The sequence below is a fragment of the Mirounga angustirostris genome, unplaced genomic scaffold (genome assembly GCF_029215605.1).
Source record: "Mirounga angustirostris isolate CCGP_5_RB_7025 unplaced genomic scaffold, mMirAng1.0.hap1 SCAF_3, whole genome shotgun sequence".
Lineage (NCBI taxonomy): Eukaryota > Metazoa > Chordata > Mammalia > Carnivora > Phocidae > Mirounga > Mirounga angustirostris.
In genome coordinates this window covers 177,119,393-177,252,541 of record NW_026991711.1, presented here as the reverse complement: position 1 = coordinate 177,252,541, position 133,149 = coordinate 177,119,393, and the positions used below count along the sequence as shown (strand labels likewise).

Below are 133,149 nucleotides of genomic sequence, written 5' to 3'. Positions count from 1 at the left end.
TCCCAGTGCAGATTTCCCCCTGGATCTGCGGATCCTTCCTCCGGGTTTACCTCTGATGCCCTTTCTGTAAGACTTACCTGACCCTCCCCAGTCTGAGTTAGGAGCACCGACCGTGTGATCTCCCCGATTCTGTGCTAGCGCCCATATCACCTTATTGTAATAGGCTGTTCACACACATGCACATCAATGTCCTGGGAAATCGTGGACCGCCTCTATCTTGTTCTGGGTCCCTAGCACCCAGCGCAGTGCCTAGAATTGTGTGGTTTTGTTACTGTGGGTTTGATATGAGTTCAAAAGTTGTTTTTAGAAGTTGTTTTGACATAAGAATGAAGTACGTTGTGTCAGGATGTCATCTCATCTGTTCTCACAGGTGAGAATTCAGTAGTAGCTCAGCTGCTGCGGGGCCCCTCGGGGCTTATTAATAAAAACATATGAAGAAGCAACTGGATGACATATGCAAAGACATGACTTACAGGGCAATATATATACATCTCGGGTACCCCCAGTCTAGGGTGGACAAGTATTCTCTCAGTCAAAACCTGAAGGGTGGGCGCCTGGGTGGCTCAGTTGGTTGAGCGACTGCCTTCGGCTCAGGTCATGATCCTGGAGTCCCTGGATCGAGTCCCGCATCGGGCTCCCTGCTCGGCGGGGAGTCTGCTTCTCCCTCTGACCCTCCCCCCTCTCATGTGCTTGCTCTCTCTCATTCTCTCTCTCTCAAATAAATAAATAAAATCTTAAAAAAAAAACCCAAAAAAACCCTGAAGGGTGAGACGATGTTGGCTAGGTGAAAGCCAAGGGAGAAAGGAACAGAGTGGAAGGAGATGGTATTCCAGGCGGAGGAATCGGCAGGGACAAAGACCTGGAGATAAGAGAGAGAACGAGGTCCTTTAGATGAGCTTTAAGAAAGCTAGGGGCTATACGCAACTGATAAATGATTGAACACTACATCTGAAACTAACGATGTACTATATGTTGGCTAATTTAAATAAAATTTAAATTTTTAAATTTAAATAAAAACAAATTAATTTAAATAAAAACAAAAAGAAAGCTTGGGGCATCTGGATCTTAGGTACAAGAAGCCCAGTCTGGCAGGAAGTGAAGCTGGAGAGCTAGCAGGGGCCAAATTAGCTCAGATAGTGGAGGCCACAGCAGTATTGAGAATTTCAACATAAATATAACAAGAGACTAGAGATAGCTTAAAGCAGGGAAGTGACATGATCAGGTTTGTATTTTGGGAAAGGCACTCTGGCTTCAGTGTGGAGAACAGATCAGGGGAAGTATGAGATTGGAAAAAGGGAGACCAGGTAGGAGGCTGTTGTAATCCAGGCAAGAGATAATGGTCTGAACCAGAGTGGGGGCAATGCTTAGAATTAGTGAGAACTCAGGGTGGGGGGATGGGTTAGCCTGGTGATGGGTATTAAAGAGGGCACGTTCTGCATGGAGCACTGGGTGTTATACGCAAACAGTGAATCATGGAACACTACATCAAAAACTAATGATGTAATGGATGGTGATTAACATAATAATAATAATAAAAGAATTAGTGAGAACTCAGTAGAGAGTTTAGATATGAGATAGATATTTTAAAATAAGTAACTTTCCAATATATCACTGAAGGGATAAAATGGGGGGGGGGGATTCTATTCCCAGAGCAATTATAAAGTACTCAAAAATTTCTTTAGAGAAAAATTCCAACCTTATCTGTAGGAAACACTTTGACTTACCTCTATCAAAAGTTCAGCCAAACATTGGGTTAGTGTATGGAGCACCTTTGGCCATTCTTTCAGGGAAATTCTGACAGCTGCTTTCCTCAACCCACCCTCACACCCTGGGGTGGCTCAGGACAGCCATGTTTCTGCCCTCCCAAAGATGATTGGTCTGGGAGTAATCCTCTGACACGTACTGGGTGTCTAGGTTTGTGTTCTCCCAAAAGCATAGCCTGAGACAAGGATTTGGGTGCAGGTAGTTCATGTGGGAGGTAATCCTAACCAAAATAAGAGAGAGAGAGAAGGAAGGAAGGAAAACCAATAAAGAATGTTATTGAGCGGTTACCACTGTGGTAATAGGAGCTCAATGCCACTGGGAACTATAGGGGAAACCATGTAGAATGCACCTCAGAATTGTCTTTCTAAAGGACAGAAGGCGGGGCTGACTCCTGTCTGCCATGAGTTGGGAGTTGCTGCTGGGGGTGATAACTCTCCCCATTTTATCCCTTCAGTGATATATTGGCCCACTTTGCACAGCCAGTCTGCACATGTGTGCAAGCTGACCGAGCTATGGACGCTTTGCCTTGAAGTAGAAATGGCAAAGCTGGGCTTTGAGGTGGGAAGCCATTAGGGATTATATGAACTGTCCGTAGGGGCAGCTGAAGTCATAGATGGACCAAGCAAATGTGGCACAGGGCACCAGGAACATCTGCTATATTTGGCAATATTTGGCCAATTGGTTTCTTTCCCAAGAATTTGGAATTGAGGCCAAGAGAATCAGTGTTCATAAAACCATGGGTCCCGTAATATTTAACCTATAGTTTGGCCATCTGCCGTACTTCCATACTGTCATACTGGCTGGGGGACAGGAAAAGAGATTATCTGCAATACTCTGTTTTCTGCAGTGGGACACAATGAGCTTCCTAAAAAGAGGTTGATCTTGTAGCTCACATATATGGGCTTAAGTCATATCATTACTTAATTCTTTTGCCTCCTCCCAAACACTCTGACAAAAATATGGCTAACTGCCATTACTCCTTGATTTCACTTTGTTTTAAGATAGTTATAAGTCATCCCATTAAATTCAGGGTATTTCTCAAGGCTTTGTCAGAATTTCTGATCACAACCTGAGGTCAGGCTGATGACATTGTGGAGGCTCCTGATACGGGTCTACACATAAGGGCCCTCTGCCATGGGGATGTAGCTTTTGACCTAGGCCCTTTAGAAAGAACATGTTGAAGAGCTTGCCATTTGTGAATTCCGAAACTCCTTATCTGTGAAATCCAGCATCAGTTCTGTTAGATTTAAACTTATGAAATGGCTAATATTTGACTATCTTTTTTTACTTAAAAATTTTTCATATGGGGTGCCTGGCTGGCTCAGTTGGTGGAGCACGCGACTCTTGATTTTGGGATTGTGAGTTTGAGCCCCACGTTGGGTGTAGAGATTACTTAAAAAAATAAAATCTTGGGGCGCCTTGGTGGCTCAGTCGTTAAGTGTCTGGCTTTGGCTCAGGTCATGATCCCAGGGTCCTGGGATCAAGCCCCGCATCGGGCTCCCTGCTCTGCGGGGAGCCTGCTTCTCCCTCTCCCACTCCCCCTGCTTGTGTTCCCTCTCTCACTGTCTCTCTCTCTCTGTCAAATAAATAAATAAAATCTTTAAAAAAATAATAAAATAAAATAAAATCTTTAAAAAAAATTTTTGGATATGATTTAATATAATCTAAGCAACATCCATCATGGGCAAGAATTGTTTTTCTCTGACCTTCTATCTAATCCTGAGCCTGCTGGGTTTTTGAACCCAGACATGAAGGCAAACAGTTACTGTCTGAGAGTATGGTTTAAGTCCACACACCTTAAAAACAGATGTGCCAAATGTCTATGTAGCTCTGCCTTTCAAACTTCTATTTTCCACTAATCGTGTGTAAGAAGAGGACGTTAGATAGGAAACAAGTTACGCTGCCATAACAGGGACTCAAAACCAGTGGCATAAACAAGAAAGGTTTAATTTCTTGTTTGTGTAATAACCCAGGGCTGGTATGAAAGCACCTGTCAAGGACCTGGACACCTCCTATTTTGTGGCTACCCCACCCTAAGCTGTTGTTTTTGTCCATGTGGTCCCAAATGAGTCCTTGCTCCAGGCAGCAGAATGAGGGAGAGGAGAAGGAGGGCACCCCCAGCGATTTAAGGGTATGACCCTGAATTTGCATACATCACTTCTGTGCACTTTGGATGGATCAGCACTTAGTCACATGATCATACCTAGGTCCATCATGCTCATTCCCTAACTGGGAAATGTAGTCCTTAGCTGGATGGCCATGTGCCCAGATCAAATTTCAATTATTATGTCAGTGAAGGAAAACAGATATTTGGGAGAAGACGAGTGTCACAAGGGGAAATAAAGGATACATTTTATGATATGTGGACCATCTTGAGCTTGAAGTAGTAAAGCAGGGGCTGGGTCACTTAATGTCACATAGCAGCCAAGACTGTTGAAGGCTTCTTAGCTCATGTGGTTTGAGGATGAGAAGGACGGGATTGAGCACCACTTGGCCAGTCTCCTGCCGTAGCCCACTCTGTTGGCTGTCTACCCAACAGCCTCTCCCTAGCTCTCTCCTTGAGGACAAAACCATGATTTTAGTCACCCTTTTCCAAACAGTTGTGTTTTACATGGGTCGCTTTGCAGCCCCCAGGATGAATCTTAAATGGCCTAAGTCAGTGTTTTTCTAACTTTTTAACCACCAGCACCACTTAATACCCATTTTAAAACTACATTTTATAACCTAACACACACTCATGGGGGCCAAAACTGACACTTGACCTTATTATGTTTGATACACTCTGCTATCCTATTCTATTTCATTTTTTAAAAAATCTGGTTGCCTATTCACTATGTTGATTTCCATCCCACCATCCCATTAATGGTTTGCAAACTTTGGTTGGGGGGAGGGAGCCCAGCTGCTCTAAGCCCATTAAGCTGCCTTCATTCCCCTTGGTTAAAGCATGTAATACAATTTGTATCGGAAAGAAAAATTTATCCTTAACTTTAAAAAAGACAAAATGATGATTATTCTCTTTAAAAAATATAATGCTAAAAAATAGAATGCTGGAGTTTTTCTAATAAGCCTACTTGACCTTCATCTATTGCTCTTGGAACAACAACTGTTGTTATATTTGGCTAACAATCCACTACTGATAAAAGCCCAGTTTACAGTTTGTAGCATTGACTGTGGAAATTGATAAGGTGTTTTTCATATATAGCCTCGAAGAAACTAACCCCAACGGCATTATTTTTTTGCCCTGTGGAATGTTAATCAGTTGTAACCAACCTAGTAATTTTGTTCATTTATTGATATACACATTTCTTCCTTGAAAACACCAACTTTTTGTATTCTTTACCAGTTCCCTCATTCATGATTTTAAAAAAACCTTTATATGCACAAATTATTTTTTTAATTATTTATTTATTTTTAAAGATTTTATTTATTTATTTGACAGAGAGAGAGAGAGCGAGAAAGGGAACACAAGCAGGGGGAGTGGGAGAGGGAGAAGCAGGCTTCCCGCAGAGCAGGGAGCCTGATGCGGGGCTTGATCGCAGAACCCTGGGATCATGACCTGAGCTGAAGGCAGACGCTTAGCGACTGAGCCACCCAGGTGTCCCTATTTTTTAAAAAGATTTTATTTATTTGACAGATAGAGAGAGAGAGCACAAGCAGGGGGAGCGGCAGAGGGAGAAGCAGACTTCTGAGCGAGGAGTCAGACACGGGGCTGGATCCCAGGACCCAGGATCATGACCTGAACTGAAGGCAGACTTTTTTTTTTTTTTTAAGATTTTATTTATTTATTTGAGAGAGAGAGAATGAGAGACAGAGAGCACGAGAGGGAAGAGGGTCAGAGGGAGAAGCAGACCCCCCGCTGAGCAGGGAGCCCGATGTGGGACTCGATCCTGGGACTCGATCCTGGGACTCCAGGATCACGACCTGAGCCGAAGGCAGTCGCTTAACCAACTGAGCCACCCAGGCGCCCCCTTTTTTTTTTTTTTTAAAGACTGAAGGCAGACGTTTAACCAACTGAGCCACCCAAGCGCCCCATACATACTATCTTTTTTCCGGGGGGTCAGAGAGAGAGAGCACAAGCAGGGGAGTGGCAGGCAGAAGGAGAAGCAAACTCCCTGCTGAGCAAGGAGCCTGATGGGAGACTCCATCCCAGGACCCTGGGATCGTGACCTGAGCCAAAGGCAGACGCTCAACCAACTGAGCCACCCAGGCGCCCCTATACTATCTATTCAGATGAGCAATTATTTCTGCTCTAAACATTACCTGTGACATGCAGCTCTTAGGCAGGCGTTTTGTGACCTTGAGTGGAGCCAAGCAGAGAGGACGAGCCAACCTGTTGAAGATGGCAAGGAAGAGAGATGGAAAAGACCCAGGGTCGTTAATAAATTAACACCTTGAGCACCACATCTGACCTTTTGTCATATGAGAGGAAGTGTCCTTGTTAGCAAAGTTTTCCTTGTCTTGCACTCCAAAGCTTCCTTTGTGATGTACCTGTTATGGAAGCTCATATTAATAAAAATGAACTTTTGATTCCTTCACTTGGAACTTTTTGCCGGTATATTGTCTACATATGGTGTTGGTTCTGGTGGTAGCAGAAGAGTGATTTCTGAGCTCCCTAACTCCTCCTCACGGCTCTGGTAAGACTCCTGATATACTGACATTATAATCTGTCCATCAATATTCTGTTTACTTATTTTTAATTATAAATACTTTCCAGGGCTTTATAAGTACTTTGATTTTAACATACAATTGTCAAATTTTAAATCATCCTCTTCATATTAAACTATAATCATTTGGTTTCAAGAATTTTTTTTCTCTCTACATTCATCAGTGGCTTTAGAATTGTAGGCTTTCAGTTTTTGGAACCCTGTTTGGAGCAGACTAAACAAAGATAAACAGTGCCTCTCCCCGCTCCCGCTCCACGGATGCTCAGATGACCGAAGGCTTAGAGAACTCTAAAAATAAAATCTTTGGAGCTGTTTCGTGGGCATGAGCCAAAATGTTTTAACCGCCACAAGACTTACTTCAGACACCCCAGAGACCACAAGAAAGAGTGAAGCTCTGAGTCTTCTCTTTTCTCAGGCAAGACTTCTCCTAACTCATGGGTTACTGTCTAGATTCAGCTATTCGTGCGGATCAACAGCCCAGGAGCTTTCCAAGACTTAAAAAGGGTGACGAACAGAGATCAAAGTCACCACTCCCTAATGCAGAGTTTGGATGTAGGCTCCTCGCTTCCTGAATAAAGGTATAAAGGAGGGAAATCCAATAACATTTCTACCTTGACCAAGCTGTGTCAGAAGGTATCAGTTAACAATCTGAGCACTGCGTAAGTCCCTCATTGTAGCCCAGCAAAGCCTTCACAGACCTGATAGGCAGCTTTGTGCTTCACCTGCAAGTAACTGAGCAGCGGCCTCCTCCTTGGACCAGCAGAAATCAGTTCCCCAAAACTGTGCAGGTGGGGCCAGGGCCAGACACCTCTTATTTCAGGGTCAACAGGTTATTTATTTATTATTTATTTATTTATTTATTTATTTATTTTTGAGAGACACAGCGAGAGAGGGAACACAAGCAGGGGGAGTGGGAGAGGGAGAAGCAGGCTCCCCGCTGAGCAAGGAGCCTGATGCGGGGCTCGATCCCAGGACCCTGGGATCATGACCTGAGCCGAAGGCATTCGTTTAACCAACTGAGCCACCCAGGTGCCCGAGGGGTCAGCAGGTCAAGTGGGTCAGCAGACAAGGTCAAAGTGGGGATGTCAGCAAGGATGTCTCTGGCCCAATTCAACTCAAATATTAGCATAATGGTGTCTGTTCAGTGGTTTTCCACCTCAATCAACTCTTAGAGAACAAGGGCATACAGAAAGGGAAAGGAAAATTGTTTTGTTAACTATCCTGTCCTGCTCTGACTCATGTGTTAGTTTATTTAATCCCGCATGAAAACCTTTTGAGGTGGGTATTACGTGTTCCCATTTTGCAGATGAGAAAACTGAGTTTGAGCTAAGTTATTTGCTTATGGAGATGGGATCTGGAGCCAGATTTTTATATTGCTTTAAGTCCCATGGTATCTCATGATACAACATTGCCTCCCTGAAATCTACTCTATAACCTTCTTAACAATTGAAAAGAGGAATCATAAGCGGTGGTTTTCTCAGAGTGTTTGTGGGAAATCCCAAATCTCTTCAAGATAACTCAATAATCAAACACCTTATCATAGCAAGGTATTTAAATATCTAAGTGAGATAACCAGGATGGGGAAGCTCTTTGGAAAGGGTTTCAGATCCCCGGAGATCCATAGAGCAGGAGGGCTCTACCTTCGCTGAGGTCAGCCTCCCTGCCTCGGGTATGTGATATACATACAATCTTTGTGACAATACTGTCACTTGTCTTCTTCAAGTGCCCTAGCTCTTGTGCGAGCTAATTAGACTCCTAGTTCAAATTCATGTGACTTTATGTGTTTCACAGTGATCTCATATATACTTGATTCAACCCATTAAATATTGACCAGCATTATTGGTCGGATCTTAATAATACCCTGGGCATAAAGAAGGTGAGTAACTAACTCATTGTCTCTACCCCCTAGCTGTTCAATGTCTAGTAGTAAAGACACATAAACAACTAATTCAAAGTGAAAAGTGCCCCAATACAGTGGCTTTCAAACTTATTCAGTCTTGACCCACACCAAGAAATATATTTTACACCTCATCCCAATATATAGAAATATAAAATAAATGCTATTTAAGGTTCCCTAAACTGATTTCATGCTCCACTAATTCATGACTCCTAGTTTGAAAACCATGCTCTAATAGATGTGCATAGGCTATAGAACACAGAAAAGGGAGCCAGGAATACTCAGGAGCAGGGTTGGGGAAGGACAGGGAGAATTCTCCAGGCAGACAAGAAGACAAAGGTATTCCAGCCACAGGAAGGGGATCACAAATGTTACAGACACCTCACAGGTAGGGCAGGGAGGAAGACTGAGTACACAAGAGGCTAGGAAGGTGGAAAAAAGACTTTCTATTAAATATGGTATTGAGCACACACATTTTACGTTTGTTCCCTTCTCAAACTCCAGTGAAATAACAATAAAGGAATAAAGAGAGCAGAAGAAACAGTACATGGAGATATGATTTTTAAAAACCATCTGGACCGTCCAACTCTTAGTTTTGGCTCAGTTTGTGATCTCAGGGTGGTTAGATAGAGCCCCACATCAGGCTCCGTGCTCAGCATGGAGTCTGCTTAAGACTCTCTCACCCTCTGCCCCTCTCCACACCTTTTTCTCTCTCTCTAAAAATAAATAGATAAATCTTAAAAAAAAAAAAATCGTGTGGGGGGGTGCACCTGACTGGCTCAATCAGCAGAGTGTGCGACCCTTGCTCTCAGAGTGGTGAATTCAAGCCACACATTGGGCGTGGAGCCTACTTAAAAAAAAAAGGCAAACACCTTGGAAAATGGAAAGGTTACAAAAGAGGGATGATTGGGGAACAAGCCAGTTTGGGCTGCAGGGCCTTAGAAAGGTTTGGGATGGGAAGCAACAGGTAACTGAAGGTCGGATGGAAGGCTGGGGCTGAAAACAGAAGGAGGAGTTGAAGATCTACATAAAGAGCAATTAGATTCCCTGATTCCCTCCTCTGACCTGGGAGCCAACAGAAGGCAGGAGGTATACTCCCCTGAGAATAGACCAGAGGGACTCTGGGATTAGGGTCATCAGATGCAGCTGAGGCGGGAGGAGAAACCGCACCCTGATTATACCTCGCTGCCAGAGCATAGGCCGCCAAGTTCATATTCCCGAGGCTGGAAATTGCAGCCTTCTTCTGTAGGGGAACCGGCTGACCTAAAAGAAAAGATCCACAGATACTGGCATTTGGGGGTTCCCAACAAAATGGTTGTCCCCACCAAATCACCCTACAGGGAAGATGCCAAGCACTGAGTCCTGCCTGTGCCTGCAGAGTATTCAGTTGGCCTTTAAGTGCCTCTCCTCAAATAGGAAGGAACAAACTAGGATTTGGGGGCTATCTCTCCCATGAAAGACGAAGACCAAAATAGAGAAAAAAATGTGGGGGTGGGAGGCAGTAGGGACAATGCAGGGAACATAAAAAATATAATTAATATAACTATACTAATTAATTATTATATATAATAATATTTTATTATATGTAATTATATATTATGTATAGTTATAAGACATACTACTAATGATTAATGCAATATCTTCAGAGAGCAGATTTTTCATCTAACACACAAGAGGAAGAAACTGTAAAAAAAGATATTCAGAAAACAAAGAACGTGCTTAGAAATAAAAAAATATATAGGGGCACCTGGGTGGCTCAGTCATTTGAGCATCTGCCTTCGGCTCAGGTCATGATCTCAGGCTCCTGGGATCGAGCCCCACATCGGGGTCTCTGCTCAGCAGGAAGTCTGCTTCTCTCCCACCCCTCTCTCTCTCATAAATAAATTTTAAAAAAGAAATAAAAAATATAATCACAGAATAAAAAATCAGAAGGATGGTTGCAATGTAAGATCAAGAAGATATTTTAGAAAGTAGAACAAAAAAGAAAAAGAAATGGACAACTAGGAAAGCAAAGATAAGAAAATCTCAGTCTTAAAGAAGGAGTAAGAGTTGGTCAGGGGGAAAGTAGGGAACCATATTCCTGACTGAGAGACACAAATGCAAAGGAATGACTAATGAGAATGAGGGATTAGAAATACTTGTGCTGTGGTTGGAATATCAAATTAGAAGGGGGAAACGGGCAGAGACATGAGACTGAATAGCCAGGTAGCTTTTGTATTCTTTTGAAATGTGTGCTTATAAACATTTATAGACAGAGGTAAAACTAACCTTCAAACTCACACCTTGATTCCAAGTTTAGTGTTCTTTCCATACAGTCAAGGGCAGTATCATTTAGACCAACAGTTCTCAATGGGGGGCAATTTTGCAGCCAGGGACCGTCTGTGAGGGTGGACGGGAGCCGGGAGAGGGTGCTATTGGCATTTAACGGAGACGTTAAGGATGCTGTTATCCATTCTAGATAAACAGGGCAGTCCCTATCACCACCGACAAAGAATTATCTGGCTCAGAAGGTCAATAGTACATTTAGCCAATAGCTGAGAAACCCTGATTTAGATGAAATGTAAAATTGGAACTATTCTGAGTGAGTTCAAATCACGGCATCAATAATTATTCACTGTCAGAGGTTAATAGATAAGGACAAAATGACTTCACTGATATTTCAGTATTTCTTTCTTTCTTTTTAAAGACTTTATTTATTTGACAGAGAGAGAGCACAAGCCCAGAGGGGAGGGGCAGAGGGAGAGGGAGAAGTGGACTCCCTGCTGAGCAAGGAGCCTGATGCGGGGCTCCATCCCAGGACCCTGGGATCATGACCCGAGCTGAAAGCAGACCCTCAACCGACTGAGCCACCCAGGCACCTCTTCAGTATTTATTTTACATAAAACATTTATTTTTACAGCAAAATGCTCAACATTTTAAAAAGTAGTTTCTGAATACCTTTGAAAGACATACACACAGGGTACCTGGGTGGCTCAGTTGTTAAGCGTCTGCCTTCGGCTCGGGTCATGGTCCCAGGATCCTGGGATCGAGCCCTGCATCAGGCTCCCTGCTCAGCTCTCTGCTTCTCCCTCTGCTCTTCCCCCCAGGCCCCGCTCACACTCTCTCTCTCTCTCTCAAATAAATAAATAATCTAAAAAAAAAGAAAGACCTATACATACACACATAACTAAATATAAAAATGTAAGTTTAAAAAGTATGCGTATTAAATATACATTATTATTTTAATATAAATTATTAGAATATAAAACTAATAAATTTTAAAGTAAACACTAAACAGCAGTCCAAATTAAAATGTAATCATAAATCATTGAAAATAAAATTATTTGTTCTTTTTTAAAAATAGTGATCTCTTAAAGAAAATATAGCAAGGTGTCACTGGTAAGTTTTAAGTGTATTTTGTGTGCAAATTTTCAAGCTGCTGGAAAAGCAGTTTCTGGTATGACACTACTCAAGAGAACGTGAGGAGATGAAGTTATAAATCTAACTTCAAATACAATTCTCTGACTCTTCCTTATTCAAATAATTTCATCTCTTGTTTGATAACTTTTTTAAAGTACAGTTGACACACAATGTTACATTACTTGCAGGTAGACAACATAGTGATTCTGCAAGTCTATACGTTATGCTCTGCTCACCACAAGTATAACAAGGAGATATTTTTGAGCCAATATTTTTGTTTCTTGAGGTAGATGAGATGTTTTTCTTTTGATTTCTGGCAAGCTCTAGTTTTTGTTTCAAATGTGATTTGTATCCATCTTCTTTAATTTCATTGAATACAGACTGAGATTCAGATGCAGAGAATCGAAACTAATTTTAATATTTTCCTGTTCCTAATTCTACTTGTTTAAAGTGTCTCTGAACTAGTAAAACTATTCTTGTAAGAGAAGCTTGTTTTATCCATTGACATTGTCTCTCCTCCTGAAGTCTGTGGAGTGCAACAATGCTTTCTAAACAAATAAAACTTTGTGTGTTTTGGGGGCGCCTGGGAGGCTCAGCCAGTTAAGCGTCTGCCTTCAGCTCAAGTCATGCTCTCAGGGTCCTGGGATGGAGCCCTGCATCGGGCTCCCTGCTGGGCGGGGAGTCTGCTTCTCCCTCAGCCTCTGCCTCTGCTTCTCCTCCTGCTTGTGCTCTCTCTCTCTCTCCCTCAGATAAATAAAATCTTAAAAAAAATAAACTTAAAAAAATACCCACTAAAAAATAAATAAAATAAAACTTTATGTGTTCAAATTTTTCATTCAGCTGTACCTCATTTATAAATGATTCAGAATTCAGATTTCTTTTTCTAATGTTGAAAGAATGATTTTACCTCAACTAAAATTCTATGTTGGTACTTTAAAATATGAGGATGTATGGGAAAACAAGAATACTGAAAAATAGAGCTGTGACCACAACTAGCTATGTAACCTTGGGCAAGCCCAATACCTCACTCAGCCTTAATTTCACCATCTGTAAAGCAGGGGCAGGGGGGTGGGGCGCAGAGTCCTACATCAAAATGTGGCAATGAAGATCACATAAAAGGATACAGGTAAAGCACTTAGATCTATGACTGACATCTATACTATATAATTTAGCAAATGTATATAATCAGTTATTACTAAATTGTCCATTTCTCATGCATTAATACATGGTCTTTATTTATTTATTTATTTTTAGTGTGTAGATTGTCAGTCCAAAGCTTTTAATATAATTTCCAGATAAGCTTGGTGTGGTGGTTTTAAAATACATCCACAAATTCTTTGCTACTTCTCCGTTCACAAGTGGGAGCTGGACTCAGTGACTTGCTTCTAACAAATTGAAGATGGCGGAGGTGACAGAGTGGGACTTTTGACACTAGGTCATACAAAAAAGCATTGTGGCTTCCTTCTTGCTCTCTCTTGGATCACTTGCTCTAGGGAAGGTAGCTGTCTTGTGATGACACTCAAAGGGCCATAGGAAGAGGTTAGTGTGATGAGAAACAGTAATTGAGGTTTCTAGCCAACAGCCATGTAAGGGAAGCAGGTCCCCTAACCCCAGTGAAGCCTTCAGATGACTGCAGCCAGCGCGAGCTCACATCTTCGTTGCAACCTTGTGGGAGACTTTGAACCAGAACCACCCAGATACTCCCAGATCCTGATCCTCAGAAATAGTGTGAGATCATGTTGTTTTAGGCTGCTAAGTTTTAGAGCACTTTGTTATGCAGAAATAGATAATCAATACACTTGGTCTTGATACTTTTTATTGATCTATGAGATACATACAGAAATGTAAATAGGTGGTTGAATTTTCACCAGTGCAACACTCCCATGATCAGGAAATAAGATAGTACCACCCTCAAGAAGGCCCCTCCAATTGCTACTCCCCCACCCTCAAAGGTAGCCACTATCTTGACTTCTTTTTTTTTTTTTTTAAGATTTTATATATTTTTTTGACAGAGAGAGAGAGAACACAAGCAGGGCTAGCAGCAGGCAGAAGGAGAAACAGACTCCCCTCTGAGCAGGGAGCCCTATGTGGGGCTCGATCCCAGGACCCTGGGGATCATGAGCTGAGCCAAAGGCAGATGCTTAACCCACTGAGCCACCCAGGCGCCCCACCACTATCTTGACTTCTAACAATATAAATGTACTTTATATAAATAGAATCATACATCATATATTTTTTTTCAAGACATTTATTTATTTGAGAGAGAGAGAGAGCATGAGTGGGAGGGGCAGAGGGAGAGGGAGAGAGACTCTCAAGCAGACTCCTCACTGAGTGTGGATCCCAGCACAGGGCTTGATCCCACAACCCTGAGATCAGGACCTGAGTCAAAACCAAGGGTCGGACATTCAACCAACTGTGCCACCCAGGTGCCCCATATATCATATACTTTTTGTGTCTAGTTTCTTTTACTCAATATTTTATTTATGAGATCCATACATATTTTTGTGCCTAGTTATAGTTTGTTCATTCTATCTAGTTGTCTGAATACACATTTATCCACTGAATAACAAACTTCTATGTGTTATATTTATCATATGTATTTCTTCTGACATTGTGCCACATTTGCTTTATCATTCCCTCTCTCTCTCTTCACACACACACACACCATACATTCACATACTCATTTATTTACATTTCTAAATCATTTGATATAACTTGCAGAGAAAATAACCCTTCACCTCTAAAATCTTTAGAATGTCTAACCTAAAAATAAGGATATTCTCTTATATAAACAAAGTGAATTTCAAGAAGTTTGATCTTGATGCAATCTTTTATCTTATGTACAATCCATATTCAAATTTTACCAGTTGTCCCAATAGTGTTTATAGTAACTTTTTTCTCCCACCTAGGATTCCATCCAAGATCATCCCTTGCATTTATTGTCATTTCTCTTTGGTCTCCTTTTTAATCTTGAATAGTTCCTCCGTTTTTCATTATCTTTTATGAAATGGACATTTTTGAAGGGGAGTCAACTCACTTTTCATACTTAAAAAGAAAAAAAAAAACCCTGAGATTTCTTATTAACTTTATCCCATTTCTGCAGAGTCACATTTTTTTCAAGCAAGCATTAATATATATAATTGGATTTTTGATCAAAATATTTAGTTGAGTCTAAATAGTTTGGTCAAAATTGTTTTTGAAATAACATGATACCTTGATACATTCACAGAAGATTAAGTGGGTTGGGCAATCTTACTTTAAACTCAGAAAATCCTTTAGCTCCAAATCTAGATCATTTCCATTGCCTTTGGCCTAGTCCAGGAACAAAGAGCTCACAAGTCTATGTGCAGGTTCCTTTAACTTAGCTATCATCCACTCTAGAACAGTAACAGACAGAGGTAAGATACCTACTGGCAATGGGTATGTACCAATTACCACAATCGATTTACTTTGGCTGCTTCCAAAGTTCAAACACTGGTTTAGTTTAGTTTAACAGACGTTTATTGAGTATCTACTATGTGCCAGGCACTGTGCTAGGCTCTGGGAATATTCAGGTGACTAAAATATAGTCCCCGCCTTCAAGACTAAGCATTATAGTGGAAGTTATACATATACACGTATACCTAGTATCCCCTATACCACACTTGTATAGAGAACATGAAGATTCTATGGGATGCACGGAAAAATAGAATTACACTGAGGGAACACTAGGAGAGCAGGTCTGATACGGGGGGCAGGTGACCTGAGACATCAGGGGAGTCTTTGTAGATGGAGTGTGGCCTAAAGTACATGTTAAGAGACGAGGGAACTGTTTGCCAAACAGAGGGATACGGTGTGTGTCTGTGTGTAGAGCAGGGGTGGGGGACGGCAGTGCAGCCGAGCAGAGCTGTTTGGGGTTTGATGCTGAGTGTAAAAAGCAAGGGCTCGATCCCAGGACCCCGGGATCATGACCTGAGCCGAAGGCAGACGCTTAACTGACTGAGCCACCCAGGCGTTCTGAAATAAATTCCCTTCTTGTTTTACCACCACCACCACCACCAAAAAAAAAAAAAAAAAAAAAAAAAGGGGAAGACAGGGAAGGGGCAAATCTCAGAGGTTTTTTAACCATATCAGGGAGCTTGAATGAAAGCTTGTAGAGAAGGAGAGCCTTTGATCAATATGAAATAGCAGAAAGGTCATCAAATTTGTATTTTAAAATAACCTAGCCACATTTGGGGGCATGAATTTCTGTGGGGGACAAGAGTGTGGACAGGGAAACTGTCATAGCGCATCAGGTAAGCGATGAGGAGGGTGTGAATCAGGGCTGTGGTACAAGTGACAGAATCAAGAAATAATTAGGACATTCAATCAGCGGCAATTGGTAACTGGGTGTGGGATGAGGGAGAGAAGTAGGCCTTCATGGTCAGTGGTGCCAGCAAGCAGGATGGAAAATAAAGAAGAAGCCTATCTGTTTAGGGTGGGAGGCGGCAGAGTGGAAAGAGTTTTCTGTATGCTGAGCAGAAAGTACCCATGGGATGCTCAAGGGGAGATGCCTAGTTGGAAGTTTCAGGCAAGGAATTGAGCTAAGATGTAGAAGTCATCAGCATGGGAGTGGACACCTGAAATTGCCGAGGCAGCGAGAAGCAAAATGAGCCAGTGACACTCAGTGACCACCAACATTTAAGGGAGGAAGTCCAAGGAAACTTAAGTCAGCCATTGAAAGCAAAGTCATTTAGTGATATATTGTCCTTCCACAGTGAAATTAACAGTTCTTGACCTGTTAATCCTTGATCATTGTACTTTCAAAGATCATTTACATGTACTGTTTTGCAATATCCCTTGACCAGAAAAACAAATTCTGCCCAGCACTACTACTAATCAGATTCTTCTCGAAGACTTCATTTCTACCCTCTGAAGTCCTACAGATCACACTTCAAAGTCTGAAGACAGCTAATGTGACTCAACGCAGCTCCCCCTTCTTGGAACCTTCTCTGTTCCCTCCACAGTTCCCCATATGACCACGTTCAGCCTTCATCTCTGGTGATCCTTTCCTGGGCGCACTGCAATTTGTCAACTTGTCCATGAGCAAAGCAAGCCATCCCCTGGCAGTATTCTAACTTGTGCAGGGCACACTACATACAGGTATTATCTCCCTTGCTTCAGAAACGGTATTTCCAGTAATGCAGCCTAAAATTTAGTTTATGACCAGCCACCTTACACTATTAGCTGTTGGAATGTCTAGGTAACTGGAGCGCACGGCCCTTCCCTCCAGTGTAAATGTAACCGACTCTTCTTGCCCCAGCCTGTACTCTACAGGTGATTTTTGTCTAGCTTAAATTGTAGGTTTCACATTTCTGCTCATTTTTCTTTCACTCATAGGAAAAGCTTTCTTGTCCCTTTCATCATGGGGCAGAAAAGAGCCAGGACACCTGTTAATGAAAAAAACTGTAGACAAACATGTAGCAACCATCAGACTAAGGTGAATGTCAAGAATTGACCCTCAGGGCGCCTGGGTGGCTCAGTCGTTAAGCGTCTGCCTTCGGCTCAGGTCATGATCCCAGGGTCCTGGGATCGAGCCCCGCATTGGGCTCCCTGCTCCGCGGGAGGCCTGCTTCTCCCTCTTCCACTCCCCCTGCTTGTGTTCCCTCTCTCCCTATCTCTCTAATAAATAAATAAAATCTTTTAAAAAAAAAAGAATTGACCCCCATGGAACTTCCAATCTATGGTGAATGTTTTGATCCAACTGAGGCTTCTGTCTTCATCTTCAGACTATAAGTTTAAGAAGGAAATGGATTAAAGATGAGACATATGGCAGCCATTGTCTTTCTGATTAGTTGGTTCTATTTTTCTTGCATTTCCTGTTTGTTGATTAGAACTGTTTTCCTATTCCCTTCTGAGACCTCTGGATGCTTAAAAGTTCATGTTCCTTAAAGGCAGAGGACAGGGTGTCAATCAGCTCTCACAGATGGTCTCTCAGGCAAAGGTGAAGTAAATGGGAAGGAAAATATTCCCACACACTTAGGAGAGACATGGCATATGAGTCAACCCCAGTCAGGTAGCATTGCAAGGTAGTCCCTCCCAGCTGAAGGCAGAGGGTGTGAACTCACAAAGAGGCCCTCTGCTAAGGTTAGGGCTTTCTCTAATGTTGTTCCCCAAAGAGCAAGGACTACTACGAGTCCACTCTATGAAGCTGAGATATTAGATTGGTTCTCTGTGGTTCCCATGTCCTTGAACATCTTCCCATTTGTGCCCTTTTGATGGACAGGGGCTTCCTGTTCTGGCACGATCTCTGGAGCCAAACTGCTTAGGTTTGGATCCTGACTTCCATTATTTACTAGGACTGTGGCTTTCAGGAAAGTTAACCCATCTGTAAAACGGAGTTACTAACAGTATGTATCTCAGGATTATGAGGAAAAAATAGGAGCTAATATAAATCACTGGGGCACACAGGTGGCTCAGTCGGTTAAGCATCCAACTCTTGGTTTCGACTCAGGTCGTGATCTCAGGGTTGTGAGATGGAGCCCCGAGCCAGGCTCCGCACTCAGCACAGGTCAGCCTGAGACTCTTTCCCCCGCCCCTCCCTCTGCTCCCCCACCCCAGCACACTCTTAAATAAAATCTTAAACCAACCAACCAACCATAAATCAGAAGAGTGCTGAGCACATATTAGCCTTCAATTAGTGTAAGATACTATTTTTTAGTGTATCTCGGCCACAAATCAGTTTTGATATGGGCATTAAGCCCTACTTGTTTGGGTCCCCAGGATAGATAAATCACAGCTGAGTGAGCTAATTGGTAACATGTGGATGAGTAAGGACTTCTGAGAACATTAAGGTTCTAGGCAGCATAGTAAACAATTGTTTCGGTCCTCAATTTCTACTGATTGGGAAGACGAAGCAATTTCCTCCTGCATATACTTTATTCACACATGCTAAATCTCACTAAACAAATCACACTGTCAGGGAAGATGACTAAGGGCAAGTTAGGGCTGTTAGGGTAACGCTTGCTTTTGGCCTTGTTTCGCACCCAGGTAAATAAAGAGCCAGGAGCGAGAGAGAATGGGGAACAGGAGGGTGAGGAGGGACAGAGCAGTGTGGGAGGCATCTTGCAGTGAGGCAGGCAGAAAGGCAGCAGTTCTAGGCAATCAACACTTTATTTTTCCAGTCAACACCTGCACAGATGTTACTGTCCACCTCCTGACCCTACCAGGGGGTCCCACCACACTGGGACCATCCAAGCCCCCAGAGAGCAGTCTCTTTATTCCTTCCTAGGATAGTAAGAAAGCCCTTCATCCCAACAGGACACAGCTCCTGCTCACTGACACGGTGCTGGAGCACATGCTGTGGGACTCCTGCTCTCCTCCCTTAGCAGGAAAGCCTGGGAGGAACGAGGGCAATGGTGCCGTGGAGCTCACGTGGCCTTCAGTGGCCTAAGCACATCACCACTGGCCTGACCCACCACCCAAGGTTTAGTCTGTACCACGCAGACAGGAGCCTCCTGAAAGCTTAGCCACGGCCTGCTGGCCAAGAGTGGGGATTGAGCTGCTAAGGCCAGGACACAGCCAGGAAACAAAGCAGAAGGAAACATGGGACAGGAGAGAAGAATGATAAAGTGCCCAAACCAAGCCACCAGTGGGACACGAGGACAAAGCAGCACAGGTCCCTGAGGATAGGAGGAAAGAGAAAGGGACACACCACCAGGGCTTGAGGCATAGTGGAACGAGAAGGGAGATGAGGCAGGGAGGCGAGTGCAGGCTGTGGGAAGGACTTCCCTGGCCCTGTTCACATCCACTAACCCAAGTGTAAAATTATTTACAAACTTAAAACCAATCCCAGGCATGGGCACTGTACCAGGCCTGGGACGGCAGGCAGGCAGGCAGGCAGGGGGTGAGCTCGCTACTGTCTGACAGCCAGCTTCCCCACGCATGAGCTCTCCCTAGAGCAGGGAAGAACGAGAGGCGCCCCTAGCCAGGAAACCCTACTGTGCCTGCAACCCCTTCCCCCATGGCTCATGGCTCTGCCACAGCCTGAGCCTCTTGGCCTGACTGTACCAGAGACAGGGTGTCGGGCTCTAGGGAGGGAGGGGGCGGAGCATCGGAGGGCTCTGAGGATGTCTCTGGCCCCAACTCCAGCTCAGCATTCAGCTGTTCCAGCTCCCCCTGATCCAGCAATTCGAAGTCCTCCGTGGTGAGTGCCTCTTCTTCCTCGGGAGCAAGCAGGGGCCGGGGCAAGTCCTGGGGAAGAGGTGGGAGCACGGAGAGGGAGGGGACTGGGTCACTTTCAGCAAGGCAAAGTAGGGGTGACAGGGTGATCGGTGGAGTGGTGAGGTCACCACTCCCTGCCTCCAGGCTCAGTGTCTCCACTGGTCCTCCAGGGGACAGCTTCGCTCCATCTGCGGGAGAGCCCGCCCCATTGAAGTGCGTGTTCACAAAGTGAAGGGGGGACGAGAGCCGAAGCAAGGTTTCCTTGGCTACCACATCTTCCTCCTCCTCCTCCGAGTCCAGGTCTTGCCTTGAGAGGGCCTGAGAGGGCCCCAGCAGGTCTTCAGGAGGGGCCGGCTCTGTCTCCTCTCCCTCCCCCAGCTCTCGGCTCAGGGCCTCCTCTGGCTCGCTTGGCAGGCTCTGCTGGTCCAAATCTGTGCAGGAAACAAAAGGTGAGGCATGGGTGGATGGACCTGCTGTTCTAAACCATCACAACAGGCAATCGGTTCAAGGATGAGAACTTAGGACATGGAATACTGGACCAGGCCTTAGATGGTAAGGTCTTTCAGGAGCTTGAAGTCGAATTAGAGCATCGGGTCCCAGAAAAAACATTTATGGGAGCGACAGCCAGAGAGCACAGCCAACATCCACAACAAGGACCAGGAAGATTGGAAGGGCAAAGGGCTTCTCATACCCTCCGAGACATCAGTTAGCTGTGGAGTTGTGGCCCGGGATACAGAGAAGCCACCACTCTCCAAGATAGAAGCCTCCTCGTCTGACAGCTCTGAGTCTGTAATGGCCAAAGCCAATGCTGTTTTCTTCACATCCACCTGCAGGACAACCCGGAAAACACAACAGGTGAGAAAATGAGAGAACCATTTTTTCAAAAGCATTCCCCCCCCCCCCCCAGTGACTCCCACCCCCCTGAGAGGCGACTACTATGAAGCAGATTCTCCTCCAGCCTTCTACTTGACATCCCATCTCCCCTGGACCTCACCACCGGGGAGAAGCCGGCCAGTTCTGCCTCGCTTTCACTCTCTGTCTCCGCCAGTGGCTCATCACCTCCGGGGGGTGCGTTCTTCCCCTGCCGCTCTAGAAAAATAAGAACAGCAGGTCAGTGACCAAGCAGAGACAGTGGTGGGGGACAAACACAGCCAAGGAACTGGAAAGTAAGTTCCAGGGCACTTCATGAGCCATAAACCAATGCCCTTCTCGCAGAACCCCCTCTTGGGTATGGGAGCCCCTTACTCTTCTTGTCGTGTTTGTGATGCAAGGCGTCAGCTTCTGCCTTCATGCTGTAGTCCAACTGCATGAGCAGGGGTTCCAGGCGAGTATACATCCTCTGGATCAGCTCATGATAAACCACCAGGGGCCACAACAGGATACTGAGCACTAGGGGGTTAGACAGTTCACTCAGAGCTCCCTATGCCTATTTCCTAAGGGCCCCCATTTAACCGGTCCCTAAAGAGAAAAGGCTGAAGGCTTTCTGGAGGCTATACCAACCTCCTCGCTCCACATCTACTCCTCTCCTCCCCAGATGACTCTTGTACTATTTTTTTTTTTAAAGATTTTATTTATTTGACAGAGAGAGAGACAGCGAAAGAGGGAACACAAGCAGAGGGAGTGGGAGAGGGAGAAGCAGGCTTCCCGCGGAGCAGGGAGCCCGATGCGGGGCTCGATCCCAGGACCCTGGGATCATGACCTGAGCTGAAGGCAGACGCTTAACAACTGAGCCACCCAGGGGCCCCAACTCTTGTACTATTACTAATACTCCAGCACCCCCTGGAGACCTCCGTAAATGGATAACCAAACAGAGAGAGAGCACCATCCTCCCTTAGAGTCAGTCAATCCCTTTGATTCCGTCCAGTAAAAGAGAAGAAAAGGGCTTCAGAAAAGGCAGGGGTTAAACCCTACTCACAGACGATGTAGGAAATCATAATCCCCGGAACATAGTGTCCCAGCACGGCCAGCACAGCACAGCCAGAACAAACTCGAGCACAGAACTGCAGAGAAGAGCAGAGGGTCTAAAAAGTACACGCCCCATTCATCTGGGCAAGAAATTGCTGCTCAGCTGACAGAGGAGGGGTATGCCTTCTAGGGAGGTGGTGATCCGACCTAGTCAAGAGAATGCCCAAGACCAGCAATTCAAGAAGCTTACACCAGACACCACCAAACACCTATAACTCAAACTGATCTGCCTTGACGAGAAGCAGTATGAAAACATCAAACGCGTATTCCCGGAAATGAGACTACTCCTGTACCAAGCTACTCCCGGCGAATGTTGCCTCAAAAAGGCACCAGCCCTCTCTCTCCAGTGGCCGGCCAGCCAGCCAGGGATTTCACATTACTCCTCCCCGCCTCCCACCCCCCTCTATTTCCCCACAGTGCAGGAAACCGTTTTATGACGTGGAGGTTACCTGAGCTGGATTCTGCCTCTTGTACTGCAGCAGCTCTTGCAGGTGAATCTGGAAGGTGAGCCAGCTCTCAGCCAGGTATCTGCACAACTCGGGCACACTCAGCAGGTGCGGCCGGGCGCCTGACCCCGCACCCTCACTGGGGAGACATGACATGACCCCTGGAGGCCTCAGACACCAGCTTCCTGGGCACTCAAATCCCTCCGAGAATGCCAATGAGATCTGCACTCTAAGCAAGCGGACAATCCCACCTCCCAAAGGGAGGCTGTTCTGAACTTGGGGAAGCAAAGCCCAGAGTTGCCAAACCTCTGCCCCCAAAGGAGCAGGCACCCAAACACCTAAATAGGAACCCCGGACCAAACTTGTTGCCAGTCCATTTGCTATGCTGGGGTCTGTGCCTGCAGAAGCTGCCGTGTACTGTGTTGACACTGACACCAAAGACAGGGTTTGGGTGTCTGTCTTCAAGAGGTGGCCTGCACTCACCTGTCAGAGTGCGTCTCCTCTGGAGATGGTGCTATAAAGAGAGCAGGGGAACAAGTTGAGTGGTGGGGCTCTGGGAGACACTCCCCGGGGCCGGAATGGTTGCCCCTCCTCTGCATTCCCAGAGCACTTTCTTCAGATGCCAGTTGCAGAAAAAATTACATTGTTATTGCTGTTTGTATTTGTACGTCTATCTCCTCCTTTAAACTTCCCTCTTTTTCTTCTCTTTTTAAGAGATTTTATTATTTTTAAGTAATCTCTACACTCAACATGGGGCCCAAACTTACAACCTCAAGATCAAGAGTCACACGCTCTACCAACTGAGCCAGGCAAGCGCTCCAAACTTCACTATTTTCAAAGATTTTTTATTGATTTGCGAGAGAGAGAGAGAGAGAGAGATCAAGCGCACAAGCAGGGTGAGTGGCAGGCAGAGGGGGAAGCACGCTCCTCACTGAGCAAGAAGCCCGATGTGAGACCCCAGCCCAGGACCCTAGGATCATGACCTGAGCTGAAGGCAGATGCCCAACGCCTGAGCCACCCAGGCGTCCCAAACTTCACTCTGTTCAAACACATCTTTTTTTTTTTTTTTTTTTTTTTAAGATTTATTTATCTGACAAAGAGAGAGAACACAAGCAGGGGGAGCAGCAGGCAAAGGGAGAAGCAGACTCCCTGCCAAGCAGGGAGCCCAATGCGGGACTCTATCCCAGGACCCTGGCATCATGACCTGAGCCGAAGGCAGATGCTTAACCAACTGAGCGCCCTTCAAACACATCTTATTCATGTTTACATCCCAAGCAACTCACACAGCCTGACCTCTAATTGCTCCAAAACACCTATTTAGTAGATACACGGATAACAACAACAAAACAGAACCTAACACTCCTATGATTCCTGTGGTATGTGAAACTCTACCATAAACCTAACATGTATTTACTCATTCAGTTTTCACGTCCTTACTAAATAAATTTTATCATCCCTGTTTCATAAAAAAGAAAACTGAGACCAGCAGAAATTGAGCGGCTCTTACAAGGTCACATGCACGGCAAATGGCAGAGCAAGCAACGGAACCCAGGCAAAGTGGCTGTAGAGTCCACACTCTTTTAACTACTACACTCACGTAACGCTGATTCTGAGAAGAGGGCAATTCCCAACTAGGGAAGTGCTGGTGCCTGGCAGCTGGTTGCCTGCTGTACATTTTCCCTCCCCTTTCAACCCACCCAGCAGAGTCAGGCACAAAGCAAGTGCACAACGGGGCTTGGTGAATGAAGTTAACACTCACCTGAGATGTCAGGGAAGAAGCGAGGCTGCCAGAGATCCAGCAGAAAATAGGCCAGAAGTGAGACGCTGAGTAGGAAGAAGGGCCGGAGGGACGACGAAGACAGCAACCTTAGGGAGAAACAGGCACCTCGGCGGTGAGTGGGTGAGAGGCTCCCGCATCCATGGCGAAAGGCTGAAAAGCGCCCACTGATGGGGGAACGGGAACCTCCAGGCCTAACTCGAGACCCGAGATAAAGGAATGGGGCAACCCCGACGGACAACAGCCGGGGGAAGGGGGTCATTCCCCCGGGGCAAGTGTCAACCCCGGGAACGGGAATGGTGCTCGCGGCCCCTCCCGCCCCCGCTCTCCCGCGCTGCCCGGCCCCGCCCCCTCCTCCTCCTCCGCGGCCGTTACCAGAAGAGGCCGTTGAGCGCGGCCGCCGTGACCAGGCTGTGCAGCGGTTTCTCCCACACCAGCAGCCGCTGCGCTGCCGCCAGCACCGCCTCCCAGCCGCGAAGCCGCAGCCACAGCGTCGTGGCCAGGCGACCCACCGCCTCGGCCGTGGCCGCCTCCTCCTCCGCCTCGCCGGTGGCCTCCCCCATGCCTAGGCTCAGACCCAGGCCCAGGCCGAGGCTCAGGCCCAGTCCCGGGCCCCCACCTGCGCCGTTGTTACTACCGCCACCGCCGCTCGCCATAGCCCCGTCGCAGCCGCCGCCCGAGCCCGCGAGGAGCCAGGGCTGCGCGGCCGCCGCCGAGGGCGCGTTAGGCGGAAGGGGGCGCACGCCGCGGAGAGCGCAGCCGAGGCCGCCGAGGCCGCCGAGGCCCGTCACGTGACGGCGGAACAACGAGCCCGTCACGTGACGCACACTAACCGCCGGGATAGGGCGGCCCGCGCCTGCGCGCAGGCGGCTACCAGCGACCCTGCTTCTGCGCAGGTTCGTGTTGTGGCTGCTGGAGTCGTGATTCCCCGGCCGGTTGGTGCGTTGTTGTGCTCTGCGGGGCCTAAGGACTGTATCTCCGCGTTTCTGCACGCCAGCCCGTTTTCTTCTCCCTGTGTAGGCAGGGCGGCTAGGGAGTTGGTATTCCTGGTGCGATGCGGACCGAAAGGGCAGGGAGTGGGCTTCCAAATGCCCAGTGTCCCAAATGCTCCTGCTCGGGAAGGGCGGCGGCCGTCCCATTACTCAGCCCTTGACTTACTGGTCCTTCCAGTTCCCTCCCCTCAGCGGATAAACAAACACCAGCGCGTGACTCGACCGACTCAAAAACAGCTTCGTCTAGTCAGAAAAGTTGTTTTCTCTTCATCCCCTTCCGTAAACTTTACTGCCTGCACATATCGGAACTCTTTCCGATCCCTTGCTCAAACAGGAGATTGGGGTTGCGGGGTGAGTTTAAAAATAGAATCCTGATTAGATGTTTATTTTGGGGAGGCATGCTAATACCATTTATCGAGGCTTACAACGTACCAGGCGCTTTGTGGTCCCTTGTGATCATTTAATTTCTGCAGTAACCCCACAAAGAACGTAATTTGGTTTAGAATTCAAACTACTGGCAGGAAGGTATACAGCAAAAAGTTTCCTTGCCACCTTGACCACAGTGCACCCACTGTTAAGTTTTTTCCGTATTCTTTCCGATGTTTTGTATGTATGTACATTGCTCTGTGTTATCTTTTTCAAAACATTTGGCAGCCACTCGTCCTGCATCTTGGTTTTACTTACATTAATTATCTACATTGGTACGAAAAGGTCAGCCGGGCTCGTTCATCCTCAGTGTGGCATGGTCCCCTGGGAATTGTCCCCATTACCCAGACGAGGACACGCTGGGGCTTAGATCTGGGACTCGCCCGGGCTCGGGGCGACCAGGAGGAAGGCGAGCACGGCTCCTCCGTGGCGGTCGGTTCTGGCGGCTGGGCCCAGCGGGTGGCAGGAAGTGCCGGGCGCTGACTCGCCGGCGACACCCCCGCGGCTAGTAAACGCCGGGCAGACGCGCGGCGGGGCAGACTCGCTGCACGCGCCTGGCATCCCGGTCTTCTCTCCACTGCGTGAGGTGAGTGCCCCGGGCCCCCGAGGCCCGCACCGGGAGACGGATCTCGGGGCCCGGAGCCCCGCCCGGGGCGGAACAGGAAGAGGCGCCCGCCAGCCCGGCCCCGCCTGCCGCCGCCGGCGCGAGGACAGGGTGCTGCGCTGGCCAAGGCGGCGGTCTGCGCTGGGGAGGACGGCGCGCAGGCGAGGGCTCCGCGGCTCCCTTACCACGCGTTCCTTTCCACCTTCGCAGGGCGGCGAGTGGCGGCGCGATGGACCTGGCCGGGCTCCTGCTGGACGAAGAAGGCACCTTCTCCCTCACAGGCTTCCAGGACTTTACGGTGAGAGCGCGGCCCGCCCCCTCCGCGGCCTCCCGGTGCTTGAGCCCGGACCCCGGGCGCTCCCCTGGGCACCCGAGCGGGGCCGTCATCTCCCCTGACGGCTCGGTCCGGAAGCCAGGGGGCAACCTCTCAAGCCTTGCTTACTCGAGGCCCCGGCTCCTTGGGCCCCGAGGGAGAGCCGCGGGGTAGAGGAATGGAGGCAGGGTTAGCCAGCCCGGGAGGTTCTCGGAGGACCTCTCCTGGGGAGCAGTCAGTGGCGGAGGATTCCCGCCCCCCGGACCCCCCACTGTAGATAGGCTGCAATTGGCAAATAATCCGGAGAACGGGGTGGGGTGGGGCATGGGCTCCACTAGCAGTGAGGTGAGACTGCTACCCCACACCCCACTTCCACGCTGGAGCCAGGATCTCCACCGTAGCCTTCTCTGCCCTTCACCCTCCGCCACCTGCCGTTTTTCAGTTCCTCCCCGGACACCAGAAACTGAGTGCTCGGATCCGAAGGAGACTCTACTATGGCTGGGACTGGGAAGCTGACTGCAGCTTGGAGGAACTCTCCAGCCCCGTGGCAGGTTAGTGTTGCGTGATTGGACAAGGGAGAAGCATGAAGATGGGGTTGTCAGGCGTCACCAAAATGAGCAGGTGCATACCCCATGAGCTACACTGGTCATAGCTAATTTACTGCTACCTAGTACAAGGACCCGCTTTCCGTTTCACGTTTTTTTCAGTCCAGATGAGTAGAAAATATTGCTGTCTTATGAATTTGTATCACTCTTGATTTGTATATGAGATACATATAGGTATCCCGAATTCACAAGGCCTGTTTATTTTCTCAGATGAGCAGGGCAAAAGACAAATCTAGGTAATTTCACGTGACCTGGAAATAAGTCTTTCTGCTGGAAGGAGCTGAAATTCAAATGTGGAATGGGCCTTTGTCTCAACATGGGAGAATTTGATCTATTTTGTTACTGTGGTCCTGTCCCTAAGGCCTCAGATCGTAGAGATCTGAATTTTCTGCTGATAGCAGCGGGAACTAGGTGTGCGTGGGGGCAGGGTGGTAAGGGAGGAGTTGTTTGGCTACTCTGCCTTCTTTTGCCTCCTGCAGACATTGCTGTGGAACTGCTCCAGAAGGCAGCCCCCAGCCCTATTCGCCGACTCCAGAAGAAATACGTAGCTCATGTGTCCCGGTGAGCCTGAAATTGAGGGGGACGGGATGAGAATGTTTGGGCCCTAGGGACAGAGAAATAGTTATCTCTAAAGAGAAGATGTAAAGACACAGGGGTGAGTGTCATAAGAGTTCTAAGAGCGGAAAGATCCCTGGGGTTAATTAGTGACCCTTTCCACCACGCAGGGAGGCGTGCATCTCCCCGTGTGCCATGATGCTTGCTCTCGTGTACATCGAGCGGCTCCGGCATCGAAACCCAGACTACCTACAGCACGTGTCATCCTCTGACTTGTTCCTCATCTCCATGGTAGGACGCCCCTCCCCTTCATCTCCCTGGTGAGCCAGGAGCTGGGTGCCAGCTCTTCTGACACCGCTTCTGGCCCCTCTGCAGATGGTGGCCAGTAAGTACCTCTATGACGAAGGGGAGGAGGAGGAGGTCTTCAACGATGAATGGGGAGCTGCAGGGGGCGTGGCCGTGCCCACTCTCAATGCCCTGGAGCGGGGCTTCCTGAGTGCCATGGTGAGTGGCTGTTCTGTCTCTCGCTCAGTTCCTCTGAGCTCTCATTGTGTTCCTTTCATCCTGTGCTTTTCTCTGTCAGCGTTCTGTAGATTCTTTGTTTCTCTTTTTGCCTCTTCTCCTTGTGTTTTTCCTTATTAGTGGCTTCCCTCCCCACCTTCTGGAGGTTCCTGGCATGGTGAGGCCAGAAATGGAGCAGGTGCTGCCGCCTCCCCCAGCCCCCCCCCCCGCGCCCCCCCATTCCCTCAGGCCCTACATGTTACACTCTGAGTCACAGCTTATCTCCCTGGGTTCTGATTATTTGCATCCAGACTTTCTCTGCCTCATGACTCTGAGCTCCCTATGGGCATGGACCAGTCTTAGGATTATTTTCTCTCTTTGCCCTTAATGGAGGGTGTACCGTGAAATCAGATAATGTGGTGTTAAATGAGTTAATATGTAAAAGGTCTTGGGACGGTATCTGGCACAGGGAAGTCTGCAGGAGCGGTGCTTGTAGGTGGTGCGGTGGTCCTGGTTGTTAAGTGACTGTGGCTTGTATCTGAGCTTGCTCGGTGCCCTTGTCTTCCTGCCCGTAGGATTGGCGTCTCTACACTGACCCTCGGGAGATCTTTGAGGTGCTGAGCTGGCTGGAGAGCTGGTAGGTTCTAGAGTTGGAGAGAGGGCTCAAGGGATTTGGGGGCTTAGACATATAAGAGGTCGACAGAGAGGAGGGTCTGGGTAACTGGGGGGAGGCAGGAGGCAGGAAAGAGAATCGCCCAAGGCAGTGGTTCCTAAGCCATTGTAATCACCTTTGGAAGGGTGGAAGGAGCTTATTTAAAATACAGACCTCAGTCTCATCCTCAATTCCTGGATCAACAGGTAGCCTAGGAGTCTGTGCATGTAACAGGTTACCCAGTGTGTCCTGGGGGGTCCCTAGGGGAATGAGGCTGCCACTGGGCCAGCTGCGGGGGAGGTGTAGATGCCATCTGTCTTTCTCCCCCGCCAATAGTGTGGCTGAGCAGCAGGGGCGGCGGCGGGGCTGGTACACCTACACAGACCTGTGTGTGCTGCTGGAGCAGCCGGCCTGGCAGTTGGCCCTGGGCTCCCTCTGCCAGCGCCTGGCAAAGGTGAGGAGGGTTGGGAAGGAGAGGGGCTGGGAGTGGGCTGGTGTGTAGGGCGGGATGAGCAAATGCCGAAGGCCTCAGGAGATGGGCTTTGAGAGTAGATGGTGACAGAGAGCCCTAACTTGAGCAGACAAGGGTGGGTGGGTTAAAGGCAGAAGCGGGTCTTGGGGGAAGGGTGTTTGGGCACTGACTTTTCTTATCTTCTCTCCCGCAGCTGTCCTGCCTGTTAGCTATGGCATACGTGAGCAGTGTGGCCCTGGCGGTGGCCTCGGTCGCTGTAATTCACCAGTCCTTGGGGCTGTCCTGCAGCCCCTCACCAGGCCCCCCAGACCTTGGACTGGCCTCCAGGTGCCTCTTGGAACCCTGCATACCTTCTTCCGTGCCACAGGGCCTGCCATGTCCTGTTAATGTCTCCGGTGGCCTAGAAGGTGACCCAGGGCTGCGTTCACTCTGGGGCAGTCTCCTGGCCTCACTGACTCCTCCACCATTGCCTCCCCCAGACCCTCCTGCCCCTCCCACTCTTCTCCAGAACTGTCCCCTTTGTCAGAAGCTCCAGAGAGACTCCCCAAGCTGCCACGCCTGCCACCACTCCAACCATACAGTCCCCACTGGGCCCCCCAAACCTGGGTACCACTCCCATGGCCTGGCTCCACCCTGGCTCTGGAGCCCAATGCCCCCCCTGCTCTCCCAGCCCCAACAGTGTTCCCTTTTCAGTGTTATGGAGTTAGCCCGTCTCAAGTCTTTCATTTTCCCAGGCTAGGCAGGCCTCCAAGGAGTACAGTAAGAGGATCTGGGAGTCCCTGAGAACCTGGAGGGGCAAAGCTTGATTTAGATCCTCTCTACCTCTCTGGGTCCTTGGCTGGTCCCTGTCCTCCTAGGTGATGGAGCTTAAGGGGTTGTGGGGCAGAAAGACTGAAGGTCACTCACTCTCCTAGACCTCAGTGGCTGGTTGCTTGGCCAGGGCAGTGATGGTACCAGGGGAAGCTTCAGCTTGGTGACCACAGCCAGCCAGAGGAGAAGCCCCTGTCTCTCTACCTTCCTGGCTTCTAGACTTTTGCATTTGAGTTCCCTAGGATGGAAGGGTAAAAGTGGGGTGAGGGAGAGGGGGGACATTGACTGGGGGCCTGTGTGATGTCCCTGAAGCAGGAGAGCCAGGGACGGATAAGGCTGAGGTGGGATCTGCCGAGGGAAGGCCGGGGGCAGGGGGAACCCTCTCCACACCCATCCCCCCGGATATAGCCTAAAGGAGCCAGGGACTGCTGGGACCTTCAGCCTTTCCCTTTTGTCTTCCAACCTCTTCTTAATAGCTTGCTCCTGGGCTTCCCTCTCTTCCGGTTTTCTCCTGGGTGTTCTCTTCACAGGCCACTCTGGCCACCGCTTTGTATCTGGGTTTTTCACGCTTTTGTAGAACTGAGGTTTCAATAAACAATTTAAGTTGCATGGCCTGGATTCTTCTGCAGCAGCCCTGGAAGAATCTCCCCACCCCCTGCCCCATACCTGGATTCTAAGCCTTTCTACTTCCTCAGCCCGTCATCTTGCAACTCATTCTCCCGGAGCCCCATTTTAGGACTTCCCTGTTTGAGGGTCACCTGGGTGGCTCAGTGGGTTGGGCGTTTGACTCTTGGTTTCAGCTCAGGTCATGATCTCAGGCTCACGAGATCAAGCCCCACACTGGGCTCCACACTCAGTGGGGAATCTGCTTGAGATTTTCCTCTCCCTCTGCCCTCCCCTACACAAGTGTGCGCTCTCTCTTTCTAAAATAAGTCTTAAAAACAAACTTCCCTGTTTTTGATGATTACAGACTCCCATTTCAAACTTACTCATCCCTGCTCTCAGCACCCTGGGGCCCCTACTGCTGCTTGACTTGGGTGCTGTGGGGCACAGATGGGAGACTCTACCATGCCTGAGTGGGCCCTGTCCATCGCAAGTTCTGGGGAGGCCCCATCCTTGTGGATTCTGAGAGGCAAAGTTAAGTGTCCTTGGCAAGCCCCAAGGATGCCTCTCTATCCTATCAGTCTGGTCTGGCACCCGGTGATAGTTGGTGGTGTTAAGACAAGTCCAAGGCGGGTTATCATCGGAAGAAGGAAAGCTTTTCTGGCACCTGGACTGAGGGTATTTGGGACTGGTAGTACTGCCCCCTAGGGGGCACTCTGGAAACATGGGGCATTTTTTTGCCAGAGGCAAACATTTGAAGGGATGCTACTGGCATTTAGCTGGGCAACCTGAAACGCTTCAGGCCCCTCCCTTATGATGAAGAATTCTCAAGACAAATTTTGAATGACCCACAGGACATCACGTATATGAAAAGCCTGTTTATCTGAACCTAGAACTTTTTAACACGTAAACACGAAATCGTTTTTGCACGTTTTGAAAAAGACGCCGTTTGCCAGGAATGTACCTACGTGTAAATTAAAACCGGACTTTGCTTTGCTCAGCACTTTGCCAAGAACCGGCTCATTATTTTGGAACACCAGGTCACCAATGGCCGCGCTGCTTGGCACATGGATCGCCGAGACAGCAGCGGTATCAGTTGCTATCGTAGCTGCTGCATCCACAGTGATTCTACGTAGGGGGTGGGCCGTGGATGACATCGCCTTCTTGTTTAGCTGGGCCCAAGCTTTCACATGTGAAATACTTGTTATCACCAATCACCTTCATTTCTCCTTTCTGTTACGGTGAGGAAATTGTATGGAGTTGTGCTCACTGTTGCCATGCACTGTGGACGGGTATTACCCATGCATTTCCTTCCTAGGCAGTCCCCATGGGGGCTGGACCCTGAAAGGGTTGAAAACTGGGGTAACAGCCATCTTTCCAAATGCTGGTGGGGAGGAGGGAACACTGTAAGACCTCCCCGGAGTATTTTATAAGTCTTCTTCCCAGCCCACTTACCATGCTTTGCAGAGCGTGGAACAGGGGATCTAGATGGAGATTCTTGGGGGGAGGGGTCCAGAACGTGGCTCCCCAGTTAATGGGTGATGGAATTTGCACAAGAGCTGGGCAAAGGTGAAAGGGCCTGTCCTGCCCCAAATCTCTCATCCCTTTGCTCCGCTTCACTGACCCCTCCACCCCCTCCCCACTCCAGGCAGCTAACTTCATCCAAACTCTGACCTCTTACACTCTCTACTTAACTCTGGCCCAGGGCAGCCAAGACGAAGAAGAAAGCAGGGCAGCATGAGCCGATCATCCCCCCATCCCATCCAACTCCAATCCATGGGCCCCCAGGATGCCCTGGTTCCCCTGTCGCCGCCGCCTGCTATCCAAAATCCCTCCTCTAACCCTTGGGCCTCTCAGTGTGGGCCTCCTCCCTGGAGCCTCAGCTGTCTTCTGGCTCTGCAGGTAGGAGCAGAGGTGCAGGAGTTGGTGCTGGCTGAAGGGATAGCTGGGGGGAATAGGCGTGGCATGAGAAACCCTCTGGAAATAGCTATTTCCGCCCCTTTTCTGAAGACCGCCCTTCTCATTCCTCCCCCTGCAGCATATCTTGGTCCTGGCTTCTCTGCTCTGTGCCTCCCACCTGCTCCTGCTTCAAAGTCTCCCCCCGGGAGAGCTTTCGTACTCCCCTGCGCAGCTCTTGGCCTCCAGCCTCTTTTCGTGTGGTGTGTCTACCACCCTGCAAATCTGGATAGGCAGCAGGTGAGGGGAACTCCCTGGAGAGAAGGGGGCGGGTCCTGTGTGTGTGTGTAGGTGTGTGTGTACTCGTGTGAGTGTAGGAGAGACCTGAGGACTCCTTTTGGCTGCCACACGTTTCCAGACCTGCTAGGGCTGCTGTTCCTACAGGCTCCCTCTTGTCCAGGCTCCATCCTTACAGTTCCTTGACCCTGCTCTGGTGCTGACCAGCCAGAAGCTACCTCTGGCCACCCAGACACCTGGAAACTGTGAGCACAGAGCAAGGGCAAGGGGTGAGGGTGGGGTGGGGTGCCAATCTGAGCCTCCAGGCATAGGTGGGTGCAGGATGGAGAGCGGGCAGTGATGGGAACTGCTAGGCTTTGGGGTCTTGGAGCTGTGCAGATCACGAGGTAGGATTGTAGAACACTGGGGTTCTGTCCCACTTACCTCTCTCCTCTCCACGCCCCCAACTTTTCCCAGCCTCCCTTGTGCTGCGCCTGTGTGGGGGGCCTGGCTGCCATGGCCTGGGGCTCTGGAACACTTCTCTCAGAGAGGTGAGTGCCTGGGGGTGGGGAGCAGGAGGGCTGCAGGTCGTGCCAGGATGGAGGAGGTTCCTGTTTCCAGTCGGTGGGGACTGAGATGGTCTGGGGGAAGGAGCTGGGGCAGGGACCCACCCCTGGAATTCGGAATTCATTAAGAAGTCCAGGCTGACACCAGAAAGGATGAATACCTACCATTTACATCAACATGGATGGAACTCAAGGGGATTATGCTAAGTGAAATAAGTCAAGTAGAGAAAGATAATTATCATAGGATTTCACTCATATGTGGAATATAAGAAATAGTGCAGAGGACCATGGGGGAAGGGAAGGAAAACCGATGGGAGGAAATCAGAGGGGGAGACAAACTGTGAGAGACTCTTGGCTCTGGGAAACAAACTGAGGGTTGGAGGAGGGGTGGGGGGGTGGGGGAATGGAGTAACTGGATGATGGGCATTAAGGAGGGCACGTGATGTGATGAACACTGGGTGTTATACGCAACTATGAATCAATGAACAGTATATCAAAAACTAATGATGTACTATATGTTGGCTAATTGAATTTAAATTTAAAAGAAAGAAGAAGTCCAGGCTAAGGTCAACTCCATTGAGCAGAACGCTTCCTCTTTGTCCTTTTCTTGGCTCCTCCAGGTGTCCGGGGCTGTGGTGGTATCCGGGCTGCTGCAGGGCACCCTGGGGCTGTTGGGGGTTCCTGGCCACTTGTTCTCCCACTGTGGGCCCCTGGTGCTGGCCCCCAGCCTGGTGGTGGCAGGGTTCTCTGCCCACAGGGAGGTGGCCCTCTTCTGCTCTACTCACTGGGGCCTGGCCTTGCTGTACGTAAGTCCTGAGAGGCGTGGGGTGGTGACCAGTGGGTTGTGGGGGCCTGGGGGAGGGCAGAGCAGCTGGCCCTACCCAACTCAGCAGCCATCTGAGCAGGGCCGATCCTTTATGGATTTGGAATCCCGGATTTTTGCTGGATTCATTTGGTTTCCCTGGCTTTGCACTGTCTCTCGCTGACCCCCCCTCCCCCCACCAAGGTATCCTCTTTCCTCTCTTGTCTGGGACCCCTTTTAGGGAATTCTGCCACTCCTACCTCCATTAACCCCCACAGGATGCCTGCTTCCTCTTGCTCCTAAAGCTCCTTCTCTCTCCTAGGCTTATCTTGCTCATGGTGGTCTGTTCTCAGCACCTGGGCTCCTGCCAGTTACCTCCCTGCCCCTGGAGACCAGCTTCAAACTCTTCTCCTCACACTCCCATTTCCGTCTTCCGGCTCCTCTCGGTATGTTGGGGTCTGGGCAGGGCAGTTGAGGGGAGGAGGCCTGGCATAGAATGCTTGCTCAGCCTGCTACCTTTTGGCTTCTGTCTTCCCCCTCAAAGCCTGGCTTGGAAGGTTCTGGGGGAGGGGTTCTTCCCTGTCTCAGTCTTGCCCCTCAGGTGCTGACGCCAGTGGCCTGTGTGTGGATCATCTCTGCCCTTCTGGGTCTGCGCATCATCCCCCCAGAGCTGTCTACCTCCCCCGAGGCGCCATGGGTCTGGCTGCCTCACCCAGGTAGGTTTGCTCTTCGCCCTCCATTCTCTGACTCAAATAAAGGGTCTATTTCTTTGGACTCAAGATGGAGTGAATTTTATTTCTGAGTTAAGTCCTGTGTTTTCTCAAAACACACAGGGGAGAGAAGTTGCCAGTCTGAGGGGCAGTGCCGGCCCCTCGTCACAGGTGTTTTATTGAGTGTTAAGAGACCTCTGCAAGCCCACCACTCCCCGTTGATACTCCTTACCCAATTTCCGCATTTGTGCCCCCCCTCCCACAGGCATTTGAGTTGGTGACCTAGGTATAAAAATTGCTTTTGAGGCACTGTGTACAAAAGTTGTTCATTCGTCAGTTTAATAAAGGTCTGTTGAGTGCAGATTTTGTGCTGGGCACGTGATAGGGGACATGGTGATAAATATGACAGACACAGTACCTATACTCATGAAGCTATATCTGCTGGGGAATGCAGATACTAATTAAATAGTCACCCAAGTAAATGTGAAATTGCATGTGGTAAGTGTAACAATGGGGAGGTACATTGTGTAATGACAGCTTAAAATGGAGAATCTGACTTTATCAGAGAGATCCAGAAAAGTATTCTTGAGGAAGTGATCTTTGAGCTGAGATGTGAGAGATGAGTAGGAGCTAACAGGGTAAAGGCAAGGGAGAAGAGCATTCTAGGTAGGGAGAACAGCACATGCAAAGGCCCTGTGGTAGCCAGCCACACAGCAAGTACAAGGGCCTGAAATAAGGCCAGGGTATCTGGAGTGAAGGGAGTGAAGCAGAGTGTGGTGAGAGATGAAGCCTTGTAGACCATGGTAAAGGGATGAGTCTTTATCCTGAGTTTGTTGGTTTTATCCCAAGACGTTATCTTCAAAGACAATGGGCTCTCCAGGATTCTTGTGGCACAGAACTTTGGAGGCAGGGGGATGCTCCAGACTGGAGTCTGGCCCCAAGGTGGCTCTTTCTCCCTCCCCAGCTGAGTGGGACTGGCCCTTGCTGACACCCAGGGCTCTGGCTGCAGGCATCTCCATGGCTTTGGCAGCCTCCACCAGCTCCCTGGGCTGCTATGCCCTGTGTGGCCAGCTGCTGCAATTGCCGTCCCCACCTCCACACGCCTGCAGTCGAGGGCTGAGCCTGGAGGGTCTGGGCAGCGTGCTGGCCGGGCTGTTGGGGAGCCCTATGGGTACTGCATCCAGCTTCCCCAACGTGGGCACAGTGAGTCTTATCCAGGTATGTGGATGAGGATGGGGCGGGGGAGCTGGGAGAGGGGAGGAAACTCACACTGACTGGTGGCCGTCTGTGTCCAGCATTCTGTCAGGCACTCCACATCAACGATCTCATTTAGGGAGGTGCCTAGAAGTGGTAAGGGGCTAGGAGCGGGAAGAAGACACTAAGTCACCACTAAATTCCTTCTATGACTCAGGCACTGTACCTGGGCTGGGGATCCAGTGAGATCACATCATATAAAGTCCCTGCTCTCTTGGGCACTTCAGAGAGGGAGAGGCAGACGATTTAAGGAACAAAGTAAGATAGGGACACCTGGGTGGCTCAGTTGGTTAAGCGTCTGCCTTCAGCTCAGGTCATGGACTCAGGGTCTTGGTATTGAGTCCAGCATCGGGCTCCCTGCTCAGCAGGGAGTCTGCTCTCCCTCTGCCTGTGCTCTCTCTCTCTCTGACAAATAAATAAATAAAATCTTTTTTTTTTCTAAGGAAAAAGGTAAGATAATTTCAGAGTGATAAGTGCTATCGAGAAAACAAAGCGGGCAAAAATTAAAAATATTAAATTATTTATTTTATTAAAAATAAAATCTTTAAAAAAGAAAAAGAAAACAAAGTAGGGTAGCAGTGGGATAGCGGTTGAGAAAAGGAGGAGCCTTCAGGTAGCGTGCTTCTTGGAAGGGTCACATTTGAGTTGGGATCCAAATGATGAGAGGCAAAACCCTTGGAGCGTCGAAGAGGTGGCTGTGTTTTCTAGCATCTCTTCTCCACCCAGGCTGGCTCTCGGAGAGTGGTGCACCTGGTGGGGCTGCTCTGCATGGGGCTTGGGCTCTCCCCGAGGCTGGCCCAGCTCCTCACCGCCATCCCGCTGCCTGTGCTTGGTGAGTGGACGTATCAGCAGGGCTGGTATTGAACCAGCACTACCCCCCCCCCCGCCCCCCAGGATGGCCCAACTGGTTGCTTGTGCCTGGCACCCTCTCTTTCTGAACAGACCCCTGACATATGGAGAGCTGTGTGTGTCAGCTGCGCTCATTTTCCCCAGCCCAACATCTTGACCTCTTGACCGCGCTTCTGTCATAACTGGAGAATGAGCCTTTTGGTTGTCTGTCTTCATCACAACCTGCCCCACCCTGCAATCCTCCCTGCTACGCCAGCCCTTCCCAACCCCCTTGATTACTTCCCTACGAGACAGGTGGGATGCTTGGGGTGACCCAGGCCGTGGTTCTGTCTACTGGATTCTCCAGCTTCCACCTGGCTGACATTGACTCTGGGCGGAATGTCTTCATTGTTGGCTTCTCCATCTTCATGGCTCTGCTGTTGCCAAGATGGCTTCGGGAAGCCCCAGTCCTGCTGACCACAGGTGGGAGGAGGAGGAGGGATGGAAAGAGGAATTGGACAGACCTGGGAAGACAAGGACTGGAGGCTTGGGGCTCTCTGGACTCCAGGTCCCACACCCTTTTCTGGGCTTTGCTGTAACTAGTTGAGCTATTTGTTTAGCAAATATTTACTGAGCACCAGTCTAGCCCCTTGGGATACAGAGGTGCCTCCAGATGTTACAGTCCAGTAAAAGAAATAAGATACGTACAAACATAGTAGGAAAGGTTCAGATAAGGAGTGCTGGTGGTGAGAGAGTTTCTGTTTGAGATTATCCAAGTTAAGTTTTATGGAGAAAGTAACATTGAGCTAGTTCGAAGGATGGTAAGATTTGAACATATTTAGTGAGAGGAAGCTTATTTCCGGTGGGGGAACCACCAGAAACCACGACCTAGATGTAGGAAGTCATAGGGTATTTCCGGGGAGCAGCAAAGACCGTGCAGCCTAACTAATAGCAATGACACTCAACTGAGGAGGATTTTGCCCCACAGGGAACATCCAGAGACCTTTTTGGTTGTTACAAACAGAAGAGGGGATTGTTAGTGGCATTTAGTGGGTAGAGGGAATGCTGCTAAATATCCCACAGTGCACAGGTCAGGCCCCCTCAAACAAAGAATTATCTGGTCGAAAATGTCAGTAGGACTGAGGTTGACAAAACCAGGCTAGAGCATAGAAGGTAAGAGGTTGGGAAGTAAGGGGCGCCTGCGTGACTCAGTCGGTTAAGTGTCTGCCTTTGGCTCAGGTCATGCCTTTGGGATTGAGCCCCACATCGGGCTCCCTGCTCAGCAGAGTTTGTTTCTTCCTCTCCCTCTGCCCCTCTGCGTGCTTGTGCACGCTCTCTCTCTCCAATAAATAAAATCTTAAAAAAAAAGTGGGAAGTAAGGTTGGGGTTTGCTTTTATTTATTTATTTTAAAGATTATTTTTATTTTAGAGAGAGAGGATGCTAGTGGGGGGAGGGGCAGAGAGAGAGGGAGAGAGAGAGGGATTCCTCAAGCAGACTCCCTACTGAGCAGGGAGCCTGACACGGGCTTGATCCCCGGACCCTGAGATCATGACCTGAGCCGAAACCAAGAGTCAGCCGCTTAACCAACTGAGCCACCCAGTCACCCCATGGTTGGGGCTTTTAATACCAAACTTTACAGGGCCTGCAACTACCAAAACATATCTGGAGGGCATGTGGATACTCAGAAGACAGGATGATGGGCTGGGATCTTGTGGGAAGGGCCTGGGTGGGGGAAATAGAGAGTAGGGGGACAAAGGTGGGGGAAGATGGGATAACAGTTCAGAAAGATCTGTCCTTAGCCCAAGACTTAGATTTAGACATAGAAATATAAGACTCATTGACCCTGCACAGGATCAGAGTTCCCCTCCTGCCTGGCCCCAACTCTCTGTAGGCTGGAGCCCCTTAGATGTGTTACTGCGCTCACTGCTCACAGAGCCCATCTTCCTGGCAGGACTTTTGGGCTTCCTCTTAGAGAACACCATTCCTGGTAAGTTGAGGCCAGGCCCCAGCACAGTGGGGAGTAGCCAGGTGCTACTCACTCCCCGGGTGGGGCAATGACCTGACCAACCTTTCTTTTGCAGGCACAAGGCTTGAGCGAGGCCTAGGTCAAGGGCTGCCATCTCCTTTCGCTGCCCAAGAGGCTCAGCTGCCTCAGAAGTTCAGGGAGAAGGCTGCCAAAGAGTATGAGCTTCCTTTCCCCATCCAAAACTTGCGTCCCTACATCCCTCAGCCCCTCCGTTGCCTCTGCCCACTGCCTGAAGACCCTGGGAATCAGGAAGGAGGGCCCTCTGAGCCAGGAGAGACAGCCGACTTGTTGCCTGGCTTTGGGGAGCAGTGTCCCAAGTCTAGAAGAGAACTTGGGTCCCAGTGATTACCAGTACTCCTACTCCTGCCCTGGTTAGTTTACCCTATCTCCCAGCTTGCTGGAGGGTGAGTTCCGGGTTCTAATTTCTCCTAGGAAGAAGGTGTGTGTGTGTGTGTGTGTGTGTGTGTGTGTGTGTGTGTGTGTGTGTGAGAGAGAAACGGGCCCACCTAACAGTCTCATTTCCCGATGGGTGTGTTGCCTTTCCTTCTCTTAATTAGGCCTAACTGTTCCAGGCAGGGGCCATCGTTTAGTGGGCAATGATTGAATGAATGAGATTCTGCATGTGAACTATCTATGGTCAAACCCTAGCATTTACTTAACAAATATTTATTGAAGGCCTCCCATGTGCAAGGTTCTGGAACTACAGTTATGGATAAGACAGGGTCCCTACCCTCTTAAGGCACCTACCATTTAAAAAGACCTATGTAGGGGCGCCTGGGTGGCTCAGTTGGTTAAGCGACTGCCTTCGGCTCAGGTCATGATCCTGGAGTCCCGGGATCAAGTCCCGCATTGGGCTCCCTGCTCAGCAGGGGGTCTGCTTCTCCCTCTGCCCTCTTCCCTATCGTGCTCTCTGTCTCTCATTCTCTCTCTCTCAAATAAATAAAATCTTTAAAAAATAAAAAAAAATAAAAAGACCTATGTAATTACTAACTAAAATCTAAGGCAAAAGGCAGTCTATAATAAAGATTAAAACAATGCTATGGGAGCAAAAAGGAAGAAACAATTAATTCTGATTGTGGATAGTGGCAAACAAAGGCTTTATGAAAGCAGCAGCACCAAGGCTGGCCTTGACAAGTGGAAAGCAGATGGGGAGAATATTTCAAGCTCAGGTATCCAGCTGGAGCAAAACCATAAATTGTGCAAAGCAGAAAATGAGCTGAGGGATTTCAAGTTTCTCCGTGGTGATGGACCATAAGTATGGGGTTAAATGGAAGGAGAAATGAGACAGGAGAAAGGATGAGGTGAGACCATGGGATTTATGCATGGAAGGATCCTCTCTGAAACAATTTGAGTGCTGGTGAGGACGAGAGAGATTAGTGAAGTTCAACCTCCTCATTTTATTTATTTTTAAAGATTTTACCTATTTATTTGGGGGGAGGGGCAGAGCGAGAGGGAGCAGCAGACTCCCTGCTGAGCAAGGAGCCCCACCACGGGGCTGCATCCCAGGACCCTGAGATCATGACGTGAGCTGAAGGCAGCCGCTTAGCCGACCGAAGTAGGCAGGCGCCCCTCATTTTATTTAAAACGAAACAAAACAAGCGGTTGGGCAGGTAGGGGACGGAAGTGATCCAAGTTTGCTGACAAGTCCAAATCCAGAGACCCCCCTCTCCCGCACCTCCTCTGGCATTCTTTCTACTCCGCCAGCGCGACTCCGGGGGGCGCCACCACCACCCCATCTCCCTAGCAGCGGATCGCCCAGCCCTCTTCCCGCTCCCCTGGGCGCGGGGGGCCCCCCAGCTCTGAGTGCTCCTTCCAACAGCTCTGAGGGCCCAGATGCCCCGCCCACGTCGGGCCTGCGCTCCGCCCCTCTGTCCCGAAAGGTCTCTACTCTAGGCCTTTCGGTTTGCGCGGGCCGGCCCGCTGCGGGGAGGGGCGGGAGCTCTGGCGGCCGCTCACGGTAGGTGGCGTGGGGTTCGAATCGGGGCCGGGGCCCGGGCCGGGGCCGGGCGGCGAGGGGCCGCGGGGACCCTGCGGGCGAGCGGGCACGGGCGCTCGGCCCCGGAGCTCCGGCAGGCCTCCGGGGGTGGGCGGGGCGCGTGCGCCGGACGTGCGCCGCGCGTGCGCAGCCCGCTTTCCGACGGCGAGGAGGGCCTTGTGAGGCTACTCCTTGGCGGGCTCCTTGGTGCTACAGGGCGGCAGGTGGTCGGCTTTGCTACCCCCGAAGGGTCCGGAGCCGCGTCTCGGTGCTGCCAGTGCTGTCGAAGGCTGACGGCGGAGGCCCTCGCAGTGAGGGCGGGTGGAAACTACGCCAGGCGGGGCTCCTGGGGTGGGGCTGCGGTTAGGCGAGCGAGGGTTGGTCCCCACCAGAGGGACGGGGCGTGGCCCAGCCCGGACGGTCGCTGGGGCCTTGCTGCCCTCTGCAGGACTACGGGGGGAACTGCGCCGAGAGAGGGGCTCGGCCGAGGGGCGGGACTCGGTGCAGACCCGGGTTCTTGGGCGACCTCCTGTTGGCCCTCGGCGCTTCCCTGCTCCATTCAAGAATAATAAACGGGTGAATCTAGTTAATGTGACGGTTAAAGGCGGCCTTGAAGGGGGGAAAAATGAGATACAGAGGCCTTGGACTCAACAGGACGCGCTTGGTGGGAGCAGCCAACACCAGGTCTGGTGCTGAATGTTTCAAATCTTCCTATGGGGCCCGTTGATCCTGAGCACATTTTAAATCCCTCTCCCGCCCCCCAGACAGGACAAAAAAACCCCCATACAGTTTGAGGGTTTTGAGCTCCCAGGCTTTCCGAAAGTGACGGGCCAAGATAATCAACCCAATTTAGGGCACTCTTACAGGACGCACTGCGGAGTGCCTACACGGGCGACTTCCCTTGTTCCCTTGCATTTGTGACCTTTGGCTATGTGGAACTCGATTGAGGGCTAGCTTAATCATTCCAAGATCTCCTCCCCGTGGCAGCAGCTCGTGGGAAGCAACTGACGTCCCGTCCCCCAAACGCAAGGTTTTGAGGCCGCTGCAAATAAAAATGGCAATATGTATTTACGTTTTACCCAACTATTGACTGCACAATTTTGTTACAAGACCACACTTCAAAAGCTAGGTTATGGTTGGAAGAATGACGGCTTAGACCATGATGGAAATGACTGGAGGAACAGAACCATGTTAATCATGTGAAGGAAATCCAAGGAATTTCATTATCTTCTTTATATTCTAAGGCGCTTCCCTCACCTCACTTTGTATTTATAGACTGAAATAATAAAGGAAATAGTATCACTCCCTCCCCCCCACAGGAAAAATGATCAAACTTCCCGTAAAGTAGCCTTAGTTACTGAACATCTACTAGGTTAAGACTACAAATTTCGTTGTTGAACTAGAGAAGTTGGTTCCCAGGAGTCCCAGGAGGTATAACAGGGCATGATGTCATTGATGGTTGTACCTTGGGTTAGGGATATATAGGGCATGACTGAAGCGGAAGTTAATTAATTGTTTCTATCTCTGTGAAATGCTGTGCCTTGTGTTTATGATGTCTTAGTCATCTATGTTCTTGAAATGGGATTTGGGACTTTCTTGTTTGCTTCTGGACATAGAATTTGTTGGCTCTTTATTTGTGTGTCATTGATCCCTTTGAGAGTTTGACACAGCTGTGGACCTCTTCCTCCCGAATGGCTATCTGCACGTGTGCACAGATTTTGTCTATAATTCCAGAGGATTCACCTGCATAGACTCTAGATTAAGAATGCCTGTCTTTGGGAATGTATATATCTATGTTCATATAAATATTTATATATGAAAATCTGAGATCTTCTAGAGTTTTATTTCTTTTTTTAAAATTTTTTTAAAGACTTTTTAAAATTTATTTATTTGACAGAGAGAGCGAGAGAGCACAAGCAGGGAGAACAGCAGAGGGAGAGGGAGAAACAGGCTCCCCGCCAAGCAGGGAGCCTGATGTGGGGCTCGATCCCAGGACCCTGAGATCATGACCTGAGCTGAAGGCAGACGCTTAACCATCTGAGCCACCCAGGCGCCCCTAGAGTTTTATTTCTAGCTATTGATCAAATAATTTGAATTTCCTGCTCATGACACTTACGACTTACGATGTTTTATAAGACAAGAACTATTCCTTCTCTTCTAGAAGTTCTGGGAAAGGGTAACATTGGCATATTTATTAGGAATGTGATAAAGATACAACAAGAATGGTTTAGGTTTCCACAATAAGTTATACTGTTAGAAAGCAGAAATACTGAGACCAATATGCCGAGGCTTAAACACTATAGAAGAGAGATATTTTATGCCCTTTAGGAACTAATTTGAAAAAATAAATTAAAATTCTAAATAGATTTTTAGTGGCCAGGAGGTAGTAAGGTCGGTGCCCAGCTGATTATATGGGAGACAGGGGATGGGGGTGGGGGGGTTGTGTGTGTTGGGGGGGAGGGGGTAAAATGTAAATCCATGCCTTCTGTCTCATTAGGGAGGGGTCCTTCATAAGACTTATTTGCTATGGGACTGTTTGTGTGGTGCCCCTGTCCCCAGGCCTACAGTACCTTGGGGCGCTTGCCTAAATCCAGACTCTTCTGCAGATGGAGAAGCTGGAGCAAGGCCTGTTGATGCAGCCATGGGCCTGGCTACAACTTGCTGAGAACTCTCTCTTGGCCAAGGCATATATCACCAAGCAGGGGTACGCCTTGCTGGTTTCAGATCTTCAACAGGTGTGGCATGAACAGGTGGATGCTTGTGTGGTCAGCCAGCGAGCCAAGGTAAGCGTGAAGAGCAGTTCTGCTGCGGGGCGGTAGTGGGTATAATTTCTGTCTTAGTGCGGGTCAGGGTACATTCACATCAGCCAGCTTGCTGGCCTGTAGGTTGCCAAGGGAGGTGGAATCAGGTGCAGACAATTCTAACGAATGTCCTGCCCTTCTACCTAAAGCCCTGCGATCTTTCTTTCTTTTTTTTTTTTTAAAGCATGGGTTATTTATTTATTTATTTGACAGAGAGATAGAGAACACAAGCAGGCAGAGAGGCAGGCAGAGAGAGAGGGAGAAGCACACTCTCCACCGAGCAGGGAGCCCGACGCGGGGCTCGATCCCAGGACCCCGGGATCATGACCCAAGCCGAAGGCAGCCACTTAACCGACTGAGCCACCCAGGTGCCCCCTTTCTTTTTTTTTTTTTTAAGATTTTATTTATTTATTAGAGAGAGAGTGAGAGAGAGAACTAGTGGGGGGAGGGGCAGAGGGAGAAGCAGACCCCGCTGAGCAGGGAGCCCGACAAGGGAATCCATCCCAGGTCCCTGGGATCATGACCTGAGCCCAAGGCAGATGCGCAACCATCTGAGCCACTCAGGCGCCCGTCCCCCCCCAGGATCTTTCCATATCGTTGTCTGATGTTAGTTTTTGCACTGCATTTAGTACAAGGTAGGATTGTAAAGTAGGCCAGTCGCTCTCTCGTTTTGTTTTCTTCTTTCTTGTTCCCCTGTTTTTGTCTTCCCTTCCTCTCAAGCCCGCTGTCTTCATGTTAGCCAGAGTTCTCCTTTGCTGTAACTTGGGGAGTCCGTTTCCTTTTCGCACCCTTACTCCATACAACTCCCGCTGTCTTTTTAGGAGCTGAACAAGCGCCTGACTGCCCCCCCTGCGGCTTTCCTCTGTCATTTGGATGATCTACTTCGCCCGTTGTTGAAGGACACAGCTTGCTCCAGCAAAGCTACCTTTGTCTGTGATCGTGTGGCCGAGGCACTGATCCTGCGTGTGCGGAGTGAGCTCTCTGGTCTCCCCTTTTATTGGAATTTCCACTGCACCCTAGCCAGCCCTTCCCTGGTGAGTGTAATTCAAATGTGGAGTGGGGCAGGGGAATGCCGGCTGCTTTGAGATGAATCCTTAGATGCTCTTATTTTTTTGTGGACTCCGTTTGAAATTCTTCTTCAGTTGGAAAACTTTCCTTGACTGGACAGAAGGCAGAACAGATTCTTGGCTGGTACATCCTTTCTTTGCAAAGGGAGCAAAGGTGAAGTTTTGGTTTACCTGCTTTCTTGGGTGTTTTTCTTCATTATTTAATATTTATTAAGCATCTACTGGGGGCTAATTGTTGGGTGTCCAGATCTAAAGCAATATAGCCTATTCCTGGAGTCCATAATCGAGTGAGAAGATGGACAGGGAACAGGATAAAGTATGGTAAATTCTTTGATTGAGGTAAGCTCAGGATGACTGAAGGTCTGAAAAACCTTTTTGAAGAGAGAGGTTTTTTGTTTTTGTTTTTTTTTTTTTTAGAGAGGGGGAGAGAGGTAGTGGGAGGAGCAGAGGGAGAGAGAGAATCTTAAGCAGACTCCACCACCCAACAGGGAGCCCAACGTGGGGCTGGATCTCACAACCCTGAGATCATAACCTGAGCTGAAATTGAGAGTTGGATGCTTAACCAACTGAGCCTCCCAGGTGCCCCATTGAAGAGATAGTTTCTGAGCTGAGTTCTGTAGATGAGTAGGAACTCATTGGGAGAAGATCAAGAGGTCATTCTAGGCTAGAGTGCATTTTGAGAGGCGGGGAGATATATAGGTGTGGGGCCAGTGGGGGAATTTCATGACTGCAGGGATTTGTGCGAAATGAGGTAGGCAGTGGCCAGATTTTGAGGGATTCTAATGAGTGGATTTTATCCTAAAGGCAACAGGGATTCACTGAAAAACTTTAAGCAGGTGTTTAGCACGATCCAATTCGTAGTTTATCAAGAGCAGTCTGGCAACAGGGTAGAGCATGTACCAGCATTCAGTATGTACCTTTCTGAACATTTCTTGTCACTGAATCCTCATGACTGTCCTGCAAGATAAGTAGTATTGTTCCCTGTCTTCAGAGTAGGAAGCTGAGATTGAAGGCAATTTGTCCAAAGTCCTGCAACTTATAAATGAATGAGCTGGAATTTTACTCCCAGATAGGTCTGATTCGAGAGCCCGTTTTCAGGGACTAGGGGGATAACATTTTCTGCTCACTAGTAGCTTTCTAGGTCCCCGGAGCTTTTATTAGAAATTAGTTTGAGGGACGCCTGGGTGGCTTAGTCGGTGACGCATCTGCCTTCGGCTCAGGTCATGATCCCAGGGTCCTGGGATCGAGCCCTACATCAGGCTCCCTGCTCAGCTCCCTGCTTCTCCCTCTGCTCTTCCCCCCACCCCCTGCTCACGCTCTCTCCCTCTCTGATAAATAAATAAATAAATAAATAAATAAATAAATAAATAAAATCTTAAAAAAAAGAAATTAGTTTGAGAATAAACAGTACGAACTTGTTTGCAGGAATTACTGCCACTGGTCCCTTCCACCCTTTTATACAAACAGAGCTTGTTTCAGTCAGTAGCGTTAGAGGCCGGGGTCTTCTTTGGGAGGGGTCTTCTTTGGGAGGATGTAGGTTTATCAGCAGAAGGGCCTGAAGACAAGGGGGCATCATTTCCTATATCCCTTCTCTAGTTTTCCAGAGGTGATGGAATGTTTTGGAATCAACAGGGTGAATGGAAAAAGTGTTTTTTGAGAAACTGTTCTCTGGTAGATTTTTTTTTTTTAAGACTTATTTATTTCTTTTAGAGAGTGAGAGAGAGTGGTGGGGAGAGGCAGAGGGAGAGGGAGAGAGAGTCTCAAGCAGACTCCCTGCTGAGCGCAGAGCCCGACGACGCGGGGCTTGATGCCAGGACCCTGAGATCATGAACCTGAGCTGAAACCAAGGGTCAGAGATACAAACCCTCCCACCGAGGTGACCTTCTGGTGGATTTTTGATCTGGAACCCAGTAAAGCTGGAGAACTACTTCTCATTCATCTCTGAATTTCTAAGGTCCATCAACAGTGTTTAGCAGATAATAGTTTTTTTTGTTTGTTTGTTTGTTTTTAATTTTTTTTTTTTAATTTATTTATTTGACAGAGAGAGACACAGCGAAAGAGGGAACACAAGCAGGGGGAGAGGGAGAGGGAGAAGCAGACTCCCAGCTGAGCAGGGAGCCCGATGCGGGGCTCGATCCCAGGACCCTGGGATCATGACCTGAGCCGAAGGCAGACGCTTAACGACTGAGCCACCCAGGCGCCCCTAGCAGATAATAGTTTTAAAATCTGTTGATTTTAATTGAGTTTTTTTGTGAAAATTTCCATCCTTCTTTAGTCTACCTCTTTTGTTCAAAACCCTGTAACTTTTTCTAGTAACACCAGGGGGCACTGTTCCCTCAATAATGCCTGTTCTAGGACCAAAACCTTTGGGCTGCCTTAGGGAGGTCCTAGCAATAGCTGGTCTCCCTTTACATCATACAGCCCTAGAAATTCAGAATAGTGAGACTGAGGAGGTAGTTCTCCTAGGAGGCTGATGGGCTCTAATAGTTTTTTTTGTTGTTTTTTCCAAGATGATAAAGTAAAGAACACTTGTATAATGAGATTATAATTGAAAATAATATATAAAGGGAAAACTAGCCATTTCTAGGCAAATTCCTCTAATTGGGCAGCCACAATAAGAAAAGAAGCATCAGTGTTTGGAGTGGAATGAGTCCTGGTTCGCCACGGGGAGAAGTGAACATTGAACAGCTGGTGAACAATTAGGCTTTAAGGTAAAATAAAATACTTATTATTAAAAAAAGAAGAAAGCCAGCCCAGGGAAGTCCCTGAGCCTGAGGAGGCTTTACAGGGGAGAAAGTTAGAGCCGCGGACACTGTCAAGGATGTAGGCGGATACTATTTTAGGCTGGTGTGTGCGTCTGTGAGGTCACACAGTCATAATTTTTGTTTGTTACTCATTCTTGTGATAGTTTTTATTTCATTTTTTTTCAATGAGTAATTCATGCAAAAAGCAAACATTTCAAATAGCATTGAAGAAGGGTCTAGAGTGGAAAAAATAGGTCCTTCTACTCCTCTCTCTAGTCCCTCATTTTCCTTCTTTAAAGCAACTGATACCATCTTCTTGTGCATTCTTAAAGAAAGCTGTACGTAGGTTTGTATACATATGAGTATGTATGTACTTACACAGTCAAATACCTATCTGGGCATATGTATGTCTTTTCACAAATGGCAGCATGCTATCCACGCTGTTCAGTAGCTTGCTCTTTTCACTTAATTATAGAACTTAGAAACCATTCATAGCAATATATTTAGAAGATCTGCCTTAATATTCATTACCGGTAACTTAGAGCCTTATTTGATGCATATATCAACATGTATTTAATTGACAAACTGCTAGTAGACATCTAAGTTGTTTCCACTCTTTTGTTAGTACATGTAGTGACTATCCTTGCATTTATTTTTCCTAAGTATAAATGTATAAGTAAATTCCTAGCAACAGAATAGCTGAATCAAGGAATATTTGGGGGCGCCTGGCTGGCCCAGTCGGAAGAACATGCGACTCTCGATCTTGGGGTCGTGCGTTTGAGCCCCACATTGGGTGTAGAGATTGCCGAAATAAATAAATAAACCTTATTTTATTTTATTTATTTATTTGCGAGAGAGAATGAGATAGAGAGAGCATGAGAGGGGGGAGGGTCAGAGGGAGAAGCAGACTCCCTGCTGAGCAGGGAGCCCGATGCGGGACTCGATCCCAGGACTCCAGGATCTTGACCTGAGCCGAAGGCAGTCGCTTAACCAACTGAGCCACCCAGGTGCCCATAAACCTTTTTTTTTTTTTTTAAAAGGACTATTTGTATGTTTAATCTTGCTCACATGATGCCAGACTGTCTTCCAGAGAGATTGCACATCTAAACTCCTACCGGTCATGCAGGAGAGTAGGAGAGTTCAGCATGTGGAGGGTTCACGCTAAGTTCTCAAGGCTGTGCGGGATAGCATGGGATAGCTAAAGCCTCGGGTCTCTGCTTTCTAGCCCATTTCCACTTCCAGCCAGCTTCCTCATCCCTTCGTCCTCCTCACTGTTCTTCCCAGGATCTGATGTAATTCTTTGGTGTTATTGCTGTTATCTTCCTTTTCCTAATGTAATTCTTGATATTCCAAATTTTGACTTTCAAATTTGGCCATTTTATAATTTCTAGGAGTCACAGCCAAAGGTTTTTTTGTGGCAGGAAGAGCCACAGGCTTTGGAGCTGGCAGGACTGATTTGTAACTTAGCTCTCCAACTTTGACTATTTGTATTACCTGGGATAAGTTACTGAGTTTTTATGAGGCTTGGTGTCATCATCTGTAAAGTGGAGGCACCAGTCCCAACCTTACTGTGGAATCCTGGGAATTAAAGACAAGACCATACATAATGTTACTTAATTTCAGCATTATTGTGAACCTTTGAGAGCAAATACTCTGACTCCCTAATTTTTCCTTGAAAAAGATAAGGACCATGAGAGCGCTTGGGATTAAGCCATTTTCACATCTGGGTGCTCTCATAGCCGGGGCTAGAATCTAGATCTAATTCCCAGTCTGATTGCCCTTGTCTCTATGTCCAAACCTGATAGAATTCGTCTTGGGATTGGTAACTGCCATTCAGCTCTCCTTCCTCTGACTTGTCAACATTTCAATGGGAAATCTGTAGACATTGGGGGATGTTATAAATAGATTTCCTCTGGAAAAGATTGGAAACTCCTGCCTCTATATCCATCACACTTCCTGACCTCCTTAACTGTTGTGAGCTCTTTGGGGGCAGACGCCTCACAGGGTCACAGTAGGTGTTAGGTACACAGTAGGTATTTGTTGAATTGACTTGTGAAACTGCAACTCTTCATATATCGTTGTCTTTAAATGAAGGGGTGGGGGTCGTCCTGACCTCCTGAAGTGCTTCAGGCTTTTTCCTTGTGGTGTTTGTGGATTTGCTTTGAAACTCATTACTTCATCCACATGCCGTGTCCTAATTAACTGATCGTAGTGTGTTAGTGTGCATCTAACTTTGAAATGAGTTATACCCCAATGATTTAGAGTAGTGTAACCCAATTCTATGAAATTATTATTATTATTATTATTTGCTATATAGACATTGGAGTCTGATAGATAACTTCCGGTGCCTGGCGTGGCATTACCATATTTAATTAGACGTGGCATTGATTAGAAACTTGCTCATTATGTTTCTTGTGGTTAGATTTACCACCACTCAAAGAGATCGCTGGTAGGTGGATTCCCAGAGAGAGGCTGGTTGTCACCTCTAGGAATTTCTTTTTTTTTTTTTTAATTTTTTTTTTTTTTAAGATTTTATTTATTTATTTGAGAGAGAGAGAGAGAATGAGAGACAGAGAGCATGAGAGGAGGAGGGTCAGAGGGAGAAGCAGGGTCCCCGCCGAGCAGGGAGCCCGATGCGGGACTCGATCCCGGGACTCCAGGATCACGACCTGAACCGAAGGCAGTCGCTTAACCAACTGAGCCACCCAGGCGCCCACCTCTAGGAATTTCTGTATTTGAGGGCTGTCATCAGAGGGATGGTGATGCTGCTTGGTTACCAGCTGCGATTACTTTCAGCTCACCCCTCCGAACACTGACTTGCTTTCATCCGAGGATTTCCCTGTTTTTCCTCCTGATCTCCCTCGAACAGGACCAAACCTAACCAAACAATTCCTAGGAAAGAGGGTTGGGTCTGGAGCAGAACTTTGGCCGCATTTTGAGCAGTACTTCTTGGAGGCTTAAGTTTATCCTAAGGACCTGAACTGGGTACCAGGACCAGCTTGGGATGTGCTTCCTGATGGAAAGAAGTGATGGGTGTTTACAGCTACATTTGATTTTCAGCCTACTCTGCGTCAGTAACCCTGCATATGTCGGGTCCTGGTGGTGGTACAGAAGCTGCGGGCTCTAACCTTTACCATCACCCGCCCCCCCCCCCCATCTCTTCTCTTCTGATCTGTCCTTAGAGAAGCATGGGGCTGGGTAGACTATGGCCAGCGGGCCAACTCTGGCTTGCTGCCAATTTTTCTAAAGTTCTATTGGAAACCCACCACGCTCATTTATTATATGTTGTCTATGGGCGCTTTCATGCTATAGCAGCAGAGTTGAGTATTTTGACAGGGCCTGTATGGGCCACAGAGCTGAAAATATTGACTCCTTGGCCCCATGCAGAATGTTGCTGACCTCTGATCTAGGGCATTTCTTCTTAGTGCCTCCTTGAGCTCATCTCCTTGGGGCAAGGGAAATGAACCCCGATAGCATCCACTAGTCACAAAGAGATTATTGATTCTAGTTATTTTCTTTGGCTAAGGCTTTTTGCTTTCTTCGGCTACTGGACACCTTGTGTGGGTGAATTAAGTGATTATTCTCTATAGCTATACGTTATTATATGAGGACACCATCCTAGCTGCTCAGCAGCATGGCGATGCTTGCATCCTAATTCTTACCTTATTAAGAGCAAGGTGTGCTGGATCGGTTTATTCCTTCCTAGGCTGGCCTCTCGGTGACTGGCTGGCTTCTGTCACAATGACCTCAAACTGCTGCCTTCCTGGGAGCAGATTGAAACTCTGGGCTCATTCTGGGCTATCATCAGCCCTGAAATGGCTCGTAATCAGTGTCTGGGTCTAATTTGAGACTGATTCCCAGGCTCTCTACTCTCTGTTGATTTTTTTTTTTTTAAGATTTTATTTTATTTTTATTTATTTATTCATGAGAGACAGAGAGAGAGAGAGAGACAGAGGCAGCGGGAGAAGCAGACTCCCCGCAGAGCAGGGAGCCTGATGCGGGACTCGATCCCAGGACCCTGGGATCATGACCTGAGCCGAAGGCAGACGCTTAACCGACTGAGCCACCCAGGCGTCCCTCTGTTGATTTTTGTCTTCTGTTATGCTCCAGCTAGCACACTCTGTTTTAGCCACGCCCACTTTCCTGAAGGCTACTTGGATCTTCTGCTTTTGTCTCTCAGTCTCTGCGGAGAGTTGAAGCAACCCTTTTCTCTTATCAATTCTGTCACGTCCTTCTCTTTAAATCACCACTCCGGGCTGCCTATCCACGTGTTCTCCTCTATTCTTCCCACCCTTTTATCTATGCTACGGAGAAAACCCTTGAACTTATTTCTCCTACCTATTTGATTATTGTATTATTAGAGTCATGCAAACGGGTTGCTTGCTTATGAAACCGTAAGTCCCTGTGAAAACATTTATTTTTCAGTATTTTTCTAGTTCCTAATACAGTGGGGAGTACTCTGTGTCTGTTGGCTGATTGATATCTCTTCCATGAAAGGTCTCCCAGCATTTGATTCGTCCTCTCATGGGCATGAGCCTGGCCTTGCAGTGCCAAGTGAGGGAGCTAGCAACCGTGCTTCGTATGAAAGATCTAGAGATCCAGGACTACCAGGAGAGTGGGGCTGTGCTGAGCCGAGGTGAGAGGGCATTCTTTGGGGTGTTGGGTGGGGAGTGGTACAGATGGTCAAAGGGCCTCAGAAAAGGGGAGAGTTATCTGCATTAGAGGTGTGCTTCCCTGAGGAGATGCTGGGTACTGACCATAACTGGAGACTTGATGCCGGGTGACACTTCTCTCTGCCTTGAGGACCCGGTTGGCACCCAAGTGACCAATAGAAGCTATAACCGAGTCCAGCCATGCCCTAGGCAATGGCAAGGAAAGACTTTGGAAAAGGGCCAACAGCTGTATAAAACTGTGGGAGGACAACACACACTTGGGACCTTCTGAAGCATAGTTTCTGCTTCAGAATAAAAATTCAGTTCTACCTTCATTTTTGTGGCAGGAAGAACATGTCCTGTACTGCTGATCACCCTCTCCTCCTCCTCCTATTTGTCACACACTCTCATCCCTTCTCCCACTGGACTCTGGGTGTTGCATGTGTATGCTCCCTCCCAAGAAATCTCGGGCTCTGTTTCTTTTCCTTCTCACAGGCAGGAAACTCATCCTAAGACTAATATTTCTTTTCTGTATCCCTTCTTATTACAGATCGGTTGAAGACGGAGCCATTTGAAGAAAATTCCTTCTTGGAACAATTTATGGTAGAGGTAGAGTATATCACGATAAGGATTTCCTTTCTCCTTGTGCAGCTTTGCTTTATTTTCTCTTTCCAGGTGCCTGAGTAGTGACTTGCGTTTTGGGTGTTAGCTGGCTTGTGTGGTTGGAAAGTCCTTTCTCTGAAAAAGTTGCCTATAGAAAATCTGATAAAACTTGAGATGCCCATGGGGGAGATGGGGTGAAATAGGGGGAAGAATATAAAAGGCTAAAGTGGGCTGGTCAGCATTTGTAAAAACATCTCTGTTCATGTACCTAGGAATTTCATTTAGAATTCCCTGACCTTGGAAAGTTTGGTTGACCAGTTGATCAATTTTTGCTTGTTGAGATCTGATCACAGGTCTGGATTGTGGAGCAGGGGGGCTAGTCATTATTACTTGTCTGGGCCCCTCCAATATCCCACAGCAGAGGAAGGTGAAAAGCACAGGGTTACCATTTGGGAACTGTCTTGTGGGCACAGTAGGCTGTGGAAAATCACAGTGTTTATACAAGGGGCCTGGCAAAGGAATGAATGGGGAGTAGATAATTGTGGCCTGTCAGAAGCTCCTGCCTAGGTTTCCCTTCTAAGGATTGAGCTTGGCCAAAAGAAACATCTATTAAATGCCAAACAGGGGGAGTATTAATAATAATGACCTTTGATAATACCAGTCAATATTGATCTTCTTCTTCTCTAACTCTTTTAGGACTTGTTGGTTGTACAGTTAGTACCTTAGTATTAGTGCCCTTTTTTCTAATTTTACATGTGACCCAAGTTGGTACTTTACTATGTAAGCAAATAATGCTATTATAATATCATGTTCTGTATAGATTATTCATATTTCTGTCTTGTCATCTAGGCTACTTTGTAAACCCCTTGTGGACAGGGACTGTGACTCATATTCCTTTTGAACATGAAATTAATATTTTTCCCAGGGCTCGGCAGAAAACAGGTGTTCTTGACTTGGAACCTTCTCTTCTGCCTCTGTGCATTGGCTGAACAAAGACGCCATCATGCTTGGGGTCTTAACACAAAGAACAAAAAATGCAAGTTGAGTGCTCAGTCCATCTACTGAAGCAATGTAACTCCAGAGAAGAAGGAAAGGGTGCACTGTTACGTCTTGAAGTATAGATTTCAAGTCTTTATGGGGAAAGAGAGACTGTTAAACCTAGACTCGCCACAGAGAGATTTCCTTGGCCATTTTCTGTCAGTTAGCTTCCTCTGTCTGTAAGTGTAGGTATTAAGGAGGTTAACGTAGGCTGGGGATGACATGCTGATTCCCTGCCTCAGCCCCTTAGTGAAACAATGCAAGACTTATTCTTAGCCCAGCAGAGAGGTCCCTTCCTGATCTGGTGCCCACAGACCTCTCTAGCTTGGTTTCTTGACATTTTTCATTATGAACTTTATGCTCCAAGTCACAGAGAATGACTTTGAATTGCCTTCCTCTAGCCTTTATCTCCTGCCACACATTGTTCACTTTATCTATAACGCCCAATGCCCTGGCCCTATCTACCTCGTAAACTTCTATTAATCTTTTAAGTGTCAGCTTTGGCTTCTTTGGGAGGCCTTTCCAGACTCTCCTTGTAAAGATAATCCTTCTTCCCTGCTGCTGCAGTACCTTGGTTCCTACCTCCGTTTTACCGCTTATAACTTTGTGATAGATATTGCTGTTTATAGGTCTGCAAGACTATGCCTTTCTCCTCCATTGATCTATGAAAGATTTGAGGACAAGGACTGCATCAAATGCATTTCTGTGTCCCCAGCACCGAACACAGTGCCTAGGAGTAGTAGGTTCTCTGTAAGTTTGTCGACAAAGATGTTGATAAACCTGTGCTAGGGGAAGTTTCACAAAAGTTGGAGTGGTGTGACCTGTGGACACGGTGCTGCTTGTGATGCCTATATTTGGGGTCTTTGGTTATTCTTCTGGTTTATTTTGCAGCTTTGGATGAATCAGTGTTCCCAGAGCCTCTGTTTTCTCATTTGTAAAATTGGTGGCTCATCTCTTCCATGCTTTTGGGGCAGCGGGCAACCCCGCAGAATCGAAGAGAAAGCGTATAGAATCCTGGTGTCAACCCAGGAGGCGTATTGGTGTTTTGGAACCAATTACTTCAGGAATACTGGTCTTCAAAGGTCTGGGCGGATCACACCCAAACCACAGAGACTTACAGAATTTTATATATCTGCAAAAGATCTGAGAGACAGGTAGCTGTAGTTTTCCATTTCATAGACTAAGAAATTGGGCCTCAGGCAGGATCAGTGACTTGCCTAAGGTCATGTTGCTATAGGTGGACATTTAGGGCCCTCCTCCGTTTCTTGTCTGGGATCATCCCTGTTTTGTTCTGCAGCTCTAACGGGTTATACACACCAATTAGAGGAGGGTTAAGGGCTAGGGTAGTGTGGAATTCTTGCGATCTCCGGGATTGCTGCACCGTCCTCTGGGACCATGGACTGTCCTGCATAGCTGCTAGAACCTGCTTCGTTGTGGGACTACAGAATTTCTTGGCCACTGCACCTTTTCAGTTACTCTGCTTGTCTGGGGTCCTACAAACAGGACACAGAAGGGTCATGGGGTCACCCAAGACAGCTGAAAGGATGTGCCATCAAAATAAGCAACATAGGAAGATAAACAAACCAGGGACTGAGAGCCCAGGATAAAGGTGCAGGGGGGCCAGGGCTGATGTCAGAGGGGCCATGCGGTCAGTGCTGGGGTCTGTTTTTCCTGGTTCTAGGCGAGAGGCCACAGAGATAGGGCATGGAGGGCAGTAGGACAGGGAGGTTTCTAGGATACTAAGGCCAGGAAAAATATTTAAGGGTTGAACAGGGGTTACGTCTTCATATTTACTTCTTTTGTTTTTTCATCTCCCCCCCCTTAGAGCCTTGGATTTCGCATTTCCAGGGAGCCCAAGGGGGCCAGTTGATGGTGGCCTGACTGGAGGGGGCATCCTGGAAGTGTTCTTCGAGTTGACTGGGCGGAGTGGCTTCTGGCATGATCTTCATAGAGGGAAGATTCCCCATAGAGAGCATCTCCTAGGACTGGGGGCTGGGAGGCACCATTCATAGTGGGAGATGAGTCAAGGAATCGGGGACTATTACTGCATGGCCCAGGAACTGTGTGAGAGAAGTTTAGGAGGATGGGGCTGGCATGGCCCTCTCTCACTCTGGTCCACTGGAGGGAGTTCCTTCCCCTGGCTGCGTCCATGCCTTCCCCCTCTCCATCTGGTTGCCATCAGGCTGTGCGGCTGCTGGCGGGCTCTTTATTTATTTATCCCAGTGTAATGGGGTGAGGAGGGAGCTGGCCTGAGGCTGGCATTCCGAGGCCATGCCACTGAGCCACAGGCGGTTTGCATGGGTGTGTGAGTCACTGGGGCTGCATGCTGCTCAAACCAGACGCGGCCAGGCTCAGGGACAGCAAGCAGCCCAAAATAGAGCCCCGCCCTCTGCAGCTGGCAACCCCCGGCCAGGAATCAGCCCTTGACACCAAAACCTGAGCAGTTGCGTGAAGTTGGCTTCCTTAAGGAGGGGGGCCTTAACAGCGAGATTCTCTCCTTCCCTGTCTTCAGAGGAGAGTATTCAGCACAGCAATCATTCCCGTTGCTGCATGCTGCAGGCCTTGTACGATTCAATCTGTTCAGTGTAATACCGTCACCAATTTGTATCATATAGTTACAGTTATAGAACTATAGTTGACACTGATTTGACTCAGCATCCTAAATGTAGCCACGGCCTTTGTGCCCTGTCTGGTTTTAGTTACTGTCTTCATTCCCTGTCAGGTTGCAGCCTGATGCTAGAGCAGAGACTTCAAGTTATGAAGCTATTCCCTGCTGCTCTTAGAAAGCTAGAGGTTACATCAGAGCTGCCCGGGGAGGAGGAGGAGTCCTTTAACCTGGAGATTGCCGTCCAGTTGAGTTCCTTCACAGACAGCTTCTGCTTGGTTTCCTCGGCTGGCGTCCCATTCTTTACCTGCGCCGTAAATGTTAGTGTTACTCGAGATTGTGTCCTTATCCCCTTGCCCTTCTCTCTCTGGGTCATCTCCTCCAGACCCCCATTGGAACTGTCACCAGTATACCACCAAGGGCTAATTTTGTATTTCCATTACGCGGCCCACATTTCTTTCTGCATATTTGACGTCTCTACTTGGATGTCCCACATTGCAACACCCTACCCATGTCCAAAATAAACCACCTACTCCCCCCAAATCTAATTCTCTTCTATATGCCTTATCTTGGGGAATCATACGCGTATCCATTCAGCTTTCAAAGCTAGAAACTTGGGACTTACCCACTTTTCTCTTTGTCCTTACTTTCAGAGCCTAACTTGTCAACTGTCTTTTGAATCTGCTCTTCTCTATTCTGCCGTGCCCCACCCCCCATGTTTTCTGGTCTGACCTTCCAGCAGCTCCTAACTTGTCACCCGGTCAGTCCTTATTCCCCGCCAGTTGAATTTGCATTACGGCAGAGTGATCTCTTTGAAACAGAAACAGAAACCCGATTGCTTGAAGTCATTTAGTGGTTCCAACTCCGGGCATGGCACACAAGGTCGTTCATGCTTTGGTCCTCTTGACCTCTGCAGCCTGATCCTCTGCCAGTCTCCCACACTGAAGTCTTGATGCCCATACATCCCTTGACCAGTTTGCCTGGTATTCTCTTCCTTCTTGTGCTCACGACAGACTTCTACTCAGCTTTCCCGAGTGCACAGACATCATCACTTTCGTGAGTTTTCCGTGAGCGTTTTTCCTTTCCTCAGTCCTCTTCTTTCAGGCACAGGTACACTCTCCTGCTATTCCCACAGCCCTCGGTACAGACCTCTGCCATAGCGTTTGGCATAAGGGTGGATATGGAAATGAAAAGGAAGGATAGGGAGGCAGGGAAAATTGAGTTGGCTGACCTTTTCTCATTTAAGTTTTTCCTTTATAAAGCTTGTTAATTCCTTCTTCTCAATGTTTTCTTAACATGGCTTCATACTACGATACTGTCCTGCTTTTCTTCATACTTCATTGTTTGTTCCTTCTGAGAGTCTCTTGCTGGTTCTTCTTCTCCCTTACCTTTTTTTTTTTTAATTTAAGTAATCTCTATACCCAGTGCAGGACTGAACTCACAACCCCAACACCCGAAGATCAAGAATCACATGCTCCTCCGACTGAGCCAGCCAGGTGCCCCCTCCCTTACCTCTTAAAGTTGGAGTGTCCCAGGATTCAGTCCTTGGTGATCTTATCTTTTTTTACCTTAGTGATCTCATGGAGTCCCATGGCTTTAACTACCTCCTTGTTGACGAATCCTGAATTTAATCTTTATTCTTAGACCTTGCCCCCAAACTCTGGACTGCCTGCTCAACATTTCCACATGGAAGTCCAACAGAATCTCAAACTCAACATGTCCAAAACTGAACTCCTAACTTACCCCCCAAATTTGCTTTTTGAACAACCTCCTCCCATTTTAGCTGATGGAAATATCACCCTTTCACTTGCTAGGGCCACAAACCTTGGAGTCATCCTTGACTTCTGTCTTTCTCTCACATCCCACATCTAGTCCATCAGGAAATCCTGTCGGCTCTGCCTTCAACGTACACCCATAATTTCACCTTTGCTGCTGCCAGTCTGGTCTGAGCCACAGTTGTCTCTTTCTTGCATCATTGCAATAGCCTCTTTACTGGTATCCCTGCTGCTACCTATGCCCCCGTCTGGCCCATTCCCAATAGAGTGATCTTACTAAAACACAGATCACATCATGATACTCCCTGCTCAAAGTCCATCATTAGCTTCACATTATACTTCTAGAGTAAAACCCAAAGGCCTTACAGTGGCCTACAAAGCCCTACATGATCTGGACCTCATTACCTTTCTGCTCTCATCTACCACTTTCTTCTTCCTTTACTCCACTGCACCCACACTGGCCACTTGCTGGTTTTCTAGCTCTCTAAGCACCACCTGCCTTTAGTCCTTTCTGCTGCCTATTTCCTCTGCCTGGAATGTTCTTTCTTCAGATACTTGTGTGGCCAACTTCCTCACTTCCTTTATGTCTGGATTACTTCTCTACTGCTTTATAACACATTACTCCAAAATGTCATGGTTTAAAACAACAAATAGTTGTGGAGGGCCAGAAATTTGGAAGCAGCTTAGCAGGGTGATTCTGGTTCAGGGTCTCTCGTGAAGTTGTAGTCAAGATGTTGGCTGGGAGGGGCTGGACAAATCACTTCCAAGCTCTCTCATGTGGCTGTTGGCAGGAGGTGCCATTGCCCTGTCATATGGCTGCTCACATGACATGGTCCTGGCTTCCTGAGAGCAAGTGATCCCAGAGATGGCCTAAGACTGAAACGGAAGCTGCAGCCTTTTTATAACCTAATCTCAGGAGTGACAGTGCCTCACTCTCTTGCTGTAATCTCTCCGTTAGAAGTGAACCACTAAGTCCAGGCCACACTTGAGGGGAGGGTAACTAAGCTCCACCTCTTAAGGGGAGCTGTGTGAAAAATACAATACATGGTTTTGTTCAAATGTCACCTTCACAATGGAGTTTACTGTGAGTATCCTATTTAAAATTGTAAGCCACATCCTTGCCCCTCTGCACATGGCTCTACTTTTCATTTTTTCCGTAGCACTCATCTTCCAACATACAATAAAATTTCCTTATTTCCTTATGCTCATTGTTGAGGGATGAAAGCATCTTCCCACTCCTCTTTATTTTCCCTATCTTACGAATAGGCTATGAATTTATCACCTGTTGGTAGCCTGAGACCCAGATAGCCCTCCTACAAATAGACGAGCAGCTTAAGGAGAGGATTGCTGTCAGATTACCATTCTCCTACCCGCCTGTTTACTGGGAGATAGTCCCAACTTCGGGATGAACTATAAACCTTGAATCTTTTATTACCAAGATCCCCCAGAGCCTCCCTTTTAGACCCAGTTAAGAAATGAAATATCCCAAAAACCAAAAGAAGAAGAGCCTACCAAAATCCTGTAAAGAACATTAGTCATACAGCCAAAAGCAAGTTAATAAGTTTCCTCTTTCCTCAGTCTTTCCTGTCCCTGGGCTCTTCCTCCACAGTTAGAAGGGCTGCCCAGCTACCATATGCCGGTATTCAGTATGAAAAGGAAGACACAGGACTATGTTTTTTCAGTATCCTTCATGGGCATCGTAAAGCAGGATAAGTCTAGGGGCATGAGACTGTCCTCCCATCGCGTGTGTCCGTTCTCTGGTCTAGAGAAACTTGCAGTGAATTCATTCTTCTGGGATTCAGCATGGTGTGTGTGCATACAGGGGATGATAATGTGATCATCAGAGAGCTCACTGTGCTTAATGAATGATATAGGGGCCACAGTCGTGCTGTGATTGGAAAAAGCTTCCTGCAAAAGGCAGGACTTGATCTGGACTTTCGTGTTTGTTTGGGGTTTTGCTAGGGAACTAGGTGGAAGGCATTTTAGCTGGGAAGCACATGGGCGAAGGATATAAAGTCATAATGAGTAGGTGAGGATTAGCAGAAAAGAAGGTTAGCAAGATAAGAACCCGAGGCTAGGTTTTTGGGGGGCCTTAAATGCTGGGCTGGAAGATTAGTACTTGATTCTGAAGGTAAATGTATTTCAGCCTTTTTTCCTGCTGGGAATCCATTTATTTGCCATTTTCAGTCCAGTTATGAACATCTGTCATTACATGCTGTGATTCTCAAAGAGGCTCATCTCCTAGGAAGGAGTTATTAATTCCTTCTCACAGTTATTAATTACTGTTGTAGATAGTGGGAAGCCGTGGAACGTTTTGGCTGGAGAACTGACATATGAAAGTGATCTTTGGGAAGATTAGGCTGTCAGTGGTATGCCTATGTGAGCTGAAGAATAGTGGTACTGTTGCCAGACTAGGAAAATCATGGGTGGGGCTCAATTAAATCTAATCTTGGGCCTACAAAGGAATGGTTTTCCTTATTTATTTATTTTTTTTTTTAAAAAAGATTTTATTTATTTATTTGAGACAGAGAGAATGAGAGAGACAGAGAGCACATGAGAGGGGGGAGGGTCAGAGGGAGAAGCAGACTCCCCGCCGAGCAGGGAGCCTGATGCAGGACTCGATCCAGGGACTCTAGGATCATGACCTGAGCCGAAGGCAGTCGCTTAACCAACTGAGCCACCCAGGCGCCCCGGTTTTCCTTATTTAAAACACAAATCCACCAGTATTTGAGCTCTGGAATGAAAATCTCCAAGGAGGAAGGGATGGCTGCATATATTTTTTAGCTACATTTCTTGGGAATTTTGTCTCCTCTTTGGGGTTTTCTCAGTGTGGTTCCTGTAGTCACCATTGAGTCCCGCTACCAGTGGCCACCACCTCTTCTTTTCGGCCCCAGAATATTAAAAGGCCTCTTTCCTTATTTTCCTTTTATAAAGCATTATAGGGGCTTATACTTTGAAAAGAAAGTTTATCAAAAATCTGAGCAAACAAAAAGGATACAAATGGGATAAAATTACTCATATCCAAGAGATGGATTTCTGATTCTGGGAGTCCTGATAGTGAAGGACTTTATCAGTTTCCAAATTCTCATATTCTAAAAGCCTCAGAATCAAGTGTTACTAACTCAGATGCCTACAGGGGACAGGCATACAACATAAATATGTGTATCAGGCTGGATATAAGACAAAAGAGATTTGTAGGGGTCTGTGGAAAACTGGATCATGCATGCCCCCATATCTAGATCCAGATAGGGTAGCACAGCTTACCGGATGCTGTTCTGGGGGGCTGTGTAGCTTACTTCATTGAAAGGAAGTTACCAACTCCTAAAATGAAAATTGTTTTTTTTTTATTTTAAAGATTTTATTTACTTATTTGACAGAGAGAGAGAGACAGTGAGAGAGGGAACACAAGCAGGGGGAGTGGGAGAGGGAAAAGCAGGCTTCCCGCAGAGCAGGGAGCCCTATGTGGGGCTCGATCCTAGGACCCTGGTATCATGACCTGAGCCGAAGGCAGACGCTTAACGACTGAGCCACCCAGGCGCCCTTGAAAACTGTTTTTTATTTGTTTTCTTAGCTCCACTGAATCCACTATTAGTCTCTCATTTGGTTTCATTCTCATTTCCAGTCTGAGAAATCCACTTAGTTCAGAATTGAGTTGTGAGGCAGTGATGATTGAGATCTTATTTCTGGCAAACATCGCGCCTCCTTAGGCCTAAACTATAAGCTTCTCGTACCTCTGAAGCATTTTGTGGTGACTCACATAGCTGAGTCTCTCTCCTCTTTCCCTGGTAGAGGAAGGGTTTCATAAAAGTCCATTCATTACATTATGACCATTAAACAGTGCTTTAGTCTATAAAAAAAAATGATGGCTTCTATATAATCAGAGTTAGTTTAAAAATATAAGATGAAAGTCTTTTTCCCATACATGTTGGATTTAAATTGACTGTAGGACCTACAAGTGGGAATGCTCAGGGAAACATTGACGAAGGAGCGTTGAAGCCTGGTTGAGAAAATCTGTAGAAATAGAGAGATCTGGGACTCTGCTGCAGAGGAGAGATATTTGAAGTCATGAGAATGGATGCTGCTTTTTTTTTTTTTTCTGGGAAGAGCACAGGAAAAAGAACAAAAGTCCAATGGTTGAGATTTGGGGAACAATCATCATTGGAAGGAGTAGTAGGAGCCTGTGAAGGAAGTGCGAGTAGATAGAAGAATCTGAACAGAGTAGAAATTAGCCAGGAAAAGGGAACAGACAGTTGTCAAGTGCATCTGTGCATGTGCCAGACACAGTAGCCAGGTGCTTTATCTAACTTATAACTTCTAATCCTTACAGCATACCTATGAGTTTGGTGATACTGTTCTCATTTTAAAGATAAAGAAGCAGACGCTCAAAGGCTAAGTAGTTTGTTTCAGGTCAGCTCACCCGATTTGCCCATATTTGTCTTTACTGAAATCCGGTGCTCTTCCTGTCACCCCGGAGGGCGATCCACAGCGCCACATGTGGGAGAGAGACCAAAGAGGATGGGTGCCTGCCGGCCCGAAGAAAGACCATAGCAATTTGTGATCTTGGGCAGTATCCGCAGATTGAAGGCCGCTGGAGGAGGATCGATTGATAAGGCAATGAAGACCATGAGTATAGAACTCTCGCCCAGAGAAGTTTCACAATGAAAAGGAAGTGAGAGCGAGCTGCGGAGCTAGCAGTGGCTTAAGCAAAACCTCTTCTCAAGTTGGAAAGACACACTGTGTTTGAAAGCAAAGGAGGAGCCACTGGAAAGGAACAGACTTAAGCTGGTGAAGGGGGGACGACCATGTGAAAGCAAGGAGCTGCAGAGTTGAGCACAGTGGGAGAATTAGTCCTTCCTGAGATTTGCAGATGGCATGAAGGCACGGGCTATGTTTTGAAGCAGGTGACTTGATTTCCACCTATTTCCATCCTCTTTCCCCAGAAGACATAGCCTTTTCCTTTAAGAATTTTAAAGTCCTGGGCGCCTGGGTGGCTCAGTTGGTTAAGCGACTGCCTTCGGCTCAGGTCATGATCCTGGAGTCCCTGATCGAGTCCCGCGTCGGGCTCCCTGCTCGGCGGGGAGTCTGCTTCTCCCTCTGACCCTCCCCCCTCTCATGTGCTCTCTCTCATTCTTTCTCTCTCAAATAAATAAATAGAATCTTTAAAAAAAAAAAAAAGAATTTTAAAGTCCTTCCCAAGGGCATTTAATTCTACGTACTTAAACAGAGAATCAGATGGTTCTGTCCGTGACTTTTCTGTTAATGACCAAAGTAGTGAAACCGACAGAAGTAAAAGTATCAGCTGTGCTCTTTCCCTCTTCTGAGCTCCCATGTCCCTTTGTGTCTTTCCTGTGTCACTTATCACTGCAGTGCCCTGTAGGTAGGCACAGAGTAACCAGTGGTTGTACCTTAAAGGTCTCGGCTTGGAAGATTCTCTCACACTAATAAATGTTGTCTCTGGTTATAGAAACAAAGAGGGAAAACAAAAGTATCAAATGACTTACCTTTAAGTTTTCCTGATGTGTTGGCTTCATAACTTTAGCCTTATCCCTGAAGTGTTCTCTTATTATGGCCTTCACTTATGGGTGATATTTCTTTTGGATAGTGAGCCACATTGAAAAGTGAGAGGCTGAGTCCCATAGGTTAGCAGCTTAGCTGTCCGGTGTGTGCAGAACAAGACATCAGGACCCATGGGCATCCTTACTATCTCCCATAAGGCAATCGTCAAGGGAAAAATTGCCAGAAAGTCTCAGGAAGCATTTTATTTTTTTCATTCTGTACGGGAGATCCTTAGTCTATTTGTTTTCATACTTAGAAGTTTAAATTCTATGTGGATGGGACATTTTAAGCACCACGGAAAATACTAAACATTGTGGAATCATGCTGAAAAGTGAAAACATGGTTTCTGCCCTGGGAAGATGGACTTTTGAGGGAGATTAGACCACTGAAATTTACATATATACAAAGGATATTCTAAATACACAAAATATATGTTACCACAGAGGGAGAAGAAATAGATTGATTTGGATGGGCTCTGGGTTTTGTAGGAGGCTAGTTTGGACGAGGTATTTCTGGAAGAGGTGAATCTTGAGCTAAGAGTGCGGAGCGATTTTGTGTGGTGAGCGGCTGCCGAACTAGGTATTTTATTCAGTTACACAATCTGAGAGGCCCTCCCTACGTGTGGTGGTTTGAGGGAATCCTTCAAGAGCTCCTTGCCTTCTGTTACTCTTACGCTGGAAGCCTGAGCAGCTCTGAGGCCGTACATTGTCCTCTTAGAATCTTTTACTCCACAGAACCCCTTCTAGTTTGGTATGAGTGAAGCTAGGAATGGGGGAGGTGGGGAGCTTTGAGACAAGATGACAATACCCTTTGGTCTAAAGAAGGAATAGTTGATGATTGTCTCAGGATTCAGTTTTCTGCAGGCCCAGCAGCTGGGGGAAGAGCAGAGGGAAGTTGCCGAATTTAGTGTCTACCAAAGGAGGGACACATCTCAAGTAGAGTGTTCTCCCCCCTCCCCTCCCAATTTGGGGTAAGCTCTGATATCGAGGTAAATAAGACTCAATAGGAAATGGGATGAGATTAGCTATCTGTGGAAGTGACCTACCCTACTGTTTGTAAGTATAGTGCTTATGAGGCTAGGTTACAAGTCTCCACCAGGGCCTAGGTGAGGCCCTTAATGAAGGAAATCATGGCGTCTCAGATATATATACATAGAGAAGATTAGAGCCATGGAATTTGGGGCGCTGGAAGGGACTTTATCAATCTAAGAATATATCAAACCTCTTCGTTTGACTTTTGAGGAAATTAGGGCTGGCAAAGATGAAAGAACTCTCATGTAGACCAACAGTGGTAGATCTTGGCACCAGGACCCAGGGCTCTGAACTTCTGGTCCAGTATGACTCCGTCATATCCCATTGACTCGCCCAAGCTACACAGCCATACTTGGAACTTCAGGTGGGCGGTAGGCAAGACTGAGACCTGTTTGTGAGCATTACGGAGACCTCACTTAGGTGAGAGATGGCAAAGTGGTCCGTGGCTGGAGAGCTCTGCCCCACGTACGGCCTCCTCTCTTCCTCCACATCCCTTTCTTCCAACCCTTGGTCTTGCACACCTCTAGGCTCTTGGAAGCGATCCGAGAAAAACTGTTACATAATTAATTCATGAGGTCTGAGGAGGAGATGTACTAGCAGAGGGGCAGAGTTGTATAGACTTAAAAACCAAAACCCAAAAACTAAAGAGTAACAGTTTATCAATGTATCTAGCAGAGTGCCAAAACAATGATATAGTAACAGGGATGAATGTCTAGTGTTTTTCCACAGTGTACAGGAACTCTCCCATAAAGTCACTTGCTACTTTCTCTTGCCTTTTTTTCCCCGCATTTAATAAATAGCACTCAGTGTTTATTTGGCTCCTCAGGAAAAATCAGCTGAAGATAGTTTGGTCACTGATATGATAGAACCCCCACCTTATAACCTAATAACACTGGCATTTTAATTTCTAAAGCGGTGTCCTGGGTGATTTTAGTTTGCATTTGTCAGCTCTCTGGAGTCTGATTATCCCTAAATGAACTAATAGAAACCCTGCTGGGGACTCTGGACCTTTGGTGACCCTTACAAAGTACAGACTTCCCCTGAGATGCTGCTTGAACAGCTACTTGGGGGTCTCTCAATCCGCATCTGTCTGTCTGTATAATGCCCCCGACATCTCTTCCTGCAAACACCGGATAGTGGGGGCTCGTCCAACCACCTTAGAGGACCAAGCTGGGTTTTGAAGTGGCCAGGTAAGTACCTGGGTAGTGCTTACTGGAGCCTCTGGCTTTTGTTCAGTGCCCTCGGTGGGCCCAACCCTGCAGCCCCTTTCGTCGAACCTAACACGTATCCTAAGAAAACTTGCCATCAGTGTTGGAGCTTTGCCCAGCTGGAGAAGCCCTTTGGGTGGTGAGTGGAGGTGTGGAAGTTCTGACCTGGAAGGGGTCTCTCTCAGCACTCTTGTAATTTAGAGTTTCCCATTCTTTGACTCCCTCCACCAGCAGAGGAGGGACAGATTGGCTCTTTTACGCTCTTTGTTTTCTCACACCCATTTTAGGAAATTTAGGGTCAGAAGACTTCCCAGAGTTTTGCTTCCCGGGGCTAGAGAGCCCTCATTGCTCACAGTCCAAGGATCGGTTCTAGCTTCACTGACCTGGTCAGACCCACCTGGATCAACCAGCGGTGACATTCAGACCAGTAACCCATCTCTCCTGAAACTGCTTCTCTCTCAGGCCTCAAAGCCTGAATCAAGCGACCATTGTACCAGCCTCGTATCGGGGCTCAGAATGTCAGTTTTCAGCGTGTCCTCGTATATAAATATAGGTCTCTCTAGATATAAAAAGTGAGAGAGTCTGTAAGTCGCGTTTTTTTTTTTCTATACCCCCTTTCATGGGGCAAGCTAATGAGATGCATATCATTAAAGACCCGATGTTTTGTGGGACGGAGCCTTTTAAACTGGATGTGCCTGGCTTAGTCATGGCAAATATTTACCAAAAAAAAAAAAAAAAAAGGGACATACCATATAAAATTAGAGTTCTGAAAATAGTACTGAGAGAGGGAGAAAGAAAAAAAAAAAAAAAACCAGGACAGAAAATACAGGCCAGTCTGTTTGGGGAAAAGGGAAAAAGAGATAAAATGAGAGAAACCTTGGCAGTAAAAACAGCATCTTGGTAAACAGACTATAAAAAAAATTGTGACCTGCTTTCTGGCAGCCCTGGCGGCTGTCGAGCGGGTGAAGGTGGCAGAACCGGCGTCTGTGTGGACACATGGTGCCCGGGGCGCACGGCTCCCCTGGCCGCTCAGGGCGTTAAATTTAGCCACATAATGATGGGCCTGAGGACAGCCTCTTGTTGACCACACCATAATTACTGCCTCGCTTTATGAATTTTATTTTGCTTATTCTGTTTCCTCCTTCTTTGGCATGAAGGGGGCTGGAGTGGGGGGAGTCCCGCCCCCACACCCCTCCCCTTCCTGGACAAATGAGTCTTCATAGAAACTTGGGCTCTCAGGCCATCAGGGTAAAGAGTAACGTCCCTTGATTAACCAGAAAGGGAGAAAGGTTTCTGGTCCCCGAGGCTCTTGATTTTAGATTATGATTTAAAGTCATAAGTGGAACTTGCTAGCCCTGCTTCTCAGAGCGCTCGGAGAAACTATCCTGAAGTCGCTGGTCTTAGAAGGCCCTTCCATGTGAATCTGAGAGCTTGACACCCTTACTCTGTTTATAAAACCCCAAGAGCAAGGCTCCCAAGTGTTGTTGGATTTTTTTCCTCTTTGGTCCGAAGCTCCCTTGCTAGCTACTTAGAATTTCAGTTTTGACAACATCATGCATCATAAAGAGATACGTTGTGTTTTATATATCTTGGTCTTGGTGATAACTGGGTTCTTGAAGCTGAGGATCTAATATAATCAACTCTGTTCAAGTAACATAAAAATACTTGTTTAGGATAGTCTGTGGAAACCTCAAGTATTGTTCTTTGGGGATACTTGACGCCGATCTTCTCAGTTTTAGAGTTAAAATAGCGTAGTTCGCTAGAGCATACCATGGCTTTTGTCATAATGGTGCTCTGAGGCTTCTTTGCTTTATCTGTAACTGCGGAAGGGGCCAGGAGCCCGTGGTCTCAGGCCCAAAGTACCACACAGGGGAGAGAAAGTAAGCTGTAGAGAGGGCATCAGAAGTGTTGCATGGAGTAGGTATTGGGTCATTGGGGGTGAAGTTCTTGAATGGTGACCTAGGCTGGCAGTTCCCTATGGCCCCACAGTGGCCCTCCAACTGAGGAAGTGGTGGAAAAGGAAAAGCAAACAGGGCTTGTGGTCAGGGTACTGGCTTGTCTGTCGCTGGCCAGGACTGTCCTGTTTGTGTGTCAGGGGCGGTTGGGCTCCTCCCAAAGCCAGGCAAGAACGTGTCAAGGAGAGGCTTCTTGCAGTTCTTGTTTTCCCAAAACAAAGGAAACTCCTTGCATTGCTGGAAGTCGCGTGCTTGGATGCTGAGTTTGTTATTGCCTGATAACCTGGCCACCAACTCCTGCCCTCCTCTTCACCCCATGCGGCCAGTGGCTTAGTGGGAGCAGCTTCCTGTTCCTCCTCCGAGGCAGCAGATTCACTCCCTATTGTACCCAGAAAGGGGGGGGAAAAGGAAGAGGTAGCCCTCCTGTCCCCAGACCTACCCTCTGCTCTTCCCATGGAACCTTCTAGAACAGTGCTTTTCAGAGTAATCTGGTACATGTTCTTACTGTGCATGACTGATATGCAGCATGTGCCCCATGTGATACGCAAACCATTTTGTACCCTGTTCATTGAGAGGAGTCCTCTTGACCAAGTGTTTGGATGTTATGGCAATGTCAGATTGCTATGAAAGTTTTTACATGCTTATTATACTCAATCTCCATACTTCCGTCATCATGGGCTAGTTGCAGAGGGTTCATGCACCAGCACGTTTGCTGATCACACTTTGAATAGCATTGTTCTAGAACTGTAAGACCTAGTGAGTTTGAGCTATTTCCTATTGGACATAGAGGTCCTACCCTTAACCTGTTCAGTGGGGGGTTGAATAGAAAAAGGAATTTTTAAAAAAAGATTTTATTTATTTATTTTGAGTAAGAGAGAGCGAGCACATGTGCGTGAGCAGGAAGAAGGGCAGAGGCAGAGGGAGAGAGAATCTCAAGCAGACTGCATGCTGAGTGTGGAGTACAGCGGGGGGCTCCATCCCACAACTGTGCGATCACAACCTGAGCCGAAACCGAGAGTCAAACGCCCAACCGACGGAGCCACCCAGGCGCCCCCAGAAAAAGGAATTCTTAAGTAAATTTCAGGCAGTAAGAAATAATCTGATCTCAATTGCCAAGTTGTGCCAAAGAGCTCTGGTACTGAGGTGGAAGTTTGAACTGGCTGATTAAAGGTTTCTTTCCTGGTGCCAGGGTTCGGTGATTCTCATGCCAAATGGTAAAGCCAAGAGGTGAAATTAATGGCCTTGATGATTTTCCTGCAGGGTAGTGATTCTAAGTCTTCAACTGTGGCTCTAGATGGCTTACCAAGGTAAAGAAAGAAAAGGAGGGGATGTTTTTCATAGGGTTCGTTTACCAGTCTGTCATTTTCATCTAGATATGAGGTCTTTCTTATACAGATCAATCATGTGTTTGGTCAGCATTATCTTAGTCTTCTGTTAAGAGGCCACCAAATTGTTTCCAGAGGTTGAGAGATCTAGGATTGAGAAGAAAAGTAAATATTGGCAGAGTTGGTGGAATTCAAGTAAGAGATAAGAGCTGGGCCTTGGATTAGAACTGTGGGTTATTGGTAGGCCTAGTTGGAGAGTGGGGGCTCACAGCCCAGGTCCAGAGGACAGCGGGGTGGAGAGGATTGGCCATGCAGTGAAAGGTTTGTCTTTGCCAGAGAGAGAGAGAGCAATAGGGCACTGAGAGGGAAGACTATTTGGAAAGTAAGCCAGGAATTTAAAGGACTGGAGAGTTCCGGGAGGGAGGGACTGGGAACCTGCTAGGTTCCACCCTTGCTAAAGGACAGAAGGAAGAAGTAAGCCCAGACTCACCTCTGTGCTTTTTCTCTTTTTAACACCCCACTCACCCCAGGGATCTGCAATCAGGAAAAGAAGCCAGGTGGAAGCTCTGATTAAATCTGGTCACATGTCCCTGCTTAAAACTCATTGGTGGCTCCCTCTTGACCTTAGGATAAAGTCCAAACTCTTTAATAAAATCATTAAGGCCCTTTATGATCTGGTCTCTATTTACCCCCCCCCCACTTCATCTCCCACTCTTCTGCTAGGCCACACTCACTCCCCATCCACACTTCTACCCTCCGTCCCGAATCTACACTCGAGGCACAGAGCACTGCTCTGTTCCCAGAGCCCATTATTCTCTGTCTTATCTCTAGTCCTTGGCACACAGTGTTCCCTCTGGGAAGTCCCTGCCACCACCAGCAGACCTTTTCACCTGGATAACTCCTGCTCCTTGTCTGGATTTCAGCGGGGATGTCACTTCCTCTGGGGAATTTTCCCTGGCCCTCTGAGTTCAATTTAGTCGCCTTTCTTGTGTGCCACTTGATTGGCTGTATCATATAGGCCCTGTCACACTGCGTTGTAATTGCTGTTTATCTGGATCCCTGCCCACCCCCGCCTTCCCCAGTGGTAGGTTCCCCAAGGGCAGGGATATTATCGGTTTTATTTAACTTGTCTGGTCCATTGTAGGTGCTCAGTACATTTTGTGGTGTTATATATTCTGCAGAGACATTTTGCCTTTATTATTTAATTTGATTCTCTTTTAACTAGCAGGTGCAGTGAGCAGGTTTCATTGAATAAAATTCAACACAAATATATCAATCACCTACTCAGATAAAAAGAAGAAATAAATCGACTTTTTTTTTTTTAACTCCATTAGGGCCGCTTCAGGATGAAGAGGTATGATGGCTTAGTTCAGAGAAATTAAGTAGCACTGTGTCCCACAAGTAATTGCAGTTGAAACCAGAACCTCATCCTTCGACTTTCTAGTACAGAGCTTTTTTCCCTACTATCTCCCCCTGTTGCAGAGGTTCTGTTCTAATGAAATATATTTGAGAAGGGAGGCTATTCAGAAAGGAAAAAGCATTCCTGTAACTATTCCTAAATCTGCCCACTGAAACACAGGTCTGAAATTGTAGAAAAATGGCCAAGCACCAAACTGGATTACCCATCACATAGAAGGTCAAGGAAAAGTGTCAGGACCGTGAGACATGGAAATGTCTCTGAGACACAGTTGGAGGGGAATCCTCAGTCTTGGAGAAGGATCTGAGAAACACTGACATTTTTAGCTGCCAAAATGTTTTCCCTGGGGGCTGCCCTGAGAACAGGACAGCCAAGTGGGGTGAGGACAGAACTGGGGGACCTGGGAAACTTGCTGACCCTCTTCCAACTCTAGCAGTTTCTCAGCCACTGAGCAAGTAAGGTGGATGAGCTAGAACCTTCAAGGCTGCCTCTCAGCCCTTTCTATTCTTCAGCTCTTGGGGGCTGGAAAGAATGGGTATCGCCCAGATCAGCGGAAACCTAGTCTGTAGGCAGAGCTGGCCACAAGGCCAGGTTCAAAATTACTCCTGCGCCCTGGCCTTGGGGCAGGGAAGAGCATGGCCTGGGTTCTCTCACCAGCAGGGATCAGTACATTCTAGCCATAAGGGGACCCAGACGCTCTTTGTCCAGCAATGTTTTCCTAGTGTCTCCTGGGGAGTGATTCAGGGCCAAGGTGACAGTGGGTTTGGAGCCCAGATGAAAGGATCACAGGGACCACAAGACAAGATCCCTTGTGTGGTGGCCGGCTGGAAAGAGGAGGGAGTGAGTGTGTGTGGAGGTCAGTGACGCAACTCCCCTGGCTTGTAGGGATGGAGGAGGAGAAGGCTCGCGGTGTGTCTCCTTATAAAGAGGCCCTTACCACATGAAGCAGGGGGTGAAGGTGATCCCACAGTGAGTCACCCAGGAAGGGACGCCGTGTGCCCAGAGCCCAGAAGAGAAGACTTGTGGATTTCCCACTCTTCTATGATTTTAGGCGTAATACAGTTGCTTTCGCCGCTCAGGCTATGCTGCTTCCCTGTCTGCCTTCTAGCCCAGTCTTTCTCGCTCCGCACTGTCCCTGACATGCCTGGGTTTTGATCTGTCAATTTGTTCTTGATTTCTGTAGTTGGGTTTTTTTTTGTAACTCTGAAGTTTGATCTCTACTGATTTCAAGAAACCCCAACCATACCTGGGTTTTATTTTTTTTTTTTTTAAGATTTTATTTATTTATTTGACAGAGAGAGACACAGCGAGAGAGGGAACACAAGCAGGGGGAGTGGGAGAGGGAGAAGTAGGCTTCCCGCCAAGCAGGGAGCCCGATGTGGGGCTCGATCCTGGGACCCTGGGATCATGACCTGAGCCGAAGGCAGACGCTTAATGACTGAGCCACCCAGGCGCCCCCGTACCTGGGTTTTAATCTGTCAATTTGTTCTTGATGTCTATAGTTGTTTTTTTTTTTTTTTAAACTCTGAAGTTTGCTCTCTACTGATTTCAAGAAACCCCAACCATACTACTAATTGTATTTCCCTTTGAGAAGATAGTCGGGTGGCTCTTTGCCAAGCGTGGTTGTTCTTAGATTGTGTTTGCTTTCCTTCTTATCTTTAACCAAGGCAGGTATCATATCCTGGACTGGAATTGAAGGGATTCAAGGGGGCCCCTGGATCCAATTGCCCCTCAGTTGAAAGCAGCTCTAGTCTGGCCTTTGTTGAGGTCTGGGACTGCAGAGAGCTCTGGGGAGTGTCCCTGTAATCAGCCAGCCACCAGCCCCACACTGCCTTGTAATAAAGCAGCTCTATATTTGTTCTGTTTATAGTCTCCTCTGTAATAATGCCACAGCCCTCACTGCTCTCCCTCTTTGGGGAGATTTTCTGGGTAATAGAAAATTTTGAAATGTTGAAGAGGGTTATAGACTCAGAAAATGTTTTTTATCTAGGATGTGTCTCAGGTTGGGAAGATGCCGGGGAAGTCCGGGCAGCCAGTGAGCACGCTTGGGGAGGAGCGTGTGGTGGTGAGCGTGGGGTGTATGTGTGTGTGAGAGAGAGAGAGACACAGTGGCCATAGGGCCCATGCGTGCAGAGGGGAGGTGTGGGAGAAGCCGCGGGTGCGTGCCATGTGGTCATGGGAGGTGTGGAGTGCGCGGCCCTCGTGCTGGTGGCGAGTGGAGGGCATGGCTGGAAGGGGGATGCAAGGTGTGCAGCAGGGGCCCGTGCAGTGATGCAAACCCCTGTTTTGGCAAATTTCAACACTGTCAGGTATGGAGGATGGCAAGACCTGGGAGTGTGGCCTCAGGATGGAACATTCCATTCATTCCTTCAGCTGTGTCCCCTTTCCTCTGGTCCCCAGCACACACTTCTGCTGTCCTGTCCTCCCTTCTCCTCCCCCTAGTTCCTCGTCTCTTTCTCTGTTAACCGGTGAGAAGGCAGAGACAGACTGTTAGGGAGAGGGGGTGAACAGCAGGCCACCTTGGTCTCGGTTGGCGAGAGCGGGCCTGACGTTCTCGGCTGCCAGCTTTGAAGTCGACCTGTGCGTTGAATCCTGGGAGTCGTCCTCGCCAGGGCTCCTGCTAACAATTCCGATTCCTCCTTTTTCCCTCTCGGTCTCTACCTCTGCCCACCCCCACCCCCCCGGATTCTATAAATACTTTATTATATGGCACTAGTAAAACTTCAAGTATTTCTTTTTATTAGAGCTACATAATATGGTAATTGTGTGACAGAACACAGCTCCCGTGAGCGGCCCCCACCCGCTTCCTAGGTGTGGCCTCTCACCTCCTCGGCTTGGGCTGGGCCCACAGGCCTCTCTGTTCCTCTGGAGTGTGTGCGAAGGGGGCTGGGGCAGCTTTTCAGACAGAGCTAAGGGGTCAAGGCCTTTGAGTAGGATCAGGCCAGAGGCGTGAAGAGGCGCTTTTCGAGTTTTAAGCCGTCTGTCCTGGTGTGTGAGTACAGCAGGGGTCTTATTACTAGCATTATTCCAGTCAGTGTGTGAGGCCAGTCAACCTGCTTTTCCTTTTTTTTTTTTTTTAAGATTTTATTTATTTATTTGCGAGAGAGAGAATGAGAGAGAGAGAGCACATGAGAGGGGGGAGGGTCAGAGGGAGAAGCAGACTCCCTGCCGAGCAGGGAGCCCGATGCGGGACTCGATCCTGGGACTCCAGGATCATGACCTGAGCTGAAGGCAGTCGCTTAACCAACTGAGCCACCCAGGCGCCCCAACTTGCTTTTCCTTTTAATAACGTTGTCGTGTGCCATAGGAGGTGTTGACTTGAGACCCAGGACCAGGGGTGCGTGGGTTTCTTTAGTTGACTCTGGTTCATGGTACTTTTTATTTATTGACTTTAAGAGCGGTCATCATTCTCCCTGGTGTCTCCTGGGTTCAGAATCTGGAGGTGCTGGAAGAACCCGATCCCTCCCCTCTCTTGCGGCTTCAACCCTAGAACACCTTCCTTCTTAAACCCGAGTCATCAGCCTCTGTGTCCACTGACGTCTCATGGGAGGTGTGGAGCAGGAAACACCACGGTCTGTGGTTCTTCCCTTACGGTTACCATGTGATCTGCTACTGGTGTATTTTGTCGTCTGATTGAGCCTTATTATTTTATTCTGGTTTTTGTCTGATGAGAACTGACTTTGAACCTTGCCTGTACCCCTCTGGAGTAGCTATTGTACCCGTGGATCCCCACCAGATCCTCCCTGCATTGCACGGGACGTTTTTGCATCCTTACTTCTGTGAAGCTTGAGGATTGGGGGTTTCTGCCCGGGTAGCAGCTAACAGAGCCCTCGGTGCCAGGGACGTGGGGCACAATGTTTAGTCCTTTCTTAACTGCCTCTGTGCCCAGTGTTTGCCTAGGGGCCAACCCCCAAACTAGGCTCTGCCGTGCACTCTTTACTCCCCATGGAGACCTATGGGCATATGCTCTTCCCACGTTTTGGGCCTAGCCAAGATTAATATTAGGCCTTCTAGCTGGGCTGCTGTTCCCGAAAGCCACAGGGTGTTGTTAATATTCATGTGACCGCAGATGCTCATTAATATTCATGAGGTATCTGCAGTCTTCCTTTAAGCGCTTAGCTCAGAGAAAACAGGAATGATTAGAGTTTCTAGAACTTAAAACTAACCCTATTTCCTGGAGTCTCTTAAGAAGGAGGCAGACCTTAAGAGTAAATGTCTGGGCCAAGAGAAAAAAGAGTTTTCATGCCAATATCCTAAACTGGTCTGACAGCTTAGTGGAGTTGGGCTGGATGGCTGTTCATGTTATCATCCTTATCCAGTGTTTATTGAATACCACTGGGCTTAGGTTCTCGTACAAGGCACTGTGGGGAGTAGGAGACTAGCACTGTGAGGTCTTCGGTGATAACGGACATGATTCCAGCCCCACGCAGCCTATAGAAGCGCAGGGGACACAGGTGTGTACGTACCTGTAGTTCAGGGTGAGGGCGCCATGCTAAATAAGGCTGTACACCCAGTGTGGAGGTGCAGATGCATGAGGAAGTCCTTCTCTGTGGGGAGCTCTTGAGAGGAGGGTGAACCTAAGGAAAGTGAAGGAGAATTTTGTTACTCTCTCAATAACACTTAACAAGGCTTAAAGCACTCTGCATGACCCTCCTGGGCTCCCTGCTTACCAACTGTGCCTTGCCTTTTGTCAGATGCATTAGCTATTCCAATATCTTATTTACTAGAACTTCTTTCCTATAGAGTATCCTTCTACTTCCTAGATGGACTCTTCTTTTCTTTCTTTTTTTTTTTTAAAGATTTTATTTATTTATTTATTTATTTATTTATTTATTTATTTATTTATTTATTTGACAGAGAGAGAGAGAGCGAGAGCAGGAACACAAGCAGGCAGAGTGGGAGAGGGAGAAGCAGGCTTCCCGCCGAGCAGGGAGCCCGATGTGGGACTCGATCCCAGGACCCTGGGATCATGACCTGAGCCGAAGGCAGACGCTTAACGACTGAGTCACCCAGGCGCCCCTCTTCTTTTCTTTCTTTCTTTCTTTTTTTTTTTTTCTGAAAAACTTAACTAGTAAAAGCTCCCAACTATGATATAGTCTTCGGCAAGTTTGGGTACTCAAAAAGATAAATATAATCCTGGGTTATATAATTGAAAGAAGAGCATGAGAGCCCAAGATCGCCCTCCCATTGTAATTCAGCACTAGTTGGCCCCTTAGGATTTTGGTGGCATGTTTGAAAGATGCGTGGGGTTTTCGTGCGCATGGGAACATCAGGACAATAGTAAAAGGGATGGAAACAGAATTTTTTAAAAAAAGTATCCAAGGAAAATGGTATTATTTAATTCAGAGAGTCGATTGGTAGCTCATTCTTTTAAATATGAAAAACTGGTACATGTAGGATGATAAGGAACTTTTCCACATTTCCTTCAAGGGACTGTAAGAAAGAATGAGCTTGAATTATAACAATAAGGATATAGTTGAAGTAGAGAGAAGACTTTTTTTTTCTTCTTTTTTACCTGCCTGGAATGTGACCGGGGAAGCTTGGAAACTCCCTTCCTAGAATTCTTCAGGTGTCTTTACCTCCCAACAGGTGTAGCATATTAACAGTTCTTCTTCCGCACACAGCCCTCATCCCCTCTGTACATCCGTCCTCTTCTGTCCTCTTCTGTTTCTTCATTTTGTTTCTTTACGAAGTCTGCTCATACTTTTGGTCTTGATCTTTGCTGCTCATACAGGTATCTGTAAGATGAGTGAGAGATTACCAGACGACCTTCATGAATCAGGCAGATGGTGCTGTGGGTAGAGGCTCTGTGAGAACAGGAACCTTGTCTTACTCACCCTCTGCCTCCAATTTGCGCCTGGTTCATAGTAGGCGCTATAGAAATAGTTGTTAAATGGATGAACAAATGTTTATATTTGTGAGATGAACCGACTTCTCTATGAGCTTATTGCTTATGAGCATGTTTGCCCAGACCATAGTGAGGGCCACAGGAATGAGAGAGCTGGGCAAGCTACCTAAGTCATTGCTCCTGGGTGACAGCGTTTTCATTCTACTGTTTGATGACAAAGGACCATGTCAGCTTGGTGCAAAATTAGAACTTCTACCTAAAACCCAGAAAACCCAAACAGGGTGATAGAGAAATAATTTTAAAATATAGGGAGTTTATTAAATAGAGAAAAGGCTTGTTGAGTATTCACTGTTCTCAAGTCAGCAAGATGCTGGGAGAAGGAACTTCGCAGACTAATGGCTATTAAGACTGGATCTACAAACCAGTGACAGGGGTCTGGCCAGTTGGATTCCTAAGATACCAGTCCCAGGAAGCAGGGGAGGGGCAGACCACTGTAGTGGTCCATTGTGCTACATCAGAATAGTCCCTTTGGTGGAAGTTACGGTTTCTCTTCTCTTGGGTTCTATTCCTTTAGGGCTTATGATGAGTTCAAGGTAAATTTGAGGTTCATCCAGTTTTAGGATCTATACAGCTCATCTGTCAGGAAAGGACAGCAGGTGGCGCCAAAACATTGTCATACTTGCCCTGGCTTAGGAAAAGACTCCAGATGGATAGTAAGAAGGATTCTCTTCTGAACAGGGGACAGGGAGAGGGAGACTGGCTACCTTAGCCATTGCTCAGGTAAGGAGTCTCTGAGGGTTCAACATCTGCCAGTTCCCCATCACTCGGGATCTGTCCCTCCAGCGTCCTACTTTGACAAGAGGATCGGCGGGGAGAGAGGGATCCTGGCCAGTCAAAGAGTGGAAGAGGAGTCCGTTCCGTTTCTGTCCCTGGCACCTCTGTGTCTCCTTTGGGGCCTGCTGCTACCAGACAGCATGGGTTCTGAGGCTCTCACCTCATCCTGTCAGCCCCTTTTGCCTTTCTGTCAGTTCGTTTCTCAGTGATGACAGATGCCCATCTGAGGACATTTTTTGTGCCTCAGGACACTCTCCTTATGGATAGATTTCTTTTTCTCACCTGTCCTCCTCCCCAGTTTCGGCGGGGGCGTTGCTGGACGTGGGGGTGGGGGGTAGGGAATGGAGAACACTGGCCCCTGGACAGATTTAAACTGGAGGTGCTGACGGGGAGAGCGGAGGAGGGCAGCGCGAGCCCATCCCGCAGAGGCTCCCCGGTCCTGAGATGGAAGCAGAGCACTGTCCAGACGGTAGGGAGCAGGGTTAAAAGTCATGTCAGGATGGACTGGAACTCAGAGGCTCTGTGGCAGCCGGGCTTGAGTGGCCACGGCTCCCTCAACCCCAACTGATTCCCACCGCTGAGCCATTAGCTCTCTCCCCGCATTGTCCCTGACGCCCCCAATTTCCCCACTCCCTTCGTAAACCCGCCGGGCTGTCTCCAACCTTCATTCCTTGAGCTTGTTCCTTGGGCCTCCCCCCTTCCCTGGGGCGGGTTTAAGGGCTGGGCGGAGCTGTCCGCCCAAATCCCCTGTGGCCCCTTTGGTTCCTGGTTCTATATATATCCCTGTCCTTCTCTGCACAGGGTTTGATACGGCTTTATGGGCATTTCCATCCGCTTCACAAGCACAGCCATCACAGAGGCGTGTTTCACCCGAGAAACCTCAGCGGAGCCTGGCCTGTGGCGGACTCAGTCTGGCCCCTGAATCAAGGCTCTCTTCTCTTCCTGCCCTCCCCCTTCCCTCCCCCCTCCGTCTCCCACTACCTACCCCCAAGTGAATAACAGAGCTCTGGGGAGCACTCGGCCTCGTTGGCAGGGCATTTTGGAACTCCAGAGACTCGTGGAGATTTCTTTAGTGTCCGTTTCTTCCCTGAGTTAGTCAGGGAAGGTATGTGATAGGGCATTCAGGCATTTCTCGAAAAGAATGGAACCCTGTGGGTGCTGGCAGGTTCTCCTGAGGCAAATGAAGAGAAAGAAGAGCTTTTATAGACTGAGGCTGGAGGAGCAATCGGGGCCTGATGAGGAGCGTCAGGAGCAGAACTGGGTCATATGAGTTCAAAGAGGCGAAGGGTCAAGGGTCCTTAAGACAGTGGGTAGGAAAGAGTACTCCCCCAGGGGACTCCTTTTGGCTCATTCTCCGGCCAGGAGATGAAAAGGTGAAAACCGGTCTAGAAAGGGAAAGTTTGCATAGAATAAAGGAGAAACCTGTTAAGGGGGCTAAAATTTGCATAGGCAAGCAATAGCCGGCGCCCCCCATTTTAGGATGTCTAATACCCCAAATCATCATAATAGCAATGTTTTAATACCTGTTGAGTACCAGGCCCAGGCCCTCTGGCTGTAAATCTTGTTGTTACTCTTCACAGCCTTCTTAGGAGTTGCTATTTTCCCATGGGATGGAGAGCAAAACTGAGATTCAGAGAATGAGTTGGCCCGAGTCACATAGCTAATCGATCCGTGATACAGCCAGCCTTCAAAGCCATTCAGCTAAACCCCAAGCCCGTGCTCCTTCCATCACACCATACTACCTCCCTGAGGAGCCCGTAAGAAGGTGACAAAGCTGATTCTGACTTAATTTGTGGTCTGAATAATGTTTAGTCTCTTTCCGTTATTTAAAACTTTCACCTTTCCACAAGGTCTCTAAACCTGACACCTGTGTTTACTTGCGAGTTTTCCTGACATTCTGGCTGCTTCTTTGAGCCTGGGAATTCCCAGGGCACCAGGATACTTGGCTGTGCCCCATAAAGGATTGGCACATCTGTGCGTGCATCTCTTTGTTATTACCCAGCTGAGCTCGGGGCAGAAGGCAAGCCTAGACGCCTTCATCCCTGGCTCAGAGACCTCAGTCCATTTGTGACTCTGCTGTCCAGAGTGGCCTGGCTAGGTATTTTCTCTTCCCTGTGATGTTTACTGTTCTTTCGTGGGATTTCAGATTTCCATGATGGCGGAAGGCTTGTAAAATGCAGGGGTGGGGAAGGGTTACTGTGGCAGGAGCCCGGGCCAGGCCAGGTCGAGCCAGCAGCACAGACAGCTTTTATAATGGTGTGCACGGCGAGGAGGCTTGTAAAGGCGATGCAGGCAGATAGGGGGATAAATCATGCGAGCAGTGGGCAGGGTGGTGAGCCGAGGTTAGGAATTAACTTTGTGTTGGATGGAGCCCAGGTTGTGGGATGGGAAGGGAGGCCTCCCCTCTTTTCCTCTCCTCTCAGCTCTCTTCTTTGCCTCTCCTTTCTGTTGGCCCTATTCACTGCAGGCTGTGACATGTTTGCCCTAGCCCTTCCTGTCCCTCCTCCAAGTTGCCTGAACTAAATCAACAAGGGAGAAGGTACCCCAGAGCAAGGGAAGAAAGTCCTTCATGCTTCTACCAATCAGACTGCTTTGTTTCATTGCAAATAGGGAATAGATCTAGCTGTCCCCTTCCTTCCTATAGCCATGGATAAGCCTGCCCATCCCTAGTGCCTTTGTGCTTATTCCCAGGGAGTATGGCCTTGACCTAGAAAATGGACTGGAATCCTCTGGGATGATGAGGAAAGCAGAAAAGGCCCTTCCAGCTATTCTGATATGCCCCATCTTGAAGTAGGGTCTCGGTCTACCCAAGCCAGGGTGCAGACGTGGATGGGCTTCTTTTGACGGCCGAGGCTTCATTTGGGAATTATACTTCACGATGGCTTCTTTTTCTCTCTGTGTTATGTATAGACAGACATGCACGGGGCGCTGGGGGAGATGCCACATGAGTGGTCAGACTAGACTTGGTGTCTAAAAAGAAGCCAAGGTTAGATTTTCTCTGACGACGCATGCATATCTAGTGGCTGAGTTGTTACAAGGTGGGTACTTAGCACAGGGACAGGGTTTATACTTTTCTTCAGATCAGAGTTGTGTCTGTTATGATGTTCTCTGTTTCTCCTTACAACCCTTCGTGCAATGCTTTGCAGACTGTGGGTGATCAGTGGATGTTTGGGACGCTTTGCTTTGGTACGATGTGCCAGCCCTGGGCCCTCTTCTCTCATTCCTTTCTTGCCCTCCAACATCTCTCACCATAAACTGTCCCCCTAATCATCACAGCTTTCAAGTGGATAGCTCAGCCCAAACTAAAGTCATTGACTGCATTTCTTCCTCCCCAGATCTGTAATAATAGCGCTGCCACTTTGCTTTCTAATTAGGTCCTAATTGAAAACTTGTTGCATTTTGACTTTTCTTCTTCTGTTCTGCTTTTTAGTTCCAGTGGTGGAAAAACATTCAGCTGAGGTTTGGGTTTTCCTTTGCCCCCCCCCCATTTTTTTTTCCTTTTTTTTCTTTTTCTTCTTCTCCTTCTTCTTCTTCTTCTTTTTTTAATATGGTGGGATTCTTTTGGAAAAGCTGTCCCCAGCCTGTCGGAGCCCCACTCACAAACCCCAGCCTTCCCCCAGAAGACCGGGTCTTTTCAAGTGGTTTGCGTTGAACACGTTGGAGGCCCCCAATGCCTGTGACAGTTTCTGTTAATTATAGAGGCTCTTTCCCCCTCTCACATTAGTCAAAGGAGTTTTGTGTGTTTTAACAGCGTTTTCCCTTGGCTTGAATAAGACTCTGTTCAGACATTTCCTAGGGCTGGTGAGTCGGCAGCACTCCCTGGGACCCGGTAGCAGTGTTTCCTTTTGGCTTCTCTCGGGGCTTCAGAGATCACGGTGGAGGGATGATTCCTAGCGTGCTTGAAATGTAGTTGTTTTGGGATTATGGACCAAGTTCCTACCCCATCAAAAACTTCTGCAGTGTCTGGGCCGAGGGTCTAAAATAGGTGTGCACTTGTGTGTGGAGAAGTTCCTTGGGTCTCTGCTTGCACTCTGCTCCCTGCCTTATCCAGTCCCTGTGTAAGAGTCCCCTTCTTGTCCTCGCTGTCCTTGTTGGGTTATATCAGAGCATTTCTGGGGACCCTGGCTTCCATTCTCTGTTTCCCAGGCCTTATAAGCATTACCGCTTATGTAGGCCTTTGGAGTGCTTATGCTGCTGTCGTCTTAATATTAAGGTGCCCTTCTGTCTCGATGCACCCCCCCCCCCCCCGCCCCAGGAATGACATGTCACCTGCTTGGCTTGAGCCAAGGCATTCTAAGCAGAAATCAGTCCTGGCACGTGATCTGCTTAGGGATTTCTCTGAGAGACCAGTCTACCAGTGAGGCGAGGAGAGAGCAGGAGCTCACTGAAACAAGCAGTATTCGACTAGAAATCCTATGTGGGGCTGCACTGTGTTGAATTTAGGCTGCTTGAATTTAGTCTGGGAGAGGATCAGCAGGGTCTCACAGATGGAGCTGTGGGTAGGAGGTCAAGAGAACCCTCATAGGTAAAGTGTCCTTGGACACATGACTTCTATTTTTATTTTTTTTTTAATTTTTTTATTCTTATGTTAATCCCCATACATTACATCATTAGTTTTAGATGTAGTGTTCCATGATTCATTGTGCATAACACCCAGTGCTCCATGCAGAATGTGCCTTCCTCAATACCCATCACCAGGCTAACCCATCCTCCCACTGCCCCCCCCGAACCCTCAGTTTGTTTTTCAGAGTCCATCGTCTCTCATGGTTCGTCTACCCCTCCAATTTCCCCCCCTTCATTCTTCCCCTCCTGCTACCTCCTTCTTCTTTTTTTTTTTCTTAACATATATTGCATTATTTGTTTCAGAGGTACAGATCTGAGATTCAACAGTCTTGCACAATTCACAGCGCTTACCAGAGCACATACCCTCCCCAGTGTCTATCACCCAGTCACCCCATCCCTCCCACCCCACCCCCCACTCCAGCAACCCTCAGTTTGTTTCCTGTGATTAAGAATTCCTCATATCAGGGGCGCCTGGGTGGCTCAGTTGGTTAAGCGACTGCCTTCGGCTCAGGTCATGATCCTGGAGTCCCGGGATCGAGTCCCGCATCGGGCTCCCTGCTCAGCGGGGAGTCTGCTGCTCCCTCTGACCCTCCCCCCTCTCATGTACTCTCTATCTCATTCTCTCTCTCAAATAAATAAATAAAATCTAAAAAAAAAAAAAAAGAATTCCTCATATCAGTGAAGTCATATGATACATGTCTTTCTCTGTTTGACTTATTTCGCTCAACATAATACCCTCCAGTTCCATCCACATCGTTGCAAATGGCAAGATCTCATTCCTTTTGATGGCTGCATAATATTCCAGTGTGTGTGTGTGTGTGTGTGTGTGTATATATACCACATCTTCTTTATCCATTCATCTGTCGATGGACACATGACTTCTAATTGCTGGATGATAATCACTTGTCCCGTTGTGGGCTTTATTGTTTGTTTTTTTGTTTTTTTCAGAGATCTACTGAGCCCTGTGTGTTTCTCCTTAAGAGTATTTTGCCTTTTTTAATTTTTAAAAAAATTTTATTTATTTATTTGAAAGAGAGAGAAAGCATGAGCAGGGGAGAGGGGCAGAGGGAGAGAGAGAAGCAGGCTCCCTGATGAGCAGGGGGCCTGATGCGGGACTCGATCCCAGGACCCTGGGACTGTGACCTGAGCCGAAGGCAGACACTTAACCGACTGAGTCACCCAGGCGCCCTGTATTTTGCCTTTTTTTTTAAAAAAAGATTTTATTTTTAAGTAATCTCTACACCCAATGTGGGGCCCGAACTCACAACCCTGAGATCAAGAGTCATACTCTACTGACTGAGTCAGCCGGGCACCCCAAGAATATTTCACTTTTGAAGGTGCTTGTGCTCAGTTCCTGAACTATTTTCTTTGCCTAGAAACCTCCCTGTCTGAGGCATTGATTTTCTTTGGATGAGAACATGGCAGGAAGAGGATCTTGAGGAGTCATACACCTACTGGTTCTGTAGGGCTCCTCCTTTAAGCTCTGGCGCTTGGAGGGAGAGGATGAACTTTCTTGGAGTATTAAATGGGTGACAGTCTTTTTTTTTTTTTTTAAAGATTTTATTTTTATTTTATTCATAAGAGACAGAGAGAGAGAGGCAGAGGGAGAAGCAGGCTCCCCGCTGAGCAGGGAGCCCAATGTGGGACTCGATCCCAGGACCCTGGGATCATGACCTGAGCCGAAGGCAGACGCTTAACCATCTGAGCCACCCAGGCGCCCAAATGGGTGACAGTCTTAATTATGGTACCTCTCATTTCCCTTTTTCCAGAAGTCTGGAATACTTGAAGATACTGTCCGTTCTGGCTATAGCTTAATAGGTTTGGCAGGGAATCTTAGGCTCATCCAGGGAAGGTCAGCGAGCTCAGTTTCTCTGTTGTTTCTAAAAGATGGAGCTAAGACCTATGGAGGGGAGTCACTTGCTCCCGGGGAAGATGGGGGTGGAGTGAGGAGAGGATTTTCATTCACGTTCCAAAAGCAAGAGCCTTGGAAGCCCGGAGTGGCAGGATCCGGAGTCCGTGCAGGAGAACAAAGCCATAGTAAAAGAGTTATGGAAATTCAGTGATTATATTTTTTAAAAAGTTCTTGGATTGGAATTCAAGGAAACTGGTTCCCCACATGGAGTCTCATTTCCCCATTTTCTTCCCGTTTCCTTTCCTGTCTGTCTCCCCCTCCCCAATTTGTTTGGAGTCTGTGCTTCAGCACATATTTGGTGCACCAAATGCAAAACATCTCCCTGCCTTGTGACCACAGAGACTGCAGCGTTGGAAATTCTTCTTGAATTGCTGACATGGTTGTGCTGTACATTGCTTATATTTTATGGCGCACGTTTAACCATATAAACTGTAATATATTAAGGTAAAACATTGAACAAGCGAAACAGAGTCAGAAGATGCGAGCGACATGTGTTTGGTTAGCAGCGAGGAGGCAAAGGGCTTTCACGTCATCACTGCTGCTCGAGCCATGAGGGACAGACGCTTGTCTCTGGGACAGACGCTTGTCTCTGGGACAGACGCTTGTCTCTGCTTTTGAGGTGTAGGGTGTAAGCAGCATACCACATAAAAGGTACAGGAGCTCTTCGGGAACCCGGGCAATAAATAAGATTTTGGCAAAATCTTTTCAGACGTTTTCAAAGTATTTTTATCTGGAATACTATAAATTGTGATTCCTGGTGGCACAGATGCAAGGATGGGTGGGGGGGGGGGGTTTCGTGCCCTACTATATAGAGACTGGGTCCAGACTTTTTGTGCTTATTATTAGTAATCGTGGAAGCCACGAGTATAAAGAAAATATAAAAGAGAGTGAAGGCATCAGAGGTTTGGAACAAAACGAAGTGACCCAGCATCTATGATGTTTGTTCCTAAAACAAAACAAAACAAAAGAAAACAACGTGGGTTGCCGGAGATGAGCTTTCAGGCAAATAGTACTGATGAATCCTTTCTCCCCTGCTTTGTATCTGGACCTTTGAAACTGGCGGTATGGCTTTGGGGGCCAATTTCAGCAAGCTGGCCTCCCTGTTATCTATCAGCCAGGGAAGGACTTAGTCATATGCCTGTAGGAGGCTTTTAGCAGGTTCAGGGGAAGCTCAAGTTCCCCTTCTGACCCCTGGCTTTTTCTTAGAGAGACTGCAGTTTATTGGCCAGTGTGGAGTGGAAAGGTGCACGGTTAGCTGGGAGAGAATTAATAAAAGTAATGATTTATATCTGGGTCGTGTTTACGGTTGGCAAAGTGCTTTCACTTACGTTGTGTTCTTTGGGTTCTGTCTGTGAATCAAAGCAGTGTTTCTGTATCATTGCCCCTATTTTATTGATGAGAAACCTGGGGTCCGGAGTTTGCCAAGGTCACATAGCGAGTAAGCAGCAGAGCCAAGACTCAGACTGGGTCAGTTTAGATTGTTCCATTAGGTTAAGTTGGTCACCTGGTCTTCTAGCTTATGACTCTTGGTTTGACCAAGGGCCAGGGTTCAAAAGGGTAAGCTCCTCAGTGTTCCCTCCATTCTGTTTCAATCTCTGTCGTATTTCTCACTATGTTTAGCAATTCTTTTTCTTTCTGACACTTCCTTTTTCCTCTCCCTCCCTACTTCTCTGATGCGCCCCCACCGCCCCGCTTCAGAGACTGCCTTATTTGCTTTCTTAGAAATTCCTCTTGTCAGGCTTTCGGGAACTTTGACCTACCTGTAGTCCCTGCGTTTCAGAGAGGGTTGAAAATGTCTCCTGCCCCTCTCATTCATCCCCCACCCCCAAAGCACGGCCTCGCCCCATCCTGCCATCATGCTGGCCAAGCGCGTGGGGCAGCTGTGGTCAGTCCCATTTATAAAACTGGTAAATATGGGACCGGTTTCTGTCCCCTCCAAAGGTCAATATTTGTGCAGAGTTTAATTTTAACTTAACAAGCAGTTGTTTTCTGCAGCTGCCCTGGTGTGTTGTGTTGTGTGTGCTCTCCTTCCCCTCCTTCACTGACTGTATGTGTCTGTGTGTGTGTATCTGTATTCTCACTGGAGGCTCAGTTCTGGTCTTCAGAACCTGCAGCCCCCGGGCCTGGCCAGGCTCTGTCTCGTGGAGGGCATTTGGGCTGAAGGGGGCTAGATAAAGGACGGTGGGCCTAGCATGGGGAGATGGACTTTTGCAGGGGTCTGGGGGCAGAGAACACTGTTTAGTCTTGGGGAATCCTAAGGTTATCACCGTATCTCTTTGCAGGAGAAATTCTAGAATGTAGGATTTGAGAGAAATGGTCCCCTCTTGTAAAATCTGCACTATCCCTCTACTTTGCTTTCTAAGGAGTGTGAGACCCGTATCCTGGGCTCTGATGTCAGCAGCTGCTTCTTGAGTCAGATGAAAGGAATATGCAAGATAATCTCGTAATGCCTCTTCCAACTTTTACTATCCTGTGACTTTATGAAGAATCATAAAGCATTGGACTGCATATCGAGAGTAAATTTGATTCCAGTTTCTAGCTTTAAAATCATTTAAAAACTGTTTTTTGGGACGCCTGGGTGGCTCAGTCGGTGAAGCGTCCGCCTTTGACTCAGGTCATGATCCCAGGGTCCTGGGATAGAGCATCGGGCTCCCTGCTCAGCGGGGCATCTGCTTCTCCCTCTGCCGCTCCCCCTGCTTGTGCTCTCTCTCTCTCTCTGACAAATAAATAAAATCTTTAAAAAAAAACCCCAAAACAACTGGTTCTTGAGTTAGTCATTTGTCCCCTCTGGTCCTTAGTTAAGGGGATAGGGCCTTTGCTCCTTACGAGGATTTTGTGCGAATAGATGAGATTTTATTTAAAAAGATATGTGCACTGTTTAAAGAAAGAGAAATACTTTACGACTCAGCTCACCTTACCCACCCATGTCCCCATTCATCAAGCTGTATCGGTTTCTTCTGCTTGTGAGCCTGTCCCCGGCTTGGACAGCTTAGTCCAGCAGGCGATCAGCCCGACTCTGAATCAGAGAAAGAGGGCCTGTGAGCACCACGGTGGCCACCTCCCGGCTCTTCCTTGAACATACTAGGCGTGAGCCTCGCCCTAGGACCTTCACACTTGCTGGTCCCTCTGCTAAGAATGGCTCTTCCCTTCTCTTCCTTCAGGAAGCTGAGGACTTCCTGGCCACCCTATCTAAAATTTCATCCCCACCTCCAGCCCTGCCCCCATGAGCACTTTCTGTCCCCTACCCCCTGCTCTGTTTTCCTCCTTAGCATTTATCACCACCCAACATACCACAGATTTTACTTTTTTATTATGTTGTTTTTCTCCCCTGTGAAGGCATGGATTCTCAATGAGGGCAGAGAATTTTGTCTGTGTGTTCATTGCTGTCTCCCCAGTGCCCCTAGAACAATGTCTGGCACATGTAAGCTCTCAAAATGTATTTGTTGAATACATGGAAGGAAGGAAGGGAGGGAAGGAGAAGTAGGCTCCCTAAACTGATGATTCTTCATAGGGGGTACATAACCCCTAGGGGAGGTGGTCAGGATGCTTTGGAGGCCTTTTCAGACTATTCATACCCTTACCAAAAAATTTCTGATATGTGCTCCCTCTGTCCCAGGATGGTTAAGAATCACTGCATAACGACCTGTAGTTACTGATGAAAATATGTGGGATGCCTCGTGTGTGTTGGGTAGAAAAAAGTTGAGAACCACTGTCCTCGGCAGCCCAATGGGCCTGTCCCCTCCTGGCCTGTGACTCGCGGACAGCTCTCCTGGCCACCTTCCCCTACCCCCTCTATACTCCCACCCTCTACCATCCCTGCCCCTCCCCTTTCCTTTTGTCTCGGCCAGACACCCACCCGCCTCCGGTGCTACGTGGCTGTAGTTGGGACACAGAGAGCCCTTGACGGCAGCAAGCGCTTCTTGTGACATCAACTCTGTGGCTTTAGGGGGAAGGCTGTGGCTCCAGGTCCCCAAGGGAGGGGGCTGTTTTTCTCTTCTTGATCGTTCACGTTGGTGCCCGTCTGACTTATAAACTTTAATGGCCAGTTTTAAAGGTTACTGCCATGGGGCACCTTTGTTGCCAGTTTTAGATTTTTTAATTTGGAAACTTTTTTTCCCCTTGTGGTCTTGGGAGGAAAGATTTGGGGCCATTTGGGGCTGGGAATTGGTATTTGTGGGTGATGATGAGATAGCACAGCAGCATTCTGATTCTGGCTCCAATAACCAGAATCCTTGGCATGTTATCCAGCGGCCCAAATGAACCCCAAAACGAGAAGGGGAGGACTGACACTGAGATGCATAGTCTTGGGCAGTCGTGGTCAAGGTTATAGGGGGCTGTGAGTCTGTTGGGCTGTCTGAGATGAGAAGTAAGCCTCGCTTGGGCCCTGGGGCTCTGGGAAAGGAAGGGCACCTCTCACTCTTACTCTAACCTGTAACTCTCCCCTCACTTCCAGTCCCAGTCCTTTGCTCGGAAGATGAACGTTGTTGACAGTGGATGGGTTTCACTGGGATGGACACAAGGCTTCAGATATAGAATTAAGAGTCAAGGATGAGGCCCGCTGGGGGTTGCCCCAGTGTACCACAGACACGGAACTGACAGAGAAAACCTTACTGAGTCTTTTTGCCAGGTTTTTTTGGTCCCTCATGCCTTTATTCAAAACAAAACAAAACAAAACAAAACCAACTTTTCTCCACTCAGGATAACTTCACAAAGTCTCATTTGTCAGATAATGGTCATCGCTCATCTCAGAGTCATCTGCATTCTTAGGGGAAAATAATGTTATAGAATAATATGCAGATAATAGCATCTTGGAATCTGAAGGGATTATTTATAGTGCCCTAGTAAGCCCATCGTATTTAGGGCCTCTGTCTGAAACTAAGAACCTGGGGGATTTCAAATATATTTGGTGGGGGCTAGAAAAGAATTTTTAGAGGTGTAATGATGAGCAAGCCTCTTCCCTGGGTACTTTCTTTGCTGTAGAGTGGTAAAACAAATAAATGGTTAAGTCATCCAGCAAATAGACCCCAAGAAGGGGCAAGCATACCAATCTATGGATGCTTATACACCTACTCAAAGAGATATGCTCCTTACTGGACTGTTCACGGGTGTCCTTGGTTGGCCCAAACCCATGCCTTCCCTCTCTAGTATTTGAATGGGTGAGCCTGAAATTAGCATTCAACTTTGGATGAACTGGAAGAATTCAGGAAAGGATGCCTGCTATAGAAGGAAGGGATAGCACAGCTCTCCAAGGGCAGACCCTCTGGACAGTTCTGGTACCTTCTACAGGACTTATAATATAGGGTCTTGGATTCAGATCTCACTCCTGGCTGTTCTTCCTGGGCTGGACAAAGCCGGATTTGCTTCTTTTTCCCTGTGTTGCAAGGGCGGGGGAGGAGATGGGGGGATTGGCTCGGGGCTGGGCCACAATTAGTGACCTGGAAGCTGGGCTGGGCACCCAGAGGCTATAAATAGCAGACACGGAGAGCAGTCGCTGAGCGGATTCGAAGCCCAGCCAGACTAGCCGCGTTTCAAGTGGTCTGGGTGGGATTTTTTTTTTTTTTTCTCTCTGTTAACCATTTGTACATCTGGTTTCCTCAGTGTTGGTGGGGGCAAAGGAGGAGGGTGGGGTTGTGCCAGAACCAGAGGTTCATATGTGGAGTTGCTTCTTGGTTAGTTTTGCCATATGTGTGTCTTGGAGCTTCTGGGGTCCTGCGGACTGGGAAGGCCCTGGGAATATAGGAATGGTGGCTGCGAGGAGCTGTCAGAGCAGGGCGTGTGGGGTGGGAAATGCAGAAGTCCTGCAGGGCCCCTGTCACTAAGGTATGCTGGGTGTTCCTGGACAGGGAAAGAAGCGCAGTCTCACGTGGAGCAGCTGGTTTGGGGGTAGCCTAGGACTTAACTCTCAAGACCCTATGAAACAGTCCCCCTGTCACAGCCAAGCCTGCCCGCTCACCTTCTTCCTCACGGGCATTTGCCAGTTCTTGCTTCTCTGCAGTTGTTCCTGCTGTCTGCCCTGGATGTGAAGACAGAATACTTTGATTTGAGGTCTAGTTCTTCTGCTTATCTCTGTATCCCTGGACATATTATTTAAGCTCCCTGGGCTTCTGTTTACTTCATCTGTCAATGAGCAGTTTTGATGGGATATACCTCAAGGTTCCTTCTAGCTTTTACCAACCCATACATTGATTTCAGTCTATCCATTTCAGTGTTTCTTCTTCAGGAAAAAAATGCGCCTCTGCCGGGAAGCCTTCCCTGAATTATCAGTCTTGTCTTATCTTCAAGCTCTGACTTCACAGACCATTTGCAGTTATATAAATAGTTTAGCCTATTTTTTTTCTCGTGTATATCATGTGTTGCTTTGCAATGATTTTCTTGCGATTTGCACATATTTATATTTTGTCTCTTCAAGTAGATTACAAGTTCTTTGAAGCGGGCAGCCATATCTTCTCTGTCCCTACCACTCAGCACTTACTATTAATGTCCTAGGCACCGTTGGCGCCCACTGAGACTTCCTGAGAGCGGGCAGGCAGACGTGCAGGGGAATGGGAAATGGGAAGAAATGCATATGTTTTCAGCAAACACCACTTTGAGAGGTGGCTTTGTTAGAGTTAAATGGAAAGCAGCGAATGAGGACCCAGAAGGGAGATTTCATGTGTTTTATAGAATTGGGGCGGGGGGGAGGGTTCCAGGCCTGCGGCTGCACTGATTCCCTCCTTCCCCTTTTCTCCTTTTCGCTTGAAGATGCTTTTCCTTACAGGTGCAGTCCAAATCCATGGGGTTTTTTTTGGACACTTTAATAACACTGAGCACAGAGCTGCATTTTGCATAACGGTAAAAGGACTTTGTGTTGCAGGCGTAGGCTCTTTGTTTTAGGTTTAGTTCTTCTCATTGCAAGAATCCGTCTGTTTGTAGACCTCCTTTCGGCCTGGCGGTGAGGATAATCACACTTGTTGATATCCGTGAAAACATACGTGACAGTGACGTTGTTGTCTGAGTCCAAGGAGAGCAGCGTCTCTCTGGTTGGCTTTCCTGTCAAGGGCTTTGACCTTCCATGCCTTGTTTCGTCCTTTCTCCTACTTTCAGCTCCTCGGCCCAGGCTAAACAATTCCTCCCCTCTTGGGTGTTTACACTCTCCCAGCGTTTTTAGAAGATTATTGCATGTGGTCCCAGACGTCACTTAGGCCATCTGCCTCGCGTGCCCCTCATTGCTCGCGCCGTTTTCATCCCGCCGTCCCCCTCCCCATGCCAGTTTTGTTCGATTTCCTGGCACTCCCTCAGACTTATCTTGGCAGCTCTGGGGCCGGAGTGCCTGATACCGGGCGCGTGAACCAGGCAAGTCTCTCAGACCATTGTTCTATCTTCAAGACATGCCCTCCAGCCCTGGGATTTGAGGCAAAGAACTTTGTTTTGTTGGTATCTTTCTTTCAGCTCATTCATATAATAAACATTTATTAAGCACCTATTAGATGCTGGCTTTTTATTAGACCCCAAGAATGTCATTCTGTTTTATTAAACTCAGCAGACATTTAAGTAATGACTGTTTATAAGGCATTATGTTAAAAGATGGGATTTCCAGAATCACCAAGTCCCTCAAGAACTTGGGCCTCAAGGAGCTTATAACCAGTGGAAGGGTCAGACACGTGAATACTGAATTACAACACAATGCAGAACGAAATGAGAGCAAATATAGATCCGAGTGATGGGCTTTGGAAGCCAAGAATGAAAAAAGGTTTAATTCTGGCGTTTTGAAGGAGGTGGGGTTGGGGGCAGCAGGAAGGGATCTCAGGGAAGACTAAGAAAGAGAAGACATTTGTGCTGGACCTTGAAGGATGAGAATTTCCCTAAGTAGAGAAGGTGAAGAAGGTTATTAGACCGAGTGAACAGCATTCCTTCTTTCTGGAAATGTTTTCTTGGGGGGGGGCGGGTGGAGAATGGGAAAAGGGCGTTAGAACAGCATTTTTCCTCTTTTGAGTTTTTTGAGTGCCTACTATGTGCCAGTCTCACTGTTCTAGATGCAGGGATAGAGCAGTGACCAAAACAAAGTCCTTGCTCTCGTGGAACTCCCAGTCTCATGAGTTGTCAAGATGAATGTGGCATTGTTTTCTTCTGTCCCATTGCTGTTATCATTCACCATACTTCTAACTGTATTGAGTCCTTTGAACTAAAAAAAAAAAAAAATGATGGCTCTTACCTCTGGGCATTGTCATCTCCTTATTTGATGCCATCTACATCTTTCTAGATTGTTTCTTCTTAGCCAGGTCAGTAACTGAGACCAGATTCTGTACAAACCTTAGGCAGTCGTGACAGCTGATACTTTTGATAAACACCCGATGTCACTGGAAGATTATGAGGCATCTTCTGTTTTAGTGTTATTTTTATTTTACAACGTACTAGTGAATTCTTTGAAAACTGATAATCTATGTGAGTAACAAATGGTAAACATTAAACTAGAAAATGCGATTACCCAGAATATCTCCTTCTCCATCAAGCAAGAGATGGGCACTCACTGTAATCATGTTTACCTTGGCTGCATCTGCCCCATTTCTTGCAGTTACTGTGCTGATTCTCAGGGCCCATCTTCTGCCCAGCTGATGTGTGTTTCTGTTTTACCCGGTCTCCTCATGGCTTTAAGCCATTTTAATTTGGTCAAGTTAAGCCTTTCTTCCCAAGTCTGCAATTGCCTTTGCCTCAATTCTAAGGGAGGCTGACAGTAGGAATGAATCCAAAATTCCATTCATTTTACATTCACCACATCTGGGTTTCTTTTAGCATCATTTTTCCCCTTGAGAACATTTTCAAGGTTCTCCTAATTTTCTAGTGTTTTTTTGGGGGGGGGTGCCTTTTGGAAGATTACTCAGAAGTTTCCAAGGACTGATTATCTAGTCTTGAGACTATTTATGTATGTTCCTACCTTCTCTGCCACCTCCTCTAGTTTAGTAAAATCATTTTCCTTTCCTGTCTTCATTTACTGTGTAGGCAACTTATTCTTGAGACCCGAATTCTGGGCGATACTTATCCTCTGTCCCCTTTGTTTCCTGGGGGCGCTGTTGATTCTCCAAAGAGTAGTTTGGAGATATCTTGCGTTCTTTTGTAAGGGCACACTCTAGGTAGAGCAGCTATTCGTTTTCATGTCTCCTGATTTCACTTCAACAACCACCCTCCTTCTGTCAGTGCTGGAGATCTCTAGACTTCTGCCATTGTCAATACGATCCTCAACCACTAGGGGGCGCTCTCTTTCCCTTAGCTCTGTTGGCCCAATTGTGGGGAGAAATCTACCATTTCCTTTAGTCAGTCTGTATCTGGTCCAGCGCCACCACATTCAGCCCCGCAGGTTGTATACTGAGCAACTCCAGTGAGCTCCATTCATGTAAAGTATGATGCCCCTGAGTCATGCAATGCAGTGGCCCTGCCTTTAGTTCAACCAAGGCAATGTCAGGATTTTTTTTTTAACCTTAGGCAAAACAGAACCAAAAATACCAAAACCAGAACCCCCCCCCAAAAAAAAAAGAAAAAAAAAAGAAAGAAAGAAAGAAAACAAAAAAAAGAAAAAAAAAAGTTTAGATAGGAACAAATTCTTCCCCACACTATCATTACATTATTCATATAGGTGATGCAAGTTCTGTTAAACAAACAAACACCTTACATATGGGTACTCTGTAGTTGGGCAGACCTGGCTTTGAATCCTGACTGCACCATCCACTGCCTATGGGACATTGGTTGAGCAAGTTACGTTACTTGTCTAAATGGAGGCTCCAGAGTCAGGTGGTCTGGGTTAAAAACGTTCAGCTACTAGAAAGGTACTTTGAGAAAGGTACTTCAGCTATCTGGCTTCAGTTTCTTTTGGTGGAAAATGGGTATATTCGTGCCCTCCACGGAGTTGTAAGAGCTAAGGAAGAGAGCATACTTGAGTACTTTACATGGTGTGGCTCACAGTAAACATTCCGAAGTATTGGTTGTGTGTCTAATTATTATTATTCTCATATTTCTTTCCATTTAGCAGTCGATATATTTAACAAAGATGCTATCTTTTTGGCTCAATATGTCTGCATATAAACGAATTTGAAAACAGTTCTCATTGTTCTCAAACTGACATATCATCCCCCACCAAACTGAGCAAACAGAACAAAATAGAGTTCACATTAAAACAAGGATGAGATCCTCTTCTGTCAGTCGGCAGAAATTGAAATCAGTTGTTATATCTTTGGCAAGATTATGGGGAATTGGGCATTCTTCATACAATTTTAGTGGGAATACAGATTGATACATTATTTTTGGAGGCCAGGGTTTTTTGGAAGTATCAAATATATCCTTTAATCCAGCAGGTAGGAATGTGATCTGTAGAATTATTAACATGTGAACACTTGTACACAAGTATGTTCAAAGCAGTGTTGTTTATAATGGGGAAAATTGGAAACAGTTTAAATGCCCATTGTTGTGTAAATATAAAAAAAAATTGTGGTTTATCCATACAATGTAATACAATGAAGCCATTAAAAAAAATGAGGTTGAGGGGCGCCTGAGTGGCTCAGTTGGTTAAGCAACTGCCTTCAGCTCAGGTCATGATTCTGGAGTCCCGGGATCGAGTCCCGCGTCGGGCTCCCTGCTCGGCGGGGGGTCTGCTTCTCCCTCTGACCCTTCCCCTCTCATGCTCTCTGTCTCCCATTCTCTCAGATAAATAAATAAAACCTTTAAAAAAAAAATGAGGTTGAAACTAATGATGTAATGTATGGTGACTAACATAACGTAATAAAATAAAATTAATTTAAAAAATGAGGTTGACCTATATCTACCTTGAAAAGATAGCCATCATATACTAGTAAGTGAAAAAAAGCAGAATGCATAAGAATATATGCAGTGTGGTCCCATTTGGGGGGAAAAAACACCTCTGTGCATGTATATTTGTATAAGAATAGAAAAAAGTCTGGGGAGACACACACCATATTGTTCACAGTGGTTACCTCTGAGGAATGGGTTGGAGGCTAAGTGAAGGGCGTCTTTTACTTCTACTTCTATATTTCCGTAGTGTTTAAAATGAAGTGTTAAGTGTGTATCTAAGTGTGAAGTTGGAATGTCATTTTGTAATTTTTTTTAAAAGGAAGAAAAAGTAGTAGATGAGTTTACCCAACACCAATTCCTTATCCTGACAGAATTCTTTGCTATTTCTTAATTTGATTGATTTGGCTTCCCTGGCTTACTCGCCCAGGTTCTTTTCTTAACCCTGACTGGTTTGGGGGGAGGGGTGGATTCTCAGTCCATCTGATTCTCTTCCAGAGTGTAAGCACTAGATCAGGTCCTCTGGATTCTTGGCCATATTCCGTTGCTTCTTTAGAGACCCTCTGCCCCTCTTAGATCACCCTAATTTCGAATCCTCCAATAAAGAAGGTACTTGCCTAATTGACCCAAAGAATCTCACTTAGGACTTTAGGCCTGTCTGCACGAACCTTACTCAAGCTTCCCCCTTCTTGAAGATTTCCTTAGCTCTTGGGTTTTTAAAAACCCTGTTCTCTTGATAGATGTGTGTCCATTTGGTTGACTTCCTCATATTAAAGCTGGTGCTGTTCTGTGGGGAAGCCTAGAAAATGATCCTCTTGTTCTAGACCAGGTTTAGCCTGGGGTTGGTAATTACAGTGTGACTGCTAGTGGCATGTGCCATATTCCCAGCAGATTCTTACCTTTTGGCCACCTTCTTGCTAAAATAATAGGAAGCTTCCTTCTTCTCTTGTTTTGAAGATCTGTGTCCACTAAGCCACCACTCCCCTTAGTGGACCTCCCACCGGGTTCCACCTTCCAGTTTGAGGGACACGCCTTGCACTTCCCTCTGTCCTCTTTTCCCAGCCCTCCCCAGTTCCTGAACCTTTCCACTGTGCCTTCTGGAATTAATAGTGTATCATCAGCAAAATTTCCTTTATCTTTAGTCTCTTCTCTGAGCATTCCGTTCTCCTGGCTCACAAACCTGACTTTCGTGGAGGACACTTCTTGATCTGCAGCCCACTCACATGGTGGCTATTTCTTCTTGGAGAGTCCTCTCACCACCGAGTTTGGTGGTGGGCTATGTGTCCTCCGTGCTTCTAATTGCTGCTTTCTGACCATTCTCCTTCCTCTTCCCTAAAAAGCTCGGTTTGGGCTCTCTTGTCAGGTTATATCCTCCGGTAGTCTTTATTGTTGTAGCACAGTGACTCTGAGTCATTCGCATTTGTTTCTTGAGGACTTTAGCTCCTGACTCACCACCACTTTCTCCAGTCTTCCCTAATTATCTTGACTTCTGCTCTATCTCATTCACTGATTTCTGTGGTCCTACTCCAGAGCAATGCTTCTCCACAAAGGGAGGTTTTGCCCACAGGGAACATTTGGCAGTGTCTGGAGACATGTTTGGTTGTCGTAACTTGAGAGACACTGCTGGCATTTATTGGCAGTGGGTAAGCATCCGGGGACACTGCTCAACACCCTGTAGTAGGCAGGATGCCCCCCTGCCCCCGCCCACCGTGGCAAAGCGTTGTCCAGCCCAGAGTGACTGCTGTTTAGAGACTCTGGCCTCGAGTCTACTCCTGACCTTGTCATGGCTGCTTATCACAACCGCTCCATCATCTCAATTTTGCACATCTTCCTTTCCAACCACTTCTTCCTCTTACTGTTCCAGTTCTCTTTCTCTACCTCAACTCAACCTTCCTTTAATCCCACAGGGACCTCCAGTCCATGGATCTTACTCTCCTTTTCATTGTCCTGGCTCCTTTGATGGCCTGCTTCCCTTCTTTACTCAGCTCCTGTGGTCAGTCATTAGAATCACTTCCTTGCATGTGTTCTTGACCCTATTGCCCATCTCTTGTGTATAGTCAAACCCAACTTTTTGGCCTCTTCCATACCTGCATATATAGCGAAACATGGTCAGCTCAGAAGAAAACAAAACTATAACAACCATGCTGACTAGTTTCAATCTAAATTCTTGACGTCTGACTCTTGATTTTGGCTCAGGTCATGATCTCAGGGTCGTGAGATCCGGCCCCACATCAGACTCCATGCTGGTCATGGAGCCTGCTTAAGGTTCTCTCTCTCTCCCTCTCCCTCTGCCCCCCGCCCCTTTCTCTGTCTCTCTGTCTCTCTCAAAAAAAGAAAAAAAAAAGAATAAATAAATAAATTCTTGACCATGAACCTCAAATGTACCCTTAATACTGCCAGGCATTCATATTGTATTTCCCTGACCCATTCACTCTCCCATCATTTCACACCTTCTTCTCTTTCCTCAAGCCACCTTGACCCTGCTTCCTATTTTGCCGGGGAACAAAAGAAGAGTCATCAGAAGTGAACTTTAACAGATTTACAGCAGCGCTTCTACTCACTGCTACCACATATACCCTCATACACTCCTTTCTACCTGTTTGCATAGAAAAATTCGCCATCTGCCCATCTGAAGGCACTTCTTCCATTTGTACATTAGATTCCATGTCTCCTATCAAGGAAATCACTCCAGTAGTTCTCCTCTCTCTAACTTTTTGCTTTCTGTAGGCTCATCATATTAGCACACAAATGTGCTATTATTTTTCCCGTCTCAAAAAACCTCCTCTTGATATCTGACTTTGCCCACCAGTTACTAGCCTGCTTCTTTGCCTGCTTTGATGCAAAACTCTTTACAAGAGTTGTCTATTTTCATTGTGTTCAATCCCTCCCTTCCTGTTCTCTCTTGAAACCATTCCAGTGGGGTTTTGACTCCTTATCACTCTACTGAAGTTGTTCTTGAAAAGGTCAAGGCTGACTTCCTCATTGCAAAATCCAATAGTTAGTTCTTGGTTCTCGTCTTATTTGGTCTACAAGCAGCCTTTCATACAGTTGGCCAGCCAGTCCTTCTTGACATACTTTCTTCATTTGGCTTCCAGAGATGTATACTTTACTGGCCTTATTTTTCTATTTCTATTCTCTATTTCTTCTTCATAATCTCCTTTGATGTTTTTCTTTTTTCTGTACTACATCCAAGGCTCCGTCCTTGGTCCTCATCTGTTCTCTACCTGCCTTCCCTCTGTTGGTGATTACATTTAATCTCATGGCTTTAAATACCATTTTTATGCCTGTATCTCCAGCCCAGATCTTCCCAAACCCTGGACTTGTGTCTCCAGCTGCTTGTTCAACATTGCCAGTGGAAAGTCTGATAGCTCAAACTCAACACATTCAAATCGAACTCCTGATTTCCCCCTCTCTCCCCAGCACACCTACACCAAGCATGTTCCTCCTTTAACCTTCCCTTCTCAGTTGATGGCAACTCTGTCCTCCACTTGTTTGAATTAAAAATTAATCTTTGAGGGCGCCTGGGTGGCTCAGTTGGTTGAGCGACTGCCTTCAGCTCAGGTCATGATCCTGGAGTCCTGGGATCGAGTCCCACATCGGGCTCCCTGCTCAGCGGGGAGTCTGCTTCTCCCTCTGACCCTCCCCCCTCTCATGCTCTCTCTATCTCATTCTCTCTCGCAAATAAATAAATAAAATTAAAAAAATTAATCTTTGAGTCATGTTTAATTAACTCTTATCTTTCTCGTATCTAGTCCATTGAGAAATTCTGTTGGTTCTTCTTTCAAAATAGATATAGACTCTTCTATTGCTTCTTCCACCTTGACCTGAGCCACCTTCCATTTTTGCTCAGATGACTGTTAGACTCCTAACTGGTCTCTGTGCTTCCACCCCAGTTCTCCTACAGTCTGTTCTCAACTTGGAAGCTGGATGGATCCTTTAAGGTTCTAAGTCAGCCACTTTGCTCCAAACCCTGCAAAGGGTTCCCATGTCACTTCAAGTAAAAGCAGTCCTCATAATGGCTGATAAGGTCCTGTATTATCTGAGCCCTGTAACTTCTCCGACCTCTCTTATAATCTCTTACTCCTTCAATTCACTCTAGATACATTGACCATCTTATTATTCTTTCAGTACACTGTGCACACTCCTGCCTTAAGCCTTTGCACAAGCTGTTCCTTCTGTTTCCAACACTTGTCCCTCAGATACCCGTGAGCTAAATCTCTCAGGTCCTTCAAATTTGTGCTCAGATGTCATCTCGTCATAGCCCACCCCTGCCCCCCTTATTTAGAATGGCAATCCACTCCTCCATCCCTACACTCCCAATTCCTTATCCTACTCTTCTTTTTTCCCCCCTGTAGCATCAGCATTCTTTAACATACTATTTTATATTAGTGATCTTCCACCACTAAAATATAAGTGCCGTAGGGCAGGAATTGTTTTATGTTTTGTCCATTTTTGTAGCCAAGAACAGTACCTGGAACACAGTGGGCCCCAGTGCATAGCTGTTGAATTAATGCCCATCTAGTTTTAGGTATGATCACAGAGCACAGATGACTGACAGGTTGGATCCAATGAGCAGTAGTTTCATCTCTCCAGCACCTTATATTTACAGAATCTTTCTCGGTTCAACTCTTCTACCTCGTCAGGTGCCCCCTCCCCTCCCTCCCCCCACCCGCCGAGGGGACTAGTCTTGCAAAATTCTACCAACTTTATGCAATAAAGAGTTTAAAGAGGTTAAAAAAAAATAGCAAGATGTTGGTCCTCTCACTTTCGTCCCGCCCTGAATGATTTAGAAAGAAAGACATCTTAGAGCTCCATGTTTTCTTTCCCAAGTGTCCCTCTCTCAGTTTGATTCCTTGATTTCTGGGCTTTGGGATCCTGTTTTAGGAAGTGTTTCTGGATGAGACAGAATGCTTTGCACCCAGCAGCCCCTGAGTAAGTGAGTCTCCACTTCTCTCCTCCAATCTAAATTTTGATTTACTGAGCCTCTTACTTTTTGTCAGCTTCTCAAAGCTTCTCTTCTTGGGCCCAACCCAGATGTGGTCTAACTGATACATTTATTGCTTCTCCCAGGATTTCTCTGATTTTCTGCCTTCAGTGTTCCTTATGACCTCAGTGAACATATTTCTCACGCCCTGTCTTACTTCTTTGAAGCCTGCCCCTTAGCTCCTTTCACACTTTTCTGATTGCATTTAATTTTTAATTTTTTTATCTTTTCGAAAGATTATTTATTTATTTGGAGGGGGTGCGGAGCGGAAGAAGGAGAGGGAGAGAATTTCTCAAGCAGACTCCCCTCTGTGTAAGGAGCCTGATGCGGGGCTCGATCTCATGACCCTGAGATCACGACCTGAGCAGAAACCACGAGTCAGGTGTTTAATTAACTGCGCCACCAGGCGTTCCTCTGACTGCATTTATAATGTTGCCCATACCCCTCCTCTCTGAACTAGGTCCCAGGTTATTAAGAGTTTGATTGAGAAGCTAATTCCTGCTATGGATGGTGCTACCCCTATTCGCTCTTGACTCTTACTTCTGTGGTCTGAGGCTCTTCCGAACCATATCAGGCCCAGGCACAGGAAGCGGGCAGAGGCTAAGGGGTCTGCATAAACTACAGTTTCAATTGTGTGGGGAATGAGGGGGGCAGGGGCCAGCTATAAAGTGACCATTAGGTATAAAGCATTGTACCCACGTGCTAAGAACTGCAGTGAGCTCCTTTAGCTCTCAGGGTTCTCGGTGAAAGATGCGCTCCTCAAAACCTGGAGACCTGGCTTCTTGGGCTAGCCTTCTATGTGCTACCCGGTCTCTTTTTATCATGGTTGGCTTTTATTTCCTTGCCCTTCTCTGCTTTATTCTCCCATAGATCTTACAGAAGCCACCTCGGTAGTTAGAGACAATAGAAGTGGAAACAGAGGGTAGTGGACTGGGCCAAGTGTCTCCTTAGCCTTTCTCCCGTGTCCACTACCTGCCTTCGCTTTGTAGGAAGGGGCCGATACAGTCCCTTGTCCCTTGGTCAGTCCTTCCTGTAGAGTCTCCCTCAGGTCCCTTCTGCTCTGGCTAGTGGCCTTTGGGGTGGAGTTGGGGTGGGGGCTGTTACTCCCTGGGGTGGGAATCAGAGGGAATAAAATTCCTCTCCCACCCTCTTCCTCTGTTTTGGTGGGTTGGAGGGCCAAAGCCTTGACAGATAATGTTTTATTATCAGCAGGTGTTCAAGATGCCCTGTAACCAGAGCCTAAGTTTGGTCCTTCCTTCATCCCCTCACCTGGAGATGAACCCTGGAATAGCTCTTCTGTTCCCTAGGGTCAGCCTGGTGTCAGAGCTGCCTGCCTCGCCTCCTAACTGATCCTGAAGATAGGGGTTTAGCAAACTCAGGGGGAATCTTAAACCCACAAGGTTATGGCTTCCTGCAAGGAAGTAGGGATTGTATCAGTAGGAAGCGCTATATTAGGTAACCAGGGCATCCTGTCCTCCTCAGTGAAACCCAGATCCAAAAGAGCATGAGATGTACTATACCTAGAAATGATCTTAGAGTACGTGGACTGTAGCCAGGAGAGAGGACAAGGAGTGGGGAGAAGTCCTGGGCTGAAGGACTGAAGTCTCAGGAAGCAGCTTTTAGCCTCAGGCCTGATCACATCCATTTAGGACAAATTCCTCCTCATCAGACCTGTCTTGACTCCTCTGCAGATTCCCGCTTCTCTCCTTCTCCAGACCCCGTCTCCCGCCACCCACCCTCCACTCCCCCGTAGTGCAACCACACTCCTGTTCTGAGTCGAGCTCTGACTTGAAGCATATCTTTCAACCTCCCCTTTTGTCTCCCTGTACTCCACCTTCCTCTGGTGCCTTGTGGTCGTGCTCAATTTTTCCTAGGCACTGGATTTTAGAGTCCTCACTGGACACTTTGAGGCCATGTCCCTCCATGGCCACCCCAGCCATGGTTTTAGCAGGTGCCCTGTTATGAATGAATATTTTGAGTTAAACTGGGGGCAGGTGACTGGGGCCTAGCACTTCAGCTTTCTAACCTGCAACCTGCCGGCTTCTTATCTTTCTGGAAAGTGACTTTGTATCCAGAATTTTTTTTTTTTTTCCTAGAACCTCAGGCTCCTTGGAATCCTTGCCCTTCCTTAAACTCGGAGTCCAGAGGGGCCAGGCACTCGTTCAAAGCTGGAGAGCATGTCGCTCAACGGACTTCTGTTCTTGGAATCTGGTAGTCACTGCAGATGTTGTGTGAAATAGTTTTCACATTTTCACTGGGATGTTTGATTTGATCTGGTTTTCACTGTGTCTTTTAAGATATTTTCACTATAAAATATTTGGGACCCATGAGAGAAAATATATGACGTATCTAAGGTATAAAGGGTAAGAAAACAAACACCGTGTACCCACCAGCCACTGCGTTTTTAAGCAATTAACGGTAATATTCAGTTCCTTTGCCCTCGCGTGTCCTTTCCTGTTTACCCTTAGTGGGTTAAGAACGTTGGGAAGAGCAGCTGGAGAAGTCTCGAGGGTCATTCTATTCCCTTCTCCACAGAAGCTGCCCCAGGCCTACATCCGTCTGGTGATGTTGAGGCATTGACCATGAGTGTTACTTTTGTAACAGGAAAGCTGTTCAGGACACAGTCCCTCCCTGCCCCCCATCAAATGGGATGTCTATTTAAGATGCATTTCCCAAGAGGACCTCTGACAGCTTTGGTTTCTTCTTCTGGCCATTTATATCTCCTTCTTGCCCTTGCCCTCCCCAAACCTAAAGATCCACAATGACTCAGGTAGTACCAGGAATTCTTCATTGAGTTTTCATCCTGCTCCATTTCGTCTGGCTCCTGCCGGCTAAATATCTAGAGATGGACTGCCCAGGTCTACTCTCCCTCTTCCTGGGAGCCAATGGACATGATTAGTGTCTTCTGCAGCAGGCCCACAGAAGCCAGCTGCTACAGGCTTCACAGAATTAAGGTTGTACGTAGTCTCCACTATTAAGGAATTTATAATCCAGTGGAATATTAATATACACAAATATATGTGGCGTATTATAAACTGTCAGTAAGCTTCCTTGTTTAACTGTTATCTCAGCATATGCAACTGATGAATCACTGAACTCTACCTCTGAAACTAATAATACACTATATGCTAATTAATTGAAGTTAAATAAAATAAAATAAATATTATCTTGGCAATTAATTGTAAGGAAAAAAATTTCCTCCATTAGCTTAAGTGAAAGGGAAATTTACTGAGGAAGCACAGGGAGATCTCTCGATACCTAATTTTAGGACACTTAACCATGCCTCACAGGGGCTGGAAAGACAGCTTCTTTCTCTGGGATCTCAAGATTGCTCCTTTTTGGCCCTCACGCCGACTTGCTGGCCAGTTGGCTTCTGCTCCTACAAATTATTGACTGGCACCCGGCTTTGTTTGTCTTGTTGTTCACTCTGACTAGCTCTGTGTGGCCTTTCTAAGTATCCCCTGTTATCCAGTAAAGTCTCTACATCAGTTTTTTACCCTGGGGTCCATTGTTCCCTTGAGCATCCACGCTTAGAATTCAGGGTTTCAGGGCACCTGGGTGGCTCAGTTGGTCAAGTGTCTGCCTTCAGCTCAGGTCATGATCTCAGGGTCCTGGATCAAGCCCCACATGGGGCTCCCTGCTCAGCAGAGTCCGTTTCTTCCTCTCCCTCTGCCCCTCTGCCTGCTTGTGCATGCTCTCTCTCTCTCTCCAATAAATAAAATCCCACATCGGGCTCATGGCTCAGTGGGGAGCCTGGTTCTCCCTCTCCCTCTCCCTCTGCCCCTGCTCATGCTCTCTCTCTCTCAACTAAATAACTAAATCTTAAAAAAAAAAAAAAAAGAATTCAGGGTTTCGTTAATTGGATGGGGGGAGCGGATTGCAACCTTATCTTCAGTAACCTGTAACTGACATTTGGCCTGTCCTTTTATTATAAATATAAGCAAAACCCACTACTGCATTAGTGGCATCTATGATTTTTGTCACCAATAGAAATCACAGATATTTTTAGATCATTTTATAGTGGCTGCAGATATCATGAAATATAGTTTATGTTCATCGCTGTTTGAAATTATGAGTTATCAGACCCACTATTAAATCTTGTAGTTTAATGTATTAATGAAGAAGCGTATATATTCTTAGATCACTCATGTAAAAAAATATTGGAATAACAGCATTTTAATTAATTGGTTTTCTTTGTAATCTTCTGTGTTGTATTGTATGTATTTGAAAAGAGTCCTCAGCCTTCACTTGGCTGTGTAGCACTCCATGGCACACAAAAAAGGCTAAGAATCCATGCTGCGTGGCTTTTGTGTCATGTACCTGATGGCGAGAATCTGGTTGGTCTAGGGATTGAGTTCTCTTGGGTCAGGTGTCCGCTGTTGGTCTAATTAGCTGAGTCTAGGGGATGTGGTTCAGATTTGACCCCCTCATCTTGCCCTTTTATGGGGCATTGTGGGTGGACAAGACACACTTCCAAAGAAGGGAGCTTAACTAAGCTAGCCACCTTAATTTACTTTGAAGTCATTTGTATCTGATACAGAGAATAGTTTTCTCCCATAGTCATATTGTACCTTCTAGCTAGGAAATACGTGCTGGGGGGGCACCTGTCTGGCTCAGTTGGTGGAGCGTGCAACTCTTGATCTCTGGGTTGTGAGTTCAAGCCCATGTCGGGTATAGACATTACTTAAAAATAGTCTTTAAAAAAATGTGCTGTTGATCATCAAAGAAACCAGTAGAATGTGGATAGATCATTATGAATCCAGAAAGAGATCTACTGATGGTTTAAGTGGCATCATGTTAGTATGGCAAGGAGCCACAGTTTGTAATTGGAATAATAGTAAAATTTTAATGCTGAGTGAAAAAAAGAATTCTCCTCTTCCCTCTGCCAGGATCATGGATCCTGGGAGAGCCACTCTTTCCACATGCATTTTCTCCAACTTATAGGTTCCATGTTCAATCTGTCATAGATGGGCTCAGCGTATTCTTCCAGGATATGCAGTCTTTGTGCCAGGGAAACAACATGATACTTACTATCTGCTCAAAGAGGGGCAAGGGAGGTTAATGCTGAGGACATGCATTCTAACCTGGGGCTGAGTTAGGAATTTGAGTGCAGAGATTTCCAGAGAATCTCCTTTTCCTGGGGCAATATCACACAGATTTAGCTGCAAAATCTCATTCCCTACCTGACAGTGTTTCTCCTCGCTAGCTTTTCTGCAGTCACGCCACTAATTCTGATAGATCTGGTAGCAGTGATTTGGGCTGGGGGCTAAGTTGGCTGCTTCCTATAGATCTCCCTCCTGTTTTCAACTCAATATCTGAATTAATGGACCTGTCTTTCCTCCGGCCCCACCCTCCAGACCCACCCCATGGTACTGCTTTGGTTTGCCTCCAGCACAGGTGAAGAGCAGAGAGTTTGGGAGTGGGGTTGGGACATCCCTGACAAGGACGAAAAGTCCTGCCTGCTTTTCTGCTGTTCTCTCTCAGGGCAGACTGGGCTTAGACCTGTATCCCAGAACTGAACACATTTCGCTGAACCCACAATCATCCATTTATTTCTTTGGACCTAGAATTATCTGGCTCAGAGAAGGTGCCAAGTGAATAAATATATTTGTTTCTGTGGCTTGAGATGTTTTTCCTTGATCCTGCTTTCGGGAATTATCTCCTACTATTAAGCAAGGATTTATTCCGCACATGTGTGTGTGTGTGTGTGTGTGTACTCCCTTGTTTATTTAATAAAGAATTTAAAGCAGCTTTTTCAATAATCCTTTGAATCTTATTATCTCCCAGTCCCAGTCCTGGAAAACAGTGTTCCCTTTACCTATTCCCAGAGAACTTGGAGCAGAATATATTTACTGGAGTCTAATTCAGCATCCCCTAGAACCTCAGACTGGGTTTAGTAGCAAACGGCCTTTGGGATGAAGTCAGGCTCAATGATAGAGAAGCTCCGACTGTGGGAAGCTGCCATCTGAAAATCTCAGGGCATTGAATTTGAAAGGTGCTCAGGGCTCAGAATCTCCAAGTCTACTTATTCCTTCTCTGCAGGACTTAGGGAGACTCTCATCTCCCTACCCCCACCTCCAATCCCACCCCCTCCCCCAGTCAGTACATCCTTTGCCCGGTACCAGTAGTTTTTGTTCTTATGAGCTGATATGGATAGCTTTATATAAAAAAAAAAAAGAGCCAGAAATGGCTCTGAGTTTGTGCTCTGTGCCCTAACTTAAACTCTACTGGGTTGTGGGGATCTAGGACTGTAAAGGAAGAAGAACTCAGAAGTCCCCAGAGTTCCAGCCTCTTGCTTTTTGGACTCAGTGAGAAATTGGCAATCCAGGGCCCATACCTAACTGGGCTAGCCAAAAGAAGGTCCTCAGCCAGGATTGGGATCAACTTCCATCCCAAAGCTCTGCAGCGAATATAGACTGTAGGCTCTACAAGGCCACGTCTGTGCCCCCAAACTGAGTGCCCAGCACATACCTCAGAGCCTGGCACATAGTAGACACTCGGTGAATATCTGCAGAATGAACCTGAACTCTAGGAATTCACAGCCTGGTCAAGGAGATAGAAAATGAATAAACAAATAAACAGTTGGAAATTATTGTAATTGTTTTGAGGGAAAAGAATAGACTTCTCCAAGGGCAAACACTTTAGATGATACGGTCGGGGCGGGGGAGCTGAAGAAGTGGCATTTAAACTGAGATCTGAAAGATGAGAAGGGGCCAGCTTTGAAGCCAGTGGGGGACAGATATCTAGGAGATGCCTGGGGGGGACAGATATCTAGGAGATGTGGGGGGGGGGATTGGGGACAGATATCTAGGAGATGCCCTTAAACTGGCCAGCTAGAAGTCATGCCGAGGAGGAAGTCTGCATGCCTATGTATCTAGAGTCTTGGAGGCTATTTATAGAAAAAAGGAGGGTCTACTGTTGATTCATGGTCAGTGTGTTCACCATGGGCCCCCCCCACACACCGTTCCTCACATACCAAGCTTTGTTTTATAATACCTTAGACCTAGTGCTATTGACTGTTCCAGAATCAAAGGCTCCAGTGTGTGCTGGCCAGGGAGAACAATTATTTGTTTATGCGTCTGACTCCTCCACCAGACTATGAGCTTCTTGAAGGCAGTGAACCCCATCTTATCCTCAGGACATGGCACGCTCTATGGCGGTGTCAACAATTTTGTTGACTGATTGAGTGAATCGTAGCAGTTAATATTTATTGAGCGCTTTCTGTGTGCCGGGGAGCATAGCAAGCACCTCCCATGTACCATCTGATCCTCATGGTAACTCTGTAATGCAGTTAGTATTATCATTGCCAATGTGCCACTGGAGAAACAAGGGCCTAGCAAGAGAGAGTGATGGATTTGGGATTCGAGCAGAAGCATTTTGACTCCAGAGCCCATACCATTCAGCCTAATTAAAGGGCTTCTGGTTGCCTTCAAGGAGCAGAGATTCTTGGGACACTCAAGGGAATGGGATTAACACATCACACACATGACCTCATTTAACACTTCTCCCAACAACCCTCATTGATAGGAGTTATTTTACTTGTTTTAGAGAGAGAAAATTGAGGCTCAAAAAGATTAAGTCACGGGGCACCTGGGTGGCTCAGTCAGTTGAGTATCTGAGTCTTGGTTTCAGCTCAAATCACAATCTCTTGGTCGTGGGATTGAGCCCCGAGTTGAGCTCTGTGCTCAGCGTAAATCTTCAGATTCTCTCTCCCGCTCACTCTCTCTCTAATAAAAAAGATTTTATTTATTTATTTGAGAGAGAGAGAGTGAGCGAGAGAGAGAGCACTAGCAGGGTGAAGGGCAGAGGGAGAAGCAGACTCCCAGCTGAGCAGGGAGCCTGATGTGGGACTCGATCCTGGGACCCCGGGATCATGACCCGAGCTGAAGGCAGACGCTTAACCGACTGAGCCACCCGGGGGCCCTAAATAAAATCTTTTTTAAAAAATAAATTAAAAAAAAGATTAAGTCACTTAGCTAAGATAATAAAACGAATATGTAAATGGCGGCCTTATTTTCAGAGCCAAGGCTGTGTGACTCTAGATCCCATCCTCTGTCCCCGTTCTGTGCTAAGTCCAGTCACTTGGTCACTGGGCAGGGATCTGCCGCACTGACTGTATTAACATCCTTTAAATGTTGTCCGGGCCTGTTGGGAGCCTGAGAGTCTATTCCTCAAAAAGGAAACTGAGTATAGAATGGGAAGCAGATAAGGGGAGAGCAGAGACTTTATCTTTTAAAAAAATCCTTTTAGAAAGTGGAGTTCCAATTCTTCTACCATAACATTTACCAGAAGTGTGCAATTCACTGGTTTTACAACATTCACAAGGTTATGCAGCCATAGCTACTATTTTAATTCCAGAACCTTTTCATCACCCTGAAAAAAAGAATCTCTGTACTGATCTGCAGTCATTCCCTATTTCCTCAAACCCCCCCAGCTCTTGGAACTCACTAATCTACTTTGTCTCTGTGTGGATTGGCCTATTCTGAATATTTTATACAAATGGAATTATACAAGATGTGGTCTTTTGTGTCTGGCTTCTTTCACTTAACATTATGTTTTCAAGACATCCTCTGAAGCAAGTATCTGTCCTTCATTCCTTTTTACGGCAGAATACTATGCCATTATATGGGTCTAGCACATTTTGTTTATCCATCCATCAGCTGACGGACACTTGTGTTATTTCCACTTTGGGGTTATTATGAATAATGCTGCGATGATCATGTGTGCACAAGTGTTTGTATGAACATATGTTTTCAGTTCTCTTTGGTGTAAACTTAGCAGTGTAATTGCTAGGTCATATAGTAACTTTACACTTAACTTTTTGAGGAACTGCCAAATTGCTTTTCATGGTGGTTTATCTTTTATTAATAAATGTCTCAACTTGAAGTGTAAGATATATACAGAAAAGTACCCATATCATAAGCATATAGCTCGAAGAATTATTACAAAGTGCACATGACCATATAATCAGTACCCAGTCAGGAACTAGGAAGTTTCCAGTACTTAGTACATACCACCTCTAAAGGGTAGCCACTATCCTGACTTCTCATGTGATTATTTTGACCTGTTTTGAGCATCATATAAATGGAATTCTATGGTACATCCTCCTTTGTGCGTGACTTCTTTCCCTCAACAAAATGTTCACGAAGTTTATCCTTGTTATGGTGCCCAGCACTCTGTTAATTTTCATTTCCGGATAATAGTTCATTGTAAGATCATAGCACAATTTATTTATCCATTTGCATTGGATATATGCATAGAATTGGAAGGGTTGCTTCATAGTTATACACATGTTTAGATTTAGTAGATACGATACTGCCAAACAGTTTTCCAAAGGGACTGTGTCAGTTTGGCCTCATCCAAGAATCATCCAAGAGTTCTGGTTGCACCACATCCTTGGCAACACTTGCACCATCTGCCCCTTCCCTTTTGGCCATCATAGTAAATATGCAGCAGGGCCCTGTTGTGGTTTTAACTTCCCGAGTGACTAATGAGGTTCTGTACTTCTTCATGTAATTGTAGGTCATTTAGATTTGACCAGGCCTTTTGTCCATTTTCTCTTGGGTGATTTGTCTTTTTCATATTGATTTTTAAGAATTTTTCATATATTCTCCATCTGTTCTGGAAACGAGTCCTTTGTTGGTTATGCGCGTTACGGGCATTTTCTCCCCATTCTGTAGCTTGCTGTTTTGCTCTTAGTGGTGTCTGTTGATGAGCAGAGAGGTTCCTAATTCTAGTGGAGTCCAATTTATCAGGCTTTTCCCCTGTGATTGTGTCCTGTTCAGTCTTTACGTACCTAAGGTCATGAAGATCAGGCCCTTATCACGAGTGTGTGTGTGTGTGTGTGTGTACATGGATGTGTATGGGGAGGCGGTGTATCACCCTACAGAGTAAGATTTCGTAGGGTAGACAGGACACTGTGTCACCCTATAGGGAGTAGGGAGCAGGCGGGGGATGGGGAGCAGGGAGCCCGTGAATGACGGCCACCATGGGCTGTGTTCCCAGCTGTCAAGCGTGTAATCTGGAGTGAAAGAGAATCCCTTTAGTGGTAGAGGTCCTACAGAGAATACCAGCAGATCCTCTAAATCACCTCTGTGCCCTGCAGACCCAGCTGACTGTCCTCTCTTCCCTCGAACAGGAAAAAAAAAAAAAAAAGAAATTTGCACTCCTGAACATGCTCGTGGCACAGGGCAGGGATCCAGAACTTTCGGAGCCAGGTGCCTGCCCCATAGTTGTGATTTTTGTTGTTATTAAACCTTACGCTTTTTCTTTCTGATCTCTACCACACGGTTTCATCTCCATTTGGGAGGAGGATGGTGAGGTGGCTGAACTCCAGAGAGGTGCTTGACCATCGTTCAGACTGCTTGTCTCCCAAACAGGCTGGCCGGAGCCCCTCCCTGAGCCAGAGCTGACAGGAGCTGCTTGTTCTTGGAGCAGGAGTGAGAGCTGCTGCCGCAGTTTCTGAGGGGCTCCGAGGATTCCTCCCCCCCAGGAAACCACTCTGGTCCCCCAGCCCCTTTGCTGCTTGTTAGGCGCTCTCCAGACTAGAAAGCCCCGGTTTGTGCTGGGGCTGGGTGGGGCTTCGGGGACAGTGTAGGCTCGGCCCTGCAAAGGGGAGGGGTGGTTATGGAGCGAGCAAAGGGTCACAGCTTAGGCTGTACCATTTGCTTGTCACCTTGAGAAGTTCCACCTTGTCTAGCAAAACCCCCTTTCAGGGGCAGCCACCACAAAGGGCTCTTATGAGCGCAGCGGCCCCTTCCCCCCACCTCCACTCCCACTCCCTTTACCATTATTTTTCTTTTGGGGCAGAGCTGAGGGGCCTTCCTGCTATGACTTTGAGGGGCTGTACTTATTTTAAAAGGAGATTTTGAGTCTAGAGCCTCCCTGTACCAGAGACTCCTTTTGCTGATTTTCTAGTCCCATTGGAGGACCCTCCAGGGCTTGAGTAGGCTTTCCTTCTCTGGAGGGCCTTACGTCTTTTCCCGCTCTCAGCCTCTTGGGCTCTTTGGGGATTTAAGAAGCAGGTGAGGGCTAGCTTCTAGTGCTAGGCCTCAGAATGGGGACCAGCAGCCTTCTTCTGGGGAAGTGGGAGGCGGGAGCAGAAGAGAGGAATGCCTGTTTCCCTGGGTGACTCTGAGAGGTAGTGTAACATAGCGGATCAAGGGTATGTTCTGGAGTTCGGGCTCCTGGGTCTTCTCCTTCAGCGTTCTGCCACTCTCTAGCTGCGGCCTTGGTTCGGTCACTTAACCTCTCTGAGCCTTTGTTTCTCATATATGAATTGAGAATGATCTTAGTGCCTGGCTGATAGGGCTACTGTGGAGATTAATTGAGATAATGCATTAAAATGCTTAGCTCTGTACCTAATACACTGAAAGCACCCCAAAATGTTAATCTTACTGATATTATTCAGGCTGTCTCTTTGAAGATTTTTTTTTTAATTAGAGGGAGAGAGCATGAGCAGTGGGGAGAGGGAGAAGCAGGCTCCCCGCCGAGCAGGGAGCCCTATGTGGGCCTCGATCCCAGGACCCTGGAATCATGACCTGAGCCAAAAGCAGACACTTCACCAACTGAGCCACCCAGGTGCCCCCAGGCTGTCCATTTGGACATCTCTTTCATAGTCTCTCTCCCGTCTCTCATCTCTTCTGACTGTACAGCTCAGGGAGCTAGCTGAGCCTCAAGAAGAACCAGAAAAATCTGAATAATATAAGTAGCACTGGACTTTATCTTAAAATGTTTTGAACTGTGCACATATCTTATCTCCATTGTATTTCCGGCACCATGAGAGAGAGAGAGAGGCAGCAAAACTACCCCATTAGAAGGGCAGGCTGCAAAGAGAGTCATTTAGCGGTTTGACTAGACTGCAGACCCACATGCCTGAATGTATGCATGTATGTGTGCGTGGGGAGGGGCAAGGTGGACTGCAATGGATTTGCAGGCTCCCAAACACAAGATTAAGTTCAGGCCTGTCTGTGGTTTCTCCTTCTCAGAGCCCGGCTCGGGAGCTAGGGGCTGCAGGGAGACCAGCGCCAGGTCAGTGGCGGTGGCCAGAATGGTCAGGGTAGGCCTGGCATGACACAGACCCAAACAAAGCTAAGCCAGACCAAACACGGGAGCAACCTCAGCTGTCTGGTCTTCACGTGCCATCTTCAAGGGCAGCGCGCCTTGTGCGCTTAGGGTACCGTGTGCTCTCCCAAATCAGCGAGATTTGCAATCAGCGGGCTGAGAGAATCCGAGGGGTATTCTATGAGGGAGCAGACAGAGGCTGGATCTTGCCTGAAACTCTGAGACAGCTCATCCGAGCCAGCTGCTGTGGAAATTGAAGGGAGGGAGGAGGGAGAGGGAGCTGGTTGTCTCTGAAAAACCTGGACATCACCACCCTGTCTCTTTTCTGTGTCCTGGTAACATGTTTTTTTTTTCCCCTCTCAGATTCTGAAGAAATGCAGAGATTAATCCCTTCAAAATACATTTGTCTGTTCACTGTGTGGATGACGGATATGCAGCTCGTGTTTTTCTGCTTTCCCAATAGCCTTTGTTGAGTGTGTATTGGTTTCAAAATGGCCTGGTGGAGCCTCTTGCACGAGGCTCATGTGGGGCCAGGAAGGGGCGGTGAGAAAGGGCCCCCAGCTGAAGCGTCCTCGGACAGGTGGGGCTAGGTGGAATACTTCTGCTGGAGTGTTTTGGGGAGCAAGGTGCTTGTGCTCCGTGTGCCTCCACTGTGTTAGCTTTGCTCTCCACTATGGCACCCACCCCGCCAGAAAGAGGGTGAGAGGGATGGAAGTGAGACCTGGACCTCGCGGGGAGGTCCTGAACTTTGGGAGAACAAAGAAGATCTTTGAGAAGCAACAGAGCAGTTTTGGGGGAGATAAGGAGACATCATCTATACCAAGCAGACAACAACCTTTGTATTATTGCGTGTGACCCTTCTAGCAATCTCTTGAAAATAGGTATGGATAGCTATCCTCATTTTTCTGGGGAGGAAGATAGCCACTGACTGGCAAAGTGAGGATTTAAAGCTAGAACCTGCTGGTACAGAAGCCACTCAGCCATAGTCCTCACCAGGGTCTGAGGAGGGGGCTCATGTGGAGATGGTGGACAGTGAAGGACCCACAGGTTACCAGCCAGGGTTTCCATGACCATGGGGCCCTGCTCTGAACTTTGATTAGTCACTGAATTGTTGGAAGAGTGTATGCTTTGAGCGGGTAAGGGTTAATAACTGGGTCAGACCTGGTTTCTTTGCATGCACTACAGCATTAAGTCTTTTCTTGAGCCTCCTTGGCACTGGACCAGGGCCAGGTAAGAAAAGTGTCAGAGGAAAGGGACGGACATTTCTTGGGTACTTACTCTACTCTCTCGTTTAATCCTTTCATGAACCCTGACATAGAGATTATTAGTCTCAGCACCCCCTCCCCTGTCCATCTATCCATCCCTCCATCTCTCTCTCTCTCTCTTTCTCTCTCAAGAATCAGACCTTGACTGAGTATAATAACTTGCCCAAAATGTTCCCACTGGCAAATAGACCTAAGGTACAAATCCAAGTCTTTGGGCTCTCAAGCCAGAACTTAAAGCTTATTTCTACTTCTCTTTTTTCTTCTAAGAATTTTTTTTCTAATCCCTGGATAATCTTGCTGCTTCCTCTTTGAGTGAGAAGCCACTTCCGGCTTTCTCTTTTTAAACTGTGATACTTCCCCTGGGCATTAGATTCATCTTTCCTTCTCCTCTCACCCTTTTGCTACTAAAGCTGGGTCTGTGTTGTGGCCGTAGGGGTCATTTCAGGTTTTCTTTGGTCTAGGGATTTATTTTAGGTTTCTGGGTCATCCCCCTGTGACATCTACCTTCAGCCCTGGAGCAGAGTGATCTTTGACTCCTCTCAAATACTACACCCACTCCATCAGCAAATCCTGCTGGCCATACCTTCAGATACACCCAGAATCTGGTCACTTCGCGCCACCTCCCCTGCTGCCCCCCAGGCCCAGGCTCCCACCACCTTCCACCTGATCATCCTAGCAGCATTCTAGAAGATCTGCCCATTTCTCCTGTCCTTCAACACTCTAAGTGATGCTTTTACAATGTAAATCAGATCATTTCACTCCTCAATAAGCTCTAATGGTCCCCATCTTACAGAACAGAAGCTAACATACTACATTAACTCATGATTTCAAATAAACAGACAATTTGCACCAACCTGCCATGCTCGTCCTCTGATACAGGGTGACCATCTAATTGATCGTGCAAACTGGGACCTAATAAGAGAGAAAGGGACGTCTTTTAATAAACAGCAACAAGCGTGAGCCAGGGCTAGACCCAGGCAAACTGGGAATTTTGGTCCCTTGACCCAGCTAGCCACATGGATCATTCTCTCACTTCTGTTTGGGTCTTTTAAAAACATTACCGTCTCAGCGAGGCCTTCTTTGGCCTCTGTTCAGAATTGTAACACATCCCCACCCCTCTCCCATAATGCCTGCACTGATTTATTTTTCTCCATGGTGCTGTCACCATCTGATAGAGAGTATGTTTTAATCAGCTATGTGTTTATTGTTGATCTTCCTCTCTAGATTGTAGACTTCAAGAGGGTAGGGGATTTTTTTTTTTTTTTTTTATCTCTTGTTCAGTCTGTTATATCCCCAGCATCTCAATCATCCTGAACACCATAGAGGGTCAGTAAATATTTGTTGGGTGAATGGATGGAGGGTGGAGAGGAGCACTGGGGAGGAGTTCTGTTTGTTAGAGTCTTTCCCTTTAGAATCCTCGTCCTAAACCATTTTTCTTGTTCTTCTCTATTTATTTTGGTAACCCTTTGGAAACGTGAGACTTTAGAAGAATTTTCCAGTGTGCTCCTAACCCTGCGTGGAGCTAATGATGAAAATGTCCATGATTTCCTAAAGGGAGGCTTGAGCTCTCCAGGGCAGGGAGCTGGTGAGTGCTACCCACAGAGTTTACCAGGTTGCAGGAGGGAGGAGAGGGACTCCTACCCTCTGGAAGCTGTGTATTGGGGGCCCTGCCCGGCTGGATGTTCTACCAAGGCAGCTGGGGGCCGCCCCAAAGACCTGCTCAAGGCTGACGCTGGGGAGTTCCGGCTTGCATGGTTCCTATCTCTCTTTTGTCCCCTACACCTGTCTCCTGGGCCATGGGCTCATATTGAGTAGGGCGAGCAGTACGCCAGGGTCCAGCCTTTCCTTACTCAGAATTCTAAAGGTTTCTCCTCTGAAACAGCCTCAGGGAAAGGAGGGATGGAATTGGGGGGGGGGGGGAGAGTAGGGCTGGACATCTGACCTCTTCTTTTTTTTTTTTTTTAAAGATTATTTATTTATTTGAGAGAGAGTGAGAGAGCGAGAGAGTGAGAGAGCACACAAGCAGGGGCAGAAGCAGAGGGAGAAGTAGTTTCCCACATGAGCAGGGAGCCCGATGCAGGATGCATTCCCAGGACCCTGGGATCATGACCTGGGCTGAAGGCAGCCGCTTAACCAACTGAGCCACCCATGCGCTCCATCAACCTCTTATTTCTTTTTTTTTTTTTTTTAAGAGTTTATTTATTTATTTGACAGAGAAAGACACAGCGAGAGAGGGAACACAAATGGGGAGTGGGAGAGGGAGAAGCAGACTCCCCGCCGAGCAGGGAGCCCAATGCAGAACTCGATCCAGGGACTCCAGGATCATGACCTGAGCCAAAGGCAGTCGCTTAACCAACTGAGCCACCCAGGTGCCCCAACCTCTTATTTCTAATGGAAAGCAATAATTGGGATCTCTCCAGCAGATCCTGCTGGGGTCAGTGAGCAGGAGGGAGCCTTGGAATTTCTGGACCACTGGGAGTGAGTTTGAGACCTCATGGTGGTGATGGAAGTTACAGATACATCTCCACTAAAGAGGGGGAGTTTGGGCACTAGGAACAGAAATGGGCTGCAGTAGGAAAAGAAGGGGAAATAAAATGCCCTATAGGATTTCTTTTTTTTTTTTTTTTTTAAGATTTATTTATTTGTCAGAGAGAGAGGGGGAGAGAGCACAAGCAGGGAGAGTGGCAGGCAGAGAGAGAGGGAGAAGCAGGCTCCCCGCTGAGGGACTCGATCCCAGGACCCTGGGATCATGACCTGAGCCGAAGGCAGACGCTTAACCCACAGCCACCCAGGCGTCCCTGCCCTATAGGATTTCTGTAGCTTTGGTTTTCCTAAAGCTCCTGATACGGCCAGATGGCAGGGGCCAAAGTCCCAGTGAACTGGAGATAGGAGAGAAATGTAGCTCTGTTTTGCCTACTGAAGAGTCACGGTCTAGCAGTTCAGTTAGTGAAGAGGTACGAAATGGAGCAGAAAGCCTATGAAGGCAAACCCAGAGGATGCTTCTGACCCCTCACCCTTGATTCAATAGTCATTCAGAGCCAAGCAAGCCTTGGCAAGCATGGGTGTAGTAGAGAAAGCCACTTTGTGAAACAAAAGGAAACTTCCAGGGGCATATCCTTAGTTTAGAACACCAAGCCCTTAGCAATCTGGCGGGTATGAACTTAGTCTTCTGGTCTTATTTCCCATGAGATACATCAGTGTATCCTGTCTTTTCACACTTTTGTGATTCAAATACTTCCCCACATTTGCAAGGCTGGCCTATGTCACCCCCATCCCCTCACCACCCCCAATCCTGCCCCAGGCTTTTTGCTGGATGGTCAGAATTCCTTCCTTTCTTCTTCTCCAGTTCTTATTACCCTTTGTTTCTAACTCTGTGATAGCGTAACACTTGGAAAAAACCTGAAATCTGCCTGCTCCTCCCACCTGAATATCAACTCCTTGAGGCAGGGACTCTGACTTATTTATCTTTGGCTGACTCAGCCCCGTTCTGAGGAGGGAAGGGTGCATCTCCTTCCCTCGCCCCAGTCCTCTAGTACCTAACACATGGTAGAATCTCAGTAGCTTTTTGCTGCGTAGAATTGATTCTGGGTTAATCAGATGAATGCATTCCACAGTAGACCGACCTGTCTCTTCTTCCCCTCCCCACTCTGGGCAGTGAACCGCTTTGTGGCTGGTACACCTTGCTCCTGGTTCCTTCTTACTTATGGCAGGGGGTACTGCTGTTTGCTTTTCTTAGTCCTGACCCCGCTGTTCTCCCTTTGATCTCGGTGGCCTGCCCCAGCTCGCCCCTGCCATTGTCCTGCACAGGGAGCTAATGTTTCTCCTTCCCAAGCCCGGGCCTCTCCACCTCCTTTTCCTTGCATATTGTAAGGATAATGCGCATGGAATCAGTGATGATGGGAATGGCTGGACTAGGATTGAGGGATGGCCTCAGCCCCTGAGGGTTCCAGGTGGGGCCAGCTTTTCAGGTTGAACCTCCAGATTCTCTGCTCACTTCTCTCTTGTCACCTGAGGGAGTTTGTTCTTGAGCTGGATGGGAATTGAGGCAAGTGATCTGTGATGGGAGGCACAGATGGTTGTGATCCTGGGAAAGGCTGTATGGCCCTTGGGACTAAAATTCTGCTATTTAGAGAAGTAAATAGGGTGGTCATTATATGCGTCGGCCCTGAGGTCAGCCTGTCTGGATTCTAATCCTGCTCTGTTTACTAGTTGGAACCACCTCAGTAAAATGGGGTCATACCAGTGCCAACCATGTTCATTCATTCATGGTTGATTATAGAGCCCTACTTGAGTCCAAGTGCCAGGGAGACAGCAGGGAATAAGACAAAATGCATCAATACATTTAAATTCTTAGAACCGTGTCTAGCATATAGGAAATATGCAGCAAATGTACCAATATTCTTTCTTTTGTTTTTTAAAATTTTTATTTATTTACTAGAGAGAGAGGGAGAGAGAGGGGGAGAAGCAGACTCTCTGATGAGCGGGGAGTCAGGACATGGGGCTCGATCCCAGGATCCTGAGATCCTGACCTGAACCAAAGGCAGACGCTTAACCGACTGAGCCGCCCAGGCAGCCCCCGATATTCTCTTTGTGGTACTTTTCTGAGAGTACTCAGGTGGGATAACTTTTGGCAACAACAGCAGGACCAGATCTCTTGGAGACAGGGAAGGATGGAGGAAGGTCCAAGATACTGGTTCTGTATTTGGACTTAGGCTCAGGACAGCACTGGCTTTATTGCCTTTCATTTTTGCCCCTTCACTGTGAGACTCAGTACAGGAGTTGGCTAAAGATTGCCCTAAAAAACGTAAGAGTCTGTCTGGTTCCACAGAAGGGGCAGGCGGGGCCGGAGGGCGCAGGGAGCTGGGACCACTGAGACTCTGCCCCACCCGTTTGTAGAGAGAGCGCAGGGCCTAGCAAGCCCTGTGTGCCGGAGCCTGAAAGAGGCCACGTTTTGTGAGCAATCTGAAGGGCGGCCCCGGAGACAGGAGAGGTGAGGAAGGAGAACAGCTGTTGGCCTCTCTGCTGTCAGGGCTGTCTGGCTGGAGAGCAGAGGACATGTTTTCGGAGTACGTGGCTTGGGGAAGCTGAAATTAAGGAGAGTGAGGGGAGGTCAAGGTGTATGGCCTGAGAGTTTGCCCCCCTTTTCAGTTTGCTCCTCAGGGCCCTTTCACTCCTGCGGTGATTGCTGGCCAGAAGCCAAGTTCTGACTTTATTGGTGGTCTCCCGGGAAAGTGCAAGCCTGATAGAGACCTTACAGAGGTAGGGTTGCAGTACGAATGGATACTGCATTTCCTGGGGATCAACACGTGTTTCAGATCCCTCCATCCTCAGGGAGAGAGAGTCCTGACTGTGGTTCAGCGTTCTCTCTTCCATCCTTCTCTGGAAGGAGCAGAACCTCTCCTGCGTTCTCTCTTCCATCCTTTTCCCGCGGCGGGTTTTCAGAAATGAATGCCTTTTAGAGCACAGAGCAAGTGCCCTTGACGCGAGCTGTGGGTCCATCCAGGATTCTTGGGTGGGTGCCCTGTGAGCTGGTGGCATGGCTTCCCTCAGAGACCTGCTAGCTTGCCTGGGAACCATGACGATTTGCCTGCACAGGTGAAGGAACTCTGGGTCCTTTCCAAAATTGTGAAGTGCAGCCAGGTTCGGGACCCTGGGATATCATACGCCTTCATCTCATTTTTACTGCACTTGCTTCCGCCGTCAGCCGTTAAGCCAAGTGCCTGAAACTTGAACTAGGCAGAGCATTTTCCTGTGGATATAAATCCACAGTTCATTCACAGCGAAGGAAACAGGTACATAGAGTGTGATGATAGCTGTATTTCTCAACTTTCTCCCCATCATCACCTTGCTCAGGAGCCTTTCTAAGACACTTTTTCCTAATCACTCCCCCTCAGGAAATTTTAATACCACAGATAGAGCAAAATTCTGTTTGTGTACTGTATGTAGATGTTTCATACTTTAAAAGAATAAGATTTTTTTCACCCCTCAAGAACCAGTTTTCTCCCCTCTTGGGGGAATGGTTGCCCCCATTTGTGGGTTCATGGATTGCAGTAAAGCAATGTAAAATGGCAGGGAAGCCTCCAAAGCTTTGCACACTTTAGTCCCCCCATCTCCTCCGACTGAACACCATAGCTCCGTAATTTAGCCTTGTCTCTCAGTCTGTCATTCCCATTTTGCCTGTTCTCCCCTTTCCTGCATTTCATCCTTTTTCTCTCTCTAGTGTGGAACTTTAGGAGTGAATGTAAGTAAAACAGTGATCTGTACAGCTCAGGGACAATTTAGGAAAGATGATTTCCTAAAACAGCCCTCTCAGAGGTCATCCCTTTGGAAGAAAGAGCCTAGAGGCTCTTCGGTGAATACCCCAGGGGTATTCATGGGAAAACATAATAGGTATTGGGGGAATTAAAGATAGACATTTGGAGTTGCCTATTAGAGAAGACCTCACGAGAGGTCTTTATACTGTTCCCAACAAGGTATGGATAGGGACGTCCTATGTTGAATCGAACTTCTCTATATAAATTCTTTTGGGGTTGATCCCACTTCTGCCAGTGGGATATCAAACTCCTTTTCTCTGGTGATAGAGTATAACCAATGACTGCATCTCCGCTCCCCTATAGAAACTACCAGAGGCATGCAGCGTAGGTGATGGAAGGCCCTTTGTCATGAATTTACAGAATCTGTATATGGCAGTCACCAGACAAGAGATCCAAGGGAGACAGAACCATCAGGGCACTGGTGAGTAGCTCCAAAGGTACTTGGTCTCCCTGGGGTTAGAGTTACGGTGTCGGGTTGTGCCGGCCAATATGGTAGCTCTCGCCTCTTGTGACTATTTAAATTAAATACAAATGAAACAAAATGAAAAATACCTCTCCTCATTTGCTGTAGCCACACTTGAACTGCTCGGTAGCCACACATGGCCGGCGGCTACCAAGTCGGACAGTGCAGATGCGGAACATTTCCGTCATTGCAGAAACTTCCACTGGAACTGGTCTAGGTGCTTAGAAGAATTAGTGAGAGGACCAGAAGAAAGACTCACCTCTCTACCTGTCTGTTGAGGAGTAGTTGGCTGTTTTGAGTCAAAGAAACTCCTCTCCTACCTAGTGAAAGTGGGGAATCTTCAGAGTAGAAACAGGGCTTTCCGAGAGTCAGCTGGAAGTTGGATTTACAGCTACTTCTGTCTGTTTATATATTAGTACTAAACCCTGGCCTTGATCAGAATGCTTGCTAAATGCTAATGCCTCCCTGGTAAGAAGGCATTTATCACTGTCTTCCCTTGATCTTTCTGATTTCAGGAGATCCTCAGCCCTCAAGCAGTGCCTCCCCACAAGGGACCGAAAACCAACTTCTGAACCAGCCGGAAGAACCAGCACCATCCCTCCCAGTGCCCGAGAAAGAGCCCCCAGTGAGTCACACACCTGCAGCCCCCGAACCAGAGGTCCTTGGAGTTGTCACTTAGTGGAGGTGCTGCCTTAATATTGGAGGATATTTGTGACCAGGCCACCGGATGACGGATTTCTAGATAGGGGAGTCATGGTCTTTTGCATCTTCCCTGTACTAAGTGAAGGACCTTGACTCCTTTTCTTCCTTATCCCACTTCCAGTGATGGTCTGTGAGGTTGTTCCTTAGGGGAGAAGGGATGTACACATGGCATGAAGTCTTGTGTCACATTCACTGCCTGGCAGAGACTTCAAAACACCTGTGTCAGCCCCTCATCCCCACCAGGGCCATGGGAGCAAGGAAGTTCCTCTCCTGACCTAAGTGGATCTGTTCAAACACCTCTATTAACTCGGGTTCCTTTTCATTCTAGGGTACTTCAGGCCCTATGCACAGACCTCAGCTGTCAAAGGTCAAGAGGAAGAAGCTAAGGGGGCTCTTCAGTTAACCTGTCCCTGTCCCGACTGCGGAGAATGGGCTTGGAGAATAGTTTCCTCGTGTCACCTTGAGAGGAGCTCCTGTAGCAACAGCATCTCCAGCACGGGGTTACATAGTCAGAGGCCCCACAGCAAGGCTGACGTAACAGAAATTCCCGCGGACAGGCGTGGGTACTGTTAACCCAGGGAATCTGGGCTCCCACCCGCTGGGCGTTGGCCTTCCCTAGCCGAGTGGAAGCCAGCTTCTGAGAATCCCATACCTTCCTCTCTTTTGTCGGAGGTTCCCCAGACCCAGGATCCTACCATGGACTTTAGGTGCAGAGGACAAGTCAGCAAAAAAGGCACAACGTGCTCAGGAAGCCTTGTCCACCTTTCTCAAGAGTCCCTAGCTCCTCAGAGACCCACTTCTCTCTTAAGCCCGGAATAAAAAGCACTCACACTCCCCTGCTTTCGAGATGGCTTATTCTGTGGAACATATAACCAACCTCTTTCACTTTACTGGGCCCCACCCATTGTTGTCTCTAGATGAAGTTTAGGCCCTCGATCTGCTCCTTCAGATTCTTCTCATGCTTCTCTCGTTGTGGCCTGCGCTAAGCCTCCATTTGGGAACATTGGTCTAGAGAACTCTCTCCGTGGCGGGCACAACACAGCACAGATCACTGCTGCTGTCCTCTGCCCAACGTCATGTAGGGTGTTTTTTTGTTTTTTGTTTTTTTGTCTGTTTCCAAGGCATAGACAACAGACTAAACCACAATCTGGGATTGAAATTATAAAGAGCTCCGAGCACAAGGGCTGAGGTAGTTTCCCATTGGAGTGGGAGAGAAAGGGATTTTATTCTCCCATCCTTCATGCTACTTCAAATAACATGGCAACTAGAAGAACTTGAAAAGGCAGGCCAGCAGGGAGCAGGAACGGCCACAGATTTCTCTGAGACAACAGAATTGGCCTTAGCAGGAAAAAAGACAAAGTTTGTATGAGATAGGCGGCATCTTCGTTAGAAAGTCAACTCTTCAGGCAGATCAGGCAAGATTTAGCAGACCAGGATTGGCAAAGTCCCTTGGCCTTTCCTGCTAGGTTGTCCTCGACAGGTAAGACCATCTGAAACATTACTTTGGAGAGACAGGAAGGAAAGTTGAACTCAGATGTTCCCTGGGAGCTGTCAGGTGGAGGAAGGAGTCGGGGCAGAACCCATGGAGGCCTCTCCTGGTTTATTTACTTACGATGGTCAAATGCCTCCTCATCCCCATGCCTTCTCTGTCTGGGACAGGTGTTTCTGTCCTTAGGTCAGGTCATGGGGAAGACGACAACCCAAGTGATAATAAAATAATAATGATTATAAGAAGAACAGCACTAATAATAAGCAGCTAACAGTTACTGAGCAGTTAATATACACCAGGTGCTCTGGTAAGTGCCTGACATTGAATCCTCTCAGCATCAGAGGAAGAAGATACTGTTCACCCGCTTGGAAATAGAGTCTTGAAGTGATTAAGTGACTTATCAAAGGTCACACAGCTAATAAGTAACAGCCAGCATTTAAACCCAGACTTCTGAGTTCTTAACTGCATTGGTGTGTATATGACTGACAAACATTCTCCGGGAAGGGTGTTAGGCCTTCTTTCCTGTCTTGTGCTGGAACCATCCTTCTCCTGTGCACCTGCCTCCTTTCAGCAGGATCTTCTGGTTCCCACTGGCTCCTCACGGCAGAGCCTCTCAGGACTCCAGGACCCCCGTGCTTTCACCGACCAGCAGAGTCTGAGAGTTCCCCCAGGGCTCATTCCAAGTCACCACCAATAACTCTGCCTCCAGACTGCAGCACCCCAAGATGCGCCCCACCGTCCAGACTATCGTTGAAGTGAACTGAGGACTATGTAAAAACAATCTATCAGGTGGCTCACTTTCTTCCCTAGTTTCTTTTTGGCATAATTTAGACAGCCAGATTTCTGCATAGATGAGGTATGAGACCACATAAAAAATGGGAAGACTTCCCCAGCCAGCTGAGGGAGGAAATAAGCGTTCTTCACCCTGGATAATCCCTCTGTGCTAAAACCACGGTTTCAAGAGCATGCATTTTTTTTCTAATTTTTAATTTTTTTTTAAGTAGGCTCCACACCCAGCGTGGAGCCCAATGAGGGGCTTATACTCAACAACCCCGAGATCAAGAGTCGGATGCTCAACTGACCGAGCCACCCAAGTGCCCCAAGAGCATGCATTTTTAATCAGAGGGGGCTCGGGTTTGTGAATCCCCTAAAATTGTGAGTAAAATTCTAAGAGCATAACATTTTCGTGTTCTCAAAAGAATGCGTGACTTTTTTAAAAATTAGGTTAAGTAAGAACGTGCCTAGTGATCTCCCTGCCACCGCCCCCATTACCCCAAAGGTTACTACCTCCGTGGGGATTTGCCTAAACACATCCTTAGAGAAACATTGCTCCCGGAGGCTCTGCCTTGGGTGGGTATTCTTGCCCCTCAGAGCTACGGGTGGTGGTTGAGAATCCTGGGCCAACTCCAGGGAAATCCCTGCCTCGACAAATTGGCCTAGCCAGGCTGTATTCCAGCCCTGCCCCCTGGCTTGGGCCCCTCCCCAAGGCCCCCAGCCTGGCCCAACCCCCACCCCACATGCACATAAAAGGGTCGAATTCTCGTGGCTGCTCCATAAATTTTATTCCGTAAATATTAGTTTTCCCTGTGTTTAATAAAGCAGTGGCCCACCTCCCCGCCTACCCGCCCGCTCCCCGGGGCCGGGGCTGGGGCCAGGGCTGGCTGGTGGGAGAAGGGACTCTTTCAATTGCTTTGGAGTATTTTTAGAAAAAAAAATAATATAAGGTGGTTTACACGAGCAAGCCAGCAAACCAGGAGCAGGACTAGGGACCTCGAGGAAGTTCGTGCAGCCGCTTGACCTAAAAATAGGGAAATAGCGCCACCTAGGCTGCAAGGCCTACTTGGCCTTGCTGCGGGGCTCCCCTGCCCCCACAGTCAGCTGGGACAGGCAAGCTCTGGGCTGGAAGAGAAATCTTCATCCCTTAGCACTCCAGCTGGGCAGCACCTCCTTCAGTCAGGCCTGACTGAGGGCTTTACCAGGGGCCTTGAGGGCAGTGCCGCAGCTGCCTCCTTGGAAAAAATCCCACCAGGGTCATTCTCCACTCTGTCATGGGTCAGCCGGTCTCCCAGATCAAGGAGTGTTTCCAAAGGCTAGAAAAGTTATTGAGAAGGGAAAGAGGAGCTTCTGGTCTCCATCTTCCCATTGAACCCGGAGGAGCTCACCCTGGAATTTCTAGAGTGTAAGGTAACAAAGAGAGAGACCAGTGCTCCTATGCTCCGGGCCAGGAAAGAATCTGTCCGTATCAGACCAACGTCCTTCCCCCGGGTCTGATGCACTTCACCTACAGGGAGCACTTGGGGGAAGGAGAGATGGTCAAGTCTCCTGAATACTCAGCCCTTACTGCTGCTTAATTTTATCTGGTGGTACATTTGAACTCCCGTTTCTTGCCTTCCTATTCATTGAAACCTCCCATTTTTCCCCAGCCCTTACCCCCGCTCCTCGCCCTGGTCTGCTGGGAGATGAGCAGGAGCCTCACGTGTCAGCCTCTGACTGGCGACGGCAGGAGGAGGGGCGATGGAAAAGGCCACAACTTAGTCTTGTTCTGGATGTTGTCGCCAGGGGCATCTCCTTCTCTCCACAATTATTCTGTCCCTCATGTTCTCCTATTTACAAAACTAGAAAGATTTGCTCCCAAGAGTATAGGGGAACCTAAAATCCTCTTAATAACCCATCCTCATGGGGGCGCCTGGGTGGCTCAGATGGTTAAGCATCTGCCTTCGGCTCAGGTCATGATCCCAGGGTCCTGGGATCGAGTCCCACATCGGGCTCCCGGCTCAGCGGGGAGCCTGCTTCTCCCTCTGACCCTCTCCCCTCTCATGCTGTTTCTCTCTCGCTCGCTCTCTAAAAAATAAATAAAATCTTTAAAAAAAAAATAATAACCCATCCTCATGATGTAATCGGCTCTGTGTCTGTTCTGCCTACCCCCTCATTATTTGGGCTATTGATGTCACCTGTGTTGTATACCTATTTCCTGTGTGCCTCTTGTTTTCATCCTTTCATACTCTCAAGGAGTAAAATATTCTTTGAGAATAGAGTCCGTTTTAACCCTAACTCAGAAAATATCACCATGGTGGTATTATACTACCAAATGGGTTTTTATAAGATCAGGATGTGTTCTTTTCTCTTTTCTCTTCTCTTCTTTTCTTGTAATCTCTACCCCAAACATGGGGCTCGAACTCACAACCCCAAGATCAAGAGTTGCATGCTCTACCAACTGAGCTAGCCAAGTGCCCCAGGATGTATGCTTTCCTAAGCTCTGCCCTGAAGTATTTTCTAATTCTAGTTTTCCTGAAGAAGAAACTGTTCAAAAGGAGTAGTGACCTACTACAGGAAACCTCCGGCCTCAGAGCCTACAGCTCTGGGTTCCTAGTCCCTGTTCCTGGCATCAGTAAATACGAGAGCTCACCGAATTCCAATGGGTTATGCTGGGCACTCAGTTACAGAGAAGAATGTCGGAAGGGAAGAGAGCCCCACTTTGGAGGGAGACTTTTCCTGAACTGCCATGACCTTCTGGAAACAGCTACTGGTTATTCTTGTGGGCTCTTTATTGCTCTATTCCTACCCTCCCCGCCCCCACCATGTTCTGTCGGACAGGGTGTCAGAAGATCCCACCCTGAGGGGACACATCCAGACAGGGAGAGTCTGAGTTAGCTTCTGTGTGTGCATGTGTGTGATGCAGAGGGACCTAGGGCATCCCTTGCTCCTTGAGCTGGAAGCCCAGCTATCCTCTGTCTTTTGTCCCAGACCCTTGGAGGAATACTTTTCCATCTCCCAAGACTTTGCTTTATGGTGGTCCTCAACTCTGGGGTCTCATTTCTTTACCCTGGCTCGCATGAAGTCATTAGATGGCACCAAAGCATTCCAGCAATGGCTTCTTTGCTCTTCCAAGCTGTTAAGTCCTACCTGCACTCGGTCTCTCTCTCCTGGAGCCCAGCAGGTTCTGCTGTGCCCTCTGCACTCCTGGACCCTTTGAATGAGTGCTAGCCTCTCGACACCTAACTCTCATGGGTTCCTGAGAGTCTGGGCCAGCTTAGGGGAACCCGGAAGAGGCCTTGGAAGGACTCCAGGGTGTGGGGAGCACACAGCCATTGACTCACCTGGGAAGATTGTGCCAGGATTACCTGTCCTGCTGGGCCAAGGGCCAGGAGTTAAAGGAGCATGCGGTGCCACACTCTTCCTCCCCTCACTTTGGGGCCCAAAACAGAAGTAGGGCTAGAATTGGGGAGTAGGGCTTGGGGGCTGCTGGGAGTCCCTTCTGAAATCTGGGTGTTATATTTACTTTTTCATATTGGCAGCTGGAAGGGGAAGCCCATCCCAGCTCGGCATTGTTGTCTAACATGGTTAATCAGATCCTATAATCCTGCTGTGGAAATATTGGGCCTCACTCAAAACAATAGAGACCAAGAATATTGTGGTTAAACTTCAACCAACTGCCTCCCTGGCCTGTTTGCCTAACCCCTACCCCCCTCTCCCGGGCCAGAGTCCTCCTCGCTTTATGGACCCCTGATAGGATCGACAGCCGGTCAGAAATCGGTGACAGGAGAAGGGAGAATGGAGTAGGGGAAGGGTAATCCTCTTGACTAGCACTCCATCCTGCTTTCCCCCTCCCACCCTAGGACTTGAAGGGTAAGCAGGGTGGTGCACTGGGTTGGAGCTGGGGGTGGGGAGGCGGGGGAAACCCTGTAGGGTCTGGGTCTGTGGTCAGGGGTCAAGAACAGTACTTCCGGGGGTCCTGGCTGGTAAAGAGATCCTTTATTCAAGACAAAAAACCCTGCTACAACATGAGGAGGAAAGCCTTCCAGTTTCATTTATGACCACTGCCTGGCCCTGCCCCCGAGGCACACCGCCGTACCAGTGGGTCCTATGTCACATATGGGAGGCACAGGAAGGCCCTGGCTGGGGGGAGAGGAATTGCCAACAAGGGTTTTTCTTTCATTAGTAACCTGATAGGACAACAATGTAGAGTCATACTCTGATGATGCACGGAGGTGACCCTGATGCCCCAACTGGAGTGGTTTTCTGCTGGTGGTAATGTCCATTATGTTGCTCTCTTTAGTAAATACCAATTCAATGTGGCAGATAATTTACATGATTAGAAGAGGACAGAGGGACTAGAAGGACTGTACAGTGCCACTTGGAATCAAAAGGAGTTGCAGGGTCTGGATTGTGCTAAAGGGAAAATTAACACAGCGATATGTTCAGCCAAAGGCAGAGGACATTCCTCCTGCAGACACTAGGGCACCTGGCTTGAGATGTGGCCAACTTTGAGTTTGTACTCAGCTGTCACGCATCCAGGAGACACTGGGCACAAGTTGCAGCCACCCTGCTTTTGGAGGTGTCACCAGCCAGCGAGCTGAAATACAGTGAGGCCCGGTGCCAGCACCTTGGACTATTGAACGGTCAAAGTGTAGGTGCATTTTTAGGATTTGGAGAATGAAAATAGCAGAAGTGCGCCAAATGAAACTATATTTGATCAGTTCATATAGGGTGCGAAGGGAACCCCAGGAGGGAGCATTTGATGTTTCTCAACTAGGGAGCTATGTGGTAATTCAGGGACCGGCATGGCTCCTGTGGGTCATTCACCGAAGCCATTTTAAAGCAGGGACTGGTTTAAAACTGGCAGAAAGACATCTGGAAAATAGTTCTTGGGAGTGAGAATCTACGACATAAGTATGCTCCTGGATAGGAATCTTGAGACCACCCCAATGGCCATCATCAGATGGAATTGAAGCAGGTACGAAACAGGTATCAAGATGATCTAAAGATGGGCGCCTGGGTGGCTCAGTTGGTTAAACGACTGCCTTCGGCTCAGGTCATGATCCTGGAGTCCCGGGATCGAGTCCCGCATCGGGCTCCCTGCTCGGCAGGGAGTCTGCTTCTCCCTCTGACCCTCCTCCCTCTCATGCTCTCTGTCTCTCATTCTCTCTGTCTCAAATAAATAAATAAAATCTTTAAAAAAAAAAAAAGATGATCTAAAGATGATGGAAAACATTTCAACAGTTAAGTAAGTTGGAGAACTAGTGGAAAGAATTCAGTGGGAAGAAAGATTCCCCAGTGGAAGCTCCAGAGGATGCGCCGTATTTCTGACCTGGAAGGGGAATGTAAGAAGCCAGGCTGGTTGGTTAAACCTTGTGTTGTACGGTACGTAGACTAGGTCTGTGAATGGGAAAGTCTAACGGCAGTTCCAAATCATCACAAAGGAATTCAAAGAAAGGCACAGGTTTGTAGGAAATATGTCAGGAATGAAATAGAAAAACCCATATTCAACAAGAAACAGGCACAATTAAACATATTAATTCAAATCCTGTATATATTGAGGGCTTACTCACCAGCATCCCCACCAACCAGAGGCATTATGCTACTTGCTGTCTGGCCACAAAGACGTATCTCCTGTTTTCAAGAAGCCTGCAATCCAAAGATGATAGTGAAGGGATAGATTTTTTCAACTGTATAAAGTAGAAAGTGAGAGCCATGCCTATGTCTGTTTTTTAAAAAAAATTTAAAAGAGGGCGCCTGGGTGGCTCAGTTCGTTAAGCGACTGCCTTCGGCTCAGGTCATGATCCCGGAGTCCCGGGATCGAGTCCCGCATCGAGCTCCCTGCTCGGCAGGGAGTCTGCTTCTCCCTCTGACCCTCCTCCCTTTCATGCTCTCTGTCTCTCATTCTCTGTCTCTCAAATTAAAAAAAAAAAAATTTAAAAGAATCATTTCTACACATACTGTTTTATTACCTGCTTTTATTTTTACTTGACTATGTTGTGTCCATATTGACATGTCAAACATAAATCTCTTTAAAGGGTTAATTATCGTCAGTATGAGCGTTATAAAAAGCTTAAAAATCATACTCATGATCAGCAAGCAGAAAGCCAAGCTTACTCCATTTCCCCCCCAGCTTCATCCTCAATCACACTGGTCTCCTTGCTATTTCTTTGATATGCAAGCACGTAAGGCCTTTGCTCTATGCAGTTCTCTCCGCTAGAATGCTCTTCCCTAGACATCTGCTTGGTTGAAGACCTCACCTCTTTCAGGTCTTGGCTCAAGCCACACTCAGGGAGACCTCCACTGACCACCCTACTTACCAGAGTGACCCGCCTCCCAACCTCACACCCTTCCCACGAGCGGGCTGCCCACCCAATCCTTTTCCTCCCTTTTACGGTTTGTGCTGATGGTCCTTCAGGTTCCCTTGTAACACATTATGCAACTTCGTTATTTTTAATTGTCAGTATCCCTAATGCTTCCCCACTAGACTACAGCTCCACAAGAGCAGGAATCTTTTTTTGTTTTTCTGGTTCTCTCACATCCCAAGCAACTCGTGCAGTGTTTGGCACTTCATAGGTGTTCAAAAATACTTGCTGAGTGAGTATCTGAAGAAAGATGATCACACACACACAACACAGCCCTCCACATCGGCAGTATCTTGAAGGGGTTTTAGAAACTTGTAGACATAAATGAATGTAATCTTTTTGGTCTGGAGCAACCAGTCAGAAGGCAAGAGGGGGGGCTGAAATGCCATGTTAGCTAGAACCACAACGGAATGGAGTTGTCATTTTGCAGAAACTAAGAATACAAGTTCTAAAAAACAAGTGACAGAATACCTTCTTGCTTTCTTCGGCTATACATCCCCAGCATCCTTAGGGTGCTATCTGCACCAAGAGAGACTGGTGAGAGAGTCGAGGTGAGCCAATCCAAACCCAGTTACAGAAAGCATGTCAAGAGCATCGCTTGAGTACTTAAAGAGTAGTACCCTCTCCTGTACCGAACATTCACTGAACTAGTATTTTCAAAGACTCCCTTTAAGCAACTAATTTTTTCCCAAATAGGGACGCTGGGGTTGAAATGAAGCTTATTAGTTAATAAACATGTTATTATCCATATACAAAAATATATTTGGATATATGTCTTTCAGTCTATAAGAGTTTCCAACAATCTTTAGTTTCTGATCTGAGGGGAAAAACTCTCTTCCTAACTAATCTTGCTACTTTTTCCTACCTTTTCAAAGTCATCAAAGCAAGGTCTTTAATGCTTGAATCCCTCTGAAGTGCCTTGTAATGAGCTTATTGTTAGGGTGAAGGTAACTTGACATTCCCATTTCTAATCAATAGTTGGCTTTCAAAGCATTTGAGTGGCTCTAATTGGATCTCCAAAATGTGTTCTGGACTGACCTGAGGCTTGAAAGACAAGCCTGCTTCCATTTCTGTATATGGGCCAAATTTAGTGGAGTTGCTAACCTCTTTAAAAAATCAACAGTAGAGGGGCGCCTGGCTGGCTCAGTCTGTAGAGCGTGGGACTCTGGATCTCGGGGTTTTGAGTTTGACCCCCATGTTGGGCGTAGAGCCTACTTTATTATTTTTTTTCAAAGATCATATTTATTTATTTGACAGAGAGAGACACAGCGAGAGAGGGAACACAAGCAGGGGGAGTGGGAGAGGGAGAAGCAGGCTTCCCGCCGAGCAGGAAGCCCGATGCGGGGCTCGATCCCAGGACTCTGGGATCATGACCTGAGCCGAAGGCAGACGCTTAACGACTGAGCCACCCAGGTGCCCCCGTAGAGCCTACTTAAAAAAAAAAAAAAAATCAACAGAAGTCAGAGTGATCCCAACCAGTTGGGGAAATGGTCAAAGAGTATGAGGTCTTGGGCGCCTGAGTGGCTCAGTTGGTTAAGTGACTGCCTTCAGCTCAGGTCATGATCCTGGAGTCCCGGGATCGAGTCCCACACCGGCTCCCTGCTCAGCAGGGAGTCTGCTTCTCCTCTGACCCTCCCCCCTCTCATGCTCTCTCTGTCTCTATCTCATTCTCTCTCTCAAATAAAATAAAAATAAAATCTTTAAAAAAAAAAAAGAAGAGTATGAGGTCTTAAAAATCCAAGATGAAAGTAACAATAGAGTCCCTTAGATTTAGAGAGAAAATGAGTGTCTTGAACAGAGGTCAACAACCCAGCGTGCTTGCCCCAGGAATCACGAAGAAATGGATTATTATGGAGTCAAACCGGTCTGGATTCCAACTCCAACTCCCTCACAAGCTCTGAACCTTAGTTCCTCATTCGTAAAATGAAGATAATGGTGTCAATTTCATAAGGCTTTTGTGAAGGTTACAACAGATTGCACTGGGGTTTCCCCCTTTACTAGATCATCCAGCTTGGGTTTTCATTATCACTGGTGCCATCATCTAGGCTTGGGCCACAGCCTGTCACTGAGTATCCTCTTCATTCTTTTCCGGTATTCCTCTCCCTCCTTCAAAACCGATCTCTTTCAAGAGGTCTAACCCTATTATCAGATGGAATTGAAGCCGCTACGAAACGGATGTCAAAATGATCTAAAGATGATGAAAAACATTTCCAACAGTTAAGTAACTGGGACAACTAGTGGGAAGAATTCAATGGGAAGAAAGATCCCCAGGCTAATGGCTTCTTAATTCCATACCCTTCTAGGCCCTTATCTACTAACTTATCTAGTTTATCATGCATTATTCTGTACTCATTTGTGAGTGGCATTCATGGCTTCGTAACTGTCTTTTATTTTCATGATTTATTTTTCAGGTTAAATAGTAAATTTCTTGAGGACAAAAACTGTGTCTTTTGCTTTCTGTTTGCATTCTCTGTCTTTATGCACCCATCACGCTAGTGTGCACAAGGTAGATGCTCCCTAATAGAAAGAATCCTCTTAGTCCCACTACTGTCTCAGGGCACACATGTATGAGCAGCCTGATGGATATTATTCCCTCCAGATGGGTGATAGGGATCAGACCCACTCTTGCTAGCGAAGCCAACAGAGGAAAATGACACATAAGCTTTGTAGTTTACAGCTTATACTTCTAACCCTCTCAACAATCCTACAAGGTAAGTGATAAGATTTTCACTTGATAGACGAGAAAACGAAAATTTAGAGACGTCAAGTGACTTACCCAAGGCCACATAGGTAGCAGGTATCGGAGACCATGTTCAGGTGCAGATCTGTCAACTCCAGGCCTAGTGCTCTTTCTGTGAGCCAGGGCTGCTGTGCTCTGAGTCATTGGAAGATATTTGACTAACTGCATTCCTGAAACTTGTCTGGTTGTGGCTCAGCACCCATGGATTTAGAGCAGGACTGATCTGGTCAAGTGGCAGGATTAGGAGGAAAAAGACTAGTTGATTATAGAAGTACGGACCAGCATGGTATGTGTGTGTGTGTGTATCTGTAGATACACACACATTTTATACACACACATACATATGCACACCTATATGAATAGATGATGATAAGACCATGATATTTGTACTACAGTGTTAAATTCAAGATTGAGTAAATATACTAACATAGTAGTCTAATAAACAGATATTAAAATTTTTAAAGTTTTATTTATTGAAGTAATCTCTACACCCAGCGTGGGGCTGGAACTCATGATCCCGAGATCAAGAGTCCGATGCTCTACCCGTTGAGCCAGCCATGTGCCCCAACAGATATTTAAATTATCAGGTTCTATGGTGTATTTTCCATCCCCCTCCGCCGCCGCCTTTCTTTCCAATCTGTTTTTCCAACGTTCATTCTGGTAAGCAAAAAATGAATCATAGTATCCAAAGAAATAGATTTTACTTTGTTCTATCCCAAATCCAGATGATTGAGGGGGAGAAGGGTCTAAAGGAGGGAGAAGAAAAGTGCTTTTACCAATAGGCCCAGGACTCAGATGTGAGGTGCCCTGTTCAGGCTGTGTTGCTACTGCTCAAACTCCAGGCCATGGGTGGCCCCGGACTGGCACACCTTGGTTCTCTAGGTGGAACCTGCCAGCGACCAGGCTTCATTTGCTAGGTCTCATGGATTAGCCCAATTCAAAAGCTACCCTACATCTACCTAACAGCTAAGAACATAGGCAGCCAAGAAATGCCCCAAGGTTCTTGGGCCCCAATTCAGATAAAAAGTGCTCCAGGATCACTGCCATGGAAATGATGATGCTTCCATTCTCAGTCCCCTTCTCCTCCTCCCTCCACTGAATGCGACCAGACTGATGCAGATCCGAACTTGAGATTCAGATCTTGAACCACCACTGTGTCCTGAGAAAAAAGTGTAAGTTCGGAGTGAAGAAGCTCCGGGGTTCAAATCTTGACTGTGGGACCCCAGACAAGTTACTTTACTCTTAGAGCCTTAGAACTACTCTAGATCCGTAATATGAGAATAAGAATTGCCATGTGCAGAGGGTTATTGGGAAGATTTGGCTAAGTGCTTAAGGTGAGTG

General features: G+C 47.3%; 3 protein-coding genes across 24 annotated transcripts; 2 read left to right on the top strand and 1 right to left on the bottom strand.

The window, feature by feature from the left end:
* Positions 1 to 18,599: 18,599 nt before the first annotated feature.
* Positions 18,600 to 25,906, bottom strand: RETREG2 (reticulophagy regulator family member 2). Of its 5 annotated transcripts, none has more exons than XM_064587076.1 (9): positions 25,770 to 25,906; positions 24,076 to 24,182; positions 22,800 to 22,929; positions 22,320 to 22,455; positions 21,821 to 21,905; positions 21,151 to 21,294; positions 20,900 to 20,994; positions 20,597 to 20,732; positions 18,600 to 20,336 (listed from the first exon to the last, which is right to left on the bottom strand). In XM_064587076.1, coding segments are annotated over exons 1-9 (1,461 nt in total). In that variant the 5' UTR covers positions 25,772 to 25,906; the 3' UTR covers positions 18,600 to 19,710. The 5 variants fall into 5 exon arrangements, with proteins under 5 accessions (XP_064443146.1, XP_064443148.1, XP_054361986.2 ...); XM_064587078.1 differs by having other exon boundaries at positions 22,800 to 22,830; XM_054506011.2 differs by lacking the exon at positions 25,770 to 25,906 and adding an exon at positions 24,469 to 25,232.
* Positions 24,980 to 30,632, top strand: CNPPD1 (cyclin Pas1/PHO80 domain containing 1). Of its 3 annotated transcripts, none has more exons than XM_045867967.2 (9): positions 24,980 to 25,032; positions 26,326 to 26,413; positions 26,871 to 26,979; positions 27,513 to 27,594; positions 27,759 to 27,879; positions 27,964 to 28,092; positions 28,665 to 28,726; positions 29,078 to 29,195; positions 29,407 to 30,632. In XM_045867967.2, the coding sequence occupies exons 2-9, from the start codon at positions 26,345 to 26,347 to the stop codon at positions 29,950 to 29,952; spliced, it is 1,236 nt and encodes a 411-aa protein (XP_045723923.2). In that variant the 5' UTR covers positions 24,980 to 25,032; positions 26,326 to 26,344; the 3' UTR covers positions 29,953 to 30,632. The 3 variants fall into 3 exon arrangements, with proteins under 3 accessions (XP_045723923.2, XP_045723922.2, XP_045723921.2); XM_045867966.3 differs by lacking the exon at positions 24,980 to 25,032 and adding an exon at positions 25,297 to 25,436; XM_045867965.3 differs by lacking the exon at positions 24,980 to 25,032 and adding an exon at positions 25,959 to 26,097.
* Positions 30,633 to 30,782: 150 nt separating this feature from the next.
* On the top strand, positions 30,783 to 124,782 carry LOC123838312 (non-homologous end-joining factor 1). 16 transcript variants are annotated; one of them, XM_064587063.1, is made up of 16 exons: positions 30,783 to 31,867; positions 32,332 to 32,528; positions 32,665 to 32,822; positions 32,967 to 33,064; positions 33,276 to 33,349; positions 33,985 to 34,166; positions 34,489 to 34,612; positions 34,711 to 34,882; positions 35,841 to 36,094; positions 43,567 to 43,743; positions 44,583 to 44,795; positions 52,070 to 52,208; positions 52,775 to 52,833; positions 119,597 to 119,714; positions 120,272 to 120,381; positions 120,787 to 124,782. In XM_064587063.1, exons 1-16 carry the CDS (start codon positions 31,777 to 31,779, stop codon positions 120,859 to 120,861), a joined length of 2,241 nt encoding a protein of 746 aa, XP_064443133.1. In that variant the 5' UTR covers positions 30,783 to 31,776; the 3' UTR covers positions 120,862 to 124,782. The 16 variants fall into 16 exon arrangements, 11 of the variants coding, with proteins under 11 accessions (XP_064443133.1, XP_064443134.1, XP_064443137.1 ...); XM_064587064.1 differs by having other exon boundaries at positions 34,768 to 34,882; positions 120,787 to 124,781; XR_010410298.1 differs by lacking the exons at positions 120,272 to 120,381; positions 120,787 to 124,782 and adding an exon at positions 101,748 to 101,862.
* Positions 124,783 to 133,149: the final 8,367 nt, after the last annotated feature.

Coding starts and splice junctions, on each gene's coding strand:
- RETREG2 (XM_054506011.2), bottom strand. CDS start 25,232: ATGGGACGGCCGCCGCCCTTCCCGAGCAGGAGCATTTGGGACACTGGG. Junction 22,456..22,799: donor GAGGAGACGCACTCTGACAG/GTGAGTGCAGGC, acceptor ATGTCTCCCCAG/TGAGGGTGCGGGGTCAGGCG. Junction 20,337..20,596: donor GCTAACTGATGTCTCGGAGG/GTATGAGAAGCC, acceptor TTTCCTGCACAG/ATTTGGACCAGCAGAGCCTG.
- CNPPD1 (XM_045867967.2), top strand. CDS start 26,345: ATGGACCTGGCCGGGCTCCTGCTGGACGAAGAAGGCACCTTCTCCCTC. Junction 27,595..27,758: donor TACGTAGCTCATGTGTCCCG/GTGAGCCTGAAA, acceptor TCCACCACGCAG/GGAGGCGTGCATCTCCCCGT. Junction 28,093..28,664: donor GGGGCTTCCTGAGTGCCATG/GTGAGTGGCTGT, acceptor TCCTGCCCGTAG/GATTGGCGTCTCTACACTGA.
- LOC123838312 (XM_064587063.1), top strand. CDS start 31,777: ATGACATCGCCTTCTTGTTTAGCTGGGCCCAAGCTTTCACATGTGAAA. Junction 36,095..43,566: donor GCACAGTGAGTCTTATCCAG/GTATGTGGATGA, acceptor ACTCTTCTGCAG/ATGGAGAAGCTGGAGCAAGG. Junction 120,382..120,786: donor TGCCCGAGAAAGAGCCCCCA/GTGAGTCACACA, acceptor TTTTCATTCTAG/GGTACTTCAGGCCCTATGCA.